Source organism: Somniosus microcephalus, chromosome 4 (assembly GCF_052327205.1).
Source record: "Somniosus microcephalus isolate GS21.2 chromosome 4, FLI_Smic_1.0, whole genome shotgun sequence".
NCBI classification, from domain to species: Eukaryota; Metazoa; Chordata; class Chondrichthyes; order Squaliformes; family Somniosidae; genus Somniosus; species Somniosus microcephalus.
In genome coordinates this window covers 124,295,451-124,439,629 of record NC_140990.1, presented here as the reverse complement: position 1 = coordinate 124,439,629, position 144,179 = coordinate 124,295,451, and positions in this window count along the sequence as shown.

Sequence of the window (144,179 nt, the reverse complement as noted above, 5' to 3'; positions counted from 1 at the left end):
TGGGGATTCTAACGCTGGAACTGTACATGGGCATTCCAACCCTGGGACTGTACATTGGGATTCCAGCCCTGGGACAGTACATGGGGATTGCAACCCTGGGACTGTACATGGGGATTCTAACCCTGGGACTGTACATGGGGATTCCAATCCTGGGACTGTACTTGGGGATTCTAACCCCGGGACTGTACATCGGGTTTCTAACCCTGGGACTGGCCATGGGTATTCCAACACCAGGACTGTACTTGGAGTTTCTAACCCCGGGACTGTACATCGGGATTCCAACCCTGGGACAGTGCTTTGGGATTGCAGCCCTGCGACTGCGAATGGGGATTCCAACCCTGGGACTGTACATGGGGGTTCCAACCCTGGGACTGTACACAAGGATTGCAACCCGGGACTGTTCATGTGGATTCCAACTCTGGGACTGTACATGGGGATTCCAGCCCTGGGAATGCACATGAGGATTCTAACCCTGGGACTGTACTTGGGGATTCTAAACCTGGGACTGTACGTGGGAATTCTAACCCTGGGACTGTACATGGGATTTCCAACCCTGGGACTGTACATGTAGATTCCAACGATGGGACTGCATTTGAGGATTCCAACCCTGTGAATACACTTGAGGATTCTAACCCTGGGAGTGTAAGTGGGGATTCTAACCCTGGGACTGTAAATGGAGATTCCATCTCTGGGTCTGTACATGGGGATTCTAACTGTGGTGTATGTGCCTTTAAGAGCAATTATGGTGTATGTGCCTTTAAGAGCCCCAGGTGTGCGTAATGCCGGTAATTGCCACTTGGGCTATATAAGCCTGTGTATTGTGTATATCCTTTAGAAACCCCCCCCCCCCCAGACTTGCTTAGTTAATACCTATGAACCAATTCCTGTCTTCAGTGTCTTTATCTACACACGGACACTACAGTGGCAATGAAGTGGAAACGGACTTACCTGCAATTCGGCAGCACCTCAAGGACATCGATTCCTCCAGCGTCCAGAAGACTCAAGGAAGTAAGAGAAACTGTGGTTTCACCAGCTGGCCAAGCTGGTGACAGGTACTGCGCTAATCCTTCCTGGGCGTCAGGGAGCTCCAGCGGCAGGCTCTACAGCTGAGACAGGCAGCGAAATCGGAGGCAAGCAATAACGGACTGGGAGGGTGCACTCGAGAGACGGCCGGCGCAGCAAGCAGGTCAGCGTTTAGACCTCCGTCGGGAACAAGTCTCCAACAGTGAATAAACGGAAACCACAGTAAAACAGCGTTGTTATCGGTAGCAGCGGCGGGAAAGCGCGGGAAGCGCCATATCGTTGCTACAGAGAGAAGAAAAAAAAGCGCGGGAAGCGCCATATCTTTTCTGAAATGCCTAAATCTGGTAATATTGAGGCTTTTGATGGCGAAATAGAAGATTGGACCACATACGTGGAAAGAGTAGAGGTTTATTGCACTGCAAATGGAATAACAGATGAAAAAAAAGCTTCAGTACTTCTGAACTTAATGGGCGCGAAGACATATGGGCTGTTACGAAATTTAATCACTCCAGCCAAACCAAAGGACAAGACTTTTAAAGAAATTGTTGATACCCTGCAGGAGCATTTAAACCCAACACCACTGCTGATAGCGGAACGATTCAAGTTCTTCAAGAGAAATCAACACAAGAATGAAAGTAACACTGATTACCTAAACGAATTAAGAAAGCTATCAAAGTACTGCCAATTCGGAGCAGGACTATCGGATTATCTTCGAGACAAATTTGTTTGCGGTCTCTTAAGTGAAGGAACACAAAAAAGACTGCTTTCTGAAAAAGATTTAACATTGGACAAAGCTTTCAGTATGGCTGTATCATACGAAGCAGCAGCAAAAGGAGCTGCAGAGATACAACAAGAGACACAGGACTTCGGCACCCATAAAATGACACAGGAGTTCGGAAGATGCTATCGCTGCGGCAGATCCACCCATAACCAGAGGGACTGCTGGTTCAAGGGCAAAGCATGCAGGCAATGTGGTAAGATTGGACACATTGCACGGGTATGCCAATCTGGACAAAATAAATCCACTGACAGAAAACAAAAAATCAATAAAGAAAAGTACAGGAAGGTACAAATGATGACGGACAATAGCTCCGAAGACCAGAATAGCGATAGCGCCTCCGGAAACAAGAGACTAAGCTGTCTCAAATTATATAATGTACTTGTCAAAGAGGATTACCAAACCATTTGGGTTACCCTCACAATAGCAGGGTCCCCAGTTAAAATGGAGCTAGATACAGGATCAGCTCTAACCGTAATAAATCGACGAGATTACGAGAGGCTATTTTCGCATATACCTCTAAAAGACACATCCATTATCTTAAAAACATATACGGGGCAGAAAGTCTACCCCAAAGGAAAAATAAGGGTGCCTGTGGTATATAATGGCAAAGAAATACAAAAGTTGTATTTATACATTCTACAAGATGGTGGTCCACCGTTGTTGGGACGTGAATGGATAAGGAAGGTACATTTAGACTGGCACTCCATTCAGGCACTGATGGTGACCAGTAAGGAAAAAACAATGATGACATCATACCTGAACGATTAAAAGACATCTTGGCCAACGCCAAAGAAGTGTTTCAAGAGAAACTAGGAACCTTGAAAGGCATCACCGCCTCAATAAAAGTGGAAGATACAGCAATTCCAAAAAATTTTAAGGCAAGACCGGTGCCATACGCAATACGTCCGGCAGTCGAGGCAGAGCTGAAGAATTTGGAAAAGGCAGGCGTATTATCCAAAATAGATTGGAGCGAATGGGCAACACCCATCGTTCCAGTCATGAAAAAAACATTGAAAAATAACTCTGTGGAACAGAGAAAAGTTCGCATCTATGGGGACTTTAAGGTGACTGTAAACCCGGTCCTTCACACGGTACAGTATCCTCTTCCGAGGATAGAAGATATTTTCGCCTCACTATCCGGAGGGAAACGTTTCACAAAAATTGACTTGGCACAGGCATATCTACAGATGGAGGTTGAGGACACCTCTAAAAAGTATCTCACAATAAACACACACAAAGGCCTGTACCAGTACAATCGACTGGTTTTTGGAATAGCATCAGCTCCAGCTATCTGGCAAAGAGCTATGGAGCAAGTCCTGCAAGGGATTCCGGGGACTCAATGCTACCTAGACGACATCCTCATAACAGGAGAAAACGACAACGAGCACCTTGCCAATTTGGAGCAGGTGCTCACTAGGCTGAAAGAACGGGGCCTACGAGCAAATCGCCCCAAGTGCGAATTTTTCCAAAATCAGATATCATATTGTGGCCACATAAGTAATAAGGAAGGGTTGCATAAGTCACCTGAAAAAATTGAAGCAGTTATAAAAGCCCCAGCACCTGAAAATGTTTCACAATTAAGGTCATTCCTGGGATTAATAAATTACTATCATAAATTTTTACCGAACTTATCAACTATTCTACACCCTCTTAATGATCTTCTACAGAGAGGAGTGATTTGGAAATGGAACGAAGACTGTAAACGTGCCTTCCATAAATGTAAAGACTTAATCACATCCGAGAAAATTTTGGCTCATTACAACCCATCACTACCAATCAGACTGGCGTGCGATGCATCCCCTTACGGCATAGGAGTGGTATTGTCCCATAGATTCCCTGATGGCTCGGAACGGCCGATAGCTTTTGCGTCACGCTCATTGAACTCAGCTGAGCGTAACTATGCCCAGATAGACAGGGAAGCACTCAGCCTGGTATGGGGAGTGAAGAAATTCAACCATTACCTACACGGACAAAATTTTACCTTGCTGACTGACCATCAACCCCTCATCTCCATATTCAACCCTAAAAAAGGTGTCCCCATTATGACGGCACAAAGACTACAGAGGTGGTCCCTTTTTCTAGGGGCACACCAATACAACATTGAATACAAAGGGTCAAAACAGCATGGGAATGCTGACTGTTTATCACGCCTACCGTTGTCAACGATAGAAGAGGCACCTACAGTAGACCCAGTAGAGATATTCCACTCTACCATAGTGGAATATCTACCGGTGACAAATTCTGCCATTGAAAGGGAGACAAGAAATGACCCTACTCTCTCATGGGTCTACGATTTAACAGTGAAGGGATGGCCAGCACATGGCGAACCACTGTTGCCAGCATTCTCACAAAGAAGAGAGCAGCTGTCAGTGTGCCGAGGAACCTTGATGTGTGGATCCAGAGTGGTGATTCCACCCAAACTCCAGGATAAAGTGCTAAAGGAGCTTCACGAGGGGCATCTGGGTGGAGTGAAAATGAAGAACCTAGCTAGGGCGTTTGTATGGTGGCCAGGTATCGATGGAGACATCGAAGACATGACCAAGAGCTGCCTAGGATGCCAGAAGGTCCAAAATGCTCCGCCACAGGCCCCTCTACATCCATGGGAGTGGCCTTCATCTCCCTGGCAAAGGGTGCACATCGACTTTGCTGGTCCATTGAGTCCATAAATATTCTTAATCGCAGTTGATGCACACTCCAAGTGGCCGGAGGTAATAAAGATGTCCTCCACCACCACGGAAAAAACCATCACAGTATTAAGGACCATATTTGCCAGGAATGGGCTGCCGGAGCCGATATGTTCTGATAATGGACCGCAATTTGTGTCCGAAGAATTCAGAAAGTTCTTAAAGAACAATGGGGTAAAGCACTACACGTCCGCCCCATACCATCCCGCCACCAATGGATTGGCTGAAAGGTTTGTCCAGACCTTCAAGAAGGCCATCAAGGCCATGGGTAATGAAGACATAAAACTTCAGCACAAGGTGGATAACTTCTTATTTGCATATAGGAATGCAACGCATACGGTTACTAACCAAACTCCTGCCATGATGTTCTACAATAGAAACCTAAGATGCCGGCTGGGTTTGGTCAAGCCCAACATCCGAAGGGACGTGGAGAACCGGCAGTTTCAGGGCATGAATGAAAGGCCAACTAGGGCCTTCCAGATAGACCAACCGGTTTTGGTCCGGGACTACCGTACCGAGAAATGGCAGCCTGGAGCTATCTGCACACGATTAGGACCACTGATGTATACCGTGGACATCGGAGACAACATAATAAGGTGCCATGCTGACCAAATCATCAAGTCATCCGAAAAGGGACAACCTACACCACCACTCTATACATCTAACGATGAAGTAGAAATACCCATATCTACCTCCGATCCGGTGATACTGGAGCCCGATGAACCCGACACTGGCCTTCAAGCCGAATCAGCCTTGCCAGAAGAACCTACTACACCACCAGAAACTATTACACCCCCGAGGCGTTATCTGGACCGAGTCAGGAAGCCTCCTGAGAGACTAACTTATAATTAATTAATACAGCAATGTATATTATTTTGCATATAACATGTAATTAATAATTACTTAAAATATGATGTACTAGTTAGCTAGAAGGGGAGGAATTGTGGTGTATGTGCCTTTAAGAGCCCCAGGTGTGCGTAATGTCGGTAATTGCCACTTGGGCTATATAAGCCTGTGTATTGTGTATATCCTTTAGAAACCCTGCACCCCCCCCCCAGACTTGCTTCGTAAATACCTATGAACCAACTCCTGTCTTCAGTGTCTTTATGTACACACGGACACTACACTAACCCTGGGATTGTACATGGGCATTCTAAACCTGGGACTGTACATGGGGATTCTAACCCTGGGACTGTACATGATGATTCCAATCCTGGGACTGTACATGGGGATATTACCCCTGGGACTGTACAAGTGGATTCCAATGCTGGGACTGTGTTTGAGGATTCCAACCCTGGGGCTGCACTTGAGTATTCTAACCCTGTGACTGGCTGTGGGGATTCCAATCCTGGGATTGTAAGTGGGGATTCTAAACCTGGGACTGTAAATGGATATTCCATCCCTGGGACTGTACATGGGGACTCTAACCCTGGGATTGTACAAGTGCAGTCTAACCCTGGGACTGCACACGGGGCTTCTAACCTTGGGACTGTATATGGAGATTCCATCCCTGGGACTGTACATGGCGATTCTAACCCTGGGATTGTACAAGTGCAGCCTAACCCTGGGACTGTACATGGGGATTCCTGCCCTGCGACTGTACATGGGGATTCAAACCTGGGACAGTACATGGGGATTCCAAACCTGGGACTGTACAATTGGATTCCAACCCTGGGACTGCAAATGGGGATTAAAATCCTGGGGCTGTACATGGGGATTCTAACCCTGGGACTGTACATGGGGATTCCAGCCCTGGGATTGTACATGTGGATTCCAAGCCTGGGACTGTACATGGGGCTTCCAACCCTGGGACTGTACATGGGGATTCCAGCCCTGGGACTGTACATGGGGATTGCAACCCTGGGACTGTACATGTGGATTCCAAGCCTGGGACTGTACATGGGGCGTCCAACCCTGGGACTGTACATGGGGATTCCAACCCTGGGACTGTACATGGGGATTGCAACCCTGGGAATGTACATGGGGATTCAATCCCTGGGAATGTACATGGAGTTTCCAACCCTGGGACTGTACACGGGCATTGCAAACCTGGGACTGTACACGGTGATTCTACCCCTGGGACTGTACATTGGGATTCCAAACCTGGGACTGTACATTGGGTTTCCAAACCTGTGTCTGTACATGGGGGTTCTTGAACTGGGACTGTACATGGGGATTCAACTCCTGGATCTGTACATGGGATTGCAACACTGGGACTGTAATTGGCGATTCCAACACTGGGACTGTACATGTGGATTCTAACCCTGAGCCTGTACATGGGGATTCCAAACCTGGGACTGTACATGGGATTCTAGCTCTGTGACTGTACATGGGCATTCTACCCCTGGAACTGTACATGGGGTTTCTTACCCTGGGCTGCAGATGAGGATACGATCCCTGTGACCGTACATAGGGATTCGACAACTTGAACTGTACGTGGGAATTCCAACACTGGGATGTACATGGGGATTCTAACCCTGGAACTGTACATGGGGATTCCAACCCTGGGACTGTACATGTGGATTCCAACCCTGGGACTGTACATGGGGATGGCAACCCTGGGACTGTAATTGGTGAATCCAACCCTTGGACTGTAAATGGGAGTTCCAGCTCTCGGACTGTACATGGGGGTTCAAACCCTGGGACTGTACAAGGAGATTCCAATCATAGAGTCATAGAGTTATACAGCACAGAACGAGGCCCTTCGGCCCATCGTGTCTGCGCTGTCCATCAAGCCTGTCCAATCTAATCCCATTTTCCAGCATTTGGTCCATAGCCTTGTATGCAATGGCATTTCAAGTGCTCATCCAAATGCTTCTTGAATGTTGTGAGGGTTCTTGCCTCTACCACCCTTTCAGGCAGTGAGTTCCAGACTCCAACCACCCTCTGGGTGAAAAATTTCCTCCTCAAATCCCCTCTAAACCTCCTGCCCCTTACCTTGAATCTATGCCCCCTTGTTATTGATCCCCCTACTAAGGGGAAAAGTTCCTCTTTATCTACCCTATCTATGCCCCACATCATTTTGTACACCTCAATCAGGTCCCCCCTCAGCCTTCTTTGCTCCAAGGAAAACAACCCCAGCCTGTTTAGTCTTTCTTCATAGCTGAGGCGCTCCATCCCAGGTAACATCCTGGTGAATCTTCTCTGCACCCTCTCCAAAGCAATCACATCCTTCCTATAGTGAGGCGACCAGAATTGCACACAGTACTCCAGCTGTGGCCTTACCAGCGTTTTGTACAGCTCCATCATAACCTTCCTGCTCTTGCCTTCATTAGCCGAGGCATAGAATATAAGTATCCCATATGCCTTTTTAACCACCTTATCTACCTGTTCCGCTGCCTTCAGGGATCTATGTACATGTACACCAAGGTCCCTCTGACCCTCTGTACTTCCTAGGGTCCTACCACTCATTGTGTATTCCCTTGCCTTATTTGTCCGTCCAAAATGCATCACCTCGCACTTTTCAGGGTTAAATTCCATTTGCCACTTTTCTGCCCATCTGACCAAACCGTTTATATCGTCCTGTAGCCTGAGGCTTTCCTCCTCGAAATTTACCACCCCACCAATTTTCGTGTACAATCCTGGGACTGTACATGGGTAGTCCAACCCTGGGACTGTAAATGGGGATTCAAACCCTGGGACTGTACATGGGTATTCCAACCCTGGGACTGTACATGGTGATTCAAACCCTGGGACTCTACATGGGGATGCCTATTCAGGGAATGTACATGGAGATTCTAACCCTGGGACTGTACATGAGGATTCCAAACCTGGGACTGTACTGGGGGATTCCAAACCTGTGGATATACATGGAGATTCTAAACCTGGGACTGTACATGGGGATTCCAGCCCTGGAACTGTACATGGGGATTCCAACCCTGGGACTGTATATGGGGATTCCAACCCTGGGACTGTACATGGGGATTCCAACCCTGGGACTGTACATGGGGATTCCAACCCTGGGACTGTAGATGGGGATTCCAGCCCTGGGACTGTACATGGGGATTCCAGCCCTGGGACTGTGCACGGGAATTCTACCCCTGGGACTGTACATGGGGTTTCCATCATTGGGACTCTACATGGGGATTCCAACCCTGGGACTGTACATTGGGGTTCCAAACCTGGGATTGTACATGGGGATTCCACCATTGGGACTGTACGTGGGGATTACTACCCTGGGACCGTACATGGGGATTCTAATCCTGGGACTGTACATGGCGGTTCCAACCCTGGGAATGTACATAGGTATTCTAACCCTGGGACTGCACATGGGGATTCCAACCCTGGAACTGTCCATGGGGATTCCAACCCTGGGATTGTACATGGGGGTTGTAACCCTGCGACACGAACATGGGGGTTCCAACCCTGGGACTATACATGGGGATTCTAACCCTGAGACTGTATATGGAGATTCCAACCCTGGGACTGTACATGGGGATTCCAACCCTGGGACTGTATATCGGGATTCCAACACTGGGACTGTACATGGGAATTCAAACCCTGGGACTGTACATGGAGGTTCCTACCCTGGGACTTTAAATAGAGATTCAAGCCCTGGAACTGTAAATGGGGATTCCAAACCTGGGACTGTACATGGGGATTGCAACCCTGGGAATGTAATTGGCGATTCCAACCCTTGGACTGTAAGTGGGGGTTCCAGCTCTTGGACTCTACATGGGGATTCAATCCCTGGGAGTGTACATGGAGATCCTAACTCTGGGATTTTACATGGGGATTGTAACCCTGGGACTGTACATGGGGATTCCAACCCTGGGACTGTATATGGGTATTCTAACCCTGGGACTGTACATGGGGATTCCAACCCTGGGACTGTACATGATGATTCCAATCCTGGGACTGTACATGGGGATATTACCCCTGGGACTGTACATGTGGATTCTAATGCTGGGACTGTGTCTGAGGATTCCAACCCTGGGGCTGCACTTGAGTATTCTAACCCTGTGACTGGCTGTGGGGATTCCAATCCTGGGATTGTAAGTGGGGATTCTAAACCTGGGACTGTAAATGGATATTCCATCCCTGGGACTGTACATGGGGACTCTAACCCTGGGATTGTACAAGTGCAGTCTAACCCTGGGACTGCACACGGGGCTTCTAACCTTGGGACTGTAAATGGAGATTCCATCCCTGGGACTGTACATGGCGATTCTAACCCTGGGATTGTACAAGTGCAGCCTAACCCTGGGACTGTACATGGGGATTCCTGCCCTGCGACTGTACATGGGGATTCAAACCTGGGACAGTACATGGGGATTCCAAACCTGGGACTGTACAATTGGATTCCAACCCTGGGATTGTACATGTGGATTCCAAGCCTGGGACTGTACATGGGGCTTCCAACCCTGGGACTGTACATGGGGATTCCAGCCCTGGGACTGTACATGGGGATTGCAACCCTGGGACTGTACATGTGGATTCCAAGCCTGGGACTGTACATGGGGCGTCCAACCCTGGGACTGTACATGGGGATTCCAACCCTGGGACTGTACATGGGGATTGCAACCCTGGGAATGTACATGGGGATTCAATCCCTGGGAATGTACATGGAGTTTCCAACCCTGGGACTGTACACGGGGATTGCAAACCTGGGACTGTACACGGTGATTCTACCCCTGGGACTGTACATTGGGATTCCAAACCTGGGACTGTACATTGGGTTTCCAAACCTGTGTCTGTACATGGGGGTTCTTGACCTGGGACTGTACATGGGGATTCAACTCCTGGATCTGTACATGGGTAGTCCAACCCTGGGACTGTATGTGGGGATTCCAACCCTGGGACTGTACATGGGTAGTCCAACCCTGGGACTGTACATGGGGATTCCAGCCCTGGAACTGTACATGGGGATTCCAACCCTGGGACTGTATATGGGGATTCCAACCCTGGGACTGTACATGGGTAGTCCAACCCTGGGACTGTAAATGGGGATTCAAACCCTGGGACTATACATGGGTATTCCAACACTGGGACTGTACATGGTGATTCAAACCCTGGGACTCTACATGGGGATGCCTATTCAGGGAATGTACATGGAGATTCTAACCCTGGGACTGTACATGAGGATTCCAAACCTGGGACTGTACTGGGGGATTCCAAACCTGTGGATATACATGGAGATTCTAAACCTGGGACTGTACATGGGGATTCCAGCCCTGGAACTGTACATGGGGATTCCAACCCTGGGACTGTATATGGGGATTCCAACCCTGGGACTGTACATGGGGATTCCAACCCTGGGACTGTACATGGGGATTCCAACCCTGGGACTGTAGATGGGGATTCCAGCCCTGGGACTGTACATGGGGATTCCAGCCCTGGGACTGTGCACGGGAATTCTACCCCTGGGACTGTACATGGGGTTTCCATCATTGGGACTCTACATGGGGATTCCAACCCTGGGACTGTACATTGGGGTTCCAAACCTGGGATTGTACATGGGGATTCCACCATTGGGACTGTACATGGGGATTACTACCCTGGGACCGTACATGGGGATTCTAATCCTGGGACTGTACATGGCGGTTCCAACCCTGGGAATGTACATGGGGATTCTAACCCTGGGACTGTACATGGGGATTCCAACCCTGGAACTGTCCATGGGGATTCCAACCCTGGGATTGTACATGGGGGTTGTAACCCTGCGACACGAACATGGGGGTTCCAACCCTGGGACTATACATGGGGATTCTAACCCTGAGACTGTATATGGAGATTCCAACCCTGGGACTGTACATGGGGATTCCAACCCTGGGACTGTATATCGGGATTCCAACACTGGGACTGTACATGGGAATTCAAACCCTGGGACTGTACATGGAGGTTCCTAACCTGGGACTTTAAATAGAGATTCAAGCCCTGGAACTGTAAATGGGGATTCCAAACCTGGGACTGTACATGGGGATTGCAACCCTGGGAATGTAATTGGCGATTCCAACCCTTGGACTGTAAGTGGGGGTTCCAGCTCTTGGACTCTACATGGGGATTCAATCCCTGGGAGTGTACATGGAGATCCTAACTCTGGGATTTTACATGGGGATTGTAACCCTGGGACTGTACATGGGGATTCCAACCCTGGGACTGTATATGGGTATTCTAACCCTGGGACTGTACATGGGGATTCCAACCCTGGGACTGTACATGATGATTCCAATCCTGGGACTGTACATGGGGATATTACCCCTGGGACTGTACATGTGGATTCTAATGCTGGGACTGTGTTTGAGGATTCCAACCCTGGGGCTGCACTTGAGTATTCTAACCCTGTGACTGGCTGTGGGGATTCCAATCCTGGGATTGTATGTGGGGATTCTAACCCTGGGACTGTAAATGGATATTCCATCCCTGGGAATGTACATGGGGATTCTAACCCTGGGATTGTACAAGTGCAGTCTAACCCTGGAACTGTACATGGGGCTTCTAACCTTGGGACTGTAAATTGAGATTCCATCCCTGGGACTGTACATGGCTATTCTAACCCTGGGATTGTACAAGTGCAGTCTAACCCTGGGACTGTACATGGGGATTCCTGCCCTGCGACTGTACATGGGGATTCCAAACCTTGGACTGTAAATGGGGATTTCAACCATGGGACTGCACATGGGGATTCCAAACCTGGGACTGTACAATTGGATTCCAACCCTGGGACTGCAAATGGGGATTAAAACCCTGGGGCTGTACATGGGGATTCTAACCCTGGGACTGTACATGGGGATTCCAGCCCTGGGATTGTACATGTGGATTCCAAGCCTGGGACTGTACATGGGGCTTCCAAAACTGGGACTGTACATGGGGATTCCAGCCTGGGACTGTACATGGGGATTGCAACCCTGGGACTGTACATGTGGATTCCAAGCCTGGGACTGTACATGGGGCTTCCAACCCTGGGACTGTACATGTGGATTCCAACCCTGGGACTGTACATGGGGGTTGCAACCCTGGGAATGTACATGGGGATTCAATCCCTGGGAATGTACATGGAGTTTCCAACCCTGCGACTGTACACGGGGATTGCAAACCTGGGACTGTACACGGTGATTCTACCCCTGGGACTGTACATTGGGATTCCAAACCTGGGACTGTACATTGGGTTTCCAAACCTGTGTCTGTACATGGGGGTTCTTGACCTGGGACTCTACATGGGGATTCAACTCCTGGATCTGTACATGGGATTGCAACCCTGGGACTGTAATTGGCGATTCCAACACTGGGACTGTACATGTGGTTTCTAACTCTGAGCCTGTACATGGGGATTCCAACACTGGGACTGTACATGGGATTCTAGCTCTGGGACTGTACATGGGCATTCTACCCCTGGAACTGTACATGGGGTTTCTTACCCTGGGCTGCAGATGAGGATACGATCCCTGTGACCGTACATAGGGATTCGACAACTGGAACTGTAGGTGGGAATTCCAACCCTGGGAATGTACATGGGGATTCTAACCCTGGGACTGTACATGGGGATTCCAACCCTGGGACTGTACATGTGGATTCCAACCCTGGGACTGTACATGGGGATGGCAACCCTGGGACTGTAATTGGTGAATCCAACCCTTGGACTGTAAATGGGAGTTCCAGCTCTCGGACTGTACATGGGGGTTCAAACCCTGGGACTGTACAAGGAGATTCCAATCATAGAGTCATAGAGTTATACAGCACAGAACGAGGTCCTTCGGCCCATCGTGTCTGCGCTGTCCATCAAGCCCTGTCCAATCTAATCCCATTTTCCAGCATTTGGTCCATAGCCTTGTATGCAATGGCATTTCAAGTGCTCATCCAAATGCTTCTTGAATGTTGTGAGTGTTCTTGCCTCTACCACCCTTTCAGGCAGTGAGTTCCAGACTCCAACCACCCTCTGGGTGAAAAATTTCCTCCTCAAATCCCCTCTAAACCTCCTGCCCCTTACCTTGAATCTATGCCCCCTTGTTATTGATCCCCCTACTAAGGGGAAAAGTTCCTCTTTATCTACCCTATCTATGCCCCACATCATTTTGTACACCTCGATCAGGTCCCCCCTCAGCCTTCTTTGCTCCAAGGAAAACAACCCCAGCCTGTTTAGTCTTTCTTCATAGCTGAGGCGCTCCATCCCAGGTAACATCCTGGTGAATCTTCTCTGCACCCTCTCCAAAGCAATCACATCCTTCCTATAGTGAGGCGACCAGAACTGCACACAGTACTCCAGCTGTGGCCTTACCAGCGTTTTGTACAGCTCCATCATAACCTCCCTGCTTTTATATTCTATGCCTCGGCTAATGAAGGCAAGTATCCCATATGCCTTTTTAACCACCTTATCTACCTGTTCCGCTGCCTTCAGGGATCTATGTACATGTACACCAAGGTCCCTCTGACCCTCTGTACTTCCTAGGGTCCTACCACTCATTGTGTATTCCCTTGCCTTATTTGTCCGCCCAAAATGCATCACCTCGCACTTTTCAGGGTTAAATTCCATTTGCCACTTTTCTGCCCATCTGACCAAACCGTTTATATCGTGCTGTAGCCTGAGGCTTTCCTCCTCGAAATTTACCACCCCACCAATTATCGTGTACAATCCTGGGACTGTACATGGGTAGTCCAACCCTGGGACTGTAAATGGGGATTCAAACCCTGGGACTGTACATGGCTATTCCAACCCTGGGACTGTACATGGTGATTCAAACCCTGGGACTGTACATGGGGATGCCTATTCAGGGAATGTACATGGAGATTCTAACCCTGGGACTGTACATGAGGATTCCAAACCTGGGACTGTACTGGGGGATTCCAAACCTGTGGATATACATGGAGATTCTAAACCTGGGACTGTACATGGGGATTCCAGCCCTGGAACTGTACATGGGGATTCCAACCCTGGGACTGTATATGGGGATTCCAACCCTGGGACTGTACATGGGGATTCCAACCCTGGGACTGTACATGGGGATTCCAACCCTGGGACTGTAGATGGGGATTCCAGCCCTGGGACTGTACATGGGGATTCCAGACCTGGGACTGTGCACGGGAATTCTACCCCTGGGACTGTACATGGGGTTTCCATCATTGGGACTCTACATGGGGATTCCAACCCTGGGACTGTACATTGGGGTTCCAAACCTGGGATTGTACATGGGGATTTCACCATTGGGACTGTACATGGGGATTACTACCCTGGGACCGTACATGGGGATTCTAATCCTGGGACTGTACATGGCGGTTCCAACCCTGGGACTGTACATGGGGATTCTAACCCTGGGACTGTACATGGGGATTCCAACCCTGGAACTGTCCATGGGGATTCCAACCCTGGGATTGTACATGGGGGTTGTAACCCTGCGACACGAACATGGGGGTTCCAACCCTGGGAATATACATGGGGACTCTAACCCTGAGACTGTATATGGAGATTCCAACCCTGGGACTGTACATGGGGATTCCAACCCTGGGACTGAATATCGGGATTCCAACACTGGGACTGTACATGGGAATTCAAACCCTGGGACTGTACATGGAGTTTCCTACCCTGGGACTTTAAATAGAGATTCAAGCCCTGGAACTGTAAATGGGGATTCCAAACCTGGGACTGTACATGGGGATTGCAACCCTGGGAATGTAATTGGCGATTCCAACCCTTGGACTGTAAGTGGGGGTTCCAGCTCTTGGACTCTACATGGGGATTCAATCCCTGGGAGTGTACATGGAGATCCTAACTCTGGGATTTTACATGGGGATTGTAACCCTGGGATTGTACATGGGGATTCCAACCCTGGGACTGTATATGGGTATTCTAACCCTGGGACTGTACATGGGGATTCCAACCCTGGGACTGTACATGGGGATTCCAACCCTGGGACTGTACATGATGATTCCAATCCTGGGACTGTACATGGGGATATTACCCCTGGGACTGTACATGTGGATTCCAATGCTGGGACTGTGTTTGAGGATTCCAACCCTGGGGCTGCACTTGAGTATTCTAACCCTGTGACTGGCTGTGGGGATTCCAATCCTGGGATTGTATGTGGGGATTCTAACCCTGGGACTGTAAATGGATATTCCATCCCTGGGACTGTACATGGGGATTCTAACCCTGGGATTGTACAAGTGCAGTCTAACCCTGGAACTGTACATGGGGCTTCTAACCTTGGGACTGTAAATTGAGATTCCATCCCTGGGACTGTACATGGCGATTCTAACCCTGGGATTGTACAAGTGCAGTCTAACCCTGGGACTGTACATGGGGATTCCTTGCCCTGCGACTGTACATGGGGATTCCAAACCTTGGACTGTAAATGGGGATTTCAACCATGGGACTGCACATGGGGATTCCAAACCTGGGACTGTACAATTGGATTCCAACCCTGGGACTGCAAATGGAGATTAAAACCCTGGGGCTGTACATGGGGATTCTAACCCTGGGACTGTACATGGGGATTCCAGCCCTGGGATTGTACATGTGGATTCCAAGCCTGGGACTGTACATGGGGCTTCCAACCCTGGGACTGTACATGGGGATTCCAGCCCTGGGACTGTACATGGGGATTGCAACCCTGGGACTGTACATGTGGATTCCAAGCCTGGGACTGTACATGGGGCTTCCAACCCTGGGACTGTACATGGGGATTCCAACCCTGGGACTGTACATGAGGGTTGCAACCCTGGGAATGTACATGGGGATTCAATCCCTGGGAAGGTACATGGAGTTTCCAACCCTGCGACTGTACATGGGGATTGCAAACCTGGGACTGTACACGGTGATTCTACCCCTGGGACTGTACATTGGGATTCCAAACCTGGGACTGTACATTGGGTTTCCAAACCTGTGTCTGTACATGGGGGTTCTTGACCTGGGACTCTACATGGGGATTCAACTCCTGGATCTGTACATGGGATTGCAACCCTGGGACTGTAATTGGCGATTCCAAAACTGGGACTGTACATGTGATTTCTAACCCTGAGCCTGTACATGGGGATTCCAACACTGGGACTGTACATTGGGATTCCAAACCTGGGACTGTACATGGGATTCTAGCTCTGGGACTGTACATGGGCATTCTACCGCTGGAACTGTACATGGGGTTTCTAACCCTGGGCTGCAGATGAGGATACGATCCCTGTGACCGTACATAGGGATTCGACAACTGGAACTGTACGTGGGAATTCCAACCCTGGGACTGTACATGGGGATTCTAACCCTGGGACTGTACATGGGGATTCCAACCCTGGGACTGTACATGTGGATTCCAACCCTGGGACTGTACATGGGGATGGCAACCCTGGGACTGTAATAGGTGAATCCAACCCTTGGACTGTAAATGGGGGTTCCAGCTCTCGGACTGTACATGGGGGTTCAAACCCTGGGACTGTACAAGGAGATTCCAATCATAGAGTCATAGAGTTATACAGCACAGAACGAGGCCCTTCGGCCCATCGTGTCTGCGCTGTCCATCAAGCCCTGTCCAATCTAATCCCATTTTCCAGCATTTGGTCCATAGCCTTGTATGCAATGGCATTTCAAGTGCTCATCCAAATGCTTCTTGAATGTTGTGAGGGTTCTTGCCTCTACCACCCTTTCAGGCAGTGAGTTCCAGACTCCAACCACCCTCTGGGTGAAAAATTTCCTCCTCAAATCCCCTCTAAACCTCCTGCCCCTTACCTTGAATCTATGCCCCCTTGTTATTGATCCCCCTACTAATGGGAAAAGTTCCTCTTTATCTCCCCTATCTATGCCCCACATCATTTTGTACACCTCAATCAGGTCCCCCCTCAGCCTTCTTTGCTCCAAGGAAAACAACCCCAGCCTGTTTAGTCTTTCTTCATAGCTGAGGCGCTCCATCCCAGGTAACATCCTGGTGAATCTTCTCTGCACCCTCTCCAAAGCAATCACATCCTTCCTATAGTGAGGCGACCAGAACTGCACACAGTACTCCAGCTGTGGCCTTACCAGCGTTTTGTACAGCTCCATCATAACCTCCCTGCTTTTATATTCTATGCCTCGGCTAATGAAGGCAAGTATCCCATATGCCTTTTTAACCACCTTATCTAACTGTTCCGCTGCCTTCAGGGATCTATGTACATGTACACCAAGGTCCCTCTGACCCTCTGTACTTCCTAGGGTCCTACCACTCATTGTGTATTCCCTTGCCTTATTTGTCCACCCAAAATGCATCACCTCGCACTTTTCAGGGTTAAATTCCATTTGCCACTTTTCTGCCCATCTGACCAAACCGTTTATATCGTGCTGTAGCCTGAGGCTTTGCTCCTCGAAATTTACCACCCCACCAATTATCGTGTACAATCCTAGGACGGAACATGGGTAGTCCAACCCTGGGACTGAAAATGGGGATTCAAACCCTGGGACTGTACATGGCTATTCCAACCCTGGGACTGTACATGGTGATTCAAACCCTGGGACTGTACATGGGGATGCCTATTCAGGGAATGTACATGGAGATTTTAACCCTGGGACTGTACATGAGGATTCCAAACCTGGGACTGTACTGGGGGATTCCAAACCTGTGAATATACATGGAGATTCTAAACCTGGGACTGTACATGGGGATTCCAGCCCTGGGACTGTACATGGGGATTCCAACCCTGGGACTGTACATGGTGATTCCAACCCTGGGACTGTACATGGGGATTCCAACCCTGGTACTGTACATGGGGATTCCAGCCCTGGGACTGTACATGGGATTTCCAGCCCTGGGACTGTACATGTGGATTCCAGCTCTGGGACTGTGCATGGGGATTCTACCCCTGGGACTGTACATGGGGATTCCAACCCTGGAACTGTCCATGGGGATTCCAACCCTGGGACTGTACATGGGGGTTGTAACCCGTGACCTGAACATGGGGGTTCCAACCCTGGGACCATACATGGGGATTCTAACCCTGAGACTGTATATGGAGATTCCAACCCTGGGACTGTACATGGGGATTCCAACCCTGGGACTGTATATCGGGATTCCAACACTGGGACTGTACATGGGAATTCAAACCCTGGGACTGTACATGGAGATTCTAACCCTGGGACTTTAAATGGGGATTTAAGCCCTGGAACTGTAAATGGGGATTCCAAACCTCGGACTGTACATGGGGATTGCAACCCTGGGAATGTATTTGGCGATTCCAACCCTGGGACCTTAAGCGGGGGTTCCAGCTCTTGGACTCTACGTGGGGATTCAATCCCTGGGAGTGTACATGGAGATTCTAACTCTGGGATTTTACATGGGGATTGTAACCCTGGGACTGTACATGGGGATTCCAACCCTGGGACTGTACATGGGGACTCCAACCCTGGGACTGCACATGGGGATTCCAACCCTGGGTCTGTACATAGGGATTCCAAACCTGGGACTAAACATGGGTATTCCAACCATGGGTCTTTACATGGGGATTCCTACCCTGGGTCTGTACATGGGGATTCCAAACCTGGGACTGTACATGGGGATTCTAACCCTGGGACTGTATGTCGGGATTGCAACCCTGGAACTGTACATGGGGATTCCATCCCTGTGACTGTACATGTGGATTCCAACCCTGGGACTGTACATGGGGATTCCAACCCTGGGACTGTACATGGGGATTCCGAGCCTGGGACTGTACATAAGCATTCCAACTCTGGGACTGTACTTTGGGATTCCAACCCTGGGACTGTACATGAGGATTCCAACACTGGGACTGCACATGGGGATTCCAACCCTGGGAATGTACATGGGGATTCCAACCCTGGGACTGTACATGGGGATTACAAACCTGGGATTTTACATGGGGTTTGAAATCCTGGGACTCTACATCGGGATTCAATCTCTGGGAATGTACATGGGGATTCCAACCCTGGAACTGTACATGTGGATTCCATCCCTGGGACTGTGCATGGGGTTCCAACCCTGGGACTGTACATGTGGATTCCAACCCTGATACTGTAATTGTTGATTCCAACCCTGGGACTGTACATGGGGATTCCAACCCTGGGACTGTACATGGGGATTCCAACCCTGGGAGTGTACATGTCGATTTCAACCCTGGGACTGTGCATGGGGATTCCAACCCTGGGACTGTACATGTGGATTCCAACCCTTTGACTGTACATGTGGATTCCAACCCTGGGACTGTAATTGGCGATTCCAACCCTGGGACTGTACATGGGGATTCCAATCCTGGGACTGTACATGGGGATTCCAACCCTGCGACTGTACATGGGGATTGCAACCCTTGGACTGTACTTTGGGATTCCAAACCTGCGACTGTATTGGGATTCCAAACCTGGGACTGTACATGGAGGTTCGAGACCTGGGACTGTACATGGGGATTGAACCACTGGAACTGTATATGGGGATTGCAACCCTGTGACTCTAATTGGCGATTCCCACCCTGGGACCGTACATGGTGATTCCAACGCTGGGACTGTACATGGGGATTCCAGCCCTGGGATTGTACACGGGGATTCTACCCCTGGGACTGGACATGGGGATTCAATCACTGGGACTATGCATGGGGATTCTAACCCTGGGACTGTAGATGGGGACACCAACCCTGTGACTGTCCATTGCGGTTCCAAACCTGGGACTGTACATGGGGAGTCCAGCCCTGGGACTTTGCATGGGGATTCCAAACCTGGGACTGCACATGGGGATTCCAACCCTAGGACTGCGCATGGGTATTCCAAACCTGGGACTGTACATGGGGATTCCAACCCTGGGACTGTACATGAGGATTGCAACACTGGGACTATACACAGCGATTCTACACCTGGGACTGTAGATGGGGATTCCATCACTGGGAGTTTACATGGGGATTCTAACTCTGGGATTTTACATTGGGATTCCAACCCTGGGACTGTACATGAGGATTTTAACCCTGGGACTGTACATGGGATTTCCCACCCTGGGACTGGACATGGGGATTCCATCCCTGGGACTGGACATGCGGATTCCAAACCTGGGACTGTACATGGGGATTCCAACCCTGGGACTGTACATGGGGATTCCAACCCTGGGAGTGTACATGTCGATTTCAACCCTGGGACTGTGCATGGGGATTCCAACCCTGGGACTGTACATGTGGATTCCAACCCTTTGACTGTACATGTGGATTCCAACCCTGGGACTGTAATTGGCGATTCCAACCCTGGGACTGTACATGGGGATTCCAATCCTGGGACTGTTCATGGTGATTCCAACCCTGCGACTGTACATGGGGATTGCAACCCTGGGACTGTACACGGTGATTCCACCCCTGGGACTGTACTTTGGGATTCCAAACCTGCGACTGTATTGGGATTCCAAACCTGGGACTGTACATGGGGGTTCGAGACCTGGGACTGTACATGGGGATTGAACCACTGGAACTGTACATGGGGATTGCAACCCTGTGACTCAAATTGGCGATTCCCACCCTGGGACCGTACATGGTGATTCCAACGCTGGGACTGTACATGGGGATTCCAGCCCTGCGATTGTACAGGGGATTCAACCCCTGGGACTGGACATGGGGATTCAATCACTGGGACTATGCATGGGGATTTTAACCCTGGGACTGTAGATGGGGACACCAACCCTGTGACTGTCCATTGCGGTTCCAAACCTGGGACTGTACATGGGGAGTCCAGCCCTGGGACTTTGCATGGGGATTCCAAACCTGGGACTGCACATGGGGATTCCAACCCTGGGACTGCGCATGTGTATTCCAAACCTGGGACTGTACATGGGGATTCCAACCCTGGGAGTGTACATGGGGATTCCAACCCTGGGACTGTACATGAGGATTGCAACACTGGGACTATACACAGCGATTCTACCCCTGGGAGTGTACATGGGTATTCCATCACTGGGAGTGTACATGGGGATTCTAACTCTGGGATTTTACATGGGGATTCTAACCCTGGGACTGTACATGGGGATTCCAACCCTGGGACTGTACATGAGGATTGCAACACTCGGACTATACACGGCGATTCTACCCCTGGGACTGTACATGGGGATTCCATCACTGGGAGTGTACATGGGGATTCTCACTCTGGGATTTTACATGGGGATTCCAACCCTGGGACTGTACATGAGGATTCTAACCCTGGGACTGTACATGGGATTTCCCACCCTGGGACTGGACATGGGGATTACATCCCTGGGACTGGACATGGGGATTCCAAACCTGGGACTGTTCATGGGGATTCCAAACCTGGGACTGTACATGGGGATTCCAACCCTCGGACTGCACATGGGGATTTCAGACCTGGGACTGTACATGGGGATTGCAACCCTGGGATTGTACACGGGGATTCTACCGCTGGGTCTGGACATGGCGATTCCATCACTGAAATTATACATGGGGATTCTCACCCTGGGACTGTAGATGGGGACTCTAACCCTATGACTGTACAGTGGGGTTCCAAACCCGGAACTGTACATGGGGAGTCCAGCCCCAGGACTGTAAATGGAGATTGCAAACCTGGGACTGTACATGGGGATTCGAACCCTGGGACTGTAAATGGAGATTCCAACCCTGGGACTGTACATGCGGATTCCAACCCTGGGACTGCACATATGGATACCAATCCTGGGACTGTACATGGGGATTCCAACCCTGGGACTGTACATAAGGATTCCAACCCTGGGACTGTGCATGGGGATACCAACCTTTAGGACTGCGCATGGGAATGCCAAACCTGGGACTGTACATGGGGATTCCAACCCTGGGACTGTACATGGGGATTCCAACCCTGGGACTGTACATGGGGATTCCAACCCTAGGACTGTACATTGGGATTCCAACCCTGGGACTGTACATGGGGATTGCAACACTGGGACTATACACAGGGATTCTACCTGTGGGACTGTACATGGGGATTCCATCACTGGGACGGTACATTGGGATTACAAACCTGGGACTGTACTTCGGAATTCCAAACCTGGGACTGTACATTGGGTTTCTAAACCTGAGCCTGTACATGGGGATTCCAACCCTGGGCTGCACATGAGGATTCCAACCCTGTGACTGTACATGGGGATTCTAACACTGGAACTGTACATCGGGCTTTTAACCCTGTGACTGTACATGGGGATTCCAACCCTGGGACTGTACAAGTGGATTCCAACCCTGAGGCTGTACATGGGGATGGCAACCCTGGGACTGTAATTGGCGATTCCAACCCTGGGACTGTAAATGGGGGTTCCAGCTCTTGGACTGTCCATGGGGGTTCAAACCCTGGGACTGTACATGGGGATTCCAAACCTGAGGCTGTACATGGGGATTCTAACCCTGGCACTGTACATGGGGTTTCCTATCCAGGGACTGTACATGGAGATTCTAACCCTGGGACTGTACATGGGGATTCTAACCCTGGGACTGTACATGTGGATTCCAACCCTGGGACTCTACATGGGGATTCTAACCCTGGGACTGTACATGGGGATTCCAACCCTGGGACTGTATATGGGGATACCAACCCTGGGACTGTACATGGGAATTCCAACCCTGTGAATGTACATGGGGATTCCAACCCCGGGACTGTACATGGGGATTCCAAACCTGGGATTTTACATGGGGATTCCAAACCTGGGACTGTATATGGGGATTCCAAACCTGGGACTGTACATTTGGATTCCAACCCTGGGACTGTGCATGGGGACTTCAACGCTTGGACAGTACATGGGGATTCCAACCCTGGGACTGTACATGGGGATTCCAAACCTGGGATTTTACATGGGGCTTCAAATCCTGGGACTGTACGTGGGAATTCAATCTCTGTGACTGTACATGGGGATTCCAACCCTGGGACTGTAAATGGGGTTTCCAGCCCTGGGACTGTACATGGGGATTCTAACCCTGGGACTGTGCATGGGGATTCCAGCCCTGGGACTCGACATGGAAATTCCAACCCTTGGACTGTACATGGGGATTGCAACCCTGGGACTGTACACGGGGATTCTACCCCTGGGATTGTACATTGGGATTCCAAACCTGGGACTTTACATTGGGATTCCAAACCTGGGACTGTGCATGGGGATTCTAGCCTTGGGACTGTACATGGGGATTCAACCCCTGTAACTGTACATGGGGATTGAAACCCTGGGACTTTAATTGGCGATTCCAACCCTGGGACTGTACATGAGAATACTAACCCTGGGATTGCACATGAGGATTCTACCCCTAAATATTTACAAGGGGATTCGAACCCTGCGACTCTACATGGGGGTTCCAGCTCTTGCACTGTACTTGGGGGTTCAAAAACTGGGACTGTGCATGGAGATTTTAACCCTGGGACTGTACATGGGGATCCTAATCTTGGGATTTTACATGGGGTTACCAACCCTGTGAATGTACATGAGGATTCCATCATTGGGAATGCACCTGGGGATTCCAACCCTGCGTCTGTATATGGGGATTCCAACCCTGGAACTGCACATGGGGATTCTAACCCTGGGAATGTATATGAGGATTCCAAACCTGGGACAGTACATGTGGATTCTAACCTCGGACTGCACATGGGGATTCCAAACCTGTGACTGCACATGGGGATTCCAAACCTTGTGACTGTACATGGGGATTCCAACTCTGGGACAGTACATGGAGATTCTAACCCTGGGACAGTATATGGGGATACTAACCCTGGGACTCTACATGAGGATTCCAACCCTGGGACTGTACATGGCGATTCTAACCCCGGGACTGTGCATGGAGATTCTAACACTGGGACTGTACATGGGGATTCCAAACCTGGGACTGTACGTGGGGATTCTAACCCTGGGACTGTACATGGGGATTCCAAACCTGGGACTGTACATGGGGATTCCAAACCTGGGAAAGTACATGTGGATTCCAACCCTGGGACTGTACATGGGGATTCCAGCCCTGGGACTGTACATGGGGATTCCAGCCCTGGGACTGTACACGGGGATTCTACCCCTGGGACTGTACATGGGTTTTCCATCTCTGGAACTGTACTTGGCGATTCTAAACCTGGGACTGTACATGGGGATTCCAACCCTGGGACTACATTGGAGTTCCAAACCTGGGACTGTACATGGGGATTCTATCCCTGAGACTGTATATGGAGATTCTAACCCTGGGAATGTACATGGGGATTCCAGCCCTGGAACTGTAAATGGGGATTCCAACCCTGGGCCGGTACATGGGGATTCTAACCATGGGATTGTACATGGCGATTCCAACCCTGGGAATGTACATCGGGATTCCAACTCTGTGAATGTACATGGGGATTCTAACCCTGGGACTGTACATGGGGATTCCAAACCTGGGACTTCACATGGGGATTCCAGCCCTGGAACTGTAAATGGGGATTCCAACCCTGGGACTGCAGATGGGGATTCCAACCCTGGAACTGTACATGGGGATTCCGACCCTGGGACTGTACATGGGGATTCCAACCCTGGGAGTGTACATGTGGATTTCAACCCTGGGACTGTGCATGGGTATTCCAACCCTGGGACTACATTGGAGTTCCAAACCTGGGACTGTACATGGGGATTCTATCCCTGAGACTCTATATGGAGATTCTAACCCTGGGAATGTACATGGGGATTCCAGCCCTGGAACTGTAAATGGGGATTCCAACCCTGGGACTGTACATGGGGATTCTAACCCTGGGACTGTACATGGGGGTTCCAACCCTGGGAATGTACATCGGGATTCCAACTCTGCGAATGTACATGGGGATTCGAACCCTGGGACTGTACATGGGGATTCCACCCCTGGAACTGTAAAAGGGGATTCCAACCCTGGGACTGTAGATGGGGATTCCAACCCTGGAACTCTACATGGGGATTCCGACTCTGGGACTGTACATGCGGATTCCAACCCTGGGAGTGTACATGTGGATTTCAACCCTGGGACTGTGCATGGGGATTCCAACCCTGCGACTGTACATGGGGATTGCAACCCTGTGACTGTGCACGGTGATTCTACCCCTGGGACTGTACTTTGGGATTCCAAACCTGGGACTGTATTCGGATTCCAAACCTGGGAATGTACATGGGGGTTCGAGCCCAGGGACTGTATATGGGGATTCCAAACCTGGGATTTTACATGGGGATTCCAAACCTTGGACTGTATATGGGGATTCCAAACCTGGGACTGTACATTTGGATTCCAACCCTGGGACTGTGCATGGGGATTCCAACCCTTGGACAGTACATGGGGATTCCAACCCTGGGACTGTACATGGGGATTCCAAACCTGGGATTTTACATGGGGCTTCAAATCCTGGGACTGTACGTGGGAATTCAATCTCTGTGACTCTACGTGGGGATTCCAACCCTGGGACTGTACATGGGGTTTCCAGCTCTGGGACTGTACATGGGGATTCCAAACCTGGAACTGTATATGGGGATTCCAACCCTGGGACTGTACATGTGGATTCCAACCCTTGGAGTGTAATTGGCGATTCCAACCCTGAGACTGTACATGGGGATTCTAACCCTGGGACTGTGCATGGGGATTCCAACCCTGGGACTGTACATGGAGATTCTAACCCTGGGACTGTACATGGGGATTCCAGCCCTGGGACTCGACATGGAAATTCCAACCCTTGGACTGTACATGGGGATTGCAACCCTGGGACTGTACACGGGGATGCTACCCCTGGGATTGTACATTGGGATTCCAAACCTGGAACTTTACATTGGGATTCCAAACCTGGGACTGTGCATGGGGATTCTAGCCTTGGGACTGTACATGGGGATTCAACCCCTGTAACTGTACATGGGGATTGCAACCCTGGGACTTTAATTGGCGATTCCAACCCTGGGACTGTACATGAGAATACTAACCCTGGGATTGCACGTGAGGATTCTACCCCTATAACTTTACAAGGGGATTCGAACCCTGCGACTCTACATGGGGGTTCCAGCTCTTGCACTGTACTTGGGGGTTCAAAAACTGGGAATGTGCATGGAGATTTTAACCCTGGGACTGTACATGGGGATCCTAATCTTGGGATTTTACATGGGGTTACCAACCCTGTGAATGTACATGAGGATTCCATCATTGGGACTGCACATGGGGATTCCAACCCTGCGTCTGTATATGGGGATTCCAACCCTGGGACTGCACATGGGGATTCTAACCCTGGGAATGTATATGAGGATTCCAAACCTGGGACAGTACATGTGGATTCTAACCTCGGACTGCACATGGGGATTCCAAACCTGTGACTGCACATGGGGATTCCAAACCTTGTGACTGTACATGGGGATTCCAACTCTGGGACAGTACATGGAGATTCTAACCCTGGGACAGTACATGGGGATACTAACCCTGGGACTCTACATGAGGATTCCAACCCTGGGACTGTACATGGCGACTCTAACCCCGGGACTGTACATGGAGATTCTAACACTGGGACTGTACATGGGGATTCCAAACCTGGGACTGTACGTGGGGATTCTAACCCTGGGTCTGTACATGGGGATTCCAAACCTGGGACTGTACATGGGGATTCCAAACCTGGGAATGTACATGGGGATTCCAACCCTGGGACTGTACATGGGGATTCCAGCCCTGGGACTGTACATGGGGATTCCAGCCCTGGGACTGTACACGGGGATTCTATCCCTGGGACTGTACATGGATTTTCCATCTCTGGAACTGTACTTGGCGATTCTAATCCTGGGACTGTACATGGGGATTCCAACCCTGGGACTACATTGGAGTTCCAAACCTGGGACTGTACATGGGGATTCTATCCCTGAGACTGTATATGGGGATTCTAACCCTGGGAATGTACATGGGGATTCCAGCCCTGGAACTGCAAATGGGGATTCTAACCCTGGGACTGTACGTGGGGGTTCCAACCCTGGGACTATACATGGGGATTCTAACACTGAGACTGTATATGGAGATTCTAACCCTGGGAATGTACATGGGGATTCCAGCCCTGGAACTGTAAATGGGGATTCCAACCCTGGGCCTGTACATGGGGATTCTAACCATGGGACTGCACATGGCGATTCCAACCCTGGGAATGTACATCGGGATTCCAACTCTGCGAATGTACATGGGGATTCTAACCCTGGGACTGTACATGGGGATTCCAAACCTGGGACTTCACATGGGGATTCCAGCCCTGGAACTGTAAATGGGGATTCCAACCCTGGGACTGTAGATGGGGATTCCAACCCTGGAACTGTACATGGGGATTCCGACCCTGGGACTGTACATGGGGATTCCAACCCTGGGAGCGTACATGTGGATTTCAACCCTGGGACTGTGCATGGGGATTCCAACCCTGGGACTGTAATTGGCGTTTTCAAACCTGGGACTGTACATGGGGATTCCAACCCAGGGACTGTACATGGGGATTGCAGCCCTGGGACTGTTCATGGTGATTCCAACCCTGCGACTGTACATGGGGTTTGCAACCCTGGGACTGTACACGGTGATTCTACCCCTGGGACTGTACTTTGTGATTCCAAACCTGGGACTGTATTCGGATTCCAAACCTGGGAATGTACATGGGGGTTCGAGCCCAGGGACTGTACATGGGGATTCAAACACTGGAACTGTACATGGGGATTGCAACACTGTGACTGTAATTGGCGATTCCAACCCTGGAACTGTACGTGGGAATTCTACCCCTGGAACTGTACGTGGGAATTCCAACCCTGGGACTGTACATGGGGATTCTAACCCTGGGACTGCACATGGTGTTCCAACCCTGGGACTGTGCATGTGGATTTCAACCCTCGGACTGTACATGGGAATGGCAACCCTCGGTCTATAATTGGCGATTCCAACCCTGGGACGGTACATGGGGATTCCAACGCTAGAACTGTACATGGGGATTCCAGCCCTGGGACTGCACATGGGGATTTCAGACCTGGGACTGTACATGGGGATTGCAACCCTGGGATTGTACACAGGGATTCAACCGCTGGGACTATACATGGCGATTCCATCACTGAGACTATACATGGGGATTCTCACCCTGGGACTGTAGATGGGGACTCTAACCCTATGACTGTACAGTGGGGTTCCAAACCTGGAACTGTACATGGGGAGTCCAGCCCCGGGACTGTACATGGTGATTGCAAACCTGGGACTGTACATGGGGTTTCCAAACCTGGGACTGTACATGGGGATTCGAACCCTGGGACTGTAAATGGAGATTCCAAACCTGGGACTGTACATGCGGATTCCAGCCCTGGGACTGCACATATGGATACCAATCCTGGGACTGTACATGGGGATTCCGACCCTGGGACTTTACATGGGGATTCCAACCCTGGGACTTTGCATGGGTATTCCAACCCTGGGACTGCACATGGGGATTCTAACCATGGGATTGTATATAGGGTTTCCAAACCTGGGACTGCACATGGGGAATCGAACCCTGGGACTGTAAAAGAAGATTCCAACCCTGGGATTTTACATGCAGATTCCAAACCTGGGACTGCACATATGGATACCAATCCTGGGAATGTACATGGGGATACCAACCCTGGGACTGTACACAAGGATTCCAACCCTGGGACTGTGCATGGGGATACCAACCCTGGGACTGCGCATTGGGATTCCAAACCTGGGACGGTACATGGGGATTCCATCCCTAGGACTGTACATTGGGATTCCAACCCTGGGACTGTACATGGGGTATGCAACACTGGGACTATACACAGGGATTCTACCCGTGGGACTGTACATTGGGATTCCAAACCTGGGACTGTACTTCGGAATTCCAACCCTGGGACTGTACATTGGGATTCTAACCCTGAGCCTGTACATGGGGATTCCAACCCTGAGCTGCACATGAGGATTCCAACCCTGTGACTGTACATGGGGATTCTAACACTGGAACTGTACATCGGGCTTTTAACCCTGGGAATGTACATGGGGATTCTAACCCTGGGACTGGACAAGTAGATTCCAACCCTGAGGCTGTACAGGGGGATAGCAACCCTTGGACTGTAATTGGCGATTCCAACCCTGGGATTGTAAATGGCGGTTCCAGCTCTTGGACTGTACATGGGAATTCCAAACCTGAGGCTGTACATGGGGATTCTAACCCTGGCACTGTACATGGGGTTTCCTATCCAGGGACTGTACATGGAGATTCTAACCCTTGGACTGTAAATGGGGATTCTAACCCTGGGACTGTACATGTGAATTCTAACCCTGGGACTGTACATGGGGATTCTAACTGGGACAGTACATGGGGATTCCAACCCTGGGACTGTATATGGGGATACCAGCCCTGGGACTGTACATGGGAATTCCAACCCTGTGAATGTACATGGGGATTGCAACCCTGTGACTGTACATGGAAATGTTACTCCTGGGACTGTACATGGGGGATTCTGAACCTGGGACTGCACATGGGGATTCCAAACCTGGGACTGTACATGGGGATTGCAACCCTGAGCTGCACATGAGGATTCCAACCCTGTGACTGTACATGGAAATGTTACTGTACATGGGGGATTCTAAACCTGGGACTGTACATGGGGATTCAAAACCTGGGACTGTACAAGAGGTTTCCAAACCTGGGACTGTACATGGGGATTACAACCCTGGGGCTGTGCATGGGGATTCCAACCCTTGGACTGTGCATGGGGATTCCAAACCTGGGATTTTACATGGGGAGTCCAAACCTGGGACTGTACATGCGGATTCCAAACCTGGGACTGTACATTTGGATTCCAACCCAGAGACTGTGCATGGGGATTCTAACCCTTCGACTGTGCATGGGAATTCCAACCCTGAGACTGTACATGGGGTTTCCAAACCTGGGATTTTACATGGGGTTTCAAATCCTGGGACTGTACGTGGGACTTCAATCTCTGCAACTGAACATGTGGATTCCAACCCTGGGACTGTACATGGGGTTTCCAGCCTTGGGACTGTACATGGGGATTCCAACCCTGGAACTGTACATGGGGATTCCAACCCTGGGACTGCACATGTGGAGTCCACCCTGGGACTGTACATGTGGATTCCAACCCTGGGAGTGTAATTGGCGATTCCAACCCTGAGACTGTACATGGGGATTCTAACCCTGGGACTGTGCATGGGGATTCCAACCCTGGGACTGTACATGGGGATTCTAACCCTGGGACTATACATGGGGATTCCAGCCCTGGGACTCGACATGGAAATTCCAACCCTTGGACTGTACATGGGGATTGCAGCCCTGGGACTGTAAACGGGGATTCTATCCCTGGGATTGTACATTGGGATTCCAAACCTGGGACTGTACATTGGGATTCCAAACCTGGGACTGTGCATGGGGAGTCTAGCCTTGGGACTGTACATGGGGATTCAACCCCTGTAACTGTACATGGGGATTGCATCCCTGGGACTTTAATTGGCGATTCCAACCCTGGGACTGTACATGACAATAATAAACCTGGGATTGCACGTGAGGTTTCCACCCCTATAACTATAGATGGGGATTCGAACCCTGGGACTCTACATGGGGGTTCCAGCTCTTGCACTGTACTTGGGGGTTCAAAACAGGGAATGTGCATGGAGATTTTAACCCTGGGTCTGTACATGGGGATCCTAATCTTGGGATTTTACATGGGGATGCCAACCCTGTGAATGTACATGACGATTCCATCATTGGGACTGCCCATGGGGATTCTAACCCTGGGAATGTACATGAGGATTCCAACCATGGGACAGTACATGCGAATTCTAACCTCGGACTGCACATGGGGATTCCAAATCTGGGACTGCACATGGGGTTTCCAAACCTTGTGACAGTACATGGGGATTCCAAATCTGGGACAGTACATGGAGATTCTAACACTGGGACAGTACATGGGAATACTAACCCTGGGACTCTACATGAGGATTCCAACCCTGGGACTGTACATGGCGATTCTAACCCCGGGACTGTACATGGAGATTCTAACACTGGGTCTGTACATGGGGATTCCAACCCTGGGACTGTACATGGGGATTCTTACCCTGGGACTGTACATGGGGATTCCAACCCTGGGACAGTACATGGGGATTCCAAACCTGGGACTGTACATGGGGATTCCAACCCTGGGACTGTACATGGGGATTCCAAACCTGGGAATGTACATGGGGATTCCAACCCTGGGACTGTACATGGGGATTCCAGCCCTGGGACCGTACATGGGGATTCCAGCCCTGGGACTGTACACGGGGATTCTACCCCTGGGACTGTACATGGGTTTTCCATCACTGGAACTGTACTTGGCGATTCTAATCCTGGGACTGTACATGGGGATTCCAACCCTGGGACTGTACATTGGAGTTCCAAACCTGGGACTGTACATGGGGATTCCAAACCTGGAACTGTACATGGGGATTACATCCCTGGGGCTGTGCATGGGGATTCCAACCCTTGGACTGTACATGGGGATTCCAAACCTGGGATTTTACATGGGGAGTCCAAACCTGGGACTGTGCATGGGGATTCCAAACCTGGGACTGTACATTTGGATTCCAACTCAGGGACTGTGCATGGGGATTCTTACCCTTGGACTGTACATGGGAATTCCAACCCTGGGAATGTACATGGGGTTTCCAAACCTGGGATTTTACATGGGGTTTCTAATCCTGGGACTGTAAGTGGGACTTCAATCTCTGCAACTGTACATGTGGATTCCAACCCTGGGACTGTACATGGGGTTTCCAGCCCTGGGACTGTACATGGCGATTCCAACCCTGGAACTGTACATGGGGATTCCAACCCTGGGACTGTACATGTGGAGTCCACCCTGGGACTGTACATGTGGATTCCAACCCTGTGAGTGTAATTGGCGATTCCAACCCTGAGACTGTACATGGGGATTCTAACCCTGGGACTGTGCATGGGGATTCCAACCCTGGGACTGTACATGGGGATTCTAACCCTGGGACTGTACATGGGGATTCCGGCCCTGGGACTCGACATGGAAATTCCAACCCTTGAACTGTGCATGGGGATTGCAACCCTGGGACTGTAAACGGGGATTCTACCCCTGGGATTGTACATTGGGATTCCAAACCTGGGACTGTACATTGGGATTCCAAACCTGGGACTGTGCATAGGGAGTCTAGCCTTGGGACTGTACATGGGGATTCAACCCCTGAAACTGTACATGGGGATTGCATCCCTGGGACTTTAATTGCCGATTCCAACCCTGGGACTGTACATGACAATACTAAACATGGGATTGCACGTGAGGTTTCCACCCCTATAACTATACATGGGGATTCGAACCCTGGGACTCTACATGGGGGTTCCAGCTCTTGCACTGTACTTGGGGGTTCAAAACAAGGAATGTGCATGGAGATTTTAACCCTGGGTCTGTACATGGGGATCCTAATCTTGGGATTTTACATGGGGATGCCAACCCTGTGAATGTACATGACGATTCCATCATTGGGACTGCCCATGGGGATTCTAACCCTGGGAATGTACATGAGGATTCCAACCATGGGACAGTACATGCGAATTCTAACCTCGGACTGCACATGGGGGTTCCAAACCTGGGACTGCACATGGGGTTTCCAAACCTTGTGACAGTACATGGGGATTCCAAATCTGGGACAGTACATGGAGATTCTAACACTGGGACAGTACATGGGAATACTAACCCTGGGACTCTACATGAGGATTCCAACCCTGGGACTGTACATGGCGATTCTAACCCCGGGACTGTACATGGAGATTCTAACACTGGGTCTGTACATGGGGATTCCAACCCTGGGACTGTACATGGGGATTCTAACCCTGGGACTGTACATGGGGATTCCAACCCTGGGACAGTATATGGGGATTCCAAACCTGGGACTGTACATGGGGATTCCAAACCTGGGAATGTACATGGGGATTCCAACCCTGGGACTGTACATGGGGATTCCAGCCCTGGGACGGTACATGGGGATTCCAGCCCTGGGACTGTACACGGGGATTCTACCCCTGGGACTGTACATGGGTTTTCCATCACTGGAACTGTACTTGGCGATTCTAATTCTGGGACTGTACATGGGGATTCCAACCCTGGGACTGTACATTGGAGTTCCAAACCTGGGACTGTACATGGGGATTCCAAACCTGGAACTGTACATGGGGATTACAACCCTGGGGCTGTGCATGGGGATTCCAAACCTGGTATTTTACATGGGGAGTCCAAACCTGGGACTGTACATGGGGATTCCAAACCTGGGACTGTACATTTGGATTCCAACTCAGGGACTGTGCATGGGGATTCTAACCCTTGGACTGTACATGGGGATTCCAAACCTTGTGACTGTACATGGGGATTCCAACTCTGGGACAGTACATGGAGATTCTAACCCTGGGACAGTACATGGGGATACTAACCCTGGGACTCTACATGAGGATTCCAACCCTGGTACTGTACATGGCGATTCTAACCCCGGGACTGTACATGGAGATTCTAACACTGGGACTGTACATGGGGATTCCAAACCTGGGACTGTACGTGGGGATTCTAACCCTGGGACTGTACATGGGGATTCCAAACCTGGTACTGTACATGGGGATTCCAAACCTGGGAAAGTACATGGGGATTCCAACCCTGGGACTGTACATGGGGATTCCAGCCCTGGGACTGTACATGGGGATTCCAGCCCTGGGACTGTACACGGGGATTCTACCCCTGGGACTGTACATGGGTTTTCCATCTCTGGAACTGTACTTGGCGATTCTAATCCTGGGACTGTACATGGGGATTCCAACCCTGGGACTACATTGGAGCTCCAAACCTGGGACTGTACATGGGGATTCTATCCCTGAGACTGTATATGGAGATTCTGACCCTGGGAATGTACATCGGCATTCCAACCCTGGGAATGTACATCGGGATTCCAACTCTGCGAATGTACATGGGGATTCCAAACCTGGGACTTCACATGGGGATTCCAGCCCTGGAACTGTAAATGGGGATTCCAACCCAGGGACTGCAGATGGGGATTCCAACCCTGGAACTGTACATGGGGATTCCGACCCTGGGACTGTACATGGGGATTCCAACCCTGGGAGTGTACATGTGGATTTCAACCCTGGGACTGTGCATGGGTATTCCAACCCTGGGACTACATTGGAGTTCCAAACCTGGGACTGTACATGGGGATTCTATCCCTGAGACTCTATATGGAGATTCTAACCCTGGGAATGTACATGGGGATTGATATACCTATCAATTCGTCCAATAAAAGGCGATGAGTTAGGAACGTAACTAAAGGTTTTTATTGACTAAATAACAGAGCCCACCCTCGTGGGTGATCGGGTCCAACAAGGAGGAATACCAGCCAGTCGACTACCTTTATACCTGGGCAGGTAGGTGGAGCCATGGGCGGAGTCGGAGGTGGTCAGCCCAGGTATAACAGCGCGACAAGAGGCAACCTCGTATCATGATACAACGGTGATAACAATACAACAGTGATAACTATAGTGTAATGATAAAGTGGTTTACCACATTCACCCCTTGTTTAGATTTGAGTCCGGCGGGGTGAAGTGTACTACCAGTTCTGGTATGTCAGTCTGTCCGGAGGCCTCGTAAGCCTCTCCGATCGTTGCAGCGGTGGTGCTGCATTATCCGGTGTTAGTGCTGGTGTCTGCGTGGTCGGCGAAGGCTCGTGGGGTTCCGGCATGCCGTCTACCTGGGCTGGAATTGGGGGGGTGGTGGGGGGGGGGGTAAAGGTGGTGTCTCCGGAGTGCCCGAGGGTGCGAGGTCTCGTAAGGAGACAGTGTCCTCCCGCCCGTCTGGGTAAACCACGTAGGCGTACTGGGGGTTGGCGTGCAGGAGGTTCACCCTTTCGACCAGGGGGTCTGTTTTATGGGCCCTCACATGCTTTCGCAGCAAGACGGGCCCCGGAGAGGTCAGCCAGGTTGGTAGAGTGGTTCCCGTAGTCGACTTCCTGGGGAAAACAAACATTCGTTCATGGGGGGTGGCGTTAACGGCAGTGCAAAGTAGTGACCGGATGGAGTGCAGCGCTGTCGGGAGAACTTCCTGCCAGCGGGAGGTTGGGAGGCCCTTAGACTTTAAGGCTAAGAGGACGGCCTTCCATACCGTCGCGTTCTCTCTTTCCACCTGGCCGTTCCCTTGGGGGTTGTAGCTGGTGGTCCTACTTGCTGCAAAACCTCTCGCTAGTAGGAACTGACGGAGTTCCTCGCTCATGAAAGAGGAGCCCCGGTCACTATGTATATAGTTTGGGAACCCGAACAAGGCGAAGAGGTCGTTCAGGCATTTAATGACCGTGGTACTGGTCATGTCTGGGCAGGGGAAGGCAAAGGGGAAACGGGAGTACTCATCAACAATGTTGAGGAAGTACACATTACGGTCAGAGGACGGGAGGGGCCCCTTAAAGTCGATGCTCAGGCGCTCGAAGGGGCGGGTGGCCTTGATCAGGCTTGCTCTGTCCGGCCTAAAGAAGTGCGGTTTGCACTCGGCGCAGGTCTGGCAGTTCCTGGTTATGGTCCTGACCTCCTCGATGGAGTAGGGCAGGTTGCGGGCCTTAATGAAGTGGTAAAGTCTGGTAACCCCGGGGTGGCAGAGGTCGTTGTGGAGGGTCTGAAGTCTATCACTTTGCGCGCTGGCGCATGTAATTCGTGACAGAGCATCGGGGGGTTCGTTCAGCTTACCTGGCTGATATCATAATCGTAGGTGGAGAGCTCGATTCTCCACCTCAAGATCTTGTCATTCTTGATTTTGCCCCTCAGCTTGTTATTAAACATAAAAGCGACCGAACGTTGGTCGGTAAGGAGGGTAAATCGTTTGCCTGCCAGGTAGTGCCTCCAGCGTCGTACCGCCTCCACAATCGCCTGGGCCTCCTTCTCGACCGACGAGTGTCGGATCTCAGGGCCCTGTAGGGTCCTTGAGAAGAAGGCCACCGGTCTCCCCTCCTGGTTAAGGGTGGCGGCTAGGGCGAAGTCGGATGCATCGCTCTCGACTTGGAAGGGGATGGACTCATCCACTGCGTGCATAGTGGCCTTGGCAATGTCTCCCTTAATGAGGGAGAAGGCTGCGCACGCTTCCTCCGTAAGGGGGAAGGATGTGGACTTCATGAGGGGTCTGGCTTTGTCCGCATAATTGGGCACCCATTGGGCATAGTAGGCGAAGAGCCCCAGGGTTCTCTTAAGTGCCTTAGGGCAGTGGGGGAGGGGTAGCTCCATGAGGGGGCGCATTCTTTTGGGGTCGGGGCCGATGAGTCCGTTCTCTACTACACAGCCAAGGATGGCAAGGCGCGAGGTGTTAAACACACATTTCTCCTTATTGTAGGTGAGGTTCAGCCGTTGGGCTGTACGGAGGAATTTCTCCAGATTCACGTCGTGGTCCTGCCGGTCGCGGCCGCAGATGGTGACGTTATCTAGGTAGGGGAATGTGGCCTGCAGTCCGTTCTGGTCAACCATCCGGTCCATCTCCCTTTGGAAGACCGAGACCCCGTTGGTGACACCGAAGGGGACCCTAAGGAAGTGGTATAGGCGCCCATTCGCCTCGAAGGCGGTGTACTGGCGGTCCTCGGGGTGGATAGGGAATTGGTGGTAGGCCGACTTAAGGTCGATGGTCGAGAATATGCGGTATTGTGCAATCTGATTGACCATGTCAGATATGCGGGGAAGGGGGTATGCGTCCAGCTGGGTGTATCTGTTTATGGTCTGGCTGTAGTCGATGACCAGGCGATTTTTATCGCCGGTCTTAACGACCACCACCTGGGCACGCCAGGGGCTGTTGCTCCCCTCGATGATGCCCTCCTTCAGGAGACGCTGCACCTCAGAGCAAATGAAAGCTCTGTCCCCAGCGCTGTACCGCCTGCTCTTGGTAGCGATGGGTTTGCAGTCGGGGGTGAGGTTAGCGAACAGGGAAGGTGGCGGCACCTTGAGGGTGGATAGGCTGCAGGTGTTACGCGGTGGGCGGTTTAACCTTCGCTGGTTGTCGACTGTGAGTGGGGGGAGGGGTCCACCGTATGCTAGGGTTACACTTTGGAGGTGGGATTGGAAGTCCAGCCCTAGTAGGACGGCAGCGCAGAGCTGGGGGAGGACGAGGAGTTTAAAGTTTTTATACTCTGTACCCTTAACCGACAAGGTCACAGCACAGTAGCCGCTAATGTCCGTGGCGTGGGACCTCGATGCCATCGAGATTCGGTTGCGCGTTGGCAGGACAGGGAGGGAGTAGTGGCTCACCGTGTCTGGGTGGATGAAGCTCTCCGTGCTTCCGCTGTCGAACAGGCAGGTCGTGGCGTGGCCGTTTACTTTGATGTCCATCATCGACTTGGACAGGTGGTGTGGGCGGGCTTGATCCAGAGTGACGGAGGCTAGCGTGTAGGTAAGCGAGTCGTTGTCGTCTGCGGGCGAGGCGGTCGTCGGGTCCGGGGGCCCGGTGGCAGTCGGGCGTGGTGGGTAAAATGGCGTCTCCCACGAGGTAGGACAAAATGGCGGAGAAGATGGCTGCCCCATAACTCACATGAGGCACTATTGGGGTCGGTTGCCTTGATCAAAGATGGCCGCCCCCATGACTCACGTGTGGGGATACTGGCCTCAGTTGCCGTGAAAGAAGATGGCCGCCCCCACAGTTCGCATGAGGCACTGCTGGCCTCTGAAGATCCGCTCCTGCAGGCCTTAGAGAAATGGCCTTTCTTCCTGCAGGTTGTGCAGGTAGAGTTCCTGGCTGGGCAGCGCGACCTCGGGTGCTTCTCCTGGCCGCAAAAGAAGCAGCCGGCGGCCCGATCGCGGGTGCCCAATGTCGGAGCCGGTACCGGGGGTGGCGGGCCCGGTCGGGTCCGGGACGCCGACGCTGAGGTAGGTCCCGGGGGCGGCGCTGCGAAGGGTATTGCGGTAGGGGTCAGGCCCGAGTCCCAGGGTCGCGAGCAGTACCTGGAAAACGCCTCCTGGTCCTGATGGGCCACCTCCAGGGAGAGAGCGAGGGCTTCAGCTTTGTCCAGGTCGAGGTCTTTAGCTTCAAGCAGTCTTTGCCGTGAGTAGTCGGACCGTAGGCCTTTCACAAAGGCATCGCGGATATTATCTTCCGTATTTTCAACAGCCGTCACCGCTTTAAAGTCACAGTTCCTGCCGAGTGCTCTTAGCGCCCGTAAAAATTCAGCTACAGACTCTCCTGGCTGTTGCGGGCGGGATCTTAGGAGGTGCCTGGTGTACATGTAATTTACCGGGCTGCGGTACTGCTGTTTCAGTAGGTTGATAGCGGCCTCGTACGTAGTCGTGTCCTGTATGAGTGCGTATACTCTCGGGCTCGCTTGGGCGTTCAGAAGTCTTAGTTTGGATCTCTGCAGGGCGCCGGATTCTTCCAGGTAGGATTCGAAGCAGTCCAGCCAGTGTTTGAAGTTGAGGGCTGCGTTTGCTGCCTGTGGGTTTAGATCCAGGTACGGTGGTTTGAGGGCTTGCAGCCAAGCCGGCTGGTGTGGCTGTGCTTCTGGGAGGGCTTCTGGCTGGCCAGTAGTAGACATCTTTAAAATTTAGTCAATAAAATTGATATACCTATCAATTCGTCCAATAAAAGGCGACGAGTTAGGAACGTAACTAAAGGTTTTTATTGACTAAATAACAGAGCCCACCCTCGTGGGTGATCGGGTCCAACAAGGAGGAATACCAGCCAGTCGACTACCTTTATACCTGGGCAGGTAGGTGGAGCCATGGGCGGAGTCGGAGGTGGTCAGCCCAGGTATAACAGCGCGACAAGAGGCGACCTCGTATCGTGATACAACGGTGATAACAATACAACAGTGATAACTATAGTGTAACGATAAAGTGGTTTACCACAGGGATTCCAGCCCTGGAACTGTAAATGGGGATTCCAACCCTGGGACTGTACATGGGGATTCTAACCCTGGGACTGTACATGGGGGTTCCAACCCTGGGACTATACATGGGGATTCAAACACTGAGACTGTATATGGAGATTCTAACCCTGGGAATGTACATGGGGATTCCAGCCCTGGAACTGTAAATGGGGATTCCAACCCTGGGCCTGTACATGGGGATTCTAACCATGGGACTGTACATGGCGATTCCAACCCTGGGAATGTACATCGGGATTCCAACTCTGCGAATGTACATGGGGATTCTAACCCTGGGACTGTACATGGGGATTCCAGCCCTGGAACTGTAAATGGGGATTCCAACCCTGGGACTGTAGATGGGGATTCCAACCCTGGAACTGTACATGGGGATTCCGACTCTGGGACTGTACATGCGGATTCCAACCCTGGGAGTGTACATGTGGATTTCAACCCTGGGACTGTGCATGGGGATTCCAACCCTGCGACTGTACATGGGGATTGCAACCCTGCGACTGTGCACGGTGATTCTACCCCTGGGACTGTACTTTGGGATTCCAAACCTGGGACTGTATTCGGATTCCAAACCTGGGAATGTACATGGGGGTTCGAGCCCAGGGATTGTACATGGGGATTCCAAACCTGGGATTTTACATGGGGATTCCAAACCTGGGACTGTATATGGGGATTCCAAACCTGGGACTGTACATTTGGATTCCAACCCTGGGACTGTGCATGGGGATTCCAACCCTTGGACAGTACATGGGCATTCCAACCCTGGGACTGTACATGGGGATTCCAAACCTGGGATTTTACATGGGGCTTCAAATCCTGGGACTGTACGTGGGAATTCAATCTCTGTGACTCTACGTGGGGATTCCAACCCTGGGACTGTACATGGGGTTTCCAGCCCTGGGACTGTACATGGGGATTCCAAACCTGGAACTGTATATGGGGATTCCAACCCTGGGACTGTACATGTGGATTCCAACCCTTGGAGTGTAATTGGCGATTCCAACCCTGAGACTGTACATGGGGATTCTAACCCTGGGACTGTGCATGGGGATTCCAACCCTGGGACTGTACATGGAGATTCTAACCCTGGGACTGTACATGGGGATTCCAGCCCTGGGACTCGACATGGAAATTCCAACCCTTGGACTGTACATGGGGATTGCAACCCTGGGACTGTACACGGGGATGCTACCCCTGGGATTGTACATTGGGATTCCAAACCTGCGACTTTACATTGGGATTCCAAACCTGGGACTGTGCATGGGGATTCTAGCCTTGGGACTGTACATGGGGATTCAACCCCTGTAACTGTACATGGGGATTGCAACCCTGGGACTTTAATTGGCGATTCCAACCCTGGGACTGTACATGAGAATACTAACCCTGGGATTGCACGTGAGGATTCTACCCCTATAACTTTACAAGGGGATTCGAACCCTGCGACTCTACATGGGGGTTCCAGCTCTTGCACTGTACTTGGGGGTTCAAAAACTGGGAATGTGCATGGAGATTTTAACCCTGGGACTGTACATGGGGATACTAATCTTGGGATTTTACATGGGGTTACCAACCCTGTGAATGTACATGAGGATTCCATCATTGGGACTGCACATGGGGATTCCAACCCTGCGTCTGTATATGGGGATACCAACCCTGGGACTGCACATGGGGATTCTAACCCTGGGAATGTATATGAGGATTCCAAACCTGGGACAGTACATGTGGATTCTAACCTCGGATTGCACATGGGGATTCCAAACCTGTGACTGCACATGGGGATTCCAAACCTTGTGACTGTACATGGGGATTCCAACTCTGGGACAGTACATGGAGATTCTAACCCTGGGACAGTACATGGGGATACTAACCCTGGGACTCTACATGAGGATTCCAACCCTGGGACTGTACATGGCGACTCTAACCCCGGGACTGTACATGGAGATTCTAACACTGGGACTGTACATGGGGATTCCAAACCTGGGACTGTACGTGGGGATTCTAACCCTGGGTCTGTACATGGGGATTCCAAACCTGGGACTGTACATGGGGATTCCAAACCTGGGAATGTACATGGGGATTCCAACCCTGGGACTGTACATGGGGATTCCAGCCCTGGGACTGTACATGGGGATTCCAGCCCTGGGACTGTACACGGGGATTCTACCCCTGGGACTGTACATGCATTTTCCATCTCTGGAACTGTTCTTGGCGATTCTAATCCTGGGACTGTACATGGGGATTCCAACCCTGGGACTACATTGGAGTTCCAAACCTGGGACTGTACATGGGGATTCTATCCCTGAGACTGTATATGGGGATTCTAACCCTGGGAATGTACATGGGGATTCCAGCCCTGGAACTGTAAATGGGGATTCTAACCCTGGGACTGTACGTGGGGGTTCCAATCCTGGGACTATACATGGGGATTCTAACACTGAGACTGTATATGGAGATTCTAACCCTGGGAATGTACATGGGGATTCCAGCCCTGGAACTGTAAATGGGGATTCCAACCCTGGGCCTGTACATGGGGATTCTAACCATGGGACTGCACATGGCGATTCCAACCCTGGGAATGTACATCGGGATTCCAACTCTGCGAATGTACATGGGGATTCTAACCCTGGGACTGTACATGGGGATTCCAAACCTGGGACTTCACATGGGGATTCCAGCCCTGGAACTGTAAATGGGGATTCCAACCCTGGGACTGTAGATGGGGATTCCAACCCTGGAACTGTACATGGGGATTCCGACCTTGGGACTGTACATGGGGATTCCAACCCTGGGAGTGTACATGTGGATTTCAACCCTGGGACTGTGCATGGGGATTCCAACCCTGGGACTGTAATTGACGTTTCCAAACCTGGGACTGTACATGGGGATTCCAACCCAGGGACTGTACATGGGGATTGCAGCCCTGGGACTGTTCATGGTGATTCCAACCCTGCGACTGTACATGGGGATTGCAACCCTGGGACTGTACACGGTGATTCTACCCCTGGGACTGTACTTTGGGATTCCAAACCTGGGACTGTATTCGGATTCCAAACCTGGGAATGTACATGGGGGTTCGAGCCCAGGGACTGTACATGGGGATTCAAACACTGGAACTGTACATGGGGATTGCAATACTGTGACTGTAATTGGCGATTCCAACCCTGGAACTGTACATGGGAATTCTACCCCTGGAACTGTACGTGGGAATTCCATCCCTGGGACTGTACATGGGGATTCTAACCCTGGGACTGCACATGGTGTTCCAACCCTGGGACTGTGCATGTGGATTTCAACCCTCGGACTGTACATGGGAATGGCAACCCTCGGTCTATAATTGGCGATTCCAACCCTGGGACGGTATATGGGGATTCCAACGCTAGAACTGTACATGGGGATTCCAGCCCTGGGACTGCACATGGGGATTTCAGACCTGGGACTGTCCATGGGGATTGCAACCCTGGGATTGTACACAGGGATTCTACCGCTGGGACTGGACATGGCGATTCCATCACTGAGACTATACATGGGGATTCTCACCCTGGGACTGTAGATGGGGACTCTAACCCTATGACTGTACAGTGGGGTTCCAAACCTGGAACTGTACATGGGGAGTCCAGCCCCGGGACTGTACATGGTGATTGCAAACCTGGGACTGTACATGGGGTTTCCAAACCTGGGACTGTACATGGGGATTCGAACCCTGGGACTGTAAATGGAGATTCCAACCCTGGGACTGTACATGCGGATTCCAGCCCTGGGACTGCACATATGGATACCAATCCTGGGACTGTACATGGGGATTCCGACCCTGGGACTTTACATGGGGATTCCAACCCTCGGACTCTGCATGGGGATTCCAACCCTGGGACTGCACATGGGGATTCTAAACATGGGATTGTATATAGGGTTTCCAAACCTGGGACTGCACATGGGGAATCGAACCCTGGGGCTGTAAAAGTAGATTCCAACCCTGGGATTTTACATGCAGATTCCAAACCTGGGACTGCACATATGGATACCAATCCTGGGAATGTACATGGGGATACCAACCCTGGGACTGTACATAAGGATTCCAACCCTGGGACTGTGCATGGGGATACCAACCCTGGGACTGCGCATTGGGATTCCAAACCTGGGACTGTACATGGGGATTCCAACCCTAGGACTGTACATTGGGATTCCAACCCAGGGACTGTACATGGGGTATGCAACACTGGGACTATACACAGGGATTCTACCCATGGGACTGTACATTGGGATTCCAAACCTGGGACTGTACTTCCGAATTCCAACCCTGGGACTGTACATTGGGATTCTAACCCTGAGCCTGTACATGGGGATTCCAACCCTGAGCTGCACATGAGGATTCCAACCCTGTGACTGTACATGGGGATTCTAACACTGGAACTGTACATCGGGCTTTTAACCCTGGGAATGTACATGGGGATTCTAACCCTGGGACTGGACAAGTAGATTCCAACCCTGAGGCTGTACAGGGGGATAGCAACCCTTGGACTGTAATTGGCGATTCCAACCCTGGGATTGTAAATGGCGGTTCCAGCTCTTGGACTGTACATGGGGATTCCAAACCTGAGGCTGTACATGGGGATTCTAACCCTGGCACTGTACATGGGGTTTCCTAATCAGGGACTGTACATGGAGATTCTAACTCTTGGACTGTACATGGGGATTCTAACCCTGGGACTGTACATGTGAATTCTAACCCTGGGACTGTACATGGGGATTCTAACTGGGACAGTACATGGGGATTCCAACCCTGGGACTGTATATGGGGATACCAACCCTGGGACTGTACATGGGAATTCCAACCCTGTGAATGTACATGGGGATTGCAACCCTGTGACTGTACATGGAAATGTTACTCCTGGGACTGTACATGGGGGATTCTAAACCTGGGACTGCACATGGGGATTCCAAACCTGGGACTGTACATGGGGATTGCAACCCTGAGCTGCACATGAGGATTCCAACCCTGTGACTGTACATGGAAATGTTACTGTACATGGGGGATTCTAACCCTGGGACTGTACATGGGGATTCCAAACCTGGGACTGTACAAGAGGATTCCAAACCTGGGACTGTACATGGGGATTACAACCCTGGGGCTGTGAATGGGGATTCCAACCCTCGGACTGTGCATGGGGATTCCAAACCTGGGATTTTACATGGGGAGTCCAAACCTGGGACAGTACATGCGGATTCCAAACCTGGGACTGTACATTTGGATTCCAACCCAGGGACTGTGCATGGGGATTCTAACCCTTCGACTGTGCATGGGAATTCCAACCCTGGGACTGTACATGGGGTTTCCAAACCTGGGATTTTACATGGGGTTTCAAATCCTGGGACTGTACGTGGGACTTCAATCTCTGCAACTGTACATGTGGATTCCAACCCTGGGACTGTACATGGGGTTTCCAGCCCTGGGACTGTACATGGGGATTCCAACCCTGGGACTGTACATGTGGAGTCCACCCTGGGACTGTACATGTGGATTCCAACCCTGGGAGTGTAATTGGCGATTCCAACCCTGAGACTGTACATGGGGATTCTAACCCTGGGACTGTGCATGGGGATTCCAACCCTGGGACTGTACATGGGGATTCTAACCCTGGGACTATACATGGGGATTCCAGCCCTGGGACTCGACATGGAAATTCCAACCCTTGGACTGTACATGGGGATTGCAACCCTGGGACTGTAAACGGGGATTCTACCCCTGGGATTGTACATTGGGATTCCAAACCTGGGACTGTACATTGGGATTCCAAACCTGGGACTGTGCATGGGGAGTCTAGCCTTGGGACTGTACATGGGGATTCAACCCCTGTAACTGTACATGGGGATTGCATCCCTGGGACTTTAATTGGCGATTCCAACCCTGGGACTGTACATGACAATACTAAACCTGGGATTGCACGTGAGGTTTCCACCCCTATAACTATAGATGGGGATTCGAACCCTGGGACTGTACATGGGGATTCCAACCCTGGGAGTGTACATGTGGATTTCAACCCTGGGACTGTGCATGGGTATTCCAACCCTGGGACTACATTGGAGTTCCAAACCTGGGACTGTACATGGGGATTCTATCCCTGAGACTCTATATGGAGATTCTAACCCTGGGAATGTACATGGGGATTCCAGCCCTGGAACTGTAAATGGGGATTCCAACCCTGGGACTGTACATGGGGATTCTAACCCTGGGACTGTACATGGGGGTTCCAACCCTGGGACTATACATGGGGATTCAAACACTGAGACTGTATATGGAGATTCTAACCCTGGGAATGTACATGGCGATTCCAACCCTGGGAATGTACATCGGGATTCCAACTCTGCGAATGTACATGGGGATTCTAACCCTGGGACTGTACATGGGGATTCCAGCCCTGGAACTGTAAATGTGGATTTCAACCCTGGGACTGTGCATGGGGATTCCAACCCTGGGACTGTAATTGACGTTTCCAAACCTGGGACTGTACATGGGGATTCCAACCCAGGGACTGTACATGGGGATTGCAGCCCTGGGACTGTTCATGGTTATTCCAACCCTGCGACTGTACATGGGGATTGCAACCCTGGGACTGTACACGGTGATTCTACCCCTGGGACTGTACTTTGGGATTCCAAACCTGGGACTGTATTCGGATTCCAAACCTGGGAATGTACATGGGGGTTCGAGCCCAGGGACTGTACATGGGGATTCAAACACTGGAACTGTACATGGGGATTGCAATACTGTGACTGTAATTGGCGATTCCAACCCTGGAACTGTACGTGGGAATTCTACCCCTGGAACTGTACGTGGGAATTCCATCCCTGGGACTGTACATGGGGATTCTAACCCTGGGACTGCACATGGTGTTCCAACCCTGGGACTGTGCATGTGGATTTCAACCCTCGGACTGTACATGGGAATGGCAACCCTCGGTCTATAATTGGCGATTCCAACCCTGGGACGGTACATGGGGATTCCAACGCTAGAACTGTACATGGGGATTCCAGCCCTGGGACTGCACATGGGGATTTCAGACCTGGGACTGTACATGGGGATTGCAACCCTGAGATTGTACACAGGGATTCTACCGCTGGGACTGGACATGGCGATTCCATCACTGAGACTATACATGGGGATTCTCACCCTGGGACTGTAGATGGGGACTCTAACCCTATGACTGTACAGTGGGGTTCCAAACCTGGAACTGTACATGGGGAGTCCAGCCCCGGGACTGTACATGGTGATTGCAAACCTGGGACTGTACATGGGGTTTCCAAACCTGGGACTGTACATGGGGATTCGAACCCTGGGACTGTAAATGGAGATTCCAACCCTGGGACTGTACATGCGGATTCCAGCCCTGGGACTGCACATATGGATACCAATCCTGGGACTGTACATGGGGATTCCGACCCTGGGACTTTACATGGGGATTCCAACCCTCGGACTTTGCATGGGGATTCCAACCCTGGGACTGCACATGGGGATTCTAACCATGGGATTGTATATAGGGTTTCCAAACCTGGGACTGCACATGGGCAATCGAACCCTGGGGCTGTAAAAGAAGATTCCAACCCTGGGATTTTACATGCAGATTCCAAACCTGGGACTGCACATATGGATACCAATCCTGGGAATGTACATGGGGATACCAACCCTGGGACTGTACATAAGGATTCCAACCCTGGGACTGTGCATGGGGATACCAACCCTGGGACTGCGCATTGGGATTCCAAACCTGGGACTGTACATGGGGATTCCAACCCTAGGACTGTACATTGGGATTCCAACCCTGGGACTGTACATGGGGTATGCAACACTGGGACTATACACAGGGATTCTACCCGTGGGACTGTACATTGGGATTCCAAACCTGGGACTGTACTTCGGAATTCCAACCCTGGGACTGTACATTGGGATTCTAACCCTGAGCCTGTACATGGGGATTCCAACCCTGAGCTGCACATGAGGATTCCAACCCTGTGACTGTACATGGGGATTCTAACACTGGAACTGTACATCGGGCTTTTAACCCTGGGAATGTACATGGGGATTCTAACCCTGGGACTGGATAAGTAGATTCCAACCCTGAGGCTGTACAGGGGGATAGCAACTCTGGGACTGTAATTGGCGATTCCAACCCTGGGATTGTAAATGGCGGTTCCAGCTCTTGGACTGTACATGGGGATTCCAAACCTGAGGCTGTACATGGGGATTCTAACCCTGGCACTGTACATGGGGTTTCCTAATCAGGGACTGTACATGGAGATTCTAGCCCTTGGACTGTACATGGGGATTCTAACCCTGGGACTGTACATGTGAATTCTAACCCTGGGACTGTACATGGGGATTCTAACTGGGACAGTACATGGGGATTCCAACCCTGGGACTGTATATGGGGATACCAACCCTGGGACTGTACATGGGAATTCCAACCCTGTGAATGTACATGGGGATTGCAACCCTGTGACTGTACATGGAAATGTTACTCCTGGGACTGTACATGGGGGATTCTAAACCTGGGACTGCACATGGGGATTCCAAACCTGGGACTGTACATGGGGATTGCAACCCTGAGCTGCACATGAGGATTCCAACCCTGTGACTGTACATGGAAATGTTACTGTACATGGGGGATTCTAACCCTGGGACTGTACATGGGGATTCCAAACCTGGGACTGTACAAGAGGATTCCAAACCTGGGACTGTACATGGGGATTACAACCCTGGGGCTGTGCATGGGGATTCCAACCCTTGGACTGTCCATGGGGATTCCAAACCTGGGATTTTACATGGGGAGTCCAAACCTGGGACTGTACATGCGGATTCCAAACCTGGGACTGTACATTTGGATTCCAACCCAGGGACTGTGCATGGGGATTCTAACCCTTCGACTGTGCATGGGAATTCCAACCCTGGGACTGTACATGGGGTTTCCAAACCTGGGATTTTACATGGGGTTTCAAATCCTGGGACTGTACGTGGGACTTCAATCTCTGCAACTGTACATGTGGATTCCAACCCTGGGACTGTACATGGGGTTTCCAGCCCTGGGACTGTACATGGGGATTCCAACCCTGGGACTGTACATGTGGAGTCCACCCTGGGACTGTACATGTGGATTCCAACCCTGGGAGTGTAATTGGCGATTCCAACCCTGAGACTGTACATGGGGATTCTAACCCTGGGACTGTGCATGGGGATTCCAACCCTGGGACTGTACATGGGGATTCTAACCCTGGGACTATACATGGGGATTCCAGCCCTGGGACTCGACATGGAAATTCCAACCCTTGGACTGTACATGGGGATTGCAACCCTGGGACTGTAAACGGGGATTCTACCCCTGGGATTGTACATTGGGATTCCAAACCTGGGACTGTACATTGGGATTCCAAACCTGGGACTGTGCATGGGGAGTCTAGCCTTGGGACTGTACATGGGGATTCAACCCCTGTAACTGTACATGGGGATTGCATCCCTGGGACTTTAATTGGCGATTCCAACCCTGGGACTGTACATGACAATACTAAACCTGGGATTGCACGTGAGGTTTCCACCCCTATAACTATAGATGGGGATTCGAACCCTGGGACTCTACATTGGGGTTCCAGCTCTTGCACTGTACTTGGGGGTTCAAAACAGGGAATGTGCATGGAGATTTTAACCCTGGGTCTGTACATGGGGATCCTAATCTTGGGATTTTACATGGGGATGCCAACCCTGTGAATGTACATGACGATTCCATCATTGGGACTGCCCATGGGGATTCTAACCCTGGGAATGTACATGAGGATTCCAACCATGGGACAGTACATGCGAATTCTAACCTCGGACTGCACATGGGGATTCCAAACCTGGGACTGCACATGGGGTTTCCAAACCTTGTGACAGTACATGGGGATTCCAAATCTGGGACAGTACATGGAGATTCTAACACTGGGACAGTACATGGGAATACTAACCCTGGGACTCTACATGAGGATTCCAACCCTGGGACTGTACATGGCGATTCTAACCCCGGGACTGTACATGGAGATTCTAACACTGGGTCTGTACATGGGGATTCCAACCCTGGGACTGTAGATGGGGATTCTACCCCTGGGACTGTACATGGGTTTTCCATCACTGGAACTGTACTTGGCGATTCTAATCCTGGGACTGTACATGGGGATTCCAACCCTGGGACTGTACATTGGAGTTCCAAACCTGGGACTGTACATGGGGATTCCAAACCTGGAACTGTACATGGGGATTACAACCCTGGGGCTGTGCATGGGGATTCCAACCCTTGGACTGTACATGGGGATTCCAAACCTGGGATTTTACATGGGGAGTCCAAACCTGGGACTGTACATGGGGATTCCAAACCTGGGACTGTACATTTGGATTCCAACTCAGGGACTGCGCATGGGGATTCTAACCCTTGGACTGTACATGGGGTTTCCAAACCTGGGATTTTACATGGGGTTTCTAATCCTGGGACTGTACGTGGGACTTCAATCTCTGCAACTGTACATGTGGATTCCAACCCTGTGACTGTACATGGGGTTTCCAGCCCTGGGACTGTACATGGCGATTCCAACCCTGGAACTGTACATGGGGATTCCAACCCTGGGACTGTACATGTGGAGTCCACCCTGGGACTGTACATGTGGATTCCAACCCTGGGAGTGTAATTGGCGATTCCAACCCTGAGACTGTACATGGGGATTCTAACCCTGGGACTGTGCATGGGGATTCCAACCCTGGGACTGTACATGGGGATTCTAACCCTGGGACTATACATGGGGATTCCAGCCCTGGGACTCGACATGGAAATTCCAACCCTTGGTCTGTACATGGGGATTGCAACCCTGGGACTGTAAACGGGGATTCTACCCCTGGGATTGTACATTGGGATTCCAAACCTGGGACTGTACATTGGGATTCCAAACCTGGGACTGTGCATGGGGTGTCTAGCCTTGGGACTGTACATGGGGATTCAACCCCTGTAACTGTACATGGGGATTGCATCCCTGGGACTTTAATTGGCGATTCCAACCCTGGGACTGTACATGACAGTACTAAACCTGGGATTGCACGTGAGGTTTCCACCCCTATAACTATAGATGGGGATTCGAACCCTGGGACTCTACATGGGGGTTCCAGCTCTTGCACTGTACTTGGGGGTTCAAAACAGGGAATGTGCATGGAGATTTTAACCCTGGGTCTGTACATGGGGATCCTAATCTTGGGATTTTACATGGGGATGCCAACCCTGTGAATGTACATGACGATTCCATCATTGGGACTGCCCATGGGGATTCTAACCCTGGGAATGTGCATGAGGATTCCAACCATGGGACAGTACATGCGAATTCTAACCTCGGACTTCACATGGGGATTCCAAACCTGGGACTGCACATGGGGTTTCCAAACCTTGTGACAGTACATGGGGATTCCAAATCTGGGACAGTACATGGAGATTCTAACACTGGGACAGTACATGGGAATACTAACCCTGGGACTCTACATGAGGATTCCAACCCTGGGACTGTACATGGCGATTCTAACCCCGGGACTGTACATGGAGATTCTAACACTGGGTCTGTACATGGGGATTCCAACCCTGGGACTGTACATGGGGATTCCAAACCTGGGAATGTACATGGGGATTCCAACCCTGGGACTGTACATGGGGATTCCAGCCCTGGGACGGTACATGGGGATTCCAGCCCTGGGACTGTACACGGGGATTCTACCCCTGGGACTGTACATGGGTTTTCCATCACTGGAACTGTACTTGGCGATTCTAATCCTGGGACTGTACATGGGGATTCCAACCCTGGGACTGTACATTGGAGTTCCAAACCTGGGACTGTACATGGGGATTCCAAACCTGGAACTGTACATGGGGATTACAACCCTGGGGCTGTGCATGGGGATTCCAACCCTTGGACTGTACATGGGGATTCCAAACCTGGGATTTTACATGGGGAGTCCAAACCTGGGACTGTACATGGGGATTCCAAACCTGGGACTGTACATTTGGATTCCAACTCCGGGACTGTGCATGGGGATTCTAACCCTTGGACTGTACATGGGGTTTCCAAACCTGGGATTTTACATGGGGTTTCTAATCCTGGGACTGTACGTGGGACTTCAATCTCTGCAACTGTACATGTGGATTCCAACCCTGGGACTGTACATGGGGTTTCCAGCCCTGGGACTGTACATGGCGATTCCAACCCTGGAACTGTACATGGGGATTCCATACCTGGGACTGTACATGTGGAGTCCACCCTGGGACTGTACATGTGGATTCCAACCCTGGGAGTGTAATTGGCGATTCCAACCCTGGGACTGTACATGGGGATTCTAACCCTGGGACTGTACATGGGGATTCCAGCCCTGGGACTCGACATGGAAATTCCAACCCTTAAACTGTACATGGGGATTGCAACCCTGGGACTGTAAACGGGGATTCTACCCCTGGGATTGTACATTGGGATTCCAAACCTGGGACTGTACATTGGGATTCCAAACCTGGGACTGTGCATAGGGAGTCTAGCCTTGGGACTGTACATGGGGATTCAACCCCTGAAACTGTACATGGGGATTGCATCCCTGGGACTTTAATTGCCGATTCCAACCCTGGGACTGTACATGACAATACTAAACATGGGATTGCACGTGAGGTTTCCACACCTATAACTATACATGGGGATTAGAACCCTGGGACTCTACATGGGGGTTCCAGCTCTTGCACTGTACTTGGGGGTTCAAAACAGGGAATGTGCATGGAGATTTTAACCCTGGGTCTGTACATGGGGATCCTAATCTTGGGATTTTACATGGGGATGCCAACCCTGTGAATGTACATGACGATTCCATCATTGGGACTTCCCATGGGGATTCTAACCCTGGGAATGTACATGAGGATTCCAACCATGGGACAGTACATGCGAATTCTAACCTCGGACTGCACATGGGGATTCCAAACCTGGGACTGCACATCGAGTTTCCAAACCTTGTGACAGTACATGGGGATTCCAAATCTGGGACAGTACATGGAGATTCTAACACTGGGACAGTACATGGGAATACTAACCCTGGGACTCTACATGAGGATTCCAACCCTGGGACAGTACATGGGGATTCCAACCCTGGGACTGTACATGGGGATTCCAAACCTGGGAATGTACATGGGGATTCCAACCCTGGGACTGTACATGGGGATTCCAGCCCTGGGACTGTACATGGGGATTCCAGCCCTGGGACTGTACACGGGGATTCTACCCCTGGGACTGTACATGGGTTTTCCATCACTGGAACTGTACTTGGTGATTCTAATCCTGGGACTGTACATGGGGATTCCAACCCTGGGACTGTACATCGGAGTTCCAAACCTGGGACTGTACATGGGGATTCTAACCCTGAGACTGTATATGGAGATTCTAACCCTGGGAATGTACATGGGGATTCCAGCCCTGGAACTGTAAATGGGGATTCCAACCCTGGGCCTGTACATGGGGATTCTAACCATGGGACTGTACATGGCGATTCCAACCCTGGGAATGTACTTCGGGATTCCAATTCTGCGACTGTACATGGGGATTCTAACCCTGGGACTGCACTTGGGGATTCCAGCCCTGGAACTGTAAATGGGGATTCCAACCCTGTGACTGTACATGGGGATTCTAACCCTGGGACTGTACATGGGGATTCCAAACCTGGGACTGTACATGGGATTGCAACACCAGGACTGTACATGGGGATTCTAACCCTGGGACTGTACATGGGGATTCCAACACTGGGACTGTATAACATGATTCCAACATTAGGTCTGCACATGGGGATTCTAACCCTGGGACTATACATTGGGATTCTAACCCTGGGACTGCACGTGAGGATTGCAATCCTGTGAATGTACATGAGGCTTCCAACCCTGGGTCTTTACATGGGGATTCCAACCCTGGGACTGTACATTGTAATTCCAAACCTGGGACTGTACATGGGGATTCTAACCCTGAGACTGTATATGGAGATTCTAACCCTGGGAATGTACATGGGGATTCCAGCCCTGGAACTGTACATGGGGGTTCCAACCCTGGGACTGTACGTGGGGATTCTAACCATGGGACTGTACATGGCGATTCCAACCCTGGGAATGTACATCGGGATTCCAACTCTGCGACTGTACATGGGGATTCTAACCCTGGGACTGCACTTGGGGATTCCAGCCCTGGAAATGTAAATGGGGATTCCAACCCTGGGACTGTACATGGGGATTCTAACCCTGGGACTGCAGATGGGGATTCCAACCCTGGGACTGCACATGGGGATTCTACCCCTGGGACTGTACATGGGTTTTCCATCACTGGAACTGTACTTGGCGATTCTAATCCTGGGACTGTACATGGGGATTCCAACCCTAGGACTGTACATTGGGATTCCAACCCTGGGACTGTACATGGGGATTGCAACACTGGGACTATACACAGGGGTTCTACCCGTGGGACTGTACATTGGGATTCCAAACCTGGGACTGTACTTCGGAATTCCAACCCTGGGACTGTACATTGGGATTCTAACCCTGAGCCTGGACATGGGGATTCCAACCCTGAGCTGCACATGAGGATTCCAACCCTGTGACTGTACATGGGGATTCTAACACTGGAACTGTACATCGGGCTTTTAACCCTGGGAATGTACATGGTGATTCTAACCCTGGGACTGTACAAGTAGATTCCAACCCTGAGGCTGTACAGGGGGATGGCAACCCTTGGACTGTAATTGGCGATTACAACCCTGGGATTGTAAATGGGGGTTCCAGCTCTTGGACTGTACATGGGGATTCCAAACCTGAGGCTGTACATGGGGATTCTAACCCTGGCACTGTACATGGGGTTTCCTATCCAGGGACTGTACATGGAGATTCTAACCCTGGGACTGTACATGGGGATTCTAACCCTGGGACTGTACATGTGAATTCTAACCCTGGGACTGTACATGGGGATTCTAACCCTGGGACAGTACATGGGGATTCCAACCCTGGGACTGTTATATGGGGATACCAACCCTGGGACTGTACATGGGAATTCCAACCTGTGAATGTACATGGGGATTGCAACCCTGTGACTGTACATGGAAATGTTAATCCTGGGACTGTACATGGGGGATTCTAACCCTGGGACTGCACATGGGGATTCCAAACCTGGGTCTGTACATGGGGATTGCAACCCTGAGCTGCACATGAGGATTCCAACCCTGTGACTGTACATGGAAATGTTACTGTACATGGGGGATTCTAACCCTGGGGCTGTACATGGGGATTCCAAACCTGGGACTGTACATGGGGATTCCAAACCTGGGACTGTACATGGGGATTACAACCCTGGGGCTGTGCATGGGGATTCCAACCCTTGGACTGTACATGGGGATTCCAAACCTGGGATTTTACATGGGGAGTCCAAACCTGGGACTGTACATGGGGATTCCAAACCTGGGACTGTACATTTGGATTCCAAACCTGTGACTGTACATTTGGATTTCAACCCAGGGACTGTGCATGGGGATACTAACCCTTGGACTGTACATGGGAATTCCAACCCTGGGACTGTACATCGGGTTTCCAAACCTGGGATTTTACATGGGGTTTCTAATCCTGGGACTGTACGTGGGACTTCAATCTCTGCAACTGTACATGGGGTTTCCAGCCCTGGGACTGTACATGGGGATTCCAACCCTGGAACTGTACATGGGGATTCCAACCCTGGGACTTTACATGTGGAGTCCACCCTGGGACTGTACATGGGTTTTCCATCACTGGAACTGTATTTGGCGATTCTAATCCTGGGACTGTACATGGGGATTCCAACCCTGGGACTGTACATTGGAATTCCAAACCTGGGACTGTACATGGGGATTCTAACCGTGAGACTGTATATGGAGATTCTAACCCTGGGAATGTACATGGGGATTCCAGCCCTGGAACTGTAAATGGGTATTCCAACCCTGGGACTGTACATGGGGATTCTAACCCTGGGACTGTACATGGGGGTTCCAACCCTGGGACTGTACATGGGGATTCTAAACATGGGACTCTACATGGCGATTCCAACCCTGGGAATGTACATCGGGATTCCAACTCTGCGACTGTACATGGGGATTCTAACCCTGGGACTGCACTTGGGGATTCCAGCCCTGGAACTGTAAATGGGGATTCCAACCCTGGGACTGTACATGGGGATTCTAACCCTGGGACTGTAGATGGGGATTCCAACCCTGGGAGTGTACATGGGATTGCAACACTCGGACTGTACATGGGGATTCTAACCCTGGGACTGTACATTGGGATTCTAACCCTGGGACTGCACGTGAGGATTGCACTCCTGTATATGTACATGGGGCTTCCAACCCTGGGTCTGTACATGGGGATTGCAACCCTGGGACTGCAATTGGCGATTCCAACCCTGGGACCGTAAATGTAGTTTCCAGCTCTTGGACTGTACATGGGGATTCCAGCCCTGGGACTGTACATGGGGATTCAAACCCTGGGACTGTACATGGGGATTCTAATCCTGGCACTGTACATGGCGATTCTAAACCAGGGACTGTACATGGGGATTCCAACCCTGGGACCCTACATGGGGATACCAAACCTGGGACTGTACATGGGGATTCCAACCCTGTGAATGTACATGGGGATTGCAACCCTGGGACTGCACATGGGAATTTTACCCCTGGGACTGTACATGGGAGATTCTAACCATGGGGCGGTACATGGCGATTCTAACCCTGGGACTGTACATGGGGAATTTACCCCTGGGACGGTACATTGGGATTCCAATCCTGGGACTGCAGATGGGGAATGGAACCCTGGGACTGTGCATGGGGATTCCAACCCTGGGACTGTACATGTGGATTCTAACCCTGGGACTGTACATGGGGATTCCAACCCTGGGACTGTACATGGGGATGGCAACCCTTCAACTGTGCATGGCGATTTTAAACCTGGGACTGTATATGGGGATTCTTACCTTGGGATTTTACATGGGGATACCAACCCTGTGAATGTACTTGGGGATTCCAAACCTGGGATTCTAACCCTGGGACTGTATATGGGGATTCCAACCCTGGGACTATACTTGGGGATTCTAACCCTGTGAATGTACATGGGGATTCCAACCCTGGGACTGTACATGGAGAATCTTACCCTGGGACTGTACATGGGTATTCCAACCCTGGGACTGTAATTGGAAATTCTAACCCTGAGATTGTACATGGGGTTTCCAACCCTGGGACTGCACTTGGGGATTCCAAAGCTGGGACTGTACATGGGGATTCCAGCCCTGGGATTGTGGGGATTCCAGCCCTGGGACCATACATGGGGATTGCAACACTGTGACTGTACACAGGGATTCTAACCCTGGGACTGTCGATAGGAGTTTGAACCCTGGGACTGTACATTGGGGTTACATACCTGGGACAGTACATGGGGATTCTAGCCCTGGGACCGTACATCGGGTTCCACCCCTGGAACTGTACATGGGGATTCTAACCCAGGGACTGTACATGGGTTTTCCAACCCTGATACTGTACTTGGAGTTTCGAACCCTGGGACTGCACATGGGGATTCCAACACTGGAACTGTACATGGAGATTCCAACCCTGGGACTGTACATGGGGATTCCAAACCTGGGATTTTATATGGGGGTTCAAATCCTGGGACTGTACGTGGGAATTCAATCTCTGGGACTGTACATGGGAATTCCAACCCTGGGACTGTACATGGGGATTCCAAACCTGGGACTGTACATGGGCCTTCCAACCCTGGGACTGTACATGGGGATTCCAGCCCTGGGACTGTACATGTGAATTCCAACCCTGAGACTGTACATGGGGATTCCAACCCTTGGACTGTACATGGGGATTCCAAACCTGGCATTTTACATCGGGGTTCAAATCCTGGGACTGTACGTGAGAATTCAATCTCTGGGACTGTACATGGGAATTCGAACCCTGGGACTGTACATGGGGTTTCCAGCCCTGGGAATATACATGGGGATTCCAACCCTGGAACTGTACATGGGGTTTCCGAACCTGGCACTGTACATGGGATTTCCAAGCCTGGGACTGTACATGTGGATTCCAACCCTGAGACTGTACATGGGGATTCTAACCCTGGGATTGCGCATGGGGATTGCAACCATGGGACTGTACATGGGGATTCTAACCCTGTGACTGTACATGGGGATTCCAACCCTGGGACTGTACATGGAGATTCCAACCCTGGGACTGTACATGGCGATTCTAACCCTGGCACGTTACATGGGGAATCAACTCCTGGGACTGTACAGTGGGATTCCAAACCTGGGACTGTACATGGGGAATGGAACCCTGGGACTGTACATGAGGATTCTAACCCTGGAACTGTAAATGGGGATTCCAACCCTGGGACTGTACATGGGGATTCTAACCCTGTGAATGTACATGGGGATTCCAACCCTGGGACTGTACATGGGGATTCCAACCATGGGAATGTATATCGGTATTCCAACCCTGCGACTGTACATGGGGATTGCAACCCTGGGACTGTACATGGGGATTCCAACCCTGGAACTGGACATCGGGATTCCAAACCTGGGACTGTACATGGGGATACTAGCCCTGGGACTGTACATGGGGATTAAATCCGTGTAACTGTACATGGGGATTGCAACCCTGGGACTGTAATTGTCGATTCCTACCCTGGGACTGTACATGGGGATTCCAGCCCTGGAACTGTAAATGGGGATTCCAACCCTGGGACTGTACATGGGGATTCTAACCCTGGGACTGTACATGGGGATTCCAACACTGGGACTGTATAATGGGATTCCAACATTAGGTCTGCACATGGGGATTCTAACCCTGGGACTATACATTGGGATTCTAACCCTGGGACTGCACATGAGGATTGCAATCCTGTGAATGTACATGGGGCTTCCAACCCTGGGTCTGTACATGGGGATTGCAACCCTGGGACTGCAATTGGCGATTCCAACCCTGGGACCGTAAATGTAGTTTCCAGCTCTTGGACTGTACATGGGGATTCCAGCCCTGGGACTGTACATGGGGTTTCTAATCCTGGCACTGTACATGGGGATTCTAAACCAGGGACTGTACATGGGGATTCCAAACCTGGTACCCTACATGGGGATACCAAACCTGGGACTGTACATGGGGATTCCAACCCTGTGAATATACATGGGGATTGCAACCCTGGGACTGTACATGGGAATTTAACCCCTGGGACTGTACATGGGAGATTCTAACCCTGGGACTGTACATGTGGAATACAACCCTGGGACTGTACATGAGGCTACTAACCCTGGGACTGTACATGGGGGATTCCAAACCTGGGCATCTACGTGGGGATTCCAACCCTGGGTCTGTACATGGAGATTCCAACCCTGGGACTGTACATGGGGATTCCAACCCTGGGACAGAACATGGGGATTCCAACCCTGGGACTGTACATGGGGATTCCAACCCTGGGACTGTACATGGGGATTCCAACTGTATATGGTATTTCCAAACCTGGGATTTTACATGGGGATTCATATCCTGGGACTGTACGTGGGAATTCAATTCTGGGGCTATACATGGGGATTCCAAACCTGGGACTGTACATGTGGTTTCCAGCCCTGGGACTGTTCATGGGGATTCCAACCCGGGAACTGCAAATGTGTATTCAAACCCTGGGACTGTACATGTGCATTTCAACCCTGGGAGTGTAAATGGCGATTGCAACCCTGGGACCGTAAATGGGGGTTCCAGCTCTTGGACTGTACATGGGGATTCAATCCCTGGGAGTGTACATGGGGATTCTAACTCTGGTATTTTACATGGCGATTCTAACCCTGGATCTGTACATGGGGATTCCAACCCTGGAACTGTACATGGGGATTCCGAACCTGGGACTGTACATGTGGATTCCAAACCTGAGACTGTACATGGGGATTCTAACCCTGGGACTGTGCATGGGGATTCCAACCCTGGGACTGTACATGGGGATTCAAACCCTGGGACTGTACATGGGTATTCCAGCCCTGGGACTGCATGGAGATTCCAACCATGGGGCGGTACATGGCGATTCGAACCCTGGGACTGTACATGGGGAATTTACCCCTGGGACGGTACATTGGGATTCCAATCCTGGGACTGCAGATGGGGAATGGAACCCTGGGACTGTAATTGGCGATTCCAAACGTGGGACTGTACGTCGGAATTCTAACCCTGGGACTGTACATGGGGATTCCAACCCCGGGACTGTACATGGGGATGGCAACCCTTCAACTGTGCATGGCGATTTTAACCCTGGGACTGTACATGGGGATTCTTACCATGGGATTTTAAATGGGGATACCAACCCTGTGAATATACTTGGGGCTTCCAAACCTGGGATTCTAACCCTGGGACTGTACATGGGGAGTCTAACCCTGTGAATGTACATGGGGATTCCAACCCTGGGACTGTACATGGAAATTCTAACCCTGGGATTGTACATGGGGTTTCCAACCCTGGGACTGCACATGGGGATTCCAAAGCTGGGACTGTACATGGGGATTCCAGCCCTGGGATTGTGGGGATACCAGCCCTGGGACTGTACATGGGGATTGCAACACTGTGACTGTACACGGGGACTCTAACCCTGGGACTGTCGATAGGAGTTTGAACCCTGGGACTGTACATTGCGGTTACATACCTGGGACTGTACATGGGGATTCTAGCCCTGGGACCGTACATCGGGTTCCACCCCTGGAACTGTACATGGGGATTCTAACCCAGGGACTGTACATGGGGTTTCCAACCCTGATACTGTACTTGGAGATTCTAACCCTGGGACTGTACATGGGGATTCCAACACTGGAACTGTACATGGAGATTCCAACCCTGGGACTGTACATGGGGATTCCAAACCTGGGATTTTATATGGGGGTTCAAATCCTGGGACTGTACGTGGGAATTCAATCTTTGGGACTGTACATGGGAATTCCAACCCTGGGACTGTACATGGGGATTCCAAACCTAGGACTGTACATGGGCCTTCCAACCCTGGGACTGTACATGGGGATTCCAGCCCTGGGACTGTACATGGGGATTCCAGCCCAGGGAATGTACATGGGAATTCCAACCCTGAGACTGTACATGGGAATTCCAACCCTGGGACTGTAAATGGGGTTTCCAGCCCTGGGAATATACATGGGTATTCCAACCCTGGAACTGTACATGGGGTTTCCGACCCTGGGACTTTACATGGGATTTCCAAGCCTGGGACTGTACATGTGGTTTCCAAACCTGAGACTGTACATGGGGATTCTAACCCTGGGATTGTGCATGGGGATTGCAACCATGGGACTGTACATGGGGATTCTAACCCTGTGACTGTACATGGGGATTCTAACCCTGGGATTGTGCATGGGGATTGCAACCATGGGACTGTTCATGGGGATTCTAACCCTGTGACTGTACATGGGGATTCCAACCCTGGGACTGTACATGGAGATTCCAACTCTGGGACTGTACATGGCGATTCTAACCCTGGGAATTTACATGGGGAATTAGCTCCTGGGACTGTACAGTGGGATTCCAAACCTGGGACTGTACATGGGGAATGGAACCCTGGGACTGTACATGGGGATTCTAACCCTGGGACTGTACATGGGGATTCCAACCCTGGGACTGTACATGTGGATTTTAACCCTAGGACTGCACATGGGGATTCCAAACCTGGGACTGTAAGTGGAGATTTTATTCCTGAGACTGTACATGGGGATTCCAACCATGGGAATGTATATCGGTATTCCAACCCTGCGACTGTACATGGGGATTGCAACCCTGGGACTGTACATGGGGATTTCAACCCTGGGACTGTACATCGGGATTCCATACCTGGGACTGTACATGGGGATACTAGCCCTGGGACTGTACATGGGGATTAAATCCCTGTAACTGTACATGTGGATTGCAACCCTGGGACTGTACATGTGGATTTTAACCCTAGGACTGCACATGGGGATTCCAAACCTGGGACTGTAAGTGGAGATTTTATTCCTGAGACTGTACATGGGGATTCCAACCATGGGAATGTATATCGGTATTCCAACCCTGCGACTGTACATGGGGATTGCAACCCTGGGACTGTACATGGGGATTTCAACCCTGGGACTGTACATCGGGATTCCAAACCTGGGACTGTACATGGGGATTCCAACCCAGGGACTGTACATGGGGATTGCAGCCCTGGGACTGTTCATGGTGATTCCAACCCTGCGACTGTACATGGGGATTGCAACCCTGGGACTGTACACGGTGATTCTACCCCTGGGACTGTACTTTGGGATTCCAAACCTGGGACTGTATTCGGATTCCAAACCTGGGAATGTACATGGGGGTTCGAGCCCAGGGACTGTACATGGGGATTCAAACACTGGAACTGTACATGGGGATTGCAATACTGTGACTGTAATTGGCGATTCCAACCCTGGAACTGTACGTGGGAATTCTACCCCTGGAACTGTACGTGGGAATTCCATCCCTGGGACTGTACATGGGGATTCTAACCCTGGGACTGCACATGGTGTTCCAAACCTGGGACTGTGCATGTGGATTTCAACCCTCGGACTGTACATGGGAATGGCAACCCTCGGTCTATAATTGGCGATTCCAACCCTGGGACGGTACATGGGGATTCCAACGCTAGAACTGTACATGGGGATTCCAGCCCTGGGACTGCACATGGGGATTTCAGACCTGGGACTGTACATGGGGATTGCAACCCTGAGATTGTACACAGGGATTCTACCGCTGGGACTGGACATGGCGATTCCATCACTGAGACTATACATGGGGATTCTCACCCTGGGACTGTAGATGGGGACTCTAACCCTATGACTGTACAGTGGGGTTCCAAACCTGGAACTGTACATGGGGAGTCCAGCCCCGGGACTGTACATGGTGATTGCAAACCTGGGACTGTACATGGGGTTTCCAAACCTGGGACTGTACATGGGGATTCGAACCCTGGGACTGTAAATGGAGATTCCAACCCTGGGACTGTACATGCGGATTCCAGCCCTGGGACTGCACATATGGATACCAATCCTGGGACTGTACATGGGGATTCCGACCCTGGGACTTTACATGGGGATTCCAACCCTCGGACTTTGCATGGGGATTCCAACCCTGGGACTGCACATGGGGATTCTAACCATGGGATTGTATATAGGGTTTCCAAACCTGGGACTGCACATGGGGAATCGAACCCTGGGGCTGTAAAAGAAGATTCCAACCCTGGGATTTTACATGCAGATTCCAAACCTGGGACTGCACATATGGATACCAATCCTGGGAATGTACATGGGGATACCAACCCTGGGACTGTACATAAGGATTCCAACCCTGGGACTGTGCATGGGGATACCAACCCTGGGACTGCGCATTGGGATTCCAAACCTGGGACTGTACATGGGGATTCCAACCCTAGGACTGTACATTGGGATTCCAACCCTGGGACTGTACATGGGGTATGCAACACTGGGACTATACACAGGGATTCTACCCGTGGGACTGTACATTGGGATTCCAAACCTGGGACTGTACTTCGGAATTCCAACCCTGGGACTGTACATTGGGATTCTAACCCTGAGCCTGTACATGGGGATTCCAACCCTGAGCTGCACATGAGGATTCCAACCCTGTGACTGTACATGGGGATTCTAACACTGGAACTGTACATCGGGCTTTTAACCCTGGGAATGTACATGGGGATTCTAACCCTGGGACTGGATAAGTAGATTCCAACCCTGAGGCTGTACAGGGGGATAGCAACTCTGGGACTGTAATTGGCGATTCCAACCCTGGGATTGTAAATGGCGGTTCCAGCTCTTGGACTGTACATGGGGATTCCAAACCTGAGGCTGTACATGGGGATTCTAACCCTGGCACTGTACATGGGGTTTCCTAATCAGGGACTGTACATGGAGATTCTAGCCCTTGGACTGTACATGGGGATTCTAACCCTGGGACTGTACATGTGAATTCTAACCCTGGGACTGTACATGGGGATTCTAACTGGGACAGTACATGGGGATTCCAACCCTGGGACTGTATATGGGGATACCAACCCTGGGACTGTACATGGGAATTCCAACCCTGTGAATGTACATGGGGATTGCAACCCTGTGACTGTACATGGAAATGTTACTCCTGGGACTGTACATGGGTGATTCTAAACCTGGGACTGCACATGGGGATTCCAAACCTGGGACTGTACATGGGGATTGCAACCCTGAGCTGCACATGAGGATTCCAACCCTGTGACTGTACATGGAAATGTTACTGTACATGGGGGATTCTAACCCTGGGACTGTACATGGGGATTCCAAACCTGGGACTGTACAAGAGGATTCCAAACCTGGGACTGTACATGGGGATTACAACCCTGGGGCTGTGCATGGGGATTCCAACCCTTGGACTGTCCATGGGGATTCCAAACCTGGGATTTTACATGGGGAGTCCAAACCTGGGACTGTACATGCGGATTCCAAACCTGGGACTGTACATTTGGATTCCAACCCAGGGACTGTGCATGGGGATTCTAACCCTTCGACTGTGCATGGGAATTCCAACCCTGGGACTGTACATGGGGTTTCCAAACCTGGGATTTTACATGGGGTTTCAAATCCTGGGACTGTACGTGGGACTTCAATCTCTGCAACTGTACATGTGGATTCCAACCCTGGGACTGTACATGGGGTTTCCAGCCCTGGGACTGTACATGGGGATTCCAACCCTGGGACTCTACATGTGGAGTCCACCCTGGGACTGTACATGTGGATTCCAACCCTGGGAGTGTAATTGGCGATTCCAACCCTGAGACTGTACATGGGGATTCTAACCCTGGGACTGTGCATGGGGATTCCAACCCTGGGACTGTACATGGGGATTCTAACCCTGGGACTATACATGGGGATTCCAGCCCTGGGACTCGACATGGAAATTCCAACCCTTGGACTGTACATGGGGATTGCAACCCTGGGACTGTAAACGGGGATTCTACCCCTGGGATTGTACATTGGGATTCCAAACCTGGGACTGTACATTGGGATTCCAAACCTGGGACTGTGCATGGGGAGTCTAGCCTTGGGACTGTACATGGGGATTCAACCCCTGTAACTGTACATGGGGATTGCATCCCTGGGACTTTAATTGGCGATTCCAACCCTGGGACTGTACATGACAATACTAAACCTGGGATTGCACGTGAGGTTTCCACCCCTATAACTATAGATGGGGATTCGAACCCTGGGACTCTACATGGGGGTTCCAGCTCTTGCACTGTACTTGGGGGTTCAAAACAGGGAATGTGCATGGAGATTTTAACCCTGGGTCTGTACATGGGGATCCTAATCTTGGGATTTTACATGGGGATGCCAACCCTGTGAATGTACATGACGATTCCATCATTGGGACTGCCCATGGGGATTCTAACCCTGGGAATGTACATGAGGATTCCAACCATGGGACAGTACATGCGAATTCTAACCTCGGACTGCACATGGGGATTCCAAACCTGGGACTGCACATGGGGTTTCCAAACCTTGTGACAGTACATGGGGATTCCAAATCTGGGACAGTACATGGAGATTCTAACACTGGGACAGTACATGGGAATACTAACCCTGGGACTCTACATGAGGATTCCAACCCTGGGACTGTACATGGCGATTCTAACCCCGGGACTGTACATGGAGATTCTAACACTGGGTCTGTACATGGGGATTCCAACCCTGGGACTGTACATGGGGATTCTACCCCTGGGACTGTACATGGGTTTTCCATCACTGGAACTGTACTTGGCGATTCTAATCCTGGGACTGTACATGGGGATTCCAACCCTGGGACTGTACATTGGAGTTCCAAACCTGGGACTGTACATGGGGATTCCAAACCTGGAACTGTACATGGGGATTACAACCCTGGGGCTGTGCATGGGGATTCCAACCCTTGGACTGTACATGGGGATTCCAAACCTGGGATTTTACATGGGGAGTCCAAACCTGGGACTGTACATGGGGATTCCAAACCTGGGACTGTACATTTGGATTCCAACTCAGGGACTGCGCATGGGGATTCTAACCCTTGGACTGTACATGGGGTTTCCAAACCTGGGATTTTACATGGGGTTTCTAATCCTGGGACTGTACGTGGGACTTCAATCTCTGCAACTGTACATGTGGATTCCAACCCTGGGACTGTACATGGGGTTTCCAGCCCTGGGACTGTACATGGCGATTCCAACCCTGGAACTGTACATGGGGATTCCAACCCTGGGACTGTACATGTGGAGTCCACCCTGGGACTGTACATGTGGATTCCAACCCTGGGAGTGTAATTGGCGATTCCAACCCTGAGACTGTACATGGGGATTCTAACCCTGGGACTGTGCATGGGGATTCCAACCCTGGGACTGTACATGGGGATTCTAACCCTGGGACTATACATGGGGATTCCAGCCCTGGGACTCGACATGGAAATTCCAACCCTTGGTCTGTACATGGCGATTGCAACCCTGGGACTGTAAACGGGGATTCTACCCCTGGGATTGTACATTGGGATTCCAAACCTGGGACTGTACATTGGGATTCCAAACCTGGGACTGTGCATGGGGGGTCTAGCCTTGGGACTGTACATGGGGATTCAACCCCTGTAACTGTACATGGGGATTGCATCCCTGGGACTTTAATTGGCGATTCCAACCCTGGGACTGTACATGACAGTACTAAACCTGGGATTGCACGTGAGGTTTCCACCCCTATAACTATAGATGGGGATTCGAACCCTGGGACTCTACATGGGGGTTCCAGCTCTTGCACTGTACTTGGGGGTTCAAAACAGGGAATGTGCATGGAGATTTTAACCCTGGGTCTGTACATGGGGATCCTAATCTTGGGATTTTACATGGGGATGCCAACCCTGTGAATGTACATGACGATTCCATCATTGGGACTGCCCATGGGGATTCTAACCCTGGGAATGTACATGAGGATTCCAACCATGGGACAGTACATGCGAATTCTAACCTCGGACTTCACATGGGGATTCCAAACCTGGGACTGCACATGGGGTTTCCAAACCTTGTGACAGTACATGGGGATTCCAAATCTGGGACAGTACATGGAGATTCTAACACTGGGACAGTACATGGGAATACTAACCCTGGGACTCTACATGAGGATTCCAACCCTGGGACTGTACATGGCGATTCTAACCCCGGGACTGTACATGGAGATTCTAACACTGGGTCTGTACATGGGGATTCCAACCCTGGGACTGTACATGGGGATTCTAACCCTGGGACTGTACATGGGGATTCCAACCCTGGGACTGTACATGGGGATTCCAACCCTGGGACAGTACATGGGGATTCCAAACCTGGGACTGTACATGGGGATTCCAAACCTGGGAATGTACATGGGGATTCCAACCCTGGGACTGTACATGGGGATTCCAGCCCTGGGACGGTACATGGGGATTCCAGCCCTGGGACTGTACACGGGGATTCTACCCCTGGGACTGTACATGGGTTTTCCATCACTGGAACTGTACTTGGCGATTCTAATCCTGGGACTGTACATGGGGATTCCAACCCTGGGACTGTACATTGGAGTTCCAAACCTGGGACTGTACATGGGGATTCCAAACCTGGAACTGTACATGGGGATTACAACCCTGGGGCTGTGCATGGGGATTCCAACCCTTGGACTGTACATGGGGATTCCAAACCTGGGATTTTACATGGGGAGTCCAAACCTGGGACTGTACATGGGGATTCCAAACCTGGGACTGTACATTTGGATTCCAACTCCGGGACTGTGCATGGGGATTCTAACCCTTGGACTGTACATGGGGTTTCCAAACCTGGGATTTTACATGGGGTTTCTAATCCTGGGACTGTACGTGGGACTTCAATCTCTGCAACTGTACATGTGGATTCCAACCCTGGGACTGTACATGGGGTTTCCAGCCCTGGGACTGTACATGGCGATTCCAACCCTGGAACTGTACATGGGGATTCCATACCTGGGACTGTACATGTGGAGTCCACCCTGGGACTGTACATGTGGATTCCAACCCTGGGAGTGTAATTGGCGATTCCAACCCTGGGACTGTACATGGGGATTCTAACCCTGGGACTGTACATGGGGATTCCAGCCCTGGGACTCGACATGGAAATTCCAACCCTTAAACTGTACATGGGGATTGCAACCCTGGGACTGTAAACGGGGATTCTACCCCTGGGATTGTACATTGGGATTCCAAACCTGGGACTGTACATTGGGATTCCAAACCTGGGACTGTGCATAGGGAGTCTAGCCTTGGGACTGTACATGGGGATTCAACCCCTGAAACTGTACATGGGGATTGCATCCCTGGGACTTTAATTGCCGATTCCAACCCTGGGACTGTACATGACAATACTAAACATGGGATTGCACGTGAGGTTTCCACACCTATAACTATACATGGGGATTAGAACCCTGGGACTCTACATGGGGGTTCCAGCTCTTGCACTGTACTTGGGGGTTCAAAACAGGGAATGTGCATGGAGATTTTAACCCTGGGTCTGTACATGGGGATCCTAATCTTGGGATTTTACATGGGGATGCCAACCCTGTGAATGTACATGACGATTCCATCATTGGGACTTCCCATGGGGATTCTAACCCTGGGAATGTACATGAGGATTCCAACCATGGGACAGTACATGCGAATTCTAACCTCGGACTGCACATGGGGATTCCAAACCTGGGACTGCACATCGGGTTTCCAAACCTTGTGACAGTACATGGGGATTCCAAATCTGGGACAGTACATGGAGATTCTAACACTGGGACAGTACATGGGAATACTAACCCTGGGACTCTACATGAGGATTCCAACCCTGGGACAGTACATGGGGATTCCAACCCTGGGACTGTACATGGGGATTCCAAACCTGGGAATGTACATGGGGATTCCAACCCTGGGACTGTACATGGGGATTCCAGCCCTGGGACTGTACATGGGGATTCCAGCCCTGGGACTGTACACGGGGATTCTACCCCTGGGACTGTACATGGGTTTTCCATCACTGGAACTGTACTTGGTGATTCTAATCCTGGGACTGTACATGGGGATTCCAACCCTGGGACTGTACATCGGAGTTCCAAACCTGGGACTGTACATGGGGATTCTAACCCTGAGACTGTATATGGAGATTCTAACCCTGGGAATGTACATGGGGATTCCAGCCCTGGAACTGTAAATGGGGATTCCAACCCTGGGCCTGTACATGGGGATTCTAACCATGGGACTGTACATGGCGATTCCAACCCTGGGAATGTACTTCGGGATTCCAATTCTGCGACTGTACATGGGGATTCTAACCCTGGGACTGCACTTGGGGATTCCAGCCCTGGAACTGTAAATGGGGATTCCAACCCTGTGACTGTACATGGGGATTCTAACCCTGGGACTGTACATGGGGATTCCAAACCTGGGACTGTACATGGGATTGCAACACCAGGACTGTACATGGGGATTCTAACCCTGGGACTGTACATGGGGATTCCAACACTGGGACTGTATAACATGATTCCAACATTAGGTCTGCACATGGGGATTCTAACCCTGGGACTATACATTGGGATTCTAACCCTGGGACTGCACGTGAGGATTGCAATCCTGTGAATGTACATGAGGCTTCCAACCCTGGGTCTTTACATGGGGATTCCAACCCTGGGACTGTACATTGTAATTCCAAACCTGGGACTGTACATGGGGATTCTAACCCTGAGACTGTATATGGAGATTCTAACCCTGGGAATGTACATGGGGATTCCAGCCCTGGAACTGTAAATGGGTATTCCAACCCTGGGACTGTACATGGGGATTCTAACCCTGGGACTGTACATGGGGGTTCCAACCCTGGGACTGTACGTGGGGATTCTAACCATGGGACTGTACATGGCGATTCCAACCCTGGGAATGTACATCGGGATTCCAACTCTGCGACTGTACATGGGGATTCTAACCCTGGGACTGCACTTGGGGATTCCAGCCCTGGAAATGTAAATGGGGATTCCAACCCTGGGACTGTACATGGGGATTCTAACCCTGGGACTGCAGATGGGGATTCCAACCCTGGGACTGCACATGGGGATTCTACCCCTGGGACTGTACATGGGTTTTCCATCACTGGAACTGTACTTGGCGATTCTAATCCTGGGACTGTACATGGGGATTCCAACCCTAGGACTGTACATTGGGATTCCAACCCTGGGACTGTACATGGGGATTGCAACACTGGGACTATACACAGGGGTTCTACCCGTGGGACTGTACATTGGGATTCCAAACCTGGGACTGTACTTCGGAATTCCAACCCTGGGACTGTACATTGGGATTCTAACCCTGAGCCTGGACATGGGGATTCCAACCCTGAGCTGCACATGAGGATTCCAACCCTGTGACTGTACATGGGGATTCTAACACTGGAACTGTACATCGGGCTTTTAACCCTGGGAATGTACATGGTGATTCTAACCCTGGGACTGTACAAGTAGATTCCAACCCTGAGGCTGTACAGGGGGATGGCAACCCTTGGACTGTAATTGGCGATTACAACCCTGGGATTGTAAATGGGGGTTCCAGCTCTTGGACTGTACATGGGGATTCCAAACCTGAGGCTGTACATGGGGATTCTAACCCTGGCACTGTACATGGGGTTTCCTATCCAGGGACTGTACATGGAGATTCTAACCCTGGGACTGTACATGGGGATTCTAACCCTGGGACTGTACATGTGAATTCTAACCTTGGGACTGTACATGGGGATTCTAACCCTGGGACAGTACATGGGGATTCCAACCCTGGGACTGTTATATGGGGATACCAACCCTGGGACTGTACATGGGAATTCCAACCTGTGAATGTACATGGGGATTGCAACCCTGTGACTGTACATGGAAATGTTAATCCTGGGACTGTACATGGGGGATTCTAACCCTGGGACTGCACATGGGGATTCCAAACCTGGGTCTGTACATGGGGATTGCAACCCTGAGCTGCACATGAGGATTCCAACCCTGTGACTGTACATGGAAATGTTACTGTACATGGGGGATTCTAACCCTGGGGCTGTACATGGGGATTCCAAACCTGGGACTGTACATGGGGATTCCAAACCTGGGACTGTACATGGGGATTACAACCCTGGGGCTGTGCATGGGGATTCCAACCCTTGGACTGTACATGGGGATTCCAAACCTGGGATTTTACATGGGGAGTCCAAACCTGGGACTGTACATGGGGATTCCAAACCTGGGACTGTACATTTGGATTCCAAACCTGTGACTGTACATTTGGATTTCAACCCAGGGACTGTGCATGGGGATACTAACCCTTGGACTGTACATGGGAATTCCAACCCTGGGACTGTACATCGGGTTTCCAAACCTGGGATTTTACATGGGGTTTCTAATCCTGGGACTGTACGTGGGACTTCAATCTCTGCAACTGTACATGGGGTTTCCAGCCCTGGGACTGTACATGGGGATTCCAACCCTGGAACTGTACATGGGGATTCCAACCCTGGGACTTTACATGTGGAGTCCACCCTGGGACTGTACATGGGTTTTCCATCACTGGAACTGTATTTGGCGATTCTAATCCTGGGACTGTACATGGGGATTCCAACCCTGGGACTGTACATTGGAATTCCAAACCTGGGACTGTACATGGGGATTCTAACCGTGAGACTGTATATGGAGATTCTAACCCTGGGAATGTACATGGGGATTCCAGCCCTGGAACTGTAAATGGGTATTCCAACCCTGGGACTGTACATGGGGATTCTAACCCTGGGACTGTACATGGGGGTTCCAACCCTGGGACTGTACATGGGGATTCTAAACATGGGACTCTACATGGCGATTCCAACCCTGGGAATGTACATCGGGATTCCAACTCTGCGACTGTACATGGGGATTCTAACCCTGGGACTGCACTTGGGGATTCCAGCCCTGGAACTGTAAATGGGGATTCCAACCCTGGGACTGTACATGGGGATTCTAACCCTGGGACTGTAGATGGGGATTCCAACCCTGGGAGTGTACATGGGATTGCAACACTCGGACTGTACATGGGGATTCTAACCCTGGGACTGTACATTGGGATTCTAATCCTGGGACTGCACGTGAGGATTGCACTCCTGTATATGTACATGGGGCTTCCAACCCTGGGTCTGTACATGGGGATTGCAACCCTGGGACTGCAATTGGCGATTCCAACCCTGGGACCGTAAATGTAGTTTCCAGCTCTTGGACTGTACATGGGGATTCCAGCCCTGGGACTGTACATGGGGATTCAAACCCTGGGACTGTACATGGGGATTCTAATCCTGGCACTGTACATGGCGATTCTAAACCAGGGACTGTACATGGGGATTCCAACCCTGGGACCCTACATGGGGATACCAAACCTGGGACTGTACATGGGGATTCCAACCCTGTGAATGTACATGGGGATTGCAACCCTGGGACTGCACATGGGAATTTTACCCCTGGGACTGTACATGGGAGATTCTAACCATGGGGCGGTACATGGCGATTCTAACCCTGGGACTGTACATGGGGAATTTACCCCTGGGACGGTACATTGGGATTCCAATCCTGGGACTGCAGATGGGGAATGGAACCCTGGGACTGTGCATGGGGATTCCAACCCTGGGACTGTACATGTGGATTCTAACCCTGGGACTGTACATGGGGATTCCAACCCTGGGACTGTACATGGGGATGGCAACCCTTCAACTGTGCATGGCGATTTTAAACCTGGGACTGTATATGGGGATTCTTACCTTGGGATTTTACATGGGGATACCAACCCTGTGAATGTACTTGGGGATTCCAAACCTGGGATTCTAACCCTGGGACTGTATATGGGGATTCCAACCCTGGGACTATACTTGGGGATTCTAACCCTGTGAATGTACATGGGGATTCCAACCCTGGGACTGTACATGGAGAATCTTACCCTGGGACTGTACATGGGTATTCCAACCCTGGGACTGTAATTGGAAATTCTAACCCTGAGATTGTACATGGGGTTTCCAACCCTGGGACTGCACTTGGGGATTCCAAAGCTGGGACTGTACATGGGGATTCCAGCCCTGGGATTGTGGGGATTCCAGCCCTGGGACCATACATGGGGATTGCAACACTGTGACTGTACACAGGGATTCTAACCCTGGGACTGTCGATAGGAGTTTGAACCCTGGGACTGTACATCGGGTTTCCAAACCTGGGATTTTACATGGGGTTTCTAATCCTGGGACTGTACGTGGGACTTCAATCTCTGCAACTGTACATGGGGTTTCCAGCCCTGGGACTGTACATGGGGATTCCAACCCTGGAACTGTACATGGGGATTCCAACCCTGGGACTTTACATGTGGAGTCCACCCTGGGACTGTACATGGGTTTTCCATCACTGGAACTGTATTTGGCGATTCTAATCCTGGGACTGTACATGGGGATTCCAACCCTGGGACTGTACATTGGAATTCCAAACCTGGGACTGTACATGGGGATTCTAACCGTGAGACTGTATATGGAGATTCTAACCCTGGGAATGTACATGGGGATTCCAGCCCTGGAACTGTAAATGGGTATTCCAACCCTGGGACTGTACATGGGGATTCTAACCCTGGGACTGTACATGGGGGTTCCAACCCTGGGACTGTACATGGGGATTCTAAACATGGGACTCTACATGGCGATTCCAACCCTGGGAATGTACATCGGGATTCCAACTCTGCGACTGTACATGGGGATTCTAACCCTGGGACTGCACTTGGGGATTCCAGCCCTGGAACTGTAAATGGGGATTCCAACCCTGGGACTGTACATGGGGATTCTAACCCTGGGACTGTAGATGGGGATTCCAACCCTGGGAGTGTACATGGGATTGCAACACTCGGACTGTACATGGGGATTCTAACCCTGGGACTGTACATTGGGATTCTAATCCTGGGACTGCACGTGAGGATTGCACTCCTGTATATGTACATGGGGCTTCCAACCCTGGGTCTGTACATGGGGATTGCAACCCTGGGACTGCAATTGGCGATTCCAACCCTGGGACCGTAAATGTAGTTTCCAGCTCTTGGACTGTACATGGGGATTCCAGCCCTGGGACTGTACATGGGGATTCAAACCCTGGGACTGTACATGGGGATTCTAATCCTGGCACTGTACATGGCGATTCTAAACCAGGGACTGTACATGGGGATTCCAACCCTGGGACCCTACATGGGGATACCAAACCTGGGACTGTACATGGGGATTCCAACCCTGTGAATGTACATGGGGATTGCAACCCTGGGACTGCACATGGGAATTTTACCCCTGGGACTGTACATGGGAGATTCTAACCATGGGGCGGTACATGGCGATTCTAACCCTGGGACTGTACATGGGGAATTTACCCCTGGGACGGTACATTGGGATTCCAATCCTGGGACTGCAGATGGGGAATGGAACCCTGGGACTGTGCATGGGGATTCCAACCCTGGGACTGTACATGTGGATTCTAACCCTGGGACTGTACATGGGGATTCCAACCCTGGGACTGTACATGGGGATGGCAACCCTTCAACTGTGCATGGCGATTTTAAACCTGGGACTGTATATGGGGATTCTTACCTTGGGATTTTACATGGGGATACCAACCCTGTGAATGTACTTGGGGATTCCAAACCTGGGATTCTAACCCTGGGACTGTATATGGGGATTCCAACCCTGGGACTATACTTGGGGATTCTAACCCTGTGAATGTACATGGGGATTCCAACCCTGGGACTGTACATGGAGAATCTTACCCTGGGACTGTACATGGGTATTCCAACCCTGGGACTGTAATTGGAAATTCTAACCCTGAGATTGTACATGGGGTTTCCAACCCTGGGACTGCACTTGGGGATTCCAAAGCTGGGACTGTACATGGGGATTCCAGCCCTGGGATTGTGGGGATTCCAGCCCTGGGACCATACATGGGGATTGCAACACTGTGACTGTACACAGGGATTCTAACCCTGGGACTGTCGATAGGAGTTTGAACCCTGGGACTGTACATTGGGGTTACATACCTGGGACAGTACATGGGGATTCTAGCCCTGGGACCGTACATCGGGTTCCACCCCTGGAACTGTACATGGGGATTCTAACCCAGGGACTGTACATGGGTTTTCCAACCCTGATACTGTACTTGGAGTTTCGAACCCTGGGACTGCACATGGGGATTCCAACACTGGAACTGTACATGGAGATTCCAACCCTGGGACTGTACATGGGGATTCCAAACCTGGGATTTTATATGGGGGTTCAAATCCTGGGACTGTACGTGGGAATTCAATCTCTGGGACTGTACATGGGAATTCCAACCCTGGGACTGTACATGGGGATTCCAAACCTGGGACTGTACATGGGCCTTCCAACCCTGGGACTGTACATGGGGATTCCAGCCCTGGGACTGTACATGTGAATTCCAACCCTGAGACTGTACATGGGGATTCCAACCCTTGGACTGTACATGGGGATTCCAAACCTGGCATTTTACATCGGGGTTCAAATCCTGGGACTGTACGTGAGAATTCAATCTCTGGGACTGTACATGGGAATTCGAACCCTGGGACTGTACATGGGGTTTCCAGCCCTGGGAATATACATGGGGATTCCAACCCTGGAACTGTACATGGGGTTTCCGAACCTGGCACTGTACATGGGATTTCCAAGCCTGGGACTGTACATGTGGATTCCAACCCTGAGACTGTACATGGGGATTCTAACCCTGGGATTGCGCATGGGGATTGCAACCATGGGACTGTACATGGGGATTCTAACCCTGTGACTGTACATGGGGATTCCAACCCTGGGACTGTACATGGAGATTCCAACCCTGGGACTGTACATGGCGATTCTAACCCTGGCACGTTACATGGGGAATCAACTCCTGGGACTGTACAGTGGGATTCCAAACCTGGGACTGTACATGGGGAATGGAACCCTGGGACTGTACATGAGGATTCTAACCCTGGAACTGTAAATGGGGATTCCAACCCTGGGACTGTACATGGGGATTCTAACCCTGTGAATGTACATGGGGATTCCAACCCTGGGACTGTACATGGGGATTCCAACCATGGGAATGTATATCGGTATTCCAACCCTGCGACTGTACATGGGGATTGCAACCCTGGGACTGTACATGGGGATTCCAACCCTGGGACTGGACATCGGGATTCCAAACCTGGGACTGTACATGGGGATACTAGCCCTGGGACTGTACATGGGGATTAAATCCGTGTAACTGTACATGGGGATTGCAACCCTGGGACTGTAATTGTCGATTCCTACCCTGGGACTGTACATGGGGATTCCAGGCCTGGAACTGTAAATGGGGATTCCAACCCTGGGACTGTACATGGGGATTCTAACCCTGGGACTGTACATGGGGATTCCAACACTGGGACTGTATAATGGGATTCCAACATTAGGTCTGCACATGGGGATTCTAACCCTGGGACTATACATTGGGATTCTAACCCTGGGACTGCACATGAGGATTGCAATCCTGTGAATGTACATGGGGCTTCCAACCCTGGGTCTGTACATGGGGATTGCAACCCTGGGACTGCAATTGGCGATTCCAACCCTGGGACCGTAAATGTAGTTTCCAGCTCTTGGACTGTACATGGGGATTCCAGCCCTGGGACTGTACATGGGGTTTCTAATCCTGGCACTGTACATGGGGATTCTAAACCAGGGACTGTACATGGGGATTCCAAACCTGGTACCCTACATGGGGATACCAAACCTGGGACTGTACATGGGGATTCCAACCCTGTGAATATACATGGGGATTGCAACCCTGGGACTGTACATGGGAATTTAACCCCTGGGACTGTACATGGGAGATTCTAACCCTGGGACTGTACATGTGGAATACAACCCTGGGACTGTACATGAGGCTACTAACCCTGGGACTGTACATGGGGGATTCCAAACCTGGGCATCTACGTGGGGATTCCAACCCTGGGTCTGTACATGGAGATTCCAACCCTGGGACTGTACATGGGGATTCCAACCCTGGGACAGAACATGGGGATTCCAACCCTGGGACTGTACATGGGGATTCCAACCCTGGGACTGTACATGGGGATTCCAACTGTATATGGTATTTCCAAACCTGGGATTTTACATGGGGATTCATATCCTGGGACTGTACGTGGGAATTCAATTCTGGGGCTATACATGGGGATTCCAAACCTGGGACTGTACATGTGGTTTCCAGCCCTGGGACTGTTCATGGGGATTCCAACCCGGGAACTGCAAATGTGTATTCAAACCCTGGGACTGTACATGTGCATTTCAACCCTGGGAGTGTAAATGGCGATTGCAACCCTGGGACCGTAAATGGGGGTTCCAGCTCTTGGACTGTACATGGGGATTCAATCCCTGGGAGTGTACATGGGGATTCTAACTCTGGTATTTTACATGGCGATTCTAACCCTGGATCTGTACATGGGGATTCCAACCCTGGAACTGTACATGGGGATTCCGAACCTGGGACTGTACATGTGGATTCCAAACCTGAGACTGTACATGGGGATTCTAACCCTGGGACTGTGCATGGGGATTCCAACCCTGGGACTGTACATGGGGATTCAAACCCTGGGACTGTACATGGGTATTCCAGCCCTGGGACTGCATGGAGATTCCAACCATGGGGCGGTACATGGCGATTCGAACCCTGGGACTGTACATGGGGAATTTACCCCTGGGACGGTACATTGGGATTCCAATCCTGGGACTGCAGATGGGGAATGGAACCCTGGGACTGTAATTGGCGATTCCAAACGTGGGACTGTACGTCGGAATTCTAACCCTGGGACTGTACATGGGGATTCCAACCCCGGGACTGTACATGGGGATGGCAACCCTTCAACTGTGCATGGCGATTTTAACCCTGGGACTGTACATGGGGATTCTTACCATGGGATTTTAAATGGGGATACCAACCCTGTGAATATACTTGGGGCTTCCAAACCTGGGATTCTAACCCTGGGACTGTACATGGGGAGTCTAACCCTGTGAATGTACATGGGGATTCCAACCCTGGGACTGTACATGGAAATTCTAACCCTGGGATTGTACATGGGGTTTCCAACCCTGGGACTGCACATGGGGATTCCAAAGCTGGGACTGTACATGGGGATTCCAGCCCTGGGATTGTGGGGATTCCAGCCCTGGGACTGTACATGGGGATTGCAACACTGTGACTGTACACGGGGACTCTAACCCTGGGACTGTCGATAGGAGTTTGAACCCTGGGACTGTACATTGCGGTTACATACCTGGGACTGTACATGGGGATTCTAGCCCTGGGACCGTACATCGGGTTCCACCCCTGGAACTGTACATGGGGATTCTAACCCAGGGACTGTACATGGGGTTTCCAACCCTGATACTGTACTTGGAGATTCTAACCCTGGGACTGTACATGGGGATTCCAACACTGGAACTGTACATGGAGATTCCAACCCTGGGACTGTACATGGGGATTCCAAACCTGGGATTTTATATGGGGGTTCAAATCCTGGGACTGTACGTGGGAATTCAATCTTTGGGACTGTACATGGGAATTCCAACCCTGGGACTGTACATGGGGATTCCAAACCTAGGACTGTACATGGGCCTTCCAACCCTGGGACTGTACATGGGGATTCCAGCCCTGGGACTGTACATGGGGATTCCAGCCCAGGGAATGTACATGGGAATTCCAACCCTGAGACTGTACATGGGAATTCCAACCCTGGGACTGTAAATGGGGTTTCCAGCCCTGGGAATATACATGGGTATTCCAACCCTGGAACTGTACATGGGGTTTCCGACCCTGGGACTTTACATGGGATTTCCAAGCCTGGGACTGTACATGTGGTTTCCAAACCTGAGACTGTACATGGGGATTCTAACCCTGGGATTGTGCATGGGGATTGCAACCATGGGACTGTACATGGGGATTCTAACCCTGTGACTGTACATGGGGATTCTAACCCTGGGATTGTGCATGGGGATTGCAACCATGGGACTGTTCATGGGGATTCTAACCCTGTGACTGTACATGGGGATTCCAACCCTGGGACTGTACATGGAGATTCCAACTCTGGGACTGTACATGGCGATTCTAACCCTGGGAATTTACATGGGGAATTAGCTCCTGGGACTGTACAGTGGGATTCCAAACCTGGGACTGTACATGGGGAATGGAACCCTGGGACTGTACATGGGGATTCTAACCCTGGGACTGTACATGGGGATTCCAACCCTGGGACTGTACATGTGGATTTTAACCCTAGGACTGCACATGGGGATTCCAAACCTGGGACTGTAAGTGGAGATTTTATTCCTGAGACTGTACATGGGGATTCCAACCATGGGAATGTATATCGGTATTCCAACCCTGCGACTGTACATGGGGATTGCAACCCTGGGACTGTACATGGGGATTTCAACCCTGGGACTGTACATCGGGATTCCATACCTGGGACTGTACATGGGGATACTAGCCCTGGGACTGTACATGGGGATTAAATCCCTGTAACTGTACATGTGGATTGCAACCCTGGGACTGTAATTGGCGATTCCTACCCTGGGACTGAACATGGGGATTCCAGCCCTGGAACTGTAAATGGGGATTCCAACCCTGGGACTGTACAAGGGGATTCTAACCCTGGGACTGTACATGGGGATTCTAACCCTGGGAATATACAGGGGGATTCCAACCCTGGGACTGTACATGTGGTTTCCAAACCTGAGACTGTACATGGGGATTCTAACCCTGGGATTGTGCATGGGGATTGCAACCATGGGACTGTACATGGGGATTCTAACCCTGTGACTGTACATGGGGATTCTAACCCTGGGATTGTGCATGGGGATTGCAACCATGGGACTGTACATGGGGATTCTAACCCTGTGACTGTACATGGGGATTCCAACCCTGGGACTGTACATGGAGATTCCAACTCTGGGACTGTACATGGCGATTCTAACCCTGGGAATTTACATGGGGAATCAACTCCTGGGACTGTACAGTGGGATTCCAAACCTGGGACTGTACATGGGGAATGGAACCCTGGGACTGTACATGGGGATTCCAACCCTGGGACTGTACATGTGGATTTTAACCCTAGGACTGCACATGGGGATTCCAAACCTGGGACTGTAAGTGGAGATTTTATTCCTGAGACTGTACATGGGGATTCCAACCATGGGAATGTATATCGGTATTCCAACCCTGCGACTGTACATGGGGATTGCAACCCTGGGACTGTACATGGGGATTCCAACCGTGGGACTGTACATCGGGATTCCATACATGGGACTGTACATGGGGATACTAGCCCTGGGACTGTACATGGGGATTAAATCCGTGTAACTGTACATGTGGATTGCAACCCTGGGACTGTAATTGGCGATTCCTACCCTGGGACTGTACAAGGGGAATCTAACCCTGGGACTGTACATGGGGATTCTAACCCTGGGAATATACATGGGGATTCCAACCCTGGGACTGCAAATAGCGATTCCAACCCTGGGACTGTTCATCAGGATTCCACGCCTGGGACTGTACATGGGGTTTCCAACCCTGGAACTGTATATGTGGATTCCAATCCTGAGACTGCACATGGGGATTCTAATGCTGGGACTGTACATGAGGATTCCAGCCCTGGGATTGTGGGGATTCCAGCCCTGGGACTGCACATGGGGATTGCAAACCTGTGACTGTACACGGCGATTCTACCGCTGGGACTGTACATGGGTTACCATCACGGCGACTGTACATGGGGATTCTAGCCCTGGGACCGTACATCGGGTTCCATCACTGGAACTGTACATGTGGATTCTAACCCAGGGACTGTACATGGGTTTTCCAACCCTGATACTGTACTTGGAGATACTAACTCTGGGACTGTACATGAGGATTCCAACCCTGGAACTGTACTTGGAGATTCCAACCCTGGGACTCTACATGGGGATTGCAACCCTGGGATTGTACATGGGGATTCCAGGCCTGCAACTGTAAATGAGGATTCCAAACCTGGGACTGTACATGGGGATACTAGCCCTGGGACTGTACATGGGTATTGCAACCCTGGGACTGTACATGGGGATTCCAAACCTGGGATTTTACTTGGGGGTTCAAATCCTGGGACTATACGTGAGAATTCAATCTCCGGGACTGTACATGGGAATTCATACCCTGGGACTGTACATGGGGTTTCCAGCCCTGGGAATATACATGGGGATTCCAACCCTGGGACTGTACATGGGGTTTCCAACCCTGGGACTGTAAATGTGTGTTCCAACCCTGGGACTGTACATATGGATTCCAACCCTGGGACTGCAATTGGCGATTCCAACCCTGGGAATGTACATCGGGATTCCACGCCTGGGACTGTACATGGGGATTCCACCCCTGGGACTGTACATGTGGATTCCAACCCTGAGACTGTACATGTGTATTCTAACCCTGGGACTGTACAAGGGGATTCCAACCCTGGGACTGTACAAGGAGATTCTAACCCTGGGACTGTACATGGGGTTTCCAACCCTGGGACTGCACATGGGGATTCCATTGCTGGGACTGTACATGAGGATTCCAGCCCTGGGATTGTGGGGATTCCAGCCCTGGGACTGTACATGGGGATTGCAACCCTGTGACTGTACATGGGGATTCTACCCCTGGGACTGTACATGGGGATTCCATCATGGGGACTATACATGGGGATTCTAACCCTGGGACTGTCGATGTGAGTTTGCACCCTGGGACTGTACATTGGGGTTAAAATCCTTGACTGTACATGGGGATTCTAGCCCAGGGACCGTACATCGTGTTCCACCCCTGGAACTGTACATGGGGATTCTAACCCAGGGATTGTACATGGGGTTTCCAACCCTGATACTGTACTTGGAGATGCGAACCCTGGGACTGTACATGGGGATTGCAACCCTGGCACTGCCCATGGAGATTCCAACCCTGGGACTGTACATGGGGATTGCAACCCTGGGACTGTACATGGGGATTCCAAACCTGGGACTGTACATGGGCATTCCAACCCTGGGACTGTACATGGGGATTCCAGCCCTGGGACTGTACATGGGAATTCCAACCCTGGGACTGTATATGGGGATTCCAACCCTGGGACAGTACATGGAGATTCCAACCCTTGGACTGTACATGGCGATTCTAACCCTGGGACTGTACGTGGGAATTCTAACCCTGGGACTGTACATGGGGATTCTATCCCTGGAACTGTACATGGGGATTCCAACCCTGGGACTGTACATGGGGATTCTAACCCTGGAACTGCACATGGAGATTCCAACCCTGGGACTGTACATGGGGATTCCAACCCTGGAACTGCACATGGAGATTCCAACCCTGGGACTGTACATGGGGATTCCAACCATGGGAATGTATATCGGTATTCCAACCCTGGGACTGTACATGGGGATTCCAACCCTGGGACTGTACATCGGGATTCCAACCCTGGGACTGTACATCGGGATTCCATACCTGGGACTGTACATGGGGATATTAGCCCTGGGACTGTACATGGGGATTAAATCCCTGTAACTGTACATGGGGATTGCAACCCTGGGACTGTAATTGGCGATTCCTACCCTGGGACTGTACATGGGGATTCCAGCCCTGGAACTGTAAATGGGGATTACAACCCTGGGACTGTACAAGGGGATTATAACCCTGGGACTGTACATGGGGATTCTAACCCTGGGAATATACATGGGGATTCCAACCCTGGGACTATACATGGGGTTTCCAACCCTGGGACTGTAAATGTGGGTTCCAACCGTGGGACTGTACATGTGGATTCCAACCCTGGGACTGCAATTAGCGATTCCAACCCTGGGACTGTTCATCGGGATTCCACGCCTGGGACTGTACATGGGGATTCCAACCCTGGAACTGTATATGTGGATTCCAATCCTGAGACTGTACATGGGGATTATAACCCTGGGACTGTACATGAAGATTCCAACCCTGGGACTGTACATGGCGATTCTAACCCTGGGACTTTACATGGGGAATCAACCCCTGGGACTGTACAGTGGGATTCCAAACCTGGGACTGTACATGGGGAATGGAACCCTGGGACTGTACATGGGGATTCTAACCCTGGGACTGTATATGGGGATTCCAACCCTGGGACTGTAAATGGGGATTCTAACCCTGGGACTGTACATGCGGATTCTAACCTGAGACTGCACATGGGGAATCCAACCATGTGAATGTACATGGGGATTCCAACCCTGGGACGGGAGATGGCGATTCCAACCCTGAGACTGTACATGGAGATTCTAACCCTGGGACAGTACATGGGGATTCCAACCCTGGGACTGTACATTGGTGTTCCAAACCTGGGACTGTACAAGGGGATTTTTACCCAGGGAATGTACATGGGGTTTCCAACCCTGGGACTGTACATGGGGTTTCCAACCCTGGGACTGCACATGGGGATTCTAATGCTGGGACTGTACATGAGGATTCCAGCCCTGGGATTGTGGGGATTCCAGCCCTGGGACTGCACATGGGGATTGCAAACCTGTGACTGTACACGGCGATTCTACCGCTGGGACTGTACATGGGTTACCATCACGGCGACTGTACATGGGGATTCTAGCCCTGGGACCGTACATCGGGTTCCGTCACTGGAACTGTACATGTGGATTCTAACCCAGGGACTGTACATGGGTTTTCCAACCCTGATACTGTACTTGGAGATTCTAACTCTGGGACTGTACATGAGGATTCCAACCCTGGAACTGTACTTGGAGATTCCAACCCTGGGACTCTACATGGGGATTGCAACCCTGGGATTGTACATGGGGATTCCAGGCCTGGAACTGTAAATGAGGATTCCAAACCTGGGACTGTACATGGGGATACTAGCCCTGGGACTGTACATGGGTATTGCAACCCTGGGACTGTACATGGGGATTCCAAACCTGGGATTTTACTTGGGGGTTCAAATCCTGGGACTATACGTGAGAATTCAATCTCCGGGACTGTACATGGGAATTCATACCCTGGGACTGTACATGGGGTTTCCAGCCCTGGGAATATACATGGGGATTCCAACCCTGGGACTGTACATGGGGTTTCCAACCCTGGGACTGTAAATGTGTGTTCCAACCCTGGGACTGTACATATGGATTCCAACCCTGGGACTGCAATTGGCGATTCCAACCCTGGGAATGTACATCGGGATTCCACGCCTGGGACTGTACATGGGGATTCCACCCCTGGGACTGTACATGTGGATTCCAACCCTGAGACTGTACATGTGTATTCTAACCCTGGGACTGTACAAGGGGATTCCAACCCTGGGACTGTACAAGGAGATTCTAACCCTGGGACTGTACATGGGGTTTCCAACCCTGGGACTGCACATGGGGATTCCATTGCTGGGACTGTACATGAGGATTCCAGCCCTGGGATTGTGGGGATTCCAGCCCTGGGACTGTACATGGGGATTGCAACCCTGTGACTGTACATGGGGATTCTACCCCTGGGACTGTACATGGGGATTCCATCATGGGGACTATACATGGGGATTCTAACCCTGGGACTGTCGATGTGAGTTTGCACCCTGGGACTGTACATTGGGGTTAAAATCCTTGACTGTACATGGGGATTCTAGCCCAGGGACCGTACATCGTGTTCCACCCCTGGAACTGTACATGGGGATTCTAACCCAGGGATTGTACATGGGGTTTCCAACCCTGATACTGTACTTGGAGATGCGAACCCTGGGACTGTACATGGGGATTGCAACCCTGGCACTGTCCATGGAGATTCCAACCCTGGGACTGTACATGGGGATTGCAACCCTGGGACTGTACATGGGGATTCCAAATCTGGGACTGTACATGGGCATTCCAACCCTGGGACTGTACATGGGGATTCCAGCCCTGGGACTGTACATGGGAATTCCAACCCTGGGACTGTATATGGGGATTCCAACCCTGGGACAGTACATGGAGATTCCAACCCTTGGACTGTACATGGCGATTCTAACCCTGGGACTGTACGTGGGAATTCTAACCCTGGGACTGTACATGGGGATTCTATCCCTGGAACTGTACATGGGGATTCCAACCCTGGGACTGTACATGGGGATTCTAACCCTGGAACTGCACATGGAGATTCCAACCCTGGGACTGTACATGGGGATTCCAACCTTGGAACTGCACATGGAGATTCCAACCCTGGGACTGTACATGGGGATTGCAACCCTGGGACTGTACATGGGGATTCCAACCCTGGGACTGTACATTGGGATTCCAGACCTGGGACTGTACATGGGGATACTAGCCCTGGGACTGTACATGGGGATTAAATCCCTGTAACTGTACATGGGGATTGCAACCCTGGGACTGTATTTGGCGATTCCAACCCTGGGACTGTACATCGGGATTCCAATACTGGGACTGTACATGGGGAATCTAACCCAGGAACTGTACATGGAGATTCTAACCTTGGGACTGTACATGGGGATTCCAACCCTGGGAATGTACATGGGGATTCCAACCCTGGGACTGTACATGGGGATTCCAACCCTGGGAATGTATATGGGGATTCCAACCCTGGGACTGTACATGGGGATTCCAACCCTGGGAATGTATATGGGGATTCCAACCCTGGGACTGTAAATGGGGATTCTTACCCTGGGACTGTACATGCGGATTCTAACCTGAGTCTGCACATGGGGATTCCAAACCTGGGACTGTACACGGGGATTCCAACCCTTTGAATGTACATGGGGATTCTAACCCTGGGACTCTACATGATGATTCCAACCCTGTGACGGGACATGGCGATTCCAACCTGCGACTGTACATGGGGATTCTTATCCAGGGACTCTACATGTGGTTTCCAACCCTGAGACTGTACATGGATGTTCTAACCCCGGGACTGTACATGGGGATTCCAACCCTGGGACTGTACATTGGGGTTCCAAACCTGGGACTGTACATAGGGATTCTTAGCCAGGGACTGTACATGGAGATTCTAATCCTGGGACTATACATGGGGTTTCCAACCCTGGGACTGTACATGGGGATTGCAACCCCGTGACTGTACACGGGGATTCTACCCCTGGGATTGTACATGGGGATTCTATCACAGGGACTATACATGGGGATTCTAACCCTGGGACTGTAGATGGGAGTTTGAACCCTGGGACTGTACATTGGTGTTACAAACCTGGGACTGTACATGGGGCTTCTAGCCCTGGGACCGTACATCGGGTTCCACCCCTGGAACTGTAAATGGGGATTCTAACCCAGGGACTGTACATGGGGTTTCCAACCCTGATATTGTACTTGGAGATTCTAACCCTGGGACTGTACATGAGGATTCCAACCCTGGGACTGTACATGGGGATTGCAACCCTGGGGCTGTACATGGGGATTCCAACCCTGGGACTGTACATTGTGATTCCAGACCTGGGACTGTACATGGGGATACTAGCCCTGGGACTGTACATGGGGATTAAATCCCTGTAACTGTACATGGGGATTGCAACCCTGGGACTGTATTTGGCGATTCCAACCCTGGGACTGTACATGGGAATTCCAGCCCTGGAACTGTAAATGTGTGTTCCAACCCTGGGACTGTACATATGGATTCCAACCCTGGGACTGCAATTGGCGATTCCAACCCTGGGAATGTACATCGGGATTCCACGCCTGGGACTGTACATGGGGATTCCACCCCTGGGACTGTACATGTGGATTCCAACCCTGAGACTGTACATGTGTATTCTAACCCTGGGACTGTACAAGGGGATTCCAACCCTGGGACTGTACAAGGAGATTCTAACCCTGGGACTGTACATGGGGTTTCCAACCCTGGGACTGCACATGGGGATTCCATTGCTGGGACTGTACATGAGGATTCCAGCCCTGGGATTGTGGGGATTCCAGCCCTGGGACTGTACATGGGGATTGCAACCCTGTGACTGTACATGGGGATTCTACCCCTGGGACTGTACATGGGGATTCCATCATGGGGACTATACATGGGGATTCTAACCCTGGGACTGTCGATGTGAGTTTGCACCCTGGGACTGTACATTGGGGTTAAAATCCTTGACTGTACATGGGGATTCTAGCCCAGGGACCGTACATCGTGTTCCACCCCTGGAACTGTACATGGGGATTCTAACCCAGGGATTGTACATGGGGTTTCCAACCCTGATACTGTACTTGGAGATGCGAACCCTGGGACTGTACATGGGGATTGCAACCCTGGCACTGTCCATGGAGATTCCAACCCTGGGACTGTACATGGGGATTGCAACCCTGGGACTGTACATGGGGATTCCAAACCTGGGACTGTACATGGGCATTCCAACCCTGGGACTGTACATGGGGATTCCAGCCCTGGGACTGTACATGGGAATTCCAACCCTGGGACTGTATATGGGGATTCCAACCCTGGGACAATACATGGAGATTCCAACCCTTGGACTGTACATGGCGATTCTAACCCTGGGACTGTACGTGGGAATTCTAACCCTGGGACTGTACATGGGGATTCTATCCCTGGAACTGTACATGGGGATTCCAACCCTGGGACTGTACATGGGGATTCTAACCCTGGAACTGCACATGGAGATTCCAACCCTGGGACTGTACATGGGGATTCCAACCCTGGAACTGCACATGGAGATTCCAACCCTGGGACTGTACATGGGGATTGCAACCCTGGGACTGTACATGGGGATTCCAACCCTGGGACTGTACATTGGGATTCCAGACCTGGGACTGTACATGGGGATACTAGCCCTGGGACTGTACATGGGGATTAAATCCCTGTAACTGTACATGGGGATTGCAACCCTGGGACTGTATTTGGCGATTCCAACCCTGGGACTGTACATCGGGATTCCAATACTGGGACTGTACATGGGGAATCTAACCCAGGAACTGTACATGGAGATTCTAACCTTGGGACTGTACATGGGGATTCCAACCCTGGGAATGTACATGGGGATTCCAACCCTGGGACTGTACATGGGGATTCCAACCCTGGGAATGTATATGGGGATTCCAACCCTGGGACTGTACATGGGGATTCCAACCCTGGGAATGTATATGGGGATTCCAACCCTGGGACTGTAAATGGGGATTCTTACCCTGGGACTGTACATGCGGATTCTAACCTGAGTCTGCACATGGGGATTCCAAACCTGGGACTGTACACGGGGATTCCAACCCTTTGAATGTACATGGGGATTCTAACCCTGGGACTCTACATGATGATTCCAACCCTGTGACGGGACATGGCGATTCCAACCTGCGACTGTACATGGGGATTCTTATCCAGGGACTCTACATGTGGTTTCCAACCCTGAGACTGTACATGGATGTTCTAACCCCGGGACTGTACATGGGGATTCCAACCCTGGGACTGTACATTGGGGTTCCAAACCTGGGACTGTACATAGGGATTCTTAGCCAGGGACTGTACATGGAGATTCTAATCCTGGGACTATACATGGGGTTTCCAACCCTGGGACTGTACATGGGGATTGCAACCCCGTGACTGTACACGGGGATTCTACCCCTGGGATTGTACATGGGGATTCTATCACAGGGACTATACATGGGGATTCTAACCCTGGGACTGTAGATGGGAGTTTGAACCCTGGGACTGTACATTGGTGTTACAAACCTGGGACTGTACATGGGGATTCTAGCCCTGGGACCGTACATCGGGTTCCACCCCTGGAACTGTAAATGGGGATTCTAACCCAGGGACTGTACATGGGGTTTCCAACCCTGATATTGTACTTGGAGATTCTAACCCTGGGACTGTACATGAGGATTCCAACCCTGGGACTGTACATGGGGATTGCAACCCTGGGGCTGTACATGGGGATTCCAACCCTGGGACTGTACATTGTGATTCCAGACCTGGGACTGTACATGGGGATACTAGCCCTGGGACTGTACATGGGGATTAAATCCCTGTAACTGTACATGGGGATTGCAACCCTGGGACTGTATTTGGCGATTCCAACCCTGGGACTGTACATGGGAGTTCCAGCCCTGGAACTGTAAATGGGGATTCCAACCCTGGGACTGTACAAGGGGATTCTAACCCTGGGACTGTACATCGGGATTCCAATACTGGGACTGTACATGGGGAATCTAACCCAGGAACTGTACATGGAGTTTCTAACCCTGGGACTGTACATGGGGATTCCAGGCCTGGAACTGTAAATGGGGATTCCAAACCTGGGATTGTACATGGGGATTCTACCCTTGGGACTGTACATGGGGATTCCAACCCTGGGACTGTACATGGGATTCCAACACTGGGACTGTACATGGGGTTTATAACCCTGGGAGTGTACATGGGGATTCCAATCCTGGGACTGTATATCGCGATTCCAACACTGGGTCTGTACATGGGGATTCTAACCCTGGGAATGTACATTGAGATTCTAACCCTGGGACTGCACATGAGGATTGCAACCCTGTGACTGTGCATGGGGATTTCAACCCTGGGTCTGTACATGGGGATTGCAACCCTGGGACCGTAAATGGGGGTTCCAGCTCTTGGACTGTACATGGGGATTCCAACCCTGGGTCTGTACATGGGGATTCCAACCCTGGGACTGTATATTGTTCTTCCAACTCTGGGACTGTAAATGGCGGTTCAAACCCTGGCACTGTACATGGGGTTTCCTATCCAGGAAATGTACATGGGGATTCCGATCCTGGGACTGTACATGGGGATTCCAACCCTGGAACTGTAAATGTGGATTCCAACCCTGGGACTGTACATCTGGATTCCAACCCTGGTGCTGTAATTGGCGATTCCAACCCTGGGAATGTACATGGGGATTCCAACCCTGGGACTGTACATGGGTATTCCAACCCTGGGACTGTACATGGGGATTCGAACTCTGGGACTGTACATGGGGATTCAAACCCTGGGTCTTTACATGGGGATTCTAACCCTGGCACTGTACATGTGGTTTCCTTTCCAGGGAAAATACATGGATATTCTAACACTGGGACGGTGCATGGGGGATTCTAACGCTGGGACTGTACATGTGGATTCCAACCCTGGGACTGTACATGAGGATTCTAAACCTGGGATTGTACATGGAGATTCCAACCCTAGGACTGTACATGGGGAATTCCTCCCTTGGTCTGTACATGGGGATTCCAACCCTTGGACTGTACATGGGCATTCCAACCCTGGGAATGTACATGGGCATTCCAACCCTTGGACTGTACATAGGGATTGCAACCCTCGGACTGTACATGGGGATTCCAAACCTGGGATTTTACTTCGGGGTTCAAATCCTGGGACTGTGCATGGGAATTCAATCTCTGGGACTGTACATGGGAATTCCAACCCTGGTACTGTACATTGCGTTTCCAACCCTGGGACTGTAAATGTGGGTTCCAACCCTAGAACTGTACATCTGGATTCCAACCCTGGGACTGCAATTGGCGATTCCAACCCTGGGACTGTACATGGGGATTCCACGCCTGGGACTGTACATGGGGATTCCAACCCTGGGGCTGTACATGTGGATTCCAACCCTGAGACTGTACATGGGGATTCTAACCCTGGGACTGTGCATCGGGATTCCAATCCTGGGACTGTACATGGGGATTCCAACCCTGGGACTGTACATGGGGTTTCCAACCGTGGGACTGAAAATGTGGGTTCCAACCCTAGGACTGTACATCTGGATTCCATCCCTGGGACTGCAATTGGCGATTCCAACCCTGGGAATGTACATCGGGATTCCACGCCTGGGACTGTACATGGGGACTCTAACCCTGGGACTGTACATGGGGATTCTAACCCTGGGACTGTGCATGGGGATTCCAACCCTGGGACTGTACAGGGGGATTCAAACCCTGGGACTGTACATGGGAATTCCAGCCCTGGGACTGTACATGGAGATTCCAACCATGGGACTGTACATGGCGATTCTAACCCTGGGACTGTACATGGGGAATCTACCCCTGGGACTGTACATGTGGATTCCAACCCTGAGACTGTGCATGGGGATTCCAACCCTGGGACTGTACATGGGGATTCAGACCCTGGGACTGTACATAGGAATTCTAACCCTGGGACTGTACATCTGGATTCTAAACCTGGGACTGTACAAGGGGATTCCAAACCTGGGACTGTAAATGGGGATGGCAACCCTTCAACTGTGCATGGAGATTATAACCCTGGGACTGCACATGGGGATTCTTACCTTGCGATTTTACATGGGTATACCAACCCTGCGAATGTACATGGGGATTCCAAACCTGGGACTGCATATGGGGATTCCAACCCTGGGACTGTATATGGGAAATCCAACCCTGGGACTGTACATGGCGATTCTAACCCTGGGACTGCACATGGGGATTCCAAACCTGGGACTGTACATGGGGATTCCAACCCTGTGAATGTACATGGGGATTCCAACCCTGGGACTGTACTTGGGGATTCCAACCCTGGGACTCTACATGGGGATTCTAACCCTGGGACTGCACATGGGGATTCCAAACCTGGGACTGTACATGGGGATTCCAACCCTGTAAATGTACATGGGGATTCCAACCCTGGGACTGTACATGGGGATTCCAACCCTCGGACTCTACATGGGGATTTTAACCCTGGGACTGCACATGGGGATTCCAACCCTTGGGCTGTAGATGGGGATTCCAACCCTGGGACTATACTTGGGATTCCAAACCTGGGATTTTACATGGGGGTTCAAATCTTGGTACTGTACATGGGAATTCAATCTCTGGGACTGTAGATGGGCATTCCAACCCTGGGACTGTACATGTGGTTCCCAGCCCTGGGACTGTACATGGGGATTCCAACCCTAGAACTGTAAATGTGGATTCCAATCCTGGGACTGTACATGTGGATTCCAACCCTGGTACTGTAATTGGCGATTCCAACCCTAGGAATGTACATGGGGATTCTAACCCTGGCACTGTACATGGGGTTCCCTATCCAGGGAATATACATGGATATTCTAACCCTGGTACTGTACATGGGGGATTCTAACCCTGGGACTGTACATGTGGATTCCAACCCTGGGACTGTACATGAGGATTCTAAACCTGGGACTGTACATGGAGATTCCAACCCTAGGACTGTACATGGGGATTCCACCCCTGGGTCTGTACATGGGGATTCCAACCCTGGGACAGTACATGGGTATTCCAACCCTGGGACTGTACATGGGCATTCCAACCCTTGGACTGTACATGGGGATTCCAACCCTGGGACTGTACTTGGGGATCCCAAACCTGGGATTTTACTTGGGGGTTCAAATCCTGGGACTGTACATGGGAATTCAATCTCTGGGACTGTACATGGGGATTCCAACCCTGGGACTGTATATGGGGTTTCCTACCCTGAGAATATACATGGGGATTCCAAACCTAGGACTGTACATGTGGATACCAACCCTGGGACTGCAATTGGCGATTCCAACCTTGGGACTGTACATCGGGATTCCATGCCTGGGACTGTACATGGGGATTCCAACCCAGGGACTGTACATGTGGATTCCAACCCTGAGACTGTACATGGGGATTCTAACCCTGGGACTGTACATGGGGATTCCAACCCTGGGACTGTACATGGGGATTCAAACCCTGGGACTGCACATGGAGATTGCAGCCCTGGGACTGTATATGGAGATTCCAACCATGGGACTGTACATGGCGATTCTAACCCTGGGACAGCACATGGGGAATCTACCCCTGGGACTGTACATGTGGATTCCAACCCTGAGACTGTGCATGGGGATTCCAAACCTGGGACTGTACATGGGGATTCAAACCCTGGAACTCAACATGGGGATTCTAACCCTGGGACTGTACATGTGGATGCTAACCCTGGGACTGTACATGGGGATTCCAACCCTTGGACTGTACATGTAGATTCCAGCCCTGGGACTGTACATGGGGATTCCAATCCTGTTACTGTAAATGGGGATGGCTACCCTTCAACTGTGCGTGGAGATTTTAACCCTGGGACTGTACATGGGGATTCTTACCTTGGGATTTTACATGGGGATAACAACCCTGTGAAAGTACATGGGGATTCCAACCCTGAGACTGTATATGGGGATTCCAACCCTGGGACTGTATATGGGGATTCCAACCCTGGGACTGTACATGGGGATTCTAACCCTGTGACTGCACATGGGGATTCCAAACCTGGGACTGTACATGGGGATTCCAACCCTGTGAATGTACATGGGGATTCCAACCCTGGGACTGTACATGGGGATTCCAACCCTGGGACTCTACATGGGGATTCTAACCCTGGGACTGCACATGGGGATTCCAAACCTGGGACTGTACATGGGGTTTCCAACCCTGTGACTGTACTTGGAGATTCTAACCCTGGGTCTGTACATGGGAATTCCAACCCTTGGACTGTACATGGGGATTCTAACCCTGGGATTGTAAATGGGGATTCCAACCCTGGGACTGTACATATGGATTCCAACCCTGGGACTGTACATGGACTAGCAACCCTGGGACTGTACATGGCGACTCGAACCCTGGGGTTGTGGGGATTCCAGCCCTGGGACTGTACATGGGGATTGCAACCCTGTGAATGTACACGGGGATTCTACCCCTGGGACTGTACATGGGGATTCCATCACGGGAACTATAAATGGGGATTCTAACCCTGGGACTGTCGATGTGAGTTTGCACCCTGGGACTGTACATTGGGGTTAAAATCCTTGACTGTACATGGGGATTCTAGCCCAGGGACCGTACATCGTGTTCCACCCCTGGAACTGTACATGGGGATTCTAACCCAGGGATTGTACATGGGGTTTCCAACCCTGATACTGTACTTGGAGATGCGAACCCTGGGACTGTACATGGGGATTGCAACCCTGGCACTGTCCATGGAGATTCCAACCCTGGGACTGTACATGGGGATTGCAACCCTGGGACTGTACATGGGGATTCCAAACCTGGGACTGTACATGGGCATTCCAACCCTGGGACTGTACATGGGGATTCCAGCCCTGGGACTGTACATGGGAATTCCAACCCTGGGACTGTATATGGGGATTCCAACCCTGGGACAGTACATGGAGATTCCAACCCTTGGACTGTACATGGCGATTCTAACCCTGGGACTGTACGTGGGAATTCTAACCCTGGGACTGTACATGGGGATTCTATCCCTGGAACTGTACATGGGGATTCCAACCCTGGGACTGTACATGGGGATTCTAACCCTGGAACTGCACATGGAGATTCCAACCCTGGGACTGTACATGGGGATTCCAACCCTGGAACTGCACATGGAGATTCCAACCCTGGGACTGTACATGGGGATTGCAACCCTGGGACTGTACATGGGGATTCCAACCCTGGGACTGTACATTGGGATTCCAGACCTGGGACTGTACATGGGGATACTAGCCCTGGGACTGTACATGGGGATTAAATCCCTGTAACTGTACATGGGGATTGCAACCCTGGGACTGTATTTGGCGATTCCAACCCTGGGACTGTACATCGGGATTCCAATACTGGGACTGTACATGGGGAATCTAACCCAGGAACTGTACATGGAGATTCTAACCTTGGGACTGTACATCGGGATTCCAATACTGGGACTGTACATGGGGTATCTAACCCAGGAACTGTACATGGAGATTCTAACCTTGGGACTGTACATGGGGATTCCAACCCTGGGAATGTACATGGGGATTCCAACCCTGGGACTGTACATGGGGATTCCAACCCTGGGAATGTATATGGGGATTCCAACCCTGGGACTGTACATGGGGATTCCAACCCTGGGAATGTATATGGGGATTCCAACCCTGGGACTGTAAATGGGGATTCTTACCCTGGGACTGTACATGCGGATTCTAACCTGAGTCTGCACATGGGGATTCCAAACCTGGGACTGTACACGGGGATTCCAACCCTTTGAATGTCAATGGGGATTCTAACCCTGGGACTCTACATGATGATTCCAACCCTGTGACGGGACATGGCGATTCCAACCTGCGACTGTACATGGGGATTCTTATCCAGGGACTCTACATGTGGTTTCCAACCCTGAGACTGTACATGGATGTTCTAACCCCGGGACTGTACATGGGGATTCCAACCCTGGGACTGTACATTGGGGTTCCAAACCTGGGACTGTACATAGGGATTCTTAGCCAGGGACTGTACATGGAGATTCTAATCCTGGGACTATACATGGGGTTTCCAACCCTGGGACTGTACATGGGGATTGCAACCCCGTGACTGTACACGGGGATTCTACCCCTGGGATTGTACATGGGGATTCTATCACAGGGACTATACATGGGGATTCTAACCCTGGGACTGTAGATGGGAGTTTGAACCCTGGGACTGTACATTGGTGTTACAAACCTGGGACTGTACATGGGGATTCTAGCCCTGGGACCGTACATCGGGTTCCACCCCTGGAACTGTAAATGGGGATTCTAACCCAGGGACTGTACATGGGGTTTCCAACCCTGATATTGTACTTGGAGATTCTAACCCTGGGACTGTACATGAGGATTCCAACCCTGGGACTGTACATGGGGATTGCAACCCTGGGGCTGTACATGGGGATTCCAACCCTGGGACTGTACATTGTGATTCCAGACCTGGGACTGTACATGGGGATACTAGCCCTGGGACTGTACATGGGGATTAAATCCCTGTAACTGTACATGGGGATTGCAACCCTGGGACTGTATTTGGCGATTCCAACCCTGGGACTGTACATGGGAATTCCAGCCCTGGAACTGTAAATGGGGATTCCAACCCTGGGACTGTACAAGGGGATTCTAACCCTGGGACTGTACATCGGGATTCCAATACTGGGACTGTACATGGGGAATCTAACCCAGGAACTGTACATGGAGTTTCTAACCCTGGGACTGTACATGGGGATTCCAGGCCTGGAACTGTAAATGGGGATTCCAAACCTGGGATTGTACATGGGGATTCTACCCTTGGGACTGTACATGGGGATTCCAACCCTGGGACTGTACATGGGATTCCAACACTGGGACTGTACATGGGGTTTATAACCCTGGGAGTGTACATGGGGATTCCAATCCTGGGACTGTATATCGCGATTCCAACACTGGGTCTGTACATGGGGATTCTAACCCTGGGAATGTACATTGAGATTCTAACCCTGGGACTGCACATGAGGATTGCAACCCTGTGACTGTGCATGGGGATTTCAACCCTGGGTCTGTACATGGGGATTGCAACCCTGGGACCGTAAATGGGGGTTCCAGCTCTTGGACTGTACATGGGGATTCCAACCCTGGGTCTGTACATGGGGATTCCAACCCTGGGACTGTATATTGTTCTTCCAACTCTGGGACTGTAAATGGCGGTTCAAACCCTGGCACTGTACATGGGGTTTCCTATCCAGGAAATGTACATGGGGATTCCGATCCTGGGACTGTACATGGGGATTCCAACCCTGGAACTGTAAATGTGGATTCCAACCCTGGGACTGTACATCTGGATTCCAACCCTGGTGCTGTAATTGGCGATTCCAACCCTGAGAATGTACATGGGGATTCCAACCCTGGGACTGTACATGGGTATTCCAACCCTGGGACTGTACATGGGGATTCGAACTCTGGGACTGTACATGGGGATTCAAACCCTGGGTCTTTACATGGGGATTCTAACCCTGGCACTGTACATGTGGTTTCCTTTCCAGGGAAAATACATGGATATTCTAACACTGGGACGGTGCATGGGGGATTCTAACGCTGGGACTGTACATGTGGATTCCAACCCTGGGACTGTACATGAGGATTCTAAACCTGGGATTGTACATGGAGATTCCAACCCTAGGACTGTACATGGGGAATTCCTCCCTTGGTCTGTACATGGGGATTCCAACCCTTGGACTGTACATGGGCATTCCAACCCTGGGAATGTACATGGGCATTCCAACCCTTGGACTGTACATAGGGATTGCAACCCTCGGACTGTACATGGGGATTCCAAACCTGGGATTTTACTTCGGGGTTCAAATCCTGGGACTGTGCATGGGAATTCAATCTCTGGGACTGTACATGGGAATTCCAACCCTGGTACTGTACATTGCGTTTCCAACCCTGGGACTGTAAATGTGGGTTCCAACCCTAGAACTGTACATCTGGATTCCAACCCTGGGACTGCAATTGGCGATTCCAACCCTGGGACTGTACATGGGGATTCCACGCCTGGGACTGTACATGGGGATTCCAACCCTGGGGCTGTACATGTGGATTCCAACCCTGAGACTGTACATGGGGATTCTAACCCTGGGACTGTGCATCGGGATTCCAATCCTGGGACTGTACATGGGGATTCCAACCCTGGGACTGTACATGGGGTTTCCAACCGTGGGACTGAAAATGTGGGTTCCAACCCTAGGACTGTACATCTGGATTCCATCCCTGGGACTGCAATTGGCGATTCCAACCCTGGGAATGTACATCGGGATTCCACGCCTGGGACTGTACATGGGGACTCTAACCCTGGGACTGTACATGGGGATTCTAACCCTGGGACTGTGCATGGGGATTCCAACCCTGGGACTGTACAGGGGGATTCAAACCCTGGGACTGTACATGGGAATTCCAGCCCTGGGACTGTACATGGAGATTCCAACCATGGGACTGTACATGGCGATTCTAACCCTGGGACTGTACATGGGGAATCTACCCCTGGGACTGTACATGTGGATTCCAACCCTGAGACTGTGCATGGGGATTCCAACCCTGGGACTGTACATGGGGATTCAGACCCTGGGACTGTACATAGGAATTCTAACCCTGGGACTGTACATCTGGATTCTAAACCTGGGACTGTACAAGGGGATTCCAAACCTGGGACTGTAAATGGGGATGGCAACCCTTCAACTGTGCATGGAGATTATAACCCTGGGACTGCACATGGGGATTCTTACCTTGCGATTTTACATGGGTATACCAACCCTGCGAATGTACATGGGGATTCCAAACCTGGGACTGCATATGGGGATTCCAACCCTGGGACTGTATATGGGAAATCCAACCCTGGGACTGTACATGGCGATTCTAACCCTGGGACTGCACATGGGGATTCCAAACCTGGGACTGTACATGGGGATTCCAACCCTGTGAATGTACATGGGGATTCCAACCCTGGGACTGTACTTGGGGATTCCAACCCTGGGACTCTACATGGGGATTCTAACCCTGGGACTGCACATGGGGATTCCAAACCTGGGACTGTACATGGGGATTCCAACCCTGTAAATGTACATGGGGATTCCAACCCTGGGACTGTACATGGGGATTCCAACCCTCGGACTCTACATGGGGATTCTAACCCTGGGACTGCACATGGGGATTCCAACCCTTGGGCTGTAGATGGGGATTCCAACCCTGGGACTATACTTGGGATTCCAAACCTGGGATTTTACATGGGGGTTCAAATCTTGGTACTGTACATGGGAATTCAATCTCTGGGACTGTAGATGGGCATTCCAACCCTGGGACTGTACATGTGGTTCCCAGCCCTGGGACTGTACATGGGGATTCCAACCCTAGAACTGTAAATGTGGATTCCAATCCTGGGACTGTACATGTGGATTCCAACCCTGGTACTGTAATTGGCGATTCCAACCCTAGGAATGTACATGGGGATTCTAACCCTGGCACTGTACATGGGGTTCCCTATCCAGGGAATATACATGGATATTCTAACCCTGGTACTGTACATGGGGGATTCTAACCCTGGGACTGTACATGTGGATTCCAACCCTGGGACTGTACATGAGGATTCTAAACCTGGGACTGTACATGGAGATTCCAACCCTAGGACTGTACATGGGGATTCCACCCCTGGGTCTGTACATGGGGATTCCAACCCTGGGACAGTACATGGGTATTCCAACCCTGGGACTGTACATGGGCATTCCAACCCTTGGACTGTACATGGGGATTCCAACCCTGGGACTGTACTTGGGAATCCCAAACCTGGGATTTTACTTGGGGGTTCAAATCCTGGGACTGTACATGGGAATTCAATCTCTGGGACTGTACATGGGGATTCCAACCCTGGGACTGTATATGGGGTTTCCTACCCTGAGAATATACATGGGGATTCCAAACCTAGGACTGTACATGTGGATACCAACCCTGGGACTGCAATTGGCGATTCCAACCTTGGGACTGTACATCGGGATTCCATGCCTGGGACTGTACATGGGGATTCCAACCCTGGGACTGTACATGTGGATTCCAACCCTGAGACTGTACATGGGGATTCTAACCCTGGGACTGTACATGGGGATTCCAACCCTGGGACTGTACATGGGGATTCAAACCCTGGGACTGCACATGGAGATTGCAGCCCTGGGACTGTATATGGAGATTCCAACCATGGGACTGTACATGGCGATTCTAACCCTGGGACAGCACATGGGGAATCTACCCCTGGGACTGTACATGTGGATTCCAACCCTGAGACTGTGCATGGGGATTCCAAACCTGGGACTGTACATGGGGATTCAAACCCTGGAACTCAACATGGGGATTCTAACCCTGGGACTGTACATGTGGATGCTAACCCTGGGACTGTACATGGGGATTCCAACCCTTGGACTGTACATGTAGATTCCAGCCCTGGGACTGTACATGGGGATTCCAATCCTGTTACTGTAAATGGGGATGGCTACCCTTCAACTGTGCGTGGAGATTTTAACCCTGGGACTGTACATGGGGATTCTTACCTTGGGATTTTACATGGGGATAACAACCCTGTGAAAGTACATGGGGATTCCAACCCTGAGACTGTATATGGGGATTCCAACCCTGGGACTGTATATGGGGATTCCAACCCTGGGACTGTACATGGGGATTCTAACCCTGTGACTGCACATGGGGATTCCAAACCTGGGACTGTACATGGGGATTCCAACCCTGTGAATGTACATGGGGATTCCAACCCTGGGACTGTACATGGGGATTCCAACCCTGGGACTCTACATGGGGATTCTAACCCTGGGACTGCACATGGGGATTCCAAACCTGGGACTGTACATGGGGTTTCCAACCCTGTGACTGTACTTGGAGATTCTAACCCTGGGTCTGTACATGGGAATTCCAACCCTTGGACTGTACATGGGGATTCTAACCCTGGGATTGTAAATGGGGATTCCAACCCTGGGACTGTACATATGGATTCCAACCCTGGGACTGTACATGGACTAGCAACCCTGGGACTGTACATGGCGACTCGAACCCTGGGGTTGTGGGGATTCCAGCCCTGGGACTGTACATGGGGATTGCAACCCTGTGAATGTACACGGGGATTCTACCCCTGGGACTGTACATGGGGATTCCATCACGGGAACTATAAATGGGGATTCTAACCCTGGGACTGTCGATGTGAGTTTGCACCCTGGGACTGTACATTGGGGTTAAAATCCTTGACTGTACATGGGGATTCTAGCCCAGGGACCGTACATCGTGTTCCACCCCTGGAACTGTACATGGGGATTCTAACCCAGGGATTGTACATGGGGTTTCCAACCCTGATACTGTACTTGGAGATGCGAACCCTGGGACTGTACATGGGGATTGCAACCCTGGCACTGTCCATGGAGATTCCAACCCTGGGACTGTACATGGGGATTGCAACCCTGGGACTGTACATGGGGATTCCAAACCTGGGACTGTACATGGGCATTCCAACCCTGGGACTGTACATGGGGATTCCAGCCCTGGGACTGTACATGGGAATTCCAACCCTGGGACTGTATATGGGGATTCCAACCCTGGGACAGTACATGGAGATTCCAACCCTTGGACTGTACATGGCGATTCTAACCCTGGGACTGTACGTGGGAATTCTAACCCTGGGACTGTACATGGGGATTCTATCCCTGGAACTGTACATGGGGATTCCAACCCTGGGACTGTACATGGGGATTCTAACCCTGGAACTGCACATGGAGATTCCAACCCTGGGACTGTACATGGGGATTCCAACCCTGGAACTGCACATGGAGATTCCAACCCTGGGACTGTACATGGGGATTGCAACCCTGGGACTGTACATGGGGATTCCAACCCTGGGACTGTACATTGGGATTCCAGACCTGGGACTGTACATGGGGATACTAGCCCTGGGACTGTACATGGGGATTAAATCCCTGTAACTGTACATGGGGATTGCAACCCTGGGACTGTATTTGGCGATTCCAACCCTGGGACTGTACATCGGGATTCCAATACTGGGACTGTACATGGGGAATCTAACCCAGGAACTGTACATGGAGATTCTAACCTTGGGACTGTACATCGGGATTCCAATACTGGGACTGTACATGGGGTATCTAACCCAGGAACTGTACATGGAGATTCTAACCTTGGGACTGTACATGGGGATTCCAACCCTGGGAATGTACATGGGGATTCCAACCCTGGGACTGTACATGGGGATTCCAACCCTGGGAATGTATATGGGGATTCCAACCCTGGGACTGTACATGGGGATTCCAACCCTGGGAATGTATATGGGGATTCCAACCCTGGGACTGTAAATGGGGATTCTTACCCTGGGACTGTACATGCGGATTCTAACCTGAGTCTGCACATGGGGATTCCAAACCTGGGACTGTACACGGGGATTCCAACCCTTTGAATGTCAATGGGGATTCTAACCCTGGGACTCTACATGATGATTCCAACCCTGTGACGGGACATGGCGATTCCAACCTGCGACTGTACATGGGGATTCTTATCCAGGGACTCTACATGTGGTTTCCAACCCTGAGACTGTACATGGATGTTCTAACCCCGGGACTGTACATGGGGATTCCAACCCTGGGACTGTACATTGGGGTTCCAAACCTGGGACTGTACATAGGGATTCTTAGCCAGGGACTGTACATGGAGATTCTAATCCTGGGACTATACATGGGGTTTCCAACCCTGGGACTGTACATGGGGATTGCAACCCCGTGACTGTACACGGGGATTCTACCCCTGGGATTGTACATGGGGATTCTATCACAGGGACTATACATGGGGATTCTAACCCTGGGACTGTAGATGGGAGTTTGAACCCTGGGACTGTACATTGGTGTTACAAACCTGGGACTGTACATGGGGATTCTAGCCCTGGGACCGTACATCGGGTTCCACCCCTGGAACTGTAAATGGGGATTCTAACCCAGGGACTGTACATGGGGTTTCCAACCCTGATATTGTACTTGGAGATTCTAACCCTGGGACTGTACATGAGGATTCCAACCCTGGGACTGTACATGGGGATTGCAACCCTGGGGCTGTACATGGGGATTCCAACCCTGGGACTGTACATTGTGATTCCAGACCTGGGACTGTACATGGGGATACTAGCCCTGGGACTGTACATGGGGATTAAATCCCTGTAACTGTACATGGGGATTGCAACCCTGGGACTGTATTTGGCGATTCCAACCCTGGGACTGTACATGGGAATTCCAGCCCTGGAACTGTAAATGGGGATTCCAACCCTGGGACTGTACAAGGGGATTCTAACCCTGGGACTGTACATCGGGATTCCAATACTGGGACTGTACATGGGGAATCTAACCCAGGAACTGTACATGGAGTTTCTAACCCTGGGACTGTACATGGGGATTCCAGGCCTGGAACTGTAAATGGGGATTCCAAACCTGGGATTGTACATGGGGATTCTACCCTTGGGACTGTACATGGGGATTCCAACCCTGGGACTGTACATGGGATTCCAACACTGGGACTGTACATGGGGTTTATAACCCTGGGAGTGTACATGGGGATTCCAATCCTGGGACTGTATATCGCGATTCCAACACTGGGTCTGTACATGGGGATTCTAACCCTGGGAATGTACATTGAGATTCTAACCCTGGGACTGCACATGAGGATTGCAACCCTGTGACTGTGCATGGGGATTTCAACCCTGGGTCTGTACATGGGGATTGCAACCCTGGGACCGTAAATGGGGGTTCCAGCTCTTGGACTGTACATGGGGATTCCAACCCTGGGTCTGTACATGGGGATTCCAACCCTGGGACTGTATATTGTTCTTCCAACTCTGGGACTGTAAATGGCGGTTCAAACCCTGGCACTGTACATGGGGTTTCCTATCCAGGAAATGTACATGGGGATTCCGATCCTGGGACTGTACATGGGGATTCCAACCCTGGAACTGTAAATGTGGATTCCAACCCTGGGACTGTACATCTGGATTCCAACCCTGGTGCTGTAATTGGCGATTCCAACCCTGGGAATGTACATGGGGATTCCAACCCTGGGACTGTACATGGGTATTCCAACCCTGGGACTGTACATGGGGATTCGAACTCTGGGACTGTACATGGGGATTCAAACCCTGGGTCTTTACATGGGGATTCTAACCCTGGCACTGTACATGTGGTTTCCTTTCCAGGGAAAATACATGGATATTCTAACACTGGGACGGTGCATGGGGGATTCTAACGCTGGGACTGTACATGTGGATTCCAACCCTGGGACTGTACATGAGGATTCTAAACCTGGGATTGTACATGGAGATTCCAACCCTAGGACTGTACATGGGGAATTCCTCCCTTGGTCTGTACATGGGGATTCCAACCCTTGGACTGTACATGGGCATTCCAACCCTGGGAATGTACATGGGCATTCCAACCCTTGGACTGTACATAGGGATTGCAACCCTCGGACTGTACATGGGGATTCCAAACCTGGGATTTTACTTCGGGGTTCAAATCCTGGGACTGTGCATGGGAATTCAATCTCTGGGACTGTACATGGGAATTCCAACCCTGGTACTGTACATTGCGTTTCCAACCCTGGGACTGTAAATGTGGGTTCCAACCCTAGAACTGTACATCTGGATTCCAACCCTGGGACTGCAATTGGCGATTCCAACCCTGGGACTGTACATGGGGATTCCACGCCTGGGACTGTACATGGGGATTCCAACCCTGGGGCTGTACATGTGGATTCCAACCCTGAGACTGTACATGGGGATTCTAACCCTGGGACTGTGCATCGGGATTCCAATCCTGGGACTGTACATGGGGATTCCAACCCTGGGACTGTACATGGGGTTTCCAACCGTGGGACTGAAAATGTGGGTTCCAACCCTAGGACTGTACATCTGGATTCCATCCCTGGGACTGCAATTGGCGATTCCAACCCTGGGAATGTACATCGGGATTCCACGCCTGGGACTGTACATGGGGACTCTAACCCTGGGACTGTACATGGGGATTCTAACCCTGGGACTGTGCATGGGGATTCCAACCCTGGGACTGTACAGGGGGATTCAAACCCTGGGACTGTACATGGGAATTCCAGCCCTGGGACTGTACATGGAGATTCCAACCATGGGACTGTACATGGCGATTCTAACCCTGGGACTGTACATGGGGAATCTACCCCTGGGACTGTACATGTGGATTCCAACCCTGAGACTGTGCATGGGGATTCCAACCCTGGGACTGTACATGGGGATTCAGACCCTGGGACTGTACATAGGAATTCTAACCCTGGGACTGTACATCTGGATTCTAAACCTGGGACTGTACAAGGGGATTCCAAACCTGGGACTGTAAATGGGGATGGCAACCCTTCAACTGTGCATGGAGATTATAACCCTGGGACTGCACATGGGGATTCTTACCTTGCGATTTTACATGGGTATACCAACCCTGCGAATGTACATGGGGATTCCAAACCTGGGACTGCATATGGGGATTCCAACCCTGGGACTGTATATGGGAAATCCAACCCTGGGACTGTACATGGCGATTCTAACCCTGGGACTGCACATGGGGATTCCAAACCTGGGACTGTACATGGGGATTCCAACCCTGTGAATGTACATGGGGATTCCAACCCTGGGACTGTACTTGGGGATTCCAACCCTGGGACTCTACATGGGGATTCTAACCCTGGGACTGCACATGGGGATTCCAAACCTGGGACTGTACATGGGGATTCCAACCCTGTAAATGTACATGGGGATTCCAACCCTGGGACTGTACATGGGGATTCCAACCCTCGGACTCTACATGGGGATTCTAACCCTGGGACTGCACATGGGGATTCCAACCCTTGGGCTGTAGATGGGGATTCCAACCCTGGGACTATACTTGGGATTCCAAACCTGGGATTTTACATGGGGGTTCAAATCTTGGTACTGTACATGGGAATTCAATCTCTGGGACTGTAGATGGGCATTCCAACCCTGGGACTGTACATGTGGTTCCCAGCCCTGGGACTGTACATGGGGATTCCAACCCTAGAACTGTAAATGTGGATTCCAATCCTGGGACTGTACATGTGGATTCCAACCCTGGTACTGTAATTGGCGATTCCAACCCTAGGAATGTACATGGGGATTCTAACCCTGGCACTGTACATGGGGTTCCCTATCCAGGGAATATACATAGATATTCTAACCCTGGTACTGTACATGGGGGATTCTAACCCTGGGACTGTACATGTGGATTCCAACCCTGGGACTGTACATGAGGATTCTAAACCTGGGACTGTACATGGAGATTCCAACCCTAGGACTGTACATGGGGATTCCACCCCTGGGTCTGTACATGGGGATTCCAACCCTGGGACAGTACATGGGTATTCCAACCCTGGGACTGTACATGGGCATTCCAACCCTTGGACTGTACATGGGGATTCCAACCCTGGGACTGTACTTGGGGATCCCAAACCTGGGATTTTACTTGGGGGTTCAAATCCTGGGACTGTACATGGGAATTCAATCTCTGGGACTGTACATGGGGATTCCAACCCTGGGACTGTATATGGGGTTTCCTACCCTGAGAATATACATGGGGATTCCAAACCTAGGACTGTACATGTGGATACCAACCCTGGGACTGCAATTGGCGATTCCAACCTTGGGACTGTACATCGGGATTCCATGCCTGGGACTGTACATGGGGATTCCAACCCTGGGACTGTACATGTGGATTCCAACCCTGAGACTGTACATGGGGATTCTAACCCTGGGACTGTACATGGGGATTCCAACCCTGGGACTGTACATGGGGATTCAAACCCTGGGACTGTACATGGAGATTGCAGCCCTGGGACTGTATATGGAGATTCCAACCATGGGACTGTACATGGCGATTCTAACCCTGGGACAGCACATGGGGAATCTACCCCTGGGACTGTACATGTGGATTCCAACCCTGAGACTGTGCATGGGGATTCCAAACCTGGGACTGTACATGGGGATTCAAACCATGGAACTCAACATGGGGATTCTAACCCTGGGACTGTACATGTGGATGCTAACCCTGGGACTGTACATGGGGATTCCAACCCTTGGACTGTACATGTAGATTCCAGCCCTGGGACTGTACATGGGGATTCCAATCCTGTTACTGTAAATGGGGATGGCTACCCTTCAACTGTGCGTGGAGATTTTAACCCTGGGACTGTACATGGGGATTCTTACCTTGGGATTTTACATGGGGATAACAACCCTGTGAAAGTACATGGGGATTCCAACCCTGAGACTGTATATGGGGATTCCAACCCTGGGACTGTATATGGGGATTCCAACCCTGGGACTGTACATGGGGATTCTAACCCTGTGACTGCACATGGGGATTCCAAACCTGGGACTGTACATGGGGATTCCAACCCTGTGAATGTACATGGGGATTCCAACCCTGGGACTGTACATGGGGATTCCAACCCTGGGACTCTACATGGGGATTCTAACCCTGGGACTGCACATGGGGATTCCAAACCTGGGACTGTACATGGGGTTTCCAACCCTGTGACTGTACTTGGAGATTCTAACCCTGGGTCTGTACATGGGGATTCCAACCCTTGGACTGTACATGGGGATTCTAACCCTGGGATTGTAAATGGGGATTCCAACCCTGGGACTGTACATATGGATTCCAACCCTGGGACTGTACATGGACTAGCAACCCTGGGACTGTACATGGCGACTCGAACCCTGGGGTTGTGGGGATTCCAGCCCTGGGACTGTACATGGGGATTGCAACCCTGTGAATGTACACGGGGATTCTACCCCTGGGACTGTACATGGGGATTCCATCACGGGAACTATAAATGGGGATTCTAACCATGGGAATGTCGATGTGAGTTTGCACCCTGGGACTGTACATTGGTGTTAAAATCCTTGACTGTACATGGGGATTCTAGCCCTGTGACCGTACATCGGGTTCCACCCCTGGAACTGTACATGGGGATTCTAACCCAGAGATTGTACATGGGGTTTCCAACCCTGATACTCTACTTGGAGATTCTAACCCTGGGACTGTACATGGGGATTGCAACCCTGGGACTGTACATGGGGATTCCAAACCTGGGACTGTACATGGGCTTTCCAACCCTGGGACTGTACATGGGGATTCCAGCCCTGGGACTGTACATGGGGATTCCAAACCTGGGACGGTACATGTAGATTCCAACCCTTGGACTGTACATGGCGATTCTAACCCTGGGACTTTACATTGGGAATCTACCCCTGGGACTGTACATTGGGATTCCAAAGCTGGGACTGTACATGGGGAATGGAACCCTGGGACTGTAATTGGTGATTCCAACTGTGGGACTGTACGTGGGAATTCTAACCCTGGGACTGTACATGGGGATTCTAACGCTGGGACTGTACATGAGGATTCTAACGCTGGGATTGCACATGAGTATTCTATCCCTGGAACTGTACATGGGGATTCCAACCCTGGGACTGTACATGGGGTTTCTAACCCTGCGACTGTACATGGGGATTCTAACCATGTGAATGTATATGGGGATCCCAACCCTGGGAATGTGCATGGAGATTTTATCCCTGGGACTGTACATGGGGATTCCAACCCTGGGAATGTATATGGGGATTCCAACCCTGGGACTGTACATGCGGATTCTAACCTGAGACTGCACATGGGGATTCCAAACCTGGGACTGTACACGGGGATTCCAACCCTTTGTATGTACATGGGGATTCAAACCCTGGGACTCGACATGATGATTCCAACCCTGGGACGGGACATGGCGATTCCAACCTGCGACTGTACATGGGGATTCTTATCCAGGGACTCTACATGTGGTTTCCAACCCTGAGACTGGAAATGGAGATTCTAACCCCAGGACTGTACACGGGGATTCCAACCCTGGGACTGTACATGGTGATTCTAACCCTGGGACTGGAGATGGGGATTCCATAGACTTGGGGACAAGAACAGGTGGATCCAGGTGTTGTTCTGGTTACATCCAAACATCGGCCTGCCTGGAAAGGTCTTGTGAGAATAAACTGTCACAGGCCCCACCAGTCGCCATCTGATTCCACTGACATATCTTCATCCATTATCCACCTTTCACCCTCACTGGAGCTGATTTCACCTCCATGACCATTGCCCATACTGAGGCTTTCTGATTCACATTTTATTGATTCAGTGTAAGTGGTCCTTGGATTTGGTCTCTCAGAGTAAGTGGTCCCTGGATTTGGTGTCGCAGTGTAAGTGGTCCCTGGATTTGGTGTCGCAGTGTAAGTGGTCCCTGGATTTGGTGTCTCAGAGTAAGAGGTACTTGGATTTGGTGTCTCAATGTAGGTTGTCCCGGGATTTGGTGTCTCGATGTAAGTGGTCCCTTCACAGAGCAGGTTCCCTAGCCCCGCCCCACACAGAGCGGTTTCCCCAGGCCCCGCCCCCACACAGTGCAGGTTCCCCAGGCCCCGCCCCCACACACAGCGGGTTTCCGCTTGGTCAGGATATAAAGAGACCGCGTGCTGTTCCTCCTGGGGGAATGGGGCAGGTATTTAAAGTGACTCCTCTTTCTCTGCCTATTTATAGTTAAAAGGACAGTCTCAGTTATCTTGGAGTGTCAGCGGACTTCACTAACAGAGCTCCCATGAGCATTCGCTCCCTTCTGTACTGTGCAGTGATTGTAAACCTGTTTGTTTAAGTGGCTTGAGCCTTTCTAAAATGTCTTACTATTTTTGACGATCCATTTGACTTGCTTGTTTATTCTTGAAAGTCTTCAGAATTATGCAGTGAAATGAAGGTGTTGTTTAAAGGTGCAGTGATATTTCTTTATAAATATACTGTTCTCCCCCTCCCACTTCCACTTTAAAACACTCTGCACTACTGACTAGGAAGGTACCAAGTTCAGTCCTTGATCTGGGCTGTTAGTTGATCTCTGACAAGGCAGCAGTTCAGGGGCTATAATTATCCTCAGTACCACTGGGCTAACTAAGAGTAAGAATCAGCCACTGCCCCTGCTCTTGATGGAGATCCAGTGACATCAACTGGACAGTGTATGGATGTCCATTAAGGGCAGGATTGGACTGCTGTCACTGCTGACACTCACTGAGTCGGCTGATGGTGAGGCTCTAGAATCATAGAATCATATATGGCCTAGAAATTCGGTAGGCTTAGGGCCGCTTTTGAGGCACTAGAGGGCCTAGCGCCGGAGTTATGGCCAGTTTGGAAATTGAGTGGGTCCCTAAATCGGCGTTAGGCCGTTAGTGCTGCGCCGGCAACGATGACGTCATCGGTGTGCGCAGCGTCCCGGTTGCCATGGTAACCCACCCGAACTCCGAAATTGACTTGCGGCCGCCTCGCCCGTGGCAGCCGCAAGCAACGTTCTGGCAGAGGTGCCTTACTGGACTTTGCGCTGGCGCATTAAAGGCCCCGCGGCGGCCGGCCGCTTTCCCGCCGGCCGCCTGGCCGCAGCTCCCTCCCCGGACTTCTCCCCCCCCCCCGGGACAGATGCAAGCCCGGCACTTGTCCGAGGTGCCGGGCTCATTTTTACAATGATTTTCGCGGGCCGCGGCCGGGTGCAGGCAGCTCCTCCTTAAGGGAAGGAGGAGGCCTGCACTTCCCGAACCTGCCGCACCGCAGCGGGCGCCGCAGCGCCGGAATAGCGCCGCAATTCAGCGCGTAGCACCAGTTTTCAGGCGCAAACAGCTTTCAGCAGCGCCGGCAGCCGTTTGGGCGCAGAACTAGTGAATTTTCGGCCCGCCCAGCGCGACTTAGCTCCGGCACTAACTTCCGGCGCTAAAGCCGTCGCTGCGCCAAAACCCAATTTCTAGGCCAGTGACTCGTTAGAGCACAGCAGGAGGCCCGTCGAGCCCGTGCCGGCTCTCTGCAAGAGCACTTCAGCGAGTCCCACTTCCCCCGCCCATTCCTCGTAGCCCTGCCAACATTTTTCCTTCAGGTACTTATCCAATTCCCTTTTGAAAGCCATGGTTGAATCTGCCTCCACCACCTTTTCAGGCAGTGAATTCCAGACCCAAACCACTCGCTGTGTAAAAAAGTTTTTCCTCATGTAACCTTTGGTTCGTCTGCCAATCACCTTAAATCTGTGTCCTCTGGTTCTCGACCCTTCAGTCAGCTTCTCTCTCTCTACTCTGTCTAGACCCCTCATGCTGTTGAACACTTCTATCAAATCTCCTCTCAACCTTCTCTGCTCCAAGGAGAACAACCCCAGCTTCTCTAGTCTATCCACTTAACTGAAGTCGCTCGAGCATGGAACCATTTTTTCTGGAACAAATCTTTTCCTCGCCCATTTGAAAGCCTTCACATCCTTCCTATAGTGCGGTGCCCAGAATTGGACACAATGCTCCAATTGAGGTCATACGAACATAAGAAATAAGAGCAGGAGTAGGTCACACAGCCCTCGAGCCTGCACCACCATTAAATAAGATCATGGCTGATCATCGACCTCAACTCCACTTTCCCGCCTGATCTCCATATCCCTTGATTCCCCTAGAGTCCAGAAATCTACCTAGCTCAGCCTTGAATATACTCAAAGACTCAGCATTCACAGCCCCATAGGGCAGGGAATTACAAAGATTCACAACCCTCTGAGTGAAGAAATTCCTCCTCCTCCTCTCAGTCTTAAATGGGCGACCCATTATCCTGAGACCGTGCCCCCTAGTTCTAGACACTCCAGCCAGGGGAAACAACCTCTCAGCATCTACCCTGTCAATCCCCTTCAGAATCTTATATGATGCAATGAGATCACCTCTCATTCTTCTAAACTCCAGAGAGGTCGGAGTAGTGTTACATAAGAACATAACATAAGAAATAGGAACAGGAGTAGGCCAATCGGCCCCTCGAGCCTGCTCCACCATTCAACAAGATCATGGCTGATCTGATCCTAACCACCAATCCACTATCACAGAACCATCTCCTGAAACTAACAGAATTAGACACATGAAATAGGAGCAGGAGCAGGCTACACGGTCCCTGGGCCCGCTCCGCTACCCACAGGGCCATGACCGATCCGAACCTAGACTCATGTCCAAATTCCTGCCCGCTCCCCGTAACCCTTAATTCCCTTTACTTCTAGGAAACTGTCTATTTCTGTTTTAAATTTATTTAATGATGTATCTTCTACAGCTTTTTGGGGCAGCATATTCCATGGACCTACCACCCTCTGAGTGAAGTAGTTCCTCATCATCTCAGTTTTGAAAGAGCAGCCCCTTATTCTAAGACTATGCCCCCTAGTTCTAGTTTCACACATCATCGGGAACATCTTCCCCGCATCCACCCGATCCAACCCCTTCACAATCTTATATGTTTCAATAAGATCACCTCTCATTCTTCTGAACTCCAATGAGTAGAGTCCCAATCTACTCAACCTCTCCTCATATGTCCATCCCCTCATCCCCAGGATTAACTGAGTGAACCTTCTTTGTACTGACTCGAGAGCAGGTATGTCCTTTCTTAAGTCTGGACACCAAAACTGTATGCAGTATTCCAGGTGCGGTCTCACCAATACCTTGTACAACTGAAGCAATACCTCCCTATTTTTATATTCTATCCCCCTAGCAATGAAAGCCAACATTCCATTGGCCTTCTTAATCACTTGCTGCACCTGCATACTAACCTTTTGAGTTTTGTGCACCAGGACCCCCAGACCCCTTTGTACTTCAGTACTTTCCAGTTTCTTGCCATTAAGATAATAACTTGCTCTACGACTTTTCCTGCCAAAGTGCATAACCTCACACTTTCCAGTATTGTATTCCATCTGCCAAATCTCTGCCCACTTACTTAGCCTGTCTATGTCCCCTTGCAGGTTTATTATGTCCTCCTCACTCACTACTTTCCCTCCCATCTTAGTATCATCTGCAAACATTGACATGTTACACTCGGTCCCCTCCTCCAAATCGTTAATATAGATTGTGAAGTGTTGGGGACCCAACACTGACCCCTGCAGGACACCACTAGTTACTGATTGCCAGTCTGAGAATGAACCATTTATCCCAACTCTCTGCCTTCTGTTAGATAGCCAATCCTCTATCCATGCCAGAATATTACCCCCAATCCCATGATTTTTTATCTTAAGCAATAATCTTTTGTGTGGCACCTTGCCAAATGCCTTTTGGAAGTCTAAATACACTATTCCACTGGTTCCCCTTTATCCACCCTATATGTTACTTCCTCAAAGAACTCCAGAAAATTTGTCAAACATGACTTCCCCTTCATAAAACCATGCTGACTTTGTCCTATTAAATTATGATTATCCAAATGTCCTGTTACTGTCTCCTTAATAATGGACTCCAAAATTTTACCTACCACAGATGTTAGGCTAACCAGTCTATAGGTTCCAGCCTTCTGTCTACTGCCCTTTTTAAAGAAGGGTGTTACATTAGCAGTTTTCCAGTCTGCCGGAACCTTTGCCGAGTCCAAGGAGTTTTGGAAAATTATTACCAATGCATCCACAATCCCTACCGCCACTTCCCTCAAGACCCTAGGATGTAAGCCATCAGGTCCAGGTGATTTATTCGCCTTGAGTCCCATTATTTTACTGAGTACCACTTCCTTAGTGATTTTGATCGTGTTTAGCTCCTCCCCCCCTTTAGCCCCCTGTTTGTCCAGTGTTGGGATATTCTTAGTGTCTTCTACTGTAAAGACTGATGTAAAATATTCATTCAGTGTTTTTGCCATCTCCATATTTCCCACCATTAATTTCCCGGTCTCATCCTCTAAGGGACCAACATTTACTTTAGCCACCCTTTTTCTTTTTATATTACTATAAAAACTCTTACTATCTGTTTTTATATTTTTTGCTAATTTACTTTCATAATCTATCTTCCCTTTCTTAATCGATCTTTTTGTTATTTTTTGCTGTCTTTTAAAGTTTTCCCAATCCTCTATCCTCCCACTAGATTTGGCTACCTTATATGCCCTTGTTTTTAGTCGAATACTATCCTTAATTTCGTTACTTAGCCACGGATGGCTGTCTTTTCTTTTACACCCTTTTCTTCTCAGTGGAATATATTTTTTTTGGAAGTTGTAAAATAACTCCTTAAATGTACACCACTGATCATGTATCGTCTTACCCTTTAATCTATTTTCCCAATCCACGCTACTCAGTTCCGCTCTCATACCTTCATAGTCTCCTTTATTCAAGCTTAGCACGCTTGTTTGAGATCCAACCTTCTCACCCTCTAATTGAATATGGAATTCAACCATGTTATGGTCACTCATTCCAAGGGGATCCTTTACTAGGACATTTTTTAATTAATCCTGTCTCGTTACACAGGACCAGATCTAAGGTTGCTTGCCCCCTGGTCGGTTCAGTTACATACTGCTCAAGAAACCCATCCCTAATACACTCAATGATCTCATCCTCAAGGCAGCCCTGCCCAATTTGATTTGTCCAATTAATATGATAGTTAAAATCCCCCATAATTATAGATGTTCCCTTATTACAAGCCTCAACTATTTCCTGATTGATACTCCGTCGAACAGAGTTGCCACTGTTCGGATGCCTATAGACTACGCCCACTAGTGTTTTTTTCCCCTTATTATTCCTTACCTCCTCCCAAACTGTTTCATTATCCTGATCTTTTGACCCAATATCATGTCTCTGTATTACAGTGATTCCTTCCTTTATTAACATAGCCACCCCACCTCCCCTTCCTTCCTGCCTGTCCTTCCTGATCGTTAAATAACCTGGTATGTTTAATTCCCAGGCATTGTCACCCTGCAGCCATGTTTCTGTAATGGCCACAAGATCATACACATATGTAGTTATTTGTGCCATTAACTCATCTATTTTGTTGCGAATGCTACGTGCATTCAGATAGAGAACTTTTAAAGATGTTTTGTGACACTTAGTTCCTGCTTTTGCCCTTTTTATTACTTTACCTTTTACTCCACACCTTCTGCCCCTTCCTGACACGCTCTGGTTTTTAATTTCCCCACTGCTACCGAAGTCTATGACCTTCTCTGTTGTCATTTTTATTATTTGCTCTCTCGGAACCTCCGCCCCCCCCCCCCACTAGTTTGTTTAAAATCCTGTTCTATAAAGTTATATCATAACTTCCTTGCTTTTTACTCTATGCCTCTATTTATGAAGCCCAAGATCCCGTATGCTTTTTTAACCATTTTCTCAACCTACCCTGCCGCCTGCAACAATTTGTGCACTGGTCTCCCTGTTCGGACACCCCCTTTAGAATTGTACCCTTTACTTTATATTGCCTCTCCTCGTTCTTCCTACCAAAATGTAGAGGTTAACTATTTGCACCAAGCCAGATTCAGTTCCTTCTGGAGTGAAGGGGAGACACAAAATCCCAGAAAATGTAATGAACGTTGTTTTTAGGCAGTAAGTGAGTATAATGGGGAATTTACAGTTTAGGAGGGACAGGAGGGGAAAGGATGTTGTATAGAAACTAGATTTCTCTGTTCTGAAGTTCTATCCTGTTGTAAACACCATTTGAGGGTATTAGAAGGTGAGGATCTGCAGATGGAAACTGAATCCAAGCATTACGTCAAGATCTGACAGATTCATCTGATTCATCAGGACCTGAATATCATCGGCCTTTGGATATCGAAGGAAAAAGCACCAATCACAGCCGGGAGAAACAGGACAAGTGTTCTGTGCCTGGATCCACTTTTAGCAAATCATCTATCCTATGAGACTCGTGCACCCACCTGAATTAACAGTGTAAATGTGGGGACTGTGGGAATGGATTCAGTTGCCCGTCTGATTTGGAAACTCATCGAAACAGTCACACCGGGGAGGGGCCATTCACCAGCTGAGTGTGGAAAGAGAGTCATTCACTTATCTCATCTATTCCCACACTAACATGTTCGTAAAGGGGAGAATCCATTCACTGCTCTGTATGTGGAAAGTGATTCAATCGATCAACCCATTTACTAACACACCAGCACAGTCACACCCGAGAGAGACCGTTTAGATACTTCACGCGTGGGAAGGGATTCACTCTGTTGTCCTACCTGTTGACACTCCAGAGTGTCCACATTGAGAACAGTTGCTTTAAATACTCTGACTGTGAGAAAAGCTTTTCAAGTTCAAAGCAGTTGAAGAACGATCAGCGCATTGATACTGAAGAGAAGCTGTTTCAATATCCTGTGTGTGGGAAGAAATTCACCCCACCTGCTGAGACTCCAGTGAGTTCACTTGTGACTGCAGGGGTTTAGATTCTGTTATTAATCACATCCAGGACTGAACCATGGCAGAGTACCCGTGCACTTGGGTTTCTGTATGAATTATTGATGAATTTTCGCTCAATGGGGGGTCACAGAAACTCATACGCCATTCACTTGTTGGGGCTTTCAATGGTGGGGATGTTCCCCAGCATGCCCCGCGGGGGAGAATGTGCACTATTCAGACTGGAGAAGCCTATTGCGCAGGCGCAGTGCCCGCCTATATTTGGAGCATGCGCAGTACTACGGTGATCAGAGCCGGGCGAGTGCGACAAGCGCTGAAAATTCGGAGGCATGAATTTGAGCCGATTACGAATCAGTGGGGCGCAGGAAGGTAACGCACTCGGCGGGTGGGCTTCATAATCACCTGGTGTAGGCCGCAAGCCCCGAATGAGAACCTACAGGTTCCGCGTTTGCAGCTCCCGGGCATTTTTTCCGGGAGCAGGCCCGAGTTAACGGTGGCCATCTTTGTAAAGGAAAGCCAAAAATACTTAATCGACGTTCGAAGCGCATGCGCGGCCATCTTTGTAACAGACCCAATAGTGGGCGGGGCTTCACGGTCTCAATAAGTGAACTGAACCCAGTCAGAGTCAGCACCTTCAGTGGAGGAGAGGGAGGGGAACCAGTGAGTACAGAACTGAACCCAGCCAGAGTCAGCACCTTCAGGGGAGGGGAACCAGTGAGTGCAGAACTGAAGCCAGCCAGAGTCAGCACCTTCAGGGGAGGAGAGGGAGCGGAACCAGTGAGTATAGAACTGAACCCAGCCAGAGTCAGCACCTTCAGGGGAGGGGAACCAGTGAGTGCAGAACTGAAGCCAGCCAGAGTCAGCACCTTCAGGGAAGGGGAACCAGTGAGTGTAGAACTGAACCCAGCCAGAGTCAGCACCTTTAGGGGAGGAGAGGGAAGGGAACCAGTGAATGTGGAACTGAACCCAGCCAGAGTCAGCACCTTCACGGGAGGAGAGGGAGGGGAACCAATGAGTGTAGAACTGAACCCAGCCAGAGTTGGTGGTGAAAACAGGGAGAGGGAGACAAACTGTCTTGAGACGTGCAATGTTTTTGGATTTTAGCACAGGGAGGGGGGACAATGTGTGGAATGGGAATTTACAGCTTTGGAGGAACAAGAGGAAAGAATGTTCCATAGACACTAAAGTTGTCTTCTGAATTTCTGTCCTGTATTTACAGTGATGAGTTTTGTAAACTCCTTTTACAGGGTATCCGAAAGGGAGGATTTGCAGACGGGAAACTCAAACCAAACATCGAGATCTGATGGAGTCACTCGTTTTATCAGGACCTGAATATTATTGGCCTTTGAATGTGGAAGAGAAATGTTTGTCTGTTCTGTCTGTGGGAAAAGATTTCAAATATCAGTGTGACTGGAAAAGCACCGAGACACACACCTGAGTGAGAGTGTTCTAGTGCACTGACTGTGGAAAGAACTTTAACCAGTTACACAGCCTGAAAAAACATCGCACCATTCACAGCGAGGAGAAACCGTACATGTGTTCTGTGTGTGGACGAGACTTCAACTGATCGTCCAACCTGGAGAGACACAAGGATACCCGCACCATGGAGAAACCAGGGAAATGTGCGGATTGTGGGAAGGAATTCAGTTCCCTGTCTCAGCTGGAAATTCTTTGGCCCAGTTACAAAGGGGAGAGGCCGTTCACCTGCTCTGAGTGTGGGAAGGGATTCACTCAATCATCCAAACTGCTGAAGCACCAGCGAGTTCACACCGGGGAGAGGCAGTTCACCTGCTCCGTGTGTGGGAACGGATTCAGTTACCCATCTGAGCTGGAAATTCATCATCGCAGTCACACTGGGGAGAGACCGTTCACCTGCTCTGAGTGTGGAAAGGGATTCACTCAGTCATTCGACCTGCTGACACACCAGCGAGTTCACACTGGAGAGAGGCCGTTCACCTGCTCCGTGTGTGGAAGGGATTCACTCGGTCATCCAGCCTGCTGGCACACCAGCGAGTTCACACTGGGGAGAGGCCATTCACCTGCTCCATGTGTGGGAAAGGATTCACGCGGTCATCCCACCTGCTGACACACCAGTGAGTTCACACTGGGGAGAGACCGTTCACCTGCCTCGGGTGTGGGAAGGGATTCCCTCAGTCATCTGGCCTGCTGAGACACCAGTGATTTCACACTGGGGAGAGACCGTTCACCTGCTCTGTGTGTTGGAAGGGATTCACTCAGTCATCCGACCTGCTGAAACACCAGCGACTTCACAAGTAACCGCAGTGGTTGGATTCTGCTGTTAATGCTACTGTTAATCACATCCTGACACAATCGTGTTCATTGTGACGGAGTTATTTTCTGCTGATGTTAATAACCCCTATAACTGGGCTGGAGTTTAATATTTTCATACTTCAATTAACACAGTGTGTTGATATTTGATGTCTCCAAGATAAGAGGAGACTAATTGATGTCCTGTTACTGACTGCTCCATTTTTGGACATTTTCTCCTTTCTAACTCGAGATTATTTCAGTTCTCATACCTTCGGTTACTCTCATGGACAAGTCCCAGCTCCCCATACCTTCCAGAGTGCCTCTCCTAGCCTTGGCATCCAGGGAAGGTCTCGGTAAAACGCCCGGGATCACTAAACACAAAACCCAGTCTGTTAATCACGTTCAGCTACTGGACTTAGCGTGTGTCCCACAGCATCTCTCTCACCTTCGATGTGTGAATAGAGCATCATGCCTGCAAACCTGCTTTCAATTTAAATTTGAATCCACTCAGCAAGTGGATTAAAAAATATACGTACAAGTAAACAGATCACATCAAATAATTGGCAAAGGTTTAGAGTCAACAAGATGAACAAGTGAACACATCACGGCCCAATACCCCAGCTCTATATTCACAGGAGAAAGTCTGTTATCGACCTCCTCGAGTGGACAGAATAGAGAAAGATCCCAACTCTAAGAACATCTAGAATCTGTTGTAAATATCTTTCAAATCCTGACTGGTCCAATCTGTCGGTTTCCTTTCAATTGAAGTGAATGGAAGATGAGAGGGGTGTTGGCATATGGACCTCGGTTAATTCAGCTTCTGAAAGGTTTAGTTCATTCGATATCAGGGAAAATGTGGTTGGTATCATTAGAGAGAGAGAGGTTTCACTGAGCAACAGCTGGTGTTTGCAACCAACTGGCCTTGGATATTTTCATCATCGAATGTTTCGATCAGAAATATGATGTTGGGATAAGAAAAGTCTGGAGACTAGTGGTTTGTGCTGCCCCAGGAAGGCCAGTGTTTTTACCTGCTTCTAACGTTGTTGATGTGTGTTGAAGAAAATGCAGACTTGTGTCTCTGGACTGTGCAGTAGCCAGAGACGACCATATTAGGCAATGCCAGCTCCAGTTTGATAAGAGGTTGATGGCAGAGCAAGAGATCCAGCAGTTATAAGAATTTATCTCCCGTTATCGGCAGACATCGAATGTCGCAGCAAGCTGACAAAATTGGACTTAAGACTTTAACCTATTGTGTTCAATTATTGGGATCGATTGTTATAGAATTGTTAGAGAATGGAAAAGTAGTGAAGTTATGCTAAACTTGTATCGAACCTTGGTTAGACCACACTTGGAGCACTGCGTACAATTCTGGTCACCATATTATTGTTGTGGTGAAAATAAATTCACATCTAAACCGTGTAGAAGTAAAAAGATGCAGTTTATTATCAGAGCTCTAGGAGAAGAGTCTCAGACCCCACGGTCTGTGCGAGCACCTTCTCAACTTTAAAATAGCGGTTATACTCCTTTTAATACACCTCAAGGAGCTGTGAAAATACATAAATTGACGTGGTTATTACATCACTGCCTTAGCAACAGTTGTCATCCAGTTAAAATCTTTCAAAAACAATTTATTTACAACAAAATCTATTCTTTCAATTGATTGGACATCATACAATAGCTAATTAACCCTACCCTATAATGATTCTGGCAGTTAAGCCCTCGTAACCTCATTGGTCTGCAATACTTGGCTGCAGGTCATAGGTTACTTACAAACAACTTGTTTGTAAGTGAGCCCATTCTTTCTGTTCTGCTTCTTATCTCTGTCATCTGGACCATAAAGTCCGGTTCTACAAACTGCCAGACCATGTTTGCTAGGCTGAGGTTCCTTCTTCCTACCTTTCCAAAACTCAAAACAACTATTAATATTCTATGCAAGCCATTTTGTTTCTTTATGTTACTACTCTAAGTTTAGCTGACATTTATTAAATCTTTCCCACATTTCAGCATTGTTCTGGATGTAGCCTGGTGGCTGTGCCTTATCCTGTGCTTATAGAGCTCCATTGTATACTGTCCTTGAGCTGGGCTGGCTGTATCGCCACCTGGTTTCTTCTCAGCTCTTGGTGATCCGCACATAACCCCCCCACTCTTCCCTTTGTCTGAAGTGGTTTGTTTGCCCTGCATTTCAAATACTGAGAGGGTTTGCTTTAACCCTTTCATTATAAAAAGGATATAAAGGCACTGGAGAGGGTGCAGAGAAGATTTACAAGGATGATACCAGAAATGAGAGGGTATACATAGATACATAGAGATAGGAACAGGAGTAGGCCATTCGGCCCTTCGAGCCTGCTCCGCCATTCAATGAGATCATGGCTGATCTTCGTCTGAGATCATAGCTGATCTTACCAGTTCAGTACCCCGTCCCCGCCTTTTCTCCGTAACCCTTAATCCCCTTAGCCTTCAGAAATATATCCAATTCTCTCTTGAAAATATTTATTGAATTAGCCTTCACAGCCCTCTGTGGCAGGGAATTCCACAGGCTCACCACTCTTTGAGTGAAGAAATTCTTCCTCATCTCTGTTTTAAATGATTTGCCCGCTATTTTTAGACTGTGGCCCCTGGTTCTGTGCTCCCCGGCCATTGGAAACATTCTCTCTGAATTCAGCCTGTCCAGGCCTGCCATAATTTTATATGTTTCGATGAGATCCCCTCTCAATCTTCTAAACTCCAGTGAGTACAAGCCCAAACTATTTAATCTCTCTTCGTAGGTCATTCCCGCCATTCCAGGTATCAGCCTGGTGAATCGCCGTTGCACTCTTTCCATGGCAAGAACATCCTTCCGCAGATGGGGCGACCAAAACTGTACACAATACTCCAGATGCGGTCTCACCAGCACCTTGTACAGCTGTAGTAAGGTATCCCTATTCCTATACTCGAACCCCCTTGATATGAAGGCCAACATACCATTTGCCTTCTTAATTGCCTGTTGCACCTGCATGCTCTCCTTCAGTGACTGGTGCACAAGAACACCCAGGTCCCTCTGCACTTCCCCATCTCCCAATCTATTGCCATTTAGATAATAATCTACCCTCCTGTTTTTACCCCCAAAGTGGATAACCTCGCATTTATCCACATTATAGTGCATCTGCCACGTATCCGCCCATTCCCCCAACCTGTCCAAATCGCACTGTAGCCTCCTGACATCCTCATCAGAGCCCACCCCTCCTCCTAGTTTAGTGTCGTCAGCGAATTTGGAAATATTGCATCCAATTCCCTGATCCAGATCATTTATATATATTGTGAACAGCTGGGGTCCCAGGACAGATCCTTGCGGCACCCCGCTGGTCACTGCCTGCCACTCCGAAAACGAGCCGTTTATTCCAACTCTCTGTTTTCTATCCGCCAGCCAGTTCTCTATCCACGTTAATACTTTGCCCCCAATCCCATGAGCCTTAATTTTGCATGATAATCTTTTGTGTGGAACCTTATCGAAGGCTTTCTGGAAGTCAAGGTACACCACATCCACTGGCTCTCCCCCATCTATTTTACCAGTTACTTCCTCAAAAAATTCCAGCAGATTAGTCAAACACGATTTACCCTTTGTAAATCCATGTTGACTCTGTCCGATCCTTTCCCCATTTGTCAAGTGCTCCGCTATTTTATCCTTAATAATGGACTCTAGCATTTTGCCCACAACCGATGTAAGGCTTACTGGTCTATAATTCCCTGCTTTCTCTCTACCCCCCTTTTTAAATATTGGGGTAACATTAGCTACCCTCCAATCCACGGGTACTGTTCCCGAGTTAATGGAGTTCCGGAAGATGATCCTTAGAGCATCTGCTATCTCCAGGGCCACCTCCTTAAGTACCCTAGGATGTAGTTTATCAGGCCCCGGGGATTTGTCGGCCTTCAGTCCCCTCAACTTACCCAACACCATATCCCTAGAGATACTAATTTCTGTCAGCTCCTCCCTCTCATTAGTCCCTATGTTTGCCGATATTCCTGGGAGGTTATTTGTGTCCTCCTTTGTGAATACAGAACCAAAGTATGAGTTTAATTGGTCTGCCATTTCCTTATTCTCCATTATATATTCTCCCGAATCGGACTGCAAGGGACCGACTTGGGATTTTACCAGTCTTTTCCTCCTGATATACCGATAAAAGCTTTTGCAGTCTGTCTTTATGTTTGCTGCAAGTTTACTTTCGTATTCTATTTTCCCCTTCCTGATTAATCCCTTTGTCCTCTTTTGCTGTATCCTGTACTGCCCCCAATCTTCCGGTCTGGTGCTTTTATTTGCCAGTTGATATGCCCTTTTTTTTGATTTTATGCTGTCCCTAATTTCCCTCGTTATCCACGGTTGAGTCACCTTTTTAGGTTTATTTTTATGCCAAACCGGCATAAACATGTTCTGGAATTCTTCCATTCTATCTTTGAATGCTTGCCATTGTCTATCCACTGTCAATCCCCCCAGAAACACCACCCAATCAATCTTACCCAATTCCCGTCTCATACCCTCGTAATTCCCTTTATTTAAGTTCTGGACCTTAGTCTCTGATTCAATTTCCTCACTCTCCATCTCGACTGAGAGCTCGATCATATTATGATCGCTCTGACCCAAGGGGCCTCGTACAAGAAGATTGCTGATAAGTCCCTTCTCATTGCACAATACCCAGTCTAAAATGGCCTGATCTCGAGTCGGCTCCTCGACATATTGGTCCAGATAACCGTCCCGAAAACATTCCAGGAATTCCTCCTCCTCAGAATTTTTACTAATTTGGGTAGTCCAATCAATATGTAAATTAAAGTCACCCATGATGACAGCTGTGCTCTTATCGCACGCTTCTCTAATTTCCCTTTTTATGCCTTCCCTCACCTCCATATTACTATTTGGAGGCCTATATATCACACCCACTAACGTTTTCCTCCCCTTGCTATTTCTCATTTCTACCCATACAGATTCCGTTTCATCCGAGTTAATATCCTTCCTTTCCATTGCATTAATCCCCTCCTTTACCAGCAATGCTACCCCACCTCCCCTACCTTTTTGCCGATCCTTCCTAAATATTGTATATCCCTGGATGTTAAGTTCCCAGCCTTGCCCACCCTGCAGCCACGTTTCTGTAATCCCAATCAAATCATACTTGTTTACCTCTATTTCCACAACTAATTCATCCACCTTGTTCCTAATGCTTCTAGCATTAAGATACAAAGCCTTCAGGCTTGCTTTTTTCACACTCTCATTATGAATTAGTTTGGCCCTTTGTGTTTCTCTCCTTTGCTTATTGCTTCTCACCTTTCTACCATCTATTTCTGACTTCATATGACTTCCCTCTTTTCCACTACCTAGGTTCCCATCCCCCTGCCAAATTAGTTTAAATCCTCCCGAACCGCCCTAGAAAATATTACCCCGAGGACATCGGCTCCCTCACAGTTCAGGTGTAGACCGTCCCCTTGGTACAGGTCACTCCTCCCCAAGAACTGGTTCCAATGCCTCAGGAATTTAAATCCCTCTCCCTTGCACCATTGCTCAAGCCACGTATTTAGCTTATCTATCTTACTCTCTCTAAACTTATTAGCTCGTGGCACTGGTAGCAATCCAGAGATTACTACCTTTGAGGTCCTACTTTTCAATTTAGCTCCTAACTCCCTAAATTCAGCTTGTAGGACCTCCTCCCTCTTTTTACCTACATCGTTGGTACCTACATGTACCACGACAACTGGCTGATCCCCCTCCCCCTTCAGAATGCTCTGCACCCGCTCCGAGACATCCTTGACCCTTGCACCAGGGAGGCAACATACCATCTTGGAGTCTCGGTCTCGGCCACAGAAACTCCTATCTATCCCCCTTACAATTGAATCCCCTATCACTATAGCCCTATCCCTCTTTTTCCCGCCCTTCTGTGCAGCAGAGCCAGTCGTGGTGCCCTGAACCTGGCTGCTGGTGCCTTCCCCTGATAAGTCATCTCCCCCAACAGTACCCAAAATGGTAAACCTGTTTTGGAGGGAGATGACCGCAGGTGACTCCTGCACTACCTTCCTGCCTTTACTCTGCCTTTTGGTCACCCATTTACTGTCTGAGCTAGCCTTTACCTGCGGTGTGACCAACTCACTGAATGTGCTATCCACAAGATCCTCAGCATCGCGTATGCTCCAGAGTGAGTCCATTCGCAGCTCCAGCGCCGCCATGCGGTCCGCTAGGAGCTGCAGCTGGACACACTTCCTGCACACACACCTATCAGGAAAGGATGGACAGGCTGGGTCTCTTTTTCTCTTGAAAACAGAAGGCTGAGTGGTGACCTAATAGAGGTCTTTAAAATGATGAAAGGTTTTGCTAGAGTAGATACAGAGAGAGTGTTTCCACTTGTGGGGAAGAGCATAACTAGAGGCCATCAATATAGGATAGTCACCAAGAAATCCAATAGGGAATTCAGGAGAAACTTATTTACCCAGAGAGTGGGGAGAATGTGGAACTCGCTACCACAGGGAGTGGTTGAAGCGAATAGTATCGATACATTTAAGGGGAGGCTACATAAGCCTATGAGGGAGAAGGGAATAGAGGGTTACGCTGATAGAGTTAGATGAGGAAAGACTGGAGGAGGCTCGAGTGGAGCATAAACACCAACATGGACTGGTTGGGCCGAATGGTGTGTTTCTGTGCCGTATATCCTGTGTAATCCTATTTTCCAAGACACATTGCTCGAAGGGGAGGATAAATGACTCGCATCCAAACGCAATTGTTACTTTTGTCTTCTCTGTAAAATCACAAAGTCTGGGCATAATTTGTTTGGGAAATTAAAATTGATGATTTAAATTGATCAGAGTTGCTGTTCAAGCACATGGGAAGGGAAATTGAGCTGAAATTTCAGGGGATAATCCTGTTTTATTTTTGAAAAGGTCCAGTCTGTGTGGCTCTGTCCAAACTCTGTCTTCAGAAAGGAGTTTCTGGGGAGACTGTTGTTAAAGGGAACTAACATCCCTCATCTCGCAGACTGAATCGCTCTCTGGCATATTTTGGGGAATAAAAGGTCTAAGAAGAGTTTTGGTTAAATAAAATTAAACAAACAAAATGGGTTCAAACTTGGGCCAAGTGGGAATGTTTGATGGATGTTTGAAAGATATTCTGATAATATTGGATTGGACAGCAAAGTTCTACCAGGGCTCATGAATTAAATGATGAACACTGTCTAACATTTAATGAGAGGGAGTGAGAGGATAGAAGATTAAAATAGGAAAATTACACCACCCAATGGGAATTTTTCTTTTTTGAGGATGTAACTAGTAAAATAGATAAGGGAGAACCAGTGGATGTGGTGTATTTGGACTTTCAGAAGGCTTTCGATAAGGTCCCACATAAGAGATTAGTGTGTAAAGTTAAGGCACATGGGATTGGGGGTAAGGTACTGACTTGGATAGAGAACTGGTTGGCAGATAGAAAGCAAAGAGTTGGAATAAACAGGTCTTTTTCCGAGTGGCAGGCAGTGACTAGTGGGGTACCGCAGGGATCGGTCCTTGGACCCTAGCTATTCACAATATATATTAATGATCTAGACAAGGGAACTAGATGTAATATCTCCAAATTTGCAGACGACACAAAGCAGGGTGGGCGTGTGTGCTGTGAGGAGGATGCTGCGAAACTCCAGTATGATTTGGACAGGTTGGGTGATTGGGCAGAAGCATAGCAGATGCAATATATCGTGGATAAATGTGAGGTTATCCACTTTGGTGGTAAAAACAGGAAGGCAGATTATTATCTGAATGGCAATAGATTGGGAGAAGGGGAAGTGCAACGAGACCTGGGTGTCCTTGTGCACCAGTCACTGAAGGTAAGCATGCAGGTGCAGCAGGCGGTTAAGAAGGCAAATGGTATGTTGGCCCCCGTAGCGAGAGGGCTTGAGTACAGGAACAAGGATGTCTTGCTGCAGTTGTACAGGGCCTTGGTGAGACCACATCTTGAGTATTGTGTGCAGTTTTGGTCGCCTTATCTGAGGAAGGATATTCTTGCCATGGAAGGAGTTCAGCGAAGATTCACCAGGCTGATACCTGGGATGGCAGGAATGACGTATGAGGAGAGAGTGGGTCGATTGGACTTGTACTCGCTGGAGTTTAGAAGAATGAGAGGGGATCTCATTGAAACTTATAAAATTCTGGCAGGACTGGACAGACTAGATGCAGGGAGGATGTTCCCGATGGTCGGGGAGTCCTGAACCAGGGGTCACAGTCTAAGGATAAGGGGTAAGCCATTTAGGACTGAGATGAGGAGGAATTTCTTCACCCAGAGAGTGGTGAACCTGTGGAATTCTCTACCACAGAAGGCAGTAGAGGCCAATTCATTAAATATATTCAAGAAGGAGTTGGATATATTTCTTAAGGCTAAAGGGATCAAGGGATATGGGGAGAAAGCAGGGACAGGGTACTGAATTTGGATGATCAGCCATGATCGCATTGAATGGCAGAGCAGGCTCGAGGGGCCGAATGGCCTACTCCTGCTCCTATCGTCTATGTTTCTTGAATCGTTTTTCTTGGGTGAATTGACATAAATCACCTGGGTGCAATCTGGTGGTATTGTCAATTCTGGTGAAAGTCAGGGAAGTGTAGTAAATTGATCAGCTTTCTCTTCCAGATGTTTGTGTCATTGCCTGTACTGAACAAGAAGAAAACTGAATTTGATAGGCTGGCTACTACCCGAGACATCGGGACCACGCAGAGGGAGATGAGGAAAGATCTCCAGACACCCCACGATCTTTTGATCAGATCAGCTGAAAGCCGGAGAATGGCTTGGATCAGATGTCACATGTGGCGTGATATTGGGATGTGTGTGTGTACTAAATTGGTCACAGAATTAATCGGGTTCAGTTGAAGAGTTAGTATCACACTCGTACAATAAGTAATTCAAGGACATTGTAAAAGACTTCAATACAAACAGAAAAGGTAATGACAGCAGGTTATTTTAAAGTAAGAAATGTCTTATGTTGATCAGTAATGTTAACTATCGGTTTGCCAAGCACAAACGCTGATGGTGATCATCATCTGTGGGACTAAAAAAGACATCCCACCTCACAAAAAGAACTCTACCTGTCCGATCCAGCAAAAGAACCCAAGTGTTAATAGACTAGAAGTAATTGAATCAGGAAATGTATTATAGAATGATGTGCGTTTTGAAATTGTTAATTGAAATCGAAAGGGTTAAACATGAGCTTGAATCTGTCAACTAGATTATGTGAAGGGAGATATTCGCAATGAATAGACAATATGGTAGGAGAATTAGTAAAGGATGTGTTAGTAAAGAATAGAAAACAGGAACCAAGGGATGAGGAAGATGGGGAACAGAAGGAGAATCAGTTTAAATCACAAAGAAAGCGAGAGCTGACAGGATAGCTGGGAATAGGAGCCACGGCAAGATTAGCAGGAGTAAACAGAATTGATATAGAAAGTATGTGGGAACACGATGAGGTAATGAAGAGGCAATTATAAAGATTATTGTCAAACAATGAGGCTAACCAGAATCAAGGCCTTACTTGAGGCATCGTGTGTAGCCTCTGTGTGACATTTGGGATGAATGTGGTACAGAAGGGACTGGACAACATCAAGGGGAAGCACGGTGGCATAGTGGTTAGCACTGTTGCCTCACAGCGCCAGGGACCCGGGTTCGAATCTGGCCTCGGGTGACTGTCTGTGTGGAGTTTGCACATTCTCCCCGTGTTTGCGTGGGTTTCCTCCGGGTGCTCCGGTTTCCTCCCACAGTCCAAAGATGTGCGGGTTAGGATGATTGGCTATGATAAATTGACCCTTAGTGTTAGGGGGATTAAATACGTGGGGTTACGGGGATAGGGTGGGATATGTGTCGGTGCAGGCTCGATGGGCCGAAATGGTCTCTATCTGCACTGTGGGGTTTCTGTGATTCTGTGAAATCCCTTTGTTTATTCATGAAGAACAACAGAGAAAATGGTTTAAAGGAACCAAGACATAGCCGATGATGTGAGGCAGCCAATGGGAATGGTGTTTCTGGCCCCGAGGGAAGGGGATTGAAATGAAGATATTAGACCAGTGGGATTGGTCTTGTCTTTGTTAAGGAGAAATGGAAATGAAACGAAACCTTGGGAGGTGTATCGGGTAGAATGGGTTGGAATGGGGGAAGACTCTGAGTTTGGTCCGATCCATAAACAGAATGAGGAATAGCCAAGATATCTGATTAAGAAGGGAGGAACTTGGATAGCACCAGATCTGCAGTGTTGTACTCTGAAAGGGACAACATGGGTTTGTAGATGTGACGTAGTCCATCAACAGACTGTTCCAGCTTGTGGGTTCACCCTCGACAAAGAATCACCAAAATGCCAGATTGGAATTAGTAAATGGGGCAAAGACCAAACTGATAGCGTGTATAAAGGAAAAGGACAGGATTGTGTGACTACTACTGCCACTGATATGACTGTGGGTTCACCCCAATGCCCCATACTATAACATCACTTTTGTTTGATTCCAGCAAGAAACAGGCATATCGGTGCTAAAACGCTGGGACTGGTCCATCATCATAACGCTACTTATCTGCAGATGAGACTGCCTCTGGAGGATGAAGCCATTCCACATATGGGACACTATATACCTCCCCTGTCTCTGGCTTTAAAGGGCATAATTGAGTGAATGAGGACATCCCAGAAACACACAGTGCAAATGATACAGACAAATAGAGAGACAGAACAGGCAATCCCCAGACTTGGGAATCATGAATGGTGGGAAGTAGTATCTAATGTGGAACTACATCCTCAAGCTAGATTGTTCCAGATGGGATTGGTGAGATCACCGATAATAGCTTTAGGGATTCTGGTCATTGAGTTCTGCTGTGTAAGGAAGTCGATAAGGGACATAGAAAATATAAGGAAAGGTAAGGAGATAGCAAGGGCAGCAAGAGGAAGCCAGGATTATTAAAGACAAAGAAGGATATCAAACACTTTGCCAAGAGGTAACGTAACCCATATAAAACAATAAAAGTGGGACATGTTGGCATATGGACCCCGGTTAATTCAGCTACTGAAAGGGCTTCATGTTTAATTCATTCGATAGAGGGAAAAATGTGGTTTGTATCATGAGAGAGAGAGAGAGATTTCACTGAATTTGGATGATCAGCCTTAATCTCATTAAATGGCGGAGCAGGCTCGAGGGGCCGAATGGCCTACTCCTGCTCCTATCTTCTATGTTTCTGGTGTTTTGCGACCAACCAGCCTTCGATATTCATAATAGAATGTTTGGATTAGAAATCTGATGTTAGGATAAGGAAAGTCCAGAACTTGTGGTTTCTGCTCACCGTACCAAGGCCACGATGTTTATCTGTGTGTTGTTGATGTGGACGTGTGTCTCTGGACTATGCAGGAGCCAGAGATGACCATATTAGGCAATGCCTGCTCCAGTTTGATCAGAAAACAGTCTATAATTGTCAGCTTTTGTGAACTTGCTGGTGTCTCAGCAGGTGGGATGAACGAGTGAATCGCTTCCCACAGTCTGAGCAGGTGAACGGTCTCTCCCCAGTGTGAACTCGCTGGTGTGTCAGCAGGCTGGATGATTGCGTGAATTCCTTCCCACATTTGGAGCAGGTGAACGGTCTCTCCCCAGTGTGAACTCGCTGGTGTGTCAGCAGGTCAGATGACCGAGTGAATCCCTTCCCACACTCTGAGCAGGTGAACGGCCTCTCCCCAGTGTGAACTCGCTGGTGAATCAGCAGGTCGAATGACTGAGTGAATCCCTTCCCACACTCTGGGCAGGTGAACGGTCTCTCCCCAGTGTGAACTCGCTGGTGTCTCAGGAGGTGGGATGAACGGTTGAATCCCATCCCACACTCAGAGCAGGTGAATGGCCTCTCCCCAGTGTGAGTGCGATGATGAATTTCCAGCTCAGACGGGTAATTGAATCCCTTCCCACAGTCCCCACATTTCCACGGTTTCTCCGTGGTGCGGGTGTGCTCGTGTCTCTCCAGGTTGGATGATGTGCTGAAGTCTCGTCACACACAGAACACATGTACTGTTTCTCCTCGCTGTGAATGGTGCAATGTTTTTTCAGGCTGTGTAACTGGTTAAAGCTCTCTCTGCACTGGAACACTCACTCGGGTGTGTGTGTCTTGCTGCTTTTCCAGTCACACTGATGTTTGAAATCTTTTCCCACAGACAGAACAGACAACCACTTCTCCTTCCACATTCAAAGGCTGATGATATTCAGGTCCTGTTGAATCGAGTGACGCTGTCACACCCTGACGTGATGTTTGGTTTGAGTTTCCCTTCTTCAAATCATCCCCTTCTAATACCCTGTAAAAGGAGTTTACAAAACTCATCACTGTAAGTACAGGATAGAAATTCAGAACAGACAATTCTAGTATCTATGGAATATTCTTTCCTCTCTTGTGCCTCCAAATCCCCACCCACACATTGTCCCTCCGCCCTGTGCTAAAATCCAAACACATTGCACGTCTCAAGACAGTTTGTTCTCCGCTCCCAGTTTCCACCACCCACTCTGGCTAGGTTCAGTTCTACACTCACTGGTTCCCCTCCCTCTCCTCCACTGAAGGTGCTGACTCTGGCTGGGTTCAGTTCTACACTCACTGGTACACCCCCCTCTCCTCCCCTGAAGGTGCTGACTCTGGCTGGGTTCAGTTCGACACTCACTGGTACCCCTCCCTCTCCTCCCCTGATGGTGCTGACTCTGGCTGGGTTCAGTTCTACACTCACTGGTACCCCTCCCTCTCCTCCCCTGAAGGTGCTGACTCTGGCTGGGTTCAGTTCTACACTCACTGGTACCCCTTCCTCTCCTCCCCTGAAGGTGCTGATTCTGGCTGGGTTCAGTTCTACACTCACTGGTTCCCCTCCCTCTCCTCCCCTAAATACTGGCAGTTGCGAGGTGAGGCCCGACCAGAACATCGGACCTGTGAGGGAGCAGTGACCGGTGGCAGAGCTTAAATACCGGCAGTTGCGAGGTGAGGCATACCAACTCAGCAGCAGAGGAGAGAGGTAAAAAGTAATCCAAGTGTGACGTCGCCAGGAAGCAGGTAAGTGATTGGTTGGTGAGTATTTCTTTCTCCTTTTCATTACAAGCTTAAATTCTGCAGGTTTTTTTTCCGAGGGTCTCTGGTGTAGTGGGGACAGTTAGTAAATAAGCGCCCTAGAATATATCTTTAACTGGTTGTACTTAATAAGGCCTTTCTGGTGCAGAGTGACTGTTGGAAAACCATTTAACTGGTGTAACTAGAGGGATTGATTTAATTTAAATCCAATTAATTAAAGTGGATACTAGCATCTAAAATCGGGTAGAGGGTGTCCATAACTAACAATAAAAAGTTTAATTAATTACATAGAATGGAGCAGGTGATGTGTTACTGTTGCAAGATGTGGGAGCCGGTAGACCCCATTGAGGCTCACGGTGATTACATCTGTGGCAAGTGTCTGCTGCTACAGGATCTCCAGCTCCGTGTTGGTGAGCTGGAGTCTGAGCTTCAGACACTGCGACACATCAGGGAGGGGGAGAAGTACCTGGACTCAGTGTACCAGAAGTTGGTCACACCTATGAAGTTAATTAATTCAGATTTAGCCCATGGCCAGGGTCAGGACGGTGTGACTACGAGCGAGGCAGGTACGGGGATCCAGGAGGTAGTGTTGGAGGAGCCGCAGCCCTTGCTCTTGTCCAACAGGTTCGAGGTTCTTACTCCCTGTGTGGACAGGAGCAGGGACTGCAGGAAGGATGAGCAACGTGGCCACAGCACTGTGGAACGGGGGGCCATTCAAGAGGGGGGAGTAAATAGAAATGTTGTAGTGGTAGGGGATAGTATTATTAGAGGGAAAGATAGAGTTCTCCGCAGCCAAGAGCGAGAGTCCCGTAGGCTGTGTTGCCTACCCGGTGCCAGGGTTAAGGACATCTCCTCTGGGCTGGAAAGAAACTTGCAGTGGGAGGGGGTGGATCCAGTCGTCGTGGTCCATGTTGGTACAAACGACGTAGATAGGACTAGGAAGCCGGTTCTGTTAAAGGAGTATGAGCAGCTAGGGGTCAAATTAAAAAACAGAACCTCAAGGGTAATAATCTCTGGATTATTACCTGAGCCACGAGCGAATTTGGCTAGGACAAATAAAATTAGAGAGTTAAATGCGTGGCTCAAAGACTGGTGTGCGAGAAATGGGTTTTGCTTCCTGGGACACTGGCACCAGTACTGCGGCAGGAGGGAGCTGTTCCATTGGGAAGGGCTTCACTTGGCCAGTGCTGGGACTAGAGTCCTGGCGGATCATATAACTAGGGCTGTAGAGAGGGCTTTAAACTAACTAGTGGGGGGGAGGTTCCTAGAGAGCAAATAATAAAAATGACAACAGAGAAGGTCATACACTTAGGTAGCAGTGGGGAAATTAAAAACCAGAGTGTGTCAGGAAGGGGAAGAAGGTATGGAGTAAAAGGTAAAGTAATAAAAAGGGCAAAAGCAGGAACTAAGTGTCACAAAACATATTTGAAAGTTCTCTATCTGAATGCACGTAGCATTCGTAACAAAATAGACGAGTTAATGGCACAAATAACTACATATGGGTATGATCTTGTGGCCATTACAGAAACATGGCTGCAAGGTGACAATGTCTGGGAATTAAACATACCAGGTTATTTAACGAGCAGGAAGGAAGGGGAGGTGGGGTGGCTATGTTAATAAAGGAAGGAATCACTGTAATACAGAGAAATTATATTGGGTCAAAAGATCAGGATAATGAAACAGTTTGGGTGAAGATAAGGAATAATAAGGGGAAAAAAACACTAGTGGGCGTAGTCTATAGGCCTCCGAACAGTTGCAACTCGGTTGGACGGAGTATCAATCAGGAAATAGTTGAGGCTTGTAACAAGGGAACATCTATAGTTATGGGGGATTTTAACTATCATATTAATTGGACAAATCAAATTGGGCAGGGCTGCCTTTAGGATGAGTTCATTGAGTGTATTAGGGATGGGTTTCTTGAGCAGTATGTAACTGAACCGACCAGGGGGCAAGCAACCTTAGATCTGGTCCTGTGTAACGAGATGGGATTAATTAAAAATGTCTTGGTAAAGGATCCCCTTGGAATGAGTGACCATAACATGGTTGAATTCCATATTCAATCAGAGGGTGAGAAGGTTGGATCTCAAACAAGCGTGCTAAGCTTGAATAAAGGAGACTATGAAGGTATGAGAGCGGAATTGAGTAGAGTGGATTGGGAAAATAGATTAAAGGGTAAGACGATACATGATCAGTGGTGTACATTTAAGGAGTTATTTTACAACTTCCAAAAAATATATATTCCACTGAAAAGAAAAGGGTGTAAAAGAAAAGACAGCCATCCATGGCTAAGTAAAGAAATTAAGGATAGTATTCGACTAAAAACAAGGGCATATAAGGTAGCCAAATCTAGTGGGAGGATAGAGGATTGGGAAAACTTTAAAAGACAGCAAAAAATAACAAAAAGATTGATTAAGAAAGGGAAGATAGATTATGAAAGTAAATTAGCAAAAAATATAAAAATAGATAGTAAGAGTTTTTATAGTTATATAAAAAGAAAAAGGGTGGCTAAAGTAAATGTTGGTCCCTTAGAGGATGAGACCGAGAAATTAATGGTGGGAAATATGGAGATGGCAAAAACACTGAATGAGTATTTTGTATCAGTCTTTACAGTAGAGGACACGAAGAATATCCCAACACTGGACAAACAGGGGGCTATGGGGGGGAGGAGCTAAACACGATCAAAATCACTAAGGAAGTGGTACTCGGTAAAATAATGGGACTCAAGGCGGATAAATCACCTGGACCTGATGGCTTACATCCTAGGGTCTTGAGGGAAGTGGCGGTAGGGATTGTGGATGCATTGGTAATAATTTTCCAAAACTCCCTGGACTCGGCAAAGGTCCCGGCAGACTGGAAAACTGCTAATGTAACACCCTTATTTAAAAAGGGCAGTAGACAGAAGGCTGGAACCTATAGACTGGTTAGCCTAACATCTGTGGTAGGTAAAATTTTGGAGTCCATTATTAAGGAGACAGTAACAGGACATTTGGATAATCATAATTTAATAGGACAAAGTCAGCATGGTTTTATGAAGGGGAAGTCATGTTTGACAAATTTGCTGGAGTTCTTTGAGGAAGTAACATATAGGGTGGATAAAGGGGAACCAATGGACGTAGTGTATTTGGACTTCCAAAAGGCATTTGACAAGGTGCCACACAAAAGATTATTGTTTAAGATAAAAAATCACGGGATTGGGGGTAATATTCTGGCATGGATAGAGGATTGGCTATCTAACAGAAGGCAGAGAGTTGGGATAAATGGTTCATTCTCAGACAGGCAATCAGTAACTAGTGGTGTTCCGCAGGGGTCAGTGCTGGGTCCCCAACTCTTTACAATCTATATTAACGATTTGGAGGAGGGGACCGAGTGTAACATATCAAAGTTTGCAGATGATACTAAGATGGGAGGGAAAGTAGTGAGTGAGGAGGACATAAAAAAACTGCAAGGGGACATAGACAGGCTAAGTAAATGGGCAGAGATTTGGCAGATGGAATACAATACTGGAAAGTGTGAGGTTATGCACTTTGGCAGGAAAAATCGTAGAGCAAGTTATTATCTTAATGGCAAGAAACTGGAAAGTACTGAAGTACAAAGGGATCTGGGGGTCCTGGTGCACGAAACTCAAAAGGTTAGTATGCAGGTGCAGCAAGTGATTAAGAAGGCCAATGGAATGTTGGCTTTCATTGCTAGGGGGATAGAATATAAAAATAGGGAGGTATTGCTTCATTTGTACAAGGTATTGGTGAGACCGCACCTGGAATACTGCATACAGTTTTGGTGTCCATACTTAAGAAAGGACATACTTGCTCTCGAGTCAGTACAAAGAAGGTTCACTCGGTTAATCCCGGGGATGAGGGGATGGACATATGAGGAGAGGTTGAGTAGATTGGGACTCTACTCATTGGAGTTCAGAAGAATGAGAGGCGATCTTATTGAAACATATAAGATTGTGAAGGGGTTGGATCGGGTGGATGCGGGGAGGATGTTCCCGATGATGGGTGACACTAGAACTAGGGGGCATAGTCTTAGAATAAGGGGCTGCTCTTTCAAAACTGAGATGAGGAGGAACTACTTCACTCAGAGGGTGGTAGGTCCATGGAATATGCTACCCCAAAAAGCTGTAGAAGCTACATCATTACATAAGTTTAAAACAGAAATAGACAGTTTCCTAGAAGTAAAGGGAATTAAGGGTTACGGGGAGCAGGCAGGAATTTGGACATGAGTCTAGGTTCGGATCGGTCATGGCCCTGTGGGTAGCGGAGCGGGCCCAGGGGCATGTAGCCTGCTCCTGCTCCTATTTCATGTGTCTAATTCTGTTAGATTCAGGAGATAGTTCTGTGGTAGTAGATTGGCGGTTAGGATCAGATCAGCCATGATCTTATTGAATGGCGGAGCAGGCTCGAGGGGCCGATTGGCCTACTCCTGCTCCTATTTCTTATGTTATGTTCTTATGAAGGTGCTGACTCATGGCTGGGTTCAGTTCTACACTCACTGGTTCAGCTCTTTCTCCTCCCCTGAAGGTGCTGACTCTGGCTGGGTTCAGTTCTGCACTCACTGGTTCAGCTTTCTCTCCTCCCCTGAAGGTGCTGACTCTGGCTGCGTTCAGTTCACACACTGGTTCCCCTCTCTCTCCTCCCCTGAAGGTGCTGACTCTGGCTGCGTTCAGTTAACTCACTGGGATCCTGAAGCCCCGTCCACTGTTGAAGCCCTTACAAAGATGGCGGCGCAGGCGCTATAGTGCTCGGTGAAGCAAGAGGGCTATCAACAAAAGCTCAGTTTTCCTTTACAAAGATGGCCGCCGTTATCCCGGGCCTTTTCCCGGGAAAAATCCTCCGAGCTGCAAACATGGAAACCTGTGGGTTCTCATTCGGGGCTTGCAGCCTACACCAGGCGCTTATGAAGCCCAGCCACCGGGCGCGTTACCTCTTTGCGCCCCGCTGATTCGTTATCGGCGCAAAAATCGCGTCTGCAACCTTTCAGTGCTTGTCGCACTCGCCCGGCCCTGATCATTTTGACACTGCGCATGCTTAAATAACGGTGGTTACTGCGCATGCGCACTGGGCGCCTCCAGTGTCAATTGGGTACATTCTCGGCCGCGGGGCATGCTGGGCAACAGCCCCGCCATTGAAAGCCCCAATTAGTGAATGGAAAATGAGATTGTCTGTGATCACACTGAGAGAAAATTCATCAATAATTCACACAGAAACCCAAGTGCACGGGCACTCTGCCATGGTTCAGTCCTGGATGTGATTAATAACTGAATCCAAACCCCTGCAATCACATGTGAACTCACTGGAGTTTCTGCAGGTGGGGTGAATTTCTTCCCACACACAGGATATTGAAACAACCTCTCTCCAGTATCGATGCGCTGATCGTGCATCAGCTGCTTTGAACTTTGAAAGCTTTTCTCACAATCAGAGTATTTAAAGCAACTGTTCTCAATGTGGACATTCTGGAGTGACAACATTTGGGACAACGGAGTCAATACCTTCCCACACGTGAAGTATCTAAACGGTCTCTCTCGGGTGTGACTGCTGGTGTGTCAGTAAATGAGATGATCGATTGAATCCCTTTCTACATACAGCCCACTGAACGTATTCTCCCCATTGCGAACAAGTGAGTTTGGCAGTCGTTGAGATGAGCGAGTGTATCTACTTCCATGCTCAACTGGTGAATGGTCTCTCCCTGGTGTGAATATATTGATGAGTTTCCACCTCAGACGGGCAACTGAATCCAGTTCCACAGTCTGCACATTTACACTGTTACAAAGAAACATAGAAACATGGAAGATAGGAACAGGAGTAGGCCAGTTGGCCCCTCGAACCTGCTCTGCCATTTAATGAGATCATGGTTGATCATCCAAATTCAGTACCCTGTCCCTGCTTTCTCCCCAGATCCCTTTAGCCATAAGAAATATATCTAACTCCTTCTTGAATATATTTAATGAATTGACCTCAACTGCCTTCTGTGGTAGAGAATTCCACAGGTTCACCAATCTCTGGGTGAAGAAATTCTTCCTCATCTCTGTCCTAAATGGCTTACCCCTTATCTTTAGACTATGACCCCTGATTCTGGACTCCCCCGCCATCGGGAACATCCTTCCTGCATTTAGTCTGTCTAGTGCTGTTAGAATGTTATAAGTTTCAATGAGATCCCCTCTCATTCTTCTAAACTCCATCGAATATAAGCCCAATCGTCACAATCTCTCCTCATATGTCATTCCTGCCATCCCAGGTATCACGCTGGTGAATCTTCGTTGCACTCCCTCCATGGCAAGAACATCCTTTCTCAGATAAGGCGACCAAAACTGCACACAATACTCAAGGTGTGATCTCACCAAGGCCCTGTAAAGCTGCAGCAAGACATCCTTGTTCCTGTACTCGAATCCTCTTGGTATGAAGGCCAACATACCATTTGCCTTCTTAAACACCTGCTGCACCTGCATGCTTACCTTCAGCGACTGGTGCACAAAACACCCAGGTCTCATTGCACTTCCCCTTCTCCCAATCTATTGCCGTTCAGATAATAATCTGCCTTCCTGTTTTTGCCACCAAAGTGGATAACCTCGCATTTATCCACATTATTCTGCATCTGCCATGCATCTGCCCAATCACCCAACCTGTCCAAATCATACTGGAGTTTCTTGGCATCCTCCTCACAGCACACACGCCCACCTAGCTTTGTATCATCTGCAAACTTGGAGATATTACATCTAGTTCCGTCGTCTAGATCATTAATATATATTGTTAATAGCTGGGGTCATAGCACCAATCCCTGCGGTACCCCACTAGTCACTGCCTGCCACTCAGAAAAAGACCTGTTTATTCGAACTCTTTGCTTCCTGTCTGCCAACCAGTTCTCTATCCAAGTCAGTACCTTACCCCCAATCCCATGTGCTTTAACTTTACAAGCTAATCTCTTATGCGGGACCTTATCGAAAGCCTTCTGAAAGTCCAAATACACCACATCCACTGGTTCTCCCTTATCTGTTCTACATCCTCAAAAAATTCCAGTCGATTAGTCAAGCACGATTTACCTTTTGTACATCCATGCTGACTTTGTCCGATCCTGTCACTGTTTTCCAAGTGCTCTGCTATTACATCTTTTATAATGGACTCTAGCATTTTCCCCACTACCGATGTCAGGCTTACTGGTCTATAATTCCCCATTTTCTCTCTACCACCTTTTTTGAATAGTGGGGTAACATTAGCTACCCTCCAATCCATGGGAACTGTTCCAGAGTCTATAGAATTTTGGAAAATGACCAGCAATGCATCTACTATTCCTAGGGCCACTTCCTCAAGTACTCTGGGATGTAGATTATCAGGCCCTGGGGATTGATCGGCCTTCAATCCCATCAATTTCCCTAACACCATTTCCCTACAAATACTGATTTCATTCAATTCCTCCCTCTCATCAGACCCTACGTTCCCCGACATCTCTGGGAGGTTATTTGTGTCCTCCTTTGTGAAGGCAGAACCAAAGTATGTATTTAATTGATCTGCCATTTCTTTGTTCCCCATTATAAATTCCCCTGATACTGACCGCAAGGGAACTACGCTTGACTTCACCAATCTTTTTCTCTTCACATATCTATAAAAGCTTTTACAGTCAGTTTTTATGTTCCCAGCAAGCTTACTCTCATACTCTATTTTGCCCCTCTTAATTAATCCCCTTGTCCTCCTTTGCTGAATCCTAAACTGCTCCCAATTCTCAGATTTACTGCTTTTTCTGGCCAATATATATGTCCTCTCCTTGGATCTTATGCTATCCCTAATTTCCTTTGAGTCAACTTTTTTGTTTTATTTTTATGCCAAATAGGGATGAACAAATTCTGTAGTTCATCCATGCGATCTTTGAATGTTTGCCATTGCCTATCCACCGTCAACCCTTTGAGTAACATTCCCCAATCAATCCTACCCAACTCGCACCTCATACCATCGTAGTTTCCTTTATTTAAATTCAGGACCCTAGTCTCTGAGTCAACTACTTCACTCTCCATCTTAATGAAGAATTCTATCATATTATGATTGCTCCACCCCAAGGGGCCTCGCACAACAAGGTTGCTAATTAATCCTTTCTCATTACATAATACCCAGTCTAACATGGCCTGGTCTCTAGTTGGTTCCTCGACATATTGGTCCAGGAAACTATCCCGTATACACTCCAGGAATTCCTCCTCCACAGTATTGTTACTAATTTGGTTAGCCCAATCTATATGTAGATTAAAGTCACCCATGATAACTGCTGTGCCCTTATTGCACGCATCTCTAATTTCCCATTTAACTCCATCCCCAACCTCCGCATTACTGTTTGGAGGTCTATATACCACTCCCACTAACGTTTTCTGCCCCTTGGTACTTCTCAGTTCTACCCATACAGATTCCACATCATCAGAGCTAATATCCTTCCTTTCAATTGTGTTAATCCCCTCTTTAACCAGCAATGCTACCCCACCTCCTTTTCCTTTTTGCCTGTCTTTCCTGAATATTGAATACCCCTGGATGTTGAGTTCCCAGCCTTGGTCACCCTGGAGCCATGTTTCCGTAATCCCAATCATATATCCCTTTACCTCTATTTGCGCAGCTAATTCATCCACCTTGTTAGGAATGCTCCTCACATTAAGACACAAAGTCTTCAGGCTTGTTTTTTTAACACTCTTAGACCTTTTAGAATTATTATTTACTGTGGCCATGTTTGATTTAAACCTTTGTTTTCTCTGACTGCCACCTTTGCTTTTCTCCTTCCTGTCTTTTGCTTCTATCCTTGTTTCCCTTTCCTCTGTCTCTCTGCTCAGGTTCCCGACCCCCTGCCATTTTAGTTTAAACCCTCCCCCAGAGCACTAGCAAACACTCCCCCTAGGACATCGGTCCCGGTCCTGCCCAGGTGCAAACCATCCAGTTTGTACTGGTCCCACCTCCCCCAGAACCGGTTCCAATGTCCCAGGAATTTGAATGCCTCCCCCTTGCACCATTCCTCTAGCCACGTATTCATCTGAAATATCCTCCATTTCTACTCTGACTAGCACGTGGCACTGGTAGCAATCCTGAGATTACTACTTCGAGGTAATATTTTTTAATTTACCTCCTACCTCCCTATATTCAGCTTTTAGGACCTCATCCTGTTTTTTTACCTATATCTTTGGTACCTATATGCACCATGACAACTGGCTGTTCACCCTCCCCTTCCAAAATGTTCTGCAGCTGCTCTGAGACATCCTTGACCCTTGCACCAATGAGGCAACATACCATCCTGGAGTCTCGTTTGCGGCCGCAGAAACGCCTATCTATTCCCCTTAAAATAGCATTCCCTATTACTATAGCTCTCCCACTCATTTTCCTCCCGTCCTGTGCAGCAGAACCATCCATGGTGCCAGGATGTTGGCTGATAAGCCATCCTCCCCAACAATATCCAAAGCGGTATAACTGTTTGAGAGGGGGATGGTCACAGGGGACCCCTGCACTACCTGCCTGTGCCTACTACTCTGCCTGGCGGTCACCCATTCCCTCCCTGCCTGTGCAGCCTTTACCAGCGGTGTGACCAACTCATTAAACATGATATCCACGACGTCCTCAGCATCGCTATTGCTCCAGTATGTATCCATTCGCGGCTCCAGTGCCGCAATGCGATCTGCCAGTAGCTGCAGCTGGATACAATTCCCGCACATATGGTCGTCAGGGACACAGGAAGTGTCCCTGATTTCCCACATAGTGCAGGAGGAGCATACCACAGCGCCGAGCTGTACTGTCATGACTTACCCTTTAATTAATTCAAATTATATTAAATCAAATCAATCCCACCAATTACACTATAATTGAATGATATACTCAAGGGATCTTGTTTACCAGCAGTCCCCGCTACACCACAGAGAACCTAGGAACTATAAACCACAAAATTTAAGTTTGGAAAAAAGCGAGAAGGAGAGAAATACTCACCAACCAATCACTTACCTGCTTTCTGGTGACATCACACTTCGATTACTTTTTACTTCTCTCTGTCCTCTCGCAGGTCCACCTCTCCCGCTCTCGGAGCTCGGTTTAAATCATCCTCTCCTGCCTCTCCTCTTGCAGGTCCGCCTCTCCTGCTCTCGGGGCACGGTCTAAATCAGCCTCTTCCACCTCTCCTCTCGCAGGTCTGCCTCTCCCGCTCTCAGAGCTCGGTTTAAATCAGCCTCTCCCGCCTCTCCTCTCGCAGGTCCGCCTTGCCCGCTCTCTGAGCTCTGTTTGAATCAGCCTCTCCTCTCGCAGGTCCACCTCTCCCGCTCTCGGAGCTCGGTTTAAATCAGCCTCTCCCGCCTCTCCTCTCGCAAGTCCGCCTCTCCCGCTCTCGGAGCTTGGTTTAAATCAGCCTCTCCCGTCTCTCCTCTCGCAGGTCCACCATGTACAGTCCCAGGGTTAGAATCCCCATGTACAGTCCCACGGTTGGAATCCCCCTGTACAGTCCCAGGTTTGGAATCCCCCTGTACAGTCCCAGGTTTGGAATCCCCCTGTACAGTCCCATAGAAACACAGTAGATAGGAGCAGGAGTAGGCCATTTGGCCCCTCGAGCCCGCACCACCATTTAATGAGATCATGGCTGATCATCCAAATTCAGTACCCTGTCCCTGCTTTCCCCCCATATTCCTTGATCCCTTTAGCCATAAGAAATATATCTAACTCCTTCTTAAATCCCCATGTACAGTCCCAGGGATGGAGTCCCCATGTACAGTCCCAGGGTTGGAATCCCCATGTACAGTCCCAGGGTTAGAATCCCCATGTACAGTCCCAGGGTTGGAATCCCCATTGACAGTCCCAGGGTTAGAAACCCCATGTACAGTCCCAGGGTTAGAATCCCTTGCACAGTCCCATGGTTGGAATCCCCAATTACAGCCCCAGGGTTGGAAACCCCTTGTACAGTCCCAGGGTTAGAATCCCCATGTACAGTCCCAGGGTTAGAATCCCCATGTACAGTCCCAGGGTTGGAATCCCCATGTACAGTCCCAAGGTTGGAATCCCCCTGTACAGTCCCAGCATTAGAATCTCCATGTACAGTCCCACGGTTAGAATCCCCATGTGCAGTCCCAGCGTTGGAATTCCCATGTACAGTCCGATGGTTGGACTTCCCATGTACAGTCTCGGGGTTGGACTCCCCATGTGCAGTCCCAGGGTTGGTATCCCCATGTACAGCCCCAGGGTTGGAATCCCCATGTACAGTCACATAGAAACATAGAAGATAGCAGCAGGAATATGCCATTCGGCCCCTCGAGCCCGCTCCGCCATTAAATGAGATCATGGCTGATCATCCAAATTCAGTACCCTGTCCCTGCTTTCCCCCCATATTCCTTGATCCCTTTAGCCATAAGGAATATATCTAACTCCTTCTTGAATCCCCATGTACAGTGTCAGGGATGGAATCCCCATGTACAGTCCCAGGGTTAGAATCCCCATGTACAGTCCCAGGGTTGGAATCCCCATGTACAGTCCCAGGGTTGGAATCCCCCTGTACAGTCCCAGCATTAGAATCTCCATGTACAGTCCCACGGTTAGAATCCCCATGTACATTCTCGGGGTTGGACTCCCCATGTACAGTCTCAGGTTTGGAATCCCCATGTACAGTCCCAGGGCTAGAATCCCCATGTACAGCCCCAGGTTTGGAATCCGCATGTACAGTCCCATAGAAACATAGAAGATAGCAGCAGGAGTATGCCATTCGGCCCCTCGAGCCCGCTCCGCCATTAAATGAGATCATGGCTGATCATCCAAATGTATTACCCTGTCCCTGCTTTCTCCCCATATCCCTTGATCCCATTAGCCTCAAGAAATATATCCAACTCCTTCTTGAATATATTAATGAATTGGCCTGACCTGCCCTGTGTTGTCGAGAATTCCACAGGTTCACCACTCTTTGGGTGAAGAAATTTCTCCTCAGCTCAGTCCTAAATGGCTTACCCCTTATCCTTATGTGGGAGGTCACACAACCACCAGGTTATAGCCCAACAGCTTTATTTGAAATCACAAGCTTTCAGGTGAAGTGAAGAGATGTATATAGGCACAGCATATATAGTCAGAGAACACTGCCAGATGATTATAGGTAATCTTTCTAACTGGCCTTTATCACACCTCGGCAGAGAGATAATCACAGCAATCAAAGGTGTGAATGGTGTCCAAACAGGTCCGAAGAAGAAAGAGTCAAATTGGACCCCTCCGGAGGGCTGCTGCCCTAAGCTTGACATGTATGCTCAAGCTGTCAGGAGATGCATCAACGCCAGATTAATCAGCCGCATTCGCAAGACAGTCCAGAATGTCACCCGAGCACAATGTAATGCCATCCACGCTCTCAAGACCAACCGCAACATCGCCATCAAACCAGCAGACAAAGGAGGAGCCATTGTCATACAGAACAGAATGGACTATTGCAAAGAAGCATACCGACAATTGGACAACCAGGAACACTACAGACAGTTACCTGCAGATCCGACCAAAGAACACACCCGCCAACTCAACAGACTGATTAAGACCTTCGATCCAGACCTTCAGAGCATCCTACGCACTCTCATCCCACGTACTCCCCACGTGGGAGACTTCCACTGCCTCCCAAAGATACACAAAGCCAACACACCCGGACATCCTATCGTATCAGGCAACGGCACCCTGTGTGAGAACCTCTGGATACATCGAGGGCATCCTGAAACCCATCGCACAGGGAACCCCCAGCTTCTGTCGCGACACTACAGACTTCTTACAGAAACTCAGCACCCACGGACCAGTTGAACCAGGAACACTCCTCGCCACGATGGACGTCTCAGCACTCTACACCAGTATCCCCCACGATGATGGCATCGCTGTGACAGCCTCAGTACTCAACACCAACAACAGCCAATCTCCAGACGCCATCCTACAACTCATCCACTTCATCCTTGACCACAATGTCTTTACCTTCGACAACCAGTTCTTTACCCAAACACATGGAACAGCCATTGGGACCAAATTCGCACCACAATACGCCAACATCTTCATGCACAAGTTCGAGCAAGACTTCTTCACTGCATAGGACCTCCAACCAATGCTATACACCAGCTACATCGACGACATTTTCTTCCTATGGACCCACGGCGAAGAATCACTGAAAAGACTACACGATGACATCGACAAGTTCCATCCCACCATCAAACTTACCATGGACTACTCCTCAGAATCGGTTTCATTCTTGGACACACGAAGCTCCATCAAAGATGGACAGCTCAGCACTTCACTCTACCGCAAGCCCACGGACAACCTCACGATGCTCCACTTCTCCAGCTTCCACCCTAACCACGTTAAAGAAGCCATCCCCTATGGACAAGCCCTGCGAATACACAGGATCTGCTCAGATGAGGAGGAATGCGATGGACACCTACAGACGCTGAAAGACGCCCTCGTAAGAACAGGATATGACGCTCGACTCATCGATCGACAGTTCCGACGGGCCACAGTGAAAAATCGCATAGACCTCCTCAGAAGACAAACACGGGACACAACCAACACAATACCCTTCGTCGTCCAGTACTTCTCCAGAGCGGAGAAACTACGCCAGGTTCTCCGCAGCCTTCAACATGTCATCGACGACGACGAACACCTCGCTAAGGCTATCCCCACGCCTCCATTACTTGTCTTCAAACAGCCGCCTATCCTCAAACAGACCATCGTTCGCAGCAAATTACCCAGCTTTCAGGAGAACAGCGACCACGCCACCACACAACCCTACCATGGCAACCTCTGCAAGACATGCCAGATCATCAGCACAGATACCATCATCACACCTGAGGACACCACCCACCAGGTACATGGTACATACTCATGTGACTCGGCCAACGTTGTCTACCTCCTACGTTGCAGGAAAGGATGCCCCGGAGCATGGTACATCGGCGAGACCATGCAGACACTGCGACAATGGATGAAC